The 144,179-nt window shown below is 33.7% G+C and overlaps 14 protein-coding genes, 1 long non-coding RNA gene and 7 pseudogenes across 17 annotated transcripts in view; 14 read left to right on the top strand and 8 right to left on the bottom strand.

The window, feature by feature from the left end:
• Positions 1–616, top strand: part of BNAC03G62090D — a 1,365-nt gene extending 749 nt beyond the window's left edge. The window contains exon 1 of the mRNA XM_013815015.3: positions 1–616. This exon is cut by the window's left edge and continues 749 nt beyond it. Coding sequence (XP_013670469.1) covers positions 1–52 — 52 coding nt within the window. The 3' untranslated portion in view covers positions 53–616.
• Positions 617–646: 30 nt separating this feature from the next.
• On the bottom strand, positions 647–1,673 carry BNAC03G62080D. The gene has a single exon (XM_013816397.3). The coding sequence runs from the start codon at positions 1,371–1,373 to the stop codon at positions 780–782; it is 594 nt and encodes a 197-aa protein (XP_013671851.1). The 5' UTR covers positions 1,374–1,673; the 3' UTR covers positions 647–779.
• Positions 1,674–2,453: 780 nt separating this feature from the next.
• LOC106376334 lies at positions 2,454–3,986 on the top strand (annotated as a pseudogene).
• Positions 3,987–13,649: 9,663 nt separating this feature from the next.
• Positions 13,650–15,595, top strand: LOC106376335 (dof zinc finger protein DOF4.6-like). Its single transcript, XM_013816398.3, has 2 exons — positions 13,650–13,925; positions 14,314–15,595. The coding sequence occupies exons 1-2, from the start codon at positions 13,902–13,904 to the stop codon at positions 15,346–15,348; spliced, it is 1,059 nt and encodes a 352-aa protein (XP_013671852.2). The 5' UTR covers positions 13,650–13,901; the 3' UTR covers positions 15,349–15,595.
• Positions 15,596–33,877: 18,282 nt separating this feature from the next.
• Positions 33,878–37,115, top strand: LOC106376339 (metal-nicotianamine transporter YSL1-like). Of its 3 annotated transcripts, none has more exons than XM_048751681.1 (5): positions 33,878–34,003; positions 34,308–34,706; positions 34,986–35,253; positions 35,367–35,501; positions 35,600–37,115. In XM_048751681.1, the coding sequence occupies exons 2-5, from the start codon at positions 34,316–34,318 to the stop codon at positions 36,828–36,830; spliced, it is 2,025 nt and encodes a 674-aa protein (XP_048607638.1). In that variant the 5' UTR covers positions 33,878–34,003; positions 34,308–34,315; the 3' UTR covers positions 36,831–37,115. The 3 variants fall into 3 exon arrangements, with proteins under 3 accessions (XP_048607638.1, XP_048607637.1, XP_048607636.1); XM_048751680.1 differs by lacking the exon at positions 33,878–34,003 and adding an exon at positions 34,074–34,162; XM_048751679.1 differs by lacking the exon at positions 33,878–34,003 and having other exon boundaries at positions 34,193–34,706.
• Positions 37,116–37,714: 599 nt separating this feature from the next.
• On the top strand, positions 37,715–38,958 carry LOC106376336 (60S ribosomal protein L8-3). Its single transcript, XM_013816400.3, has 2 exons — positions 37,715–38,244; positions 38,501–38,958. The coding sequence occupies exons 1-2, from the start codon at positions 37,805–37,807 to the stop codon at positions 38,835–38,837; spliced, it is 777 nt and encodes a 258-aa protein (XP_013671854.1). The 5' UTR covers positions 37,715–37,804; the 3' UTR covers positions 38,838–38,958.
• A 478-nt stretch (positions 38,959–39,436) lies between these two features.
• On the bottom strand, positions 39,437–47,675 carry LOC106376337 (annotated as a pseudogene).
• A 783-nt stretch (positions 47,676–48,458) lies between these two features.
• Positions 48,459–52,315, top strand: LOC106376340 (annotated as a pseudogene).
• Positions 52,316–53,858: 1,543 nt separating this feature from the next.
• On the top strand, positions 53,859–55,073 carry LOC125584426 (glycine-rich protein 5-like). The gene has a single exon (XM_048752885.1). It carries the CDS (start codon positions 54,152–54,154, stop codon positions 54,860–54,862), a length of 711 nt encoding a protein of 236 aa, XP_048608842.1. The 5' UTR covers positions 53,859–54,151; the 3' UTR covers positions 54,863–55,073.
• A 2,703-nt stretch (positions 55,074–57,776) lies between these two features.
• LOC125584429 lies at positions 57,777–69,145 on the bottom strand. The gene is made up of 2 exons (XR_007321366.1): positions 58,113–69,145; positions 57,777–57,969 (listed from the first exon to the last, which is right to left on the bottom strand). It is a non-coding gene; the product is annotated as an uncharacterized LOC125584429 (long non-coding RNA).
• A 176-nt stretch (positions 69,146–69,321) lies between these two features.
• LOC106376343 (aldehyde dehydrogenase family 3 member F1) lies at positions 69,322–72,092 on the top strand. The gene is made up of 9 exons (XM_013816401.3): positions 69,322–69,824; positions 69,962–70,058; positions 70,148–70,354; positions 70,625–70,749; positions 70,836–70,940; positions 71,014–71,186; positions 71,265–71,355; positions 71,446–71,595; positions 71,708–72,092. Exons 1-9 carry the CDS (start codon positions 69,555–69,557, stop codon positions 71,954–71,956), a joined length of 1,467 nt encoding a protein of 488 aa, XP_013671855.2. The 5' UTR covers positions 69,322–69,554; the 3' UTR covers positions 71,957–72,092.
• Positions 72,093–72,227: 135 nt separating this feature from the next.
• Positions 72,228–74,289, bottom strand: LOC125584425 (purple acid phosphatase 6-like). Its single transcript, XM_048752883.1, has 7 exons — positions 74,087–74,289; positions 73,779–73,991; positions 73,574–73,685; positions 73,269–73,495; positions 73,054–73,192; positions 72,633–72,975; positions 72,228–72,547 (listed from the first exon to the last, which is right to left on the bottom strand). Exons 1-7 carry the CDS (start codon positions 74,237–74,239, stop codon positions 72,343–72,345), a joined length of 1,392 nt encoding a protein of 463 aa, XP_048608840.1. The 5' UTR covers positions 74,240–74,289; the 3' UTR covers positions 72,228–72,342.
• Positions 74,290–94,849: 20,560 nt separating this feature from the next.
• LOC106384665 (probable methyltransferase TCM_000336) lies at positions 94,850–96,628 on the top strand. The gene is made up of 4 exons (XM_048752884.1): positions 94,850–95,064; positions 95,149–95,562; positions 95,630–95,902; positions 96,225–96,628. The coding sequence occupies exons 1-4, from the start codon at positions 94,999–95,001 to the stop codon at positions 96,561–96,563; spliced, it is 1,092 nt and encodes a 363-aa protein (XP_048608841.1). The 5' UTR covers positions 94,850–94,998; the 3' UTR covers positions 96,564–96,628.
• Positions 96,629–99,003: 2,375 nt separating this feature from the next.
• LOC106386106 lies at positions 99,004–100,523 on the top strand (annotated as a pseudogene).
• Positions 100,524–100,731: 208 nt separating this feature from the next.
• LOC125584427 lies at positions 100,732–101,252 on the bottom strand. Its single transcript, XM_048752886.1, has one exon. It carries the CDS (start codon positions 101,250–101,252, stop codon positions 100,884–100,886), a length of 369 nt encoding a protein of 122 aa, XP_048608843.1. The 3' UTR covers positions 100,732–100,883.
• Positions 101,253–104,084: 2,832 nt separating this feature from the next.
• LOC125584428 lies at positions 104,085–105,682 on the top strand (annotated as a pseudogene).
• Positions 105,683–105,741: 59 nt separating this feature from the next.
• LOC106389805 lies at positions 105,742–109,017 on the bottom strand (annotated as a pseudogene).
• A 1,113-nt stretch (positions 109,018–110,130) lies between these two features.
• On the top strand, positions 110,131–115,745 carry LOC125584019 (annotated as a pseudogene).
• Positions 115,746–117,359: 1,614 nt separating this feature from the next.
• Positions 117,360–118,492, top strand: LOC106386109 (protein RADIALIS-like 3). The gene is made up of 2 exons (XM_013826001.3): positions 117,360–117,765; positions 118,330–118,492. Exon 1 carries the CDS (start codon positions 117,503–117,505, stop codon positions 117,740–117,742), a length of 240 nt encoding a protein of 79 aa, XP_013681455.1. The 5' UTR covers positions 117,360–117,502; the 3' UTR covers positions 117,743–117,765; positions 118,330–118,492.
• Positions 118,493–127,764: 9,272 nt separating this feature from the next.
• Positions 127,765–129,952, top strand: LOC106386386 (embryonic protein DC-8). The gene is made up of 2 exons (XM_022700028.2): positions 127,765–128,101; positions 128,324–129,952. Exons 1-2 carry the CDS (start codon positions 127,866–127,868, stop codon positions 129,657–129,659), a joined length of 1,572 nt encoding a protein of 523 aa, XP_022555749.1. The 5' UTR covers positions 127,765–127,865; the 3' UTR covers positions 129,660–129,952.
• Positions 129,953–136,849: 6,897 nt separating this feature from the next.
• On the bottom strand, positions 136,850–137,293 carry LOC106386906. The gene has a single exon (XM_048749847.1). The coding sequence runs from the start codon at positions 137,291–137,293 to the stop codon at positions 136,850–136,852; it is 444 nt and encodes a 147-aa protein (XP_048605804.1).
• A 1,367-nt stretch (positions 137,294–138,660) lies between these two features.
• LOC125583953 (GATA transcription factor 19-like) lies at positions 138,661–140,907 on the bottom strand. The gene is made up of 2 exons (XM_048751582.1): positions 139,368–140,907; positions 138,661–139,204 (listed from the first exon to the last, which is right to left on the bottom strand). The coding sequence occupies exons 1-2, from the start codon at positions 139,650–139,652 to the stop codon at positions 138,866–138,868; spliced, it is 624 nt and encodes a 207-aa protein (XP_048607539.1). The 5' UTR covers positions 139,653–140,907; the 3' UTR covers positions 138,661–138,865.
• Between the last annotated feature and the right edge of the window lie 3,272 nt (positions 140,908–144,179).

The raw sequence follows: 144,179 nt of genomic DNA, 5'->3' as shown, positions 1-144,179 counted from the left end.
GAGACCGTCGTTCGACAAAATCATTGAATGGCCCGAAGAAACACTTGCGTAATCACTTCCTTAATTTAGATCATTAAGGTTTTAAAATTTATTTTTATGTTTCTGAGTATGGAGTTTTTTGTGGGGGGAGTTTGATTTTTCAGGATTTTTTTTCTCCTTTTTCCGATGGAATTTTTCATCTGAGATATGTTTTGTTCTCAGAGTGAGATATCTTCGGTGTTTGAAACTGGCGAAGGCTTATTTATCCCACATAAAACCCAAAAGAAGCACGAAATTATGTATTTGTTTATCTTCTCTCATGTATAAGGTTCAATTTGTCAAGTGTCAAAATTTCATATTATTGTGTTGTTTTAGAACATTGTCAATATGTAATAGAAATCTATTTTCATTAAACTAGCCTTGACCAAATGTGGTTAAGACTTTCGTTCTCAATGTGATAAGGAAGTACATAGATGGACTGATAACGTAATTTGATGTGGTTTTGTGCATCAAATAAGTCTATCAACCACATTAACTAGGTATATATGACTGAACATCAATACTAAATGGTGAGGGGTTGAGTATTGTCTTGATTATTCAATGCTACTATACGTTCAAATTTTCTTTGAGGCATACCCCACAACAAACAATGCATAACTGTACTAAAAGTGATGAATATATACGTCTTATAAAAACTTGTATCATCAAAATATATACACATGATGACTTGATAGATAGATAGATATTACCCTAAAACTACAAAAAAAATTAACCAGAGGTCCAGAATAAATTCCAAAAAACTATTCCGTCTGGGATAACAAGCAGCCATTTCCTTGTCGCCCGTTGTTACAAGCAACCATAACCACATCGACTTGAAGTTGATGAACCGAAACGTGTGCGATCTGGTCCACCACATGCTTGAGATCCAAAACACTGTCGTTTTTCCAGTTCGCTAATAGCCTTTCAGCTTCCTTCTTCGCCACCTTTATCTTAACCCTCACAACTTCTTCTTTCCCTTCAGCCTTATTCAAACCCTCTTTTGCTTCCAGAGGCTTCTCTTTTGGTTCGAGTTCATGATCATCAAGATCGAACCTCACCGGCCTCTTTGGTTCGAATATCTTATTATTCTCTAACTGAAACCTCACAACCTTACGTGGCTTTTGACCTTCTTCATGCTTTGCCATGTCTTCATCTTCTTCTTCGAACCTTACGGCTTTGTCAATCCTCTTGGCTCTTTGCAAGCAACGGGACTTTTTGGTGGGCTCTACTGAAACCACTGAGCAATCCAGAGGTAACTTTATGTCCAAGTCGTCTCTGTAAATGGGTTTTGCCTCTAGAACGTTCTCGTGCATTTCTTGAAGTCCGTTGAAGCATTTAGCTAAAGAATCCATCATGTTTTTCTTCGTCTTCTCGGGTGACAAAGGGAAAGAAAGTTTTGTGTTTCTTCTTTTTTTTTTTAATGTAGAATTGCAAGTTTGTTTTTCTTTATATTCGATTTATGAGAGACACGAGTATATATATAGGCGACCGAGAGTATGATATGATTTAAGACACGTAGTGGAGTGTGCTTTGGGGTAAAAGGATTACGTTACGTCGCTTTACCCTGGGGACTGGGGTATTCGAATTTATTCAATTTGTTTTGTTTTACAATGGAAATAGTGGAGGACTTACTTAACAATACAAAACATTTGACAAGTTCATTAGTTCTCAGTCCATGTTTTGTCACGAAAGGATAAGTTTAACTAAAGATAATTGGTTAAATTTCAAAAAATTAAGGGTAAAAATAATTACTGATACATCCGAGTATCATCAGAGTACGGTGTGTGTATATATTTTTTGTCTGCTCATGAGCTTTTGTAATAGAGTTAAGGTAAACGAAGCAAACGTAACATCATTATTAACCAGTCTTATAAACGGTTTTACCATGACTTCAATTTTTTTATCTCTTACGCGTCTGAGAATAATATTAAGAATATGTCACATTTATCCTGTTTTCAGTCCTTATTTATATGAAATATCATCAGCTACCAGTCCTTGAAATACATATAAAAATTAAAAAAATTCCATAACAAAAACGATGGCGTGCTACTAGGGGCATTCAGCATTCTATATTAAATGGTCAATTGCTCTGTTCTTAATTAGCCTAACTAATATAAGAAAAATACTCGTTCATACTACTCTAATATTTCAGTAACATCCACACACACACACAGGTAGCAAAACCAAAACAAATATGACACGTGTTCCACAGATTCTTATATAATATATCAATTATTGATTTAATAGCTGATTAAGATGCCCTGAGAAATATCTGCATATGAGATTGTGGTTTAATTAATAGACCGTCGACTAAAAGCATCACTATCAAGGGAAACTGGTATATTTTATAAAATTAATTACAATATGGAGTTTTATACGTAGAAGTGAACAGTATATACTAGAGTTGAAGAAAAAAAAGTGGTGCTTGAAGACCAACCACTTTAAAAGTTTTTTTTGGTGCTTGACTAAGTCATAATTCTATAATTTTTCCCATCAAACACCCATATTGTAATCTCTCATTGTAAATAATAGCAATAATAAAACTACTTATCTTTTTCTAACACTAATTATCTTAGGGAAAGTGTCATACTATACACGAAAAATATGTTCTTACCAATCACAAGTTTTTCTTTTGCCGTTTAAATTCGTTGTTTTAAATTTGTTAAAAACACTTGAAGAACTATTTAAATTCAGATGATGGAATTTGGGGGAGTGAGAGATAGATAACCAATTTAGTGTCACTTAAACCACTGGACCTACAATAGGAGCTTTACATGAACATTGACCGGACCGGGGTCGATTTCACAATTGCAAAACCGGAGAAAACCGGGGAATGGTAAATGAGCCGGACTCGCAGAAAACTGAAAAGAGCAGCACTTATGTTGAATCTCTTCACTCTTCCTCGTCTTCCTTGGGTCTCAGATGGTGAAGACAAGGTTCCATTTTCTCACCGCCTCTCTTCTTTTGTTTTCCATTCATGAGAATAGTTTCTCTCCTGATCATCCTTGCTGGGCAGGTAGAGCTATCAGCAGCAGAGTTGGAGTCACTTAGATCAGAACTCTCTGAGTTAGCAGAAAGAGAAGCTTACCTCAAAGCCCAGTATAGTCATATCCTCTCCAGAACTGTTCCCCTTATACTCATATCAAATCTCATTTCTTGTTTGCTGTCATTACGTAGGTTGGAACATGTGGATGAAGTCTTGCGCTCTGCTCGTTTATCTGGCTATCTCTTTATCCCAAGCGTATGAACACTTTCCATTTTATGATCCATGAGGCTCAAAGTAGTGTTTGTATTGTTATTGACAATCTTGCCTCAGCGTTGGGCAGCTCTGCCTGGTGAACCACTTCCAAGTAGATGACTGGCTTCCTCGGTTTGTTGTCCTTCAAGGACCTTGTCTTTTCTTCTATTTTTTATCGACGGGTAAGTTCATTTTCACATTTTTACACGTTCTTGATTCTAAATGTTATATTCCTCTCTTCGTGTTGGAACTATGTATCGGTAGACTTGAGTCCTCAAGATTCGACATTGGTACCGGATATTGTTGAAGTTGGAACGTTATCAAGCTACACAAGAGAGTTCGATGAATCACATCATTGCTTTTATATCTTAACCCGTCAAGGTCTAAGGGTTGAGTGCTCAAGCACTTCTAAAACTCAGGTGAACCATCCACATGTTAACAACGCACATGTTCGTTCTTGAGAGATCTTGCAACATTGTAATCTTGATAATTTGTTGGTTTTTTTCCTGATTTCAGGTGAATTCTTGGTTGTCCGGTTTGCGCCATGATTGCATGTCTGAACAAGAAAAAAGATTACAAAATGGATCAAGCCAAAGCGCCTAAGTAGATTGAGGATTGTTCACTGCTCTGTATAGTTTTCATTCTTCTATGTACTGTGTAGAAAATGTTTGTTTAAGAAGTAACTACAGACTATGTTACTTTATTATGAGTTAGTTGGCGAATTGGACAACCTCTTTGTCTTGGAGTTTTGGGAAACAACATCTTGGGATTGTGTGACAAATGGTACTACAACCAGAGCGGTCCTGACAAACTCGGGGACCTATTTAAAATTAGAAAAAAAAATTAATTTAATTTTTTAAGATAAAATATAAAATTTTAAAACAAATATTTAGTCTAAAAATTATTTTCTTTATGGAAAAATTAAAGATGTAAGTTTTAGCAACATATAATATATGTTCAAATTTTAATTATACAATTAAATTTATTTATCTATATTTTAATAGCAAAAATATTATATAGTTAATACTTATATATATAACTATATTAATGTATATATATATAAATCAACTTTTTAAAATGCGGGGGCCCCACAGATAGGGGGCCCTATTCATATGTTTCGTGGGACTCCCCTAAAGTCCGGCTCTGACTACAACTCGCCATTCACGTTACATGTCTCGCGCAGGTAACATATCAGCCATGAGTTGGAAATGTTCCACTCGAGTCTTTTTCTAATCACTTTATAATGTATAAGATATCATATCTGGGGGTGTAGCTTATAACATCTGGGGGTGTAGCTCATATGGTAGAGCGCTCGTTTTGCATGCGAGAGGCACGGGGTTCGATCCCCGCACCTCCATTTTTTCATGCAGTTTTGCTGATTTCGCTCATTGTTTTGGACTTTTAGTGGGGGATCTCGGTTAATTGAGGTGAAGAAAATTGGGAATTTTTCTCTTTTTCCATTTGGCTATATAATGCTTTTCCTTTCTGTCAAGGATGTAATCACATAAGGAAAAAAATATATTATGATTACCTATGCCAAAAACTGAATACAACAAGATATTTACATTTAGTTTGTATTGATTCATTAAGCTAATATTATAAACTAGTTTACTTTCATAGAAAAAGAGGGCTAAGTAAATTGAAAAGGGTCCAAAAAACTTATATTTACATTTAGTTTGTATTGATTCATTAAGCTAAATTACATGTACAGCTATCGCTACCTATATGTTGATTGATATTCACTAGAGATGTATGAAAAGTATAACTGATAACAGAAAAAAGTGACATTCTCAAGTAGAAACTCTATTAGGATCCTGCAACGAACACATATGGGCACGGCTGGCTGAGTACGGGGACAAACGGTGCAACTACCCCGGGTACAAGTCTGTGTCTCCCGTTTATTAATAGTTAATTAATTCAATTTTCTTATAAATTTATATTTTTATATAAAAAAATTAAAAAGAAAATTAAATTGAAAAAGGTCCAAAAATATTTTTTATGTATATAGTTTTATTTTCTTCAGAAAATATACGCAATGTTACTGATTAAATTTTAAAAATAGTTTAAAAATTAAATAAATATAATTATAAAACAAACTTAAAAATAGTAATTAGATTTGTGAAAGAAAAACATGAACAAATGCATCAGTCTCTCAGTTTTATACTATGTTGAAATGGGTTTACTAAATTAAAAAATGCACGCACAACATTGTCAATCTTGTTTGGCATGGTACTATCAATGCAGGGCTAAGTATGGGATCGAAGAGATGTGTAAGGGTCTATGGCACTGGGCCAGTAATAATCCTACCGCTACGACTCCTCCAGCTCCTCATAATTCTCTCCCTTTTTCTGCATTAATTTTTATATAAACACATGAAAAAATGCTGGTAAGAACCCAAAAATTTTACAAGGGAATTGAGGAAATTCATGTACTAAATTATGTTTGGAGAATGTTCTAATTTTAAATACGGAACTAGATTTTGACTCGCGCGGATGCGCGGAATTATTTATATTTATAATTTATGTTTTTAATAAAAATTACGATTTATTAAAATTTTATAAATTTTGATTCGTTTCCAGTTTTGTATTTTTTTTTTTTTGGTTCCGGTTCGGATGTGGTTTTTGATTCAAGAAATATAGTACTTGTTCAGTTATTTTTGAATTTAAATATGGTTTGAATTTGGTTATTTTGGTTTTTGGTTTGGATCAAATAACAATGTTAGACATTCTGTCTTTAATTTAGTTATTTAAAAACTTAATTAAATGAATAAATAGTGAACAAATTGCTTAAACTGTTTCCAAAAAGCTGGAAAGTAATTAATATATTCTACAAATAAAAAGAACAAAAACAGGAAATTAATAAAATAAAAATATTCCTGAAAACGTTAAACGAAAAATCTGTTTAACAATATAAATCTTATTTATAATATTTTCAGTGTAAAAAATATTGTGGGTTGGGTATTCAAAAATGTTGTTGCCTGTTGGTATATGATGTCTCTTCTACGAACCCCAAATAAATATTCCAAGGTCAGTAGTTCATTTATTTTCGCAACATCCATAGTCTAAAGCTATTTCTATGACAAATTAAACATAAACTAAAAAGTAAAAACTAATTGGTTATTTTTGAATAACTGGTATCGAGTTCTCATTGGATATATAGTAAGCACTAACCAATAACACGTGGTTTTGTCACCAGCTATAAATTATCACTTTAAATTCATCAGAAACCCCATGTCATTTATTTGATATTGTGTTTAAACTTGGAAAAAAAACTCAAACCTTGACGAAGAATAACGTAGAAGAGACACATAAGCTATTGTTTCAAAAAAAAAAGACACATAAGCTATTAAAGTACTAACGTAGAACGTTGGATGATGAGGAGCTAGCACCAGAAGTTGAAGGTCTCTCCGACGCATCCTACGCCCACCATCAGCACGCACCACGTTTTCACTTTTACGTGCCTGAAGCTTTTAAATTTCACGAAAATAAGCCCATCAAACCACCCAAAAAGAACATATACAAACTTGACCAAACACCAAATTTATAATGAACCATAAATGAAAACGTTCCCAATCGATCTTCCCACATCCAAATTAAAAACTCTACTTCCTGTTTAGATCGAAAATCTTAAGACTAAATCCATCTCCACTCGAGAATTGCTTTTGATTTTCGTTGTTGATGGCTTTTTGTTCAAAGCTCTTAACGATGACAGATGAGCTTGTGTACTTTTGAGTTTAGTAATATGTTTAATCTAATAATTAGGTGAATGTGTATTAAACCTCCTCCTAACGATGATAGATGAAAGTGAATTTAATAAAATTTATATTTTTATATTTAATCACAACATATTCAATAGACCCAAAATTAAAAACATGCCATGGTAGAATTCAAATATGACTCTATTTTAATAGAGTAGAAGTCCAAATGATTTCAGACACCCAAAAGAATAGTTTGTTGGCTGTGATGTTTAGTATGGATTTTAAGTCTAAAATACCCAAAAGTAGTTTAAGCATGATTTTGACTGACTTTTCTATCAAATTTTACAAAACTTACACTTTTTTTTTCAATCATTGCCAGAAACCCAAACATTGTAAATAATATCTTCCACCGTAAATTGAATCCGGGTGACAGTAGTTACAACCATAACCTTTTTACCACTAGGCCAACTCAACTTTGGTAAAACTTACACCTTTAGAGTACGTTAAATATCCTTCAATGTTTTGAGATAGGTCGATTTCGATTTGATCTATGCAGTCTTGCATTTGTTTCTTCCCAAATTTCGTAAAGTATTACTTGTTGTACGCGCTTACAAATAATATTTGAAATTGTTTTTTCTTTTCAAAAATACAGTTTGAGTAATAGTTTTCAATACCTTAATTATCCATTTCCGTCTATACCCGCTATTCTACATTTTATCTAAATGAAAAGGCCTAGCTAGCTAGCTAGCTCCAAAAAGATATACTGTTGGTGAAAGTTGGTTATGGTGCTGGTTTGCATTTTAATGGCAACTTGTTAAGGGTGCAGGTTTGTCCACATGCGGTGACATGGACCGCACTTTCAAAGATGCTATCTACGCCCTTCATAAGTATCCAACGGCTGAGATACGGTGGACCTTTTCTTCGGCGAGAATAATCACAAAAGCCATGCGCATGGGGAAATATGGGACCCAATTTCACCGCCAACAAGTCATTATAACCGTTCATTAATCGTCCCCGGTCAACTCAGGTCACATCACTTGTTATCATCTCATACGCCCGATATGTTGTCTTACTGCTTCAAGAACTGAAGATTAATAACTAAAAAATACTTCTAAAGCATAGGATGTTTTAGGTAAAAATATACATATTTAAAAAGTTAATTTTTATATAAAAGGTATCACTAAAATTATAAATAAAATTACTTAACCAATTATAAAATAAAATATAAAATGTAATTGATTTAAATTACTTAAAAATACAAAAATATTTTACATATTGAAACATGAAAAATTAGGACGTCTACCGACCAATTATATGCTATTTAGCACACTGCCAAAATGCCACTTGTTCTACACTGTTGATAATTTTGGAGGTCATTGATACCCCTATAGCTTCATATCCGGTGTGTTTAGGCAAAAGTTATATAAAAGATACGACATAATTTTTCAGAGGATTTTCACAGGATTTTTCACTGGAATTGTCAGTCCAAAATTACAATCCTTGTCTCGTTTACGATTACAAAATTCTATATTCTTCCATCGTATCTTCACTAATCTAAAAGATTTCTCAACATCTCTCCGCCTCCATCTTTTTTCCTCTCTAAAACACCTTCAATCATGTAACAAACCCTAAATTCTCTAGCTTGAGACACCAAGTGGAAGACGACGAACATCAAGCTCCACAACTTCCCTTTCCAGAGAGAATTTTCGCCGGCCAGGAAGAACGAGTCGGAGTGAGAGTACCACTGTATCACAAACCAAATGCTATTAGATAAATACTAAATACCCTCAAAGCCGAAGAAGTAGAAACCATTTAAGACAGTGCCCAGCTCCAAGATAAACCTTACGGATGCTTCTCCTATGAAGCTCTCGGCCGCTGCGTCTCCTGTGAATCTCGTGGACTCTGCATTTCAGGTCAAGCCCACCGTATCTGCGTCTCTGGTGAATCTCTCAGCTGTTGTGTCCCTGACGAAGCTATCAAGATTGAAGTCATGGAAGCTGAAATAGATCATCACAATCAAGAGAAGAAAGATCATGAGATAGACTTTTCTTGTCTCAAGGTTGAAGCTCTCTGCCGCTGGGTCTCCGGTGAATCTCTTCGCTGCTACGTCTCCAGCAAAGCTCTATGCCTCTGCGTCTCCATTGAAACTCTCCGCTGCTGCTTCTCCGGTGAAACTCTCTGTCACTGCGTCTCCGTATGATATATATATATATATATATGTGTGTATGTGCGTGTGTGTGTGTTGTATATACATGGTAACTACATGTTAGGCCACATGTTATTCTTTGGTTTGACATAACTTTTTGGTATGCTTGTTTACAGTCTAACATGCTTTTGTACTTATACTCGTACTCAACACATCCACATCTCTGATTGTTTCATGAATATCTCAAATGAATTAGCCCGAATATTAAGTACCTAATTTCTGCTGTATAACAGTCAACTCGCTACAAAGGTTAATCTTGATCAAAACAACAATAGGAGTGGGTTCTCTAGTTGTAATTAAAGGCGATAATTATTGTATATGCAGTGTTTGGATAATTAAATTTATTACCAGCTCGTAAAACTGTTAACCGAAAACTTTATTCAATGGATAGCCTGAAAAATTATTGTACTATAACAGTGAATTCCAGATAATTGCAAGTTAGGTTTCTCATAACCATTAAAAAGTTGTCTGTTAACAAGTTATCAAACAAGTTACACATCTATCTACAAAATTAACAAGGAATCTTATATCAAAGACATAGGGGGTTTAGGGATTTCGATTTATGGTTAAAATGATAAAGTGTTGGGATGATAATTTGTAGATAATCTTATTATTGACATGTTAATTAATTAATTGTGTTGGTCATCCAAAAAATGTGTTAGCAAGCTATCAAACAAGTTACGCATCTGTCTAAAAATTAATAAGCAATCTTATATCATAGGCGTAGGGGGTTCATGGATTTTGATTTATGTTTAAAACTATAGAGTGTAGGGGTATGATAATTTATAGCTAATTTTATTATTGACTTTTTAACCAATTGTGTTATCCATCAAAAAATGTGTTAACAAGCTATCGAACTAGTTACACAGCCGTGTACAAAACTAACAAGCAATCTTATATCATAGACGTAGGGGGTTAAGGGATTTAAATTTATGGTTAATACTATAGAGTGTAGGGGTATGATAATTTATAGCTGACCTTATTATTGACATGTTCATTAATTGTGTTAGCCATCCAAAAAATGTGGTAACTATCCACAAAAAAAATTGTCCACATAAAAAATTGGACATCTGATAATTGACTTATATTTCTTTTCTATCTACCAGACCTTAGACTTAATGAAATTGTCTATACGGTTTAGTGTATAGTATTATAGTGTCAAGGGTTTTTGATCAATGGTATATGGTCAAAGGTGTTGTTGTTTGGTTAAGGCTTATGGTATTGATTTAGGGTTTGTGGTTAGACTTTAGCGTCTAGGTCTTAGTATATTTTGTTTAGGGTTTACAACTTTTGGTTTATGGTTAAGCTTTATGATTTCGAACCATAAATTATTTTAGATAGCTAACCAACAATTTTATTGAACCTGGTTTACAAGACTAATTCACTCTGTTTCACTGAACAAAATATAAAACAACTAACTATGATCTTTACGTTAGTTTACATCTCTGATAAGCAAATCAATATTCTGACCATTTTTGGACTTTTTAAAGTGTATGGCTAACTTAAAATATAAGTAACCACCATTTTCAAGAATAATATATTTGAATAATTTATAACCGGCTAAACTCCTCTTTGCACAAGCTAAGATTTAATACGTACATCCATGATATATTGTAGCCGTCTAATAATCATATTATCATAGTATAGCTCTTTATTATATCATATTAGAAGTCTTTAACTTGTTGTGGCAGCTCAAAGGTCTTCGAACGTAGAAATGAATCACGTGGAGGATGGTGAAGTAGACAAAGTTCATATTTTGATTAGCTGGCTAAACGAATAACAACCATATACACGACCAGACAGTCAACTAATTCCAAGACGGTACCGTTGGAAAAGTGATCCGGGGAATCTTTGAACAATAGATGATGAACTCCGGTAGAGAGAACTCATAATCTTGTTCAGGACTGTGATGATGAATGGTTGGATGCGCTCAAGTGATTATGTAGAGGAAGAAAATGGAAAAAGAAACAGAGAAATTCAAGACCTTCTTCGGCTGTTCGAAGAAAAAAGTAGAGAAACTTATGAACTGATCTTCTCTGATGTTGTTTAATTCATTAGGAAAATGTAAAAAAAAAACAGAGTAAAAAGATGAAGAATGAAAACTTGTATGCTAAATAGTACAAGTTTTTCATTACACAAGCTTCGTATTTTACCGATGCAAATCTTTTACCTGGATTTCTTTTTCTGGGGAGAAGGTTTCACCGCTGGAGAGCACAATCCATTCTTTCTGAACGAAGAAAATTTTGAAATCTAATCCAAAATCTTTTATATATCCTATTGTACTTACAAATATATCTGAAGATGCTAATTGTACTTGCCCTACACTTTCTGAAACAGAAACATCGCTATACTAAAGGGGTAGTTTCGACAATTTTCATCGCACCATGTCAATAAGTTTTTGGCTACTTTTACTGTTTTTGGCACTTAATTAATTTCACTAGTTTTCTTTGTTTTTGAGCAAATTATCCCTTGAAACATCAACAAAATTTTAAACATTTTACATTTTAGAACAACAAATATAAGGAATAAGATTTACTTGCGAAATTTCCATGCATTCTGTGCTGGTTATTATTTTTTAATTTCGATAATATACTTAATGTACTGTTGTTGGTAAACTAAGAGGAAGAAGAAGATAACTAATAATGGAGCGTGACACATGGAGTGAAGGAAATTAGGTGTTCCTGAGCTGTTTTGTACACTAAGATAGCTCACGCTCTGATGACACATAGGCCATGTTGAATTATGGGACATAGATTAATTGTATACACCGCCACGATTAACATTCTCGGGAAAATCCTGAGTAGATTCTGGCAGTCCATAAATCAGCTTAAAATCATGCGATACAGGTAACTACAACCTAATCGGAATTTTAAGAGCATTTTCAACTCCGCTGCAAAAAATAACTGTAAAATGGAGTGGAAAATACAGTTTTTTTGCACTAGAGTTGAAGATGATCTACGACACATGCAAAAGATGGATAAGTAAATGAATAATAGGTGAGCTTTTTTTTAATTCGGAGCATGTGGACCTTTGAGGGTGCGTTTGGCTCTCTCTTCTTAACATTTTTTACACATAATATTTGTATCTGTAGTTGTAGTAGATAAGTGTCAAGAAATATGTTATCTGAAATGTGTGCGTTTTGTTTTGATTTAATAGTAAAGAGGTCGACCAACTTTTACCAAAAAAAAAAGAGGTCGACCAATTAAGTTAGAATAAAAATAGGTTCATACGTCAATGAAAGGTCAACTTTTTAAGTACTTGAATTTTTTTTCCTCCGTACAGATATATGATCTACTCAACACGCTATATTTCGTGAAAAGTTTATATCTTATCAGAGCCGGCCCTGCACTAAAGCTCATAAAACCTATGCTTTAGGCGACAAATAATGTTAGATATTTAAGGGACGCCAAAATACAAAGGATCCTTTGTATTGTAGTGGTTTCGTCTGATACAGATGTTATACAAGGTCAGGGTTCGACTTTTTTGGGCAACATTTAAATAACAATATTTTTTACATGCAAGTTCGGAGTATTTGGGCTTTAGGCGCCTGGTGATACTGGCCCGGTACTGTACCTTATATAGCTTTTGGACAACTTATTGTATTTTCTTTCATCTGATAATTGTTTTATAAAGATAATATTCCTAACAAGATAGTTAAAAAGAGGGACAGATATCGATTTTGTCTTCAGAAAGATAAAAGTATTGATTTTACGTTCAATTATGCGATGATGCATATCATACTAGCTGTGTTGATGCGTTGTACTTGTAAAGTAATATGCTACGTAATGCTATATAAATGTAATAAGCAGATGTTCATGCTAATGCTATATAAATGTAATAAGCAGATGTTCATGCTAAAAGTAAATATTCGTGCTTCAGCATTCAAGATCTACTAATTCAACTTTATTTGAGAGCACAAATCAACATGCTATTACAAACATATATTTTGATAAACTTAAATAAATTCGGAATACTTGATGCATATTGTTTATATTTTCCATCAAAATATTGCAAAACCTTTATTGCCCCTGATAACTTTCTAAAAACCATAATAACGAAATTTTTGGGTAAAGAACCCCCACTTTCCGTCATTTTACTATGAAAAGAGCAGTAGTCGACTTTTGAAACAAAAGAAGAAAACTATCCACTTCTAGGCTCAGGCATTCAAATCAAACGACGAAATTTTGATGTATGTATTTTGGAATTTAAATGTGCGCTCAATTGAAATCTTTGTGTAAGTTAAGCAATGACATAGATATCCAATACCTAACTTATGACCAAAAATTCAATTCGACTAAGATGCGTCCATATATTTTCAAGTATCATATCCAAATAACATATATAATACATATGTTTATATCTTTGTCACATTAATCCTTCCAATAATTTCTAAGTAATGTTAGAGAGTTCCCTGGCAATATATAACCCTTTACATACATGCATATATGATATATCATATGGATGCGTATTAAAGTATTTGTTTATTTTCAGTACGACAAAGATTCCCACTCGGAATGTTTTAGTGATCTTTTATTATACAACTCTCTCTCTCTCTCTCTCATAAAGCAAATGTGATCAGACAAAAGCATACAAAGAATTGCATTCAAAAAGTTTTCTCAACCATCAAATTTTCCTCTCTTCAACCAACAAGAACACAGAGATTTTGTTTCGTTTCGAATCTAGAGTCAACCAAGAAAAGGAGATATTAGGTTTCGTTTCTGCTGATTTAAGGAAACTCATCTATGGATACGGCTCAATGGCCACAGGTATACACACAAACATATATATATATATATTACAACTCACTATGTATGTGTTGATGTAGATTAGATCAGTTGATTCTTCTTACTCGTGGTACTTGATTTAACTTAGAGTTTAATGTTTCCGGATCTTCTTCGTTTGATGTTTCTATTCTCTTCAGCAGGTTTACATAATAAATATATTTTTCCACTTTACCCTTTATTAATTTTTCTTTTTCTTTTATGTTTTTGGTTACAGTTTTTTTCTCAAATTTCCAATCATTTATGTCTTGATGAAAAAGCATTTATTGTTCATAATTAAACAATATATGTTAAATGATATTTTTTTTACATATACAAGTCTATGGTTTGTGCTAATGGTTGGAAGATCTGCTTTTGTCATTTTGATGATCAGGAGATTGTAGTGAAGCCCTTGGAAGAAATAGTAACAAACACATGCCCAACGCAGCAAGCGTCACAGCCGCAACCACCACCATCGGTTGGGGCGGCGGGTGTAGCTGAGAGGAAGACACGGCCAGAAAAAGACCAAGCAATAAACTGTCCAAGATGTAACTCAGTCAACACGAAGTTTTGTTACTACAACAATTATAGCTTGACGCAGCCAAGATTCTTCTGCAAAGGTTGTCGAAGGTATTGGACGGAAGGCGGTTCGCTTAGGAATATCCCTGTAGGTGGTGGCTCAAGAAAGAACAAGAGATCTCACTCTTCTTCAATTTCTTCTTCCTCGGATATTAGTAAAAATCACTCGGATTCTACACAACCAGCTACAAAGAAGCATCACTCTGATCATCATCCTCACCACCACCTCATGAGCATATCTCAACAAGGGCTGACCGGTCAAAACCCTAAAATCTTTGAGACGACTCAACAAGATCTCAATTTAGGTTTTCCACCACATGGGTTGATCAGGACCAACTTCACTGACCTCATCCACAACACTGGCAACAACAACACGAGCACTAACAATCCATTTCTTGGTTCTTCATGTTCTGCCACGTCAGCTCTGGCAACTTCCCCTCTGGATCTCATAAGAAACAACAATTGTAACAATAGGAATACTTCGAATTCTTCATTCATGGGGTTTCCAGTTCATAATCAAGGTCCAACATCTGAAGGATTTTCAATGCAAGATCATTACAAGCCTAGTAACTCAAACACCACACTGCTAGGATTTTCATTAGATCATCATCATGATAATAGTGAATTCCACGGAGGATTTCAAGGAGGAGAAGGAAGAGAAGTTGGTGATGATGTGAATGGAAGGCACTTGTTTCCTTTTGAAGATTTGAAATTGCCAGTTTCTTCGTCTTCATCAGCAACAATTAATATCGACGTTAATGATCATCAGAAGCGAGCAAGTGGTGGAGATGCAGCTGCAACTTCTGGTGGATATTGGACTGGGATGCTGAGTGGAGGATCATGGTGCTAATTTTTCTCTGTTTGGTGATGAAAACAGTACTATCATTAATGGTTAATTATTGCTATTTATTTAATTAATCAATGTGTTCTCAGTTTCACTTTGATGTTCTTATTGGTGGGTTTTCTTTTTTATTGTTTTTGGGGTTAATTTGGATATAAGGACATTATTGGGGGTGCATGCATATTGAATGCATAATTGTTTTTGAGTTTTTGTTATGGCTCACTAACACAGGTTATAAATGACACGTTGGCTGGTCTTTTGATGTTCCTTCTCTTTTTTTTGTTTTTTTGGTTTAACGTTCATTCTCTTATTGTTTCTGTTTTCATGTCTTTTTCGACTAATAATTTAAGACGTTATAATTAAATAAGTACAAACACATTTGTATTTATAGTGTGTGACTAATTATCTGCAGCAGCATAGTATGTTTTGTTTATTTGGTCATGCAACGCATGGATGTCATAACTTAAAATAATGCACATAATTAATAAAAATATCATGAGAAAATTAAATTTTAAGAGACAGGTAAGCTCTGATGACTTTCACATGGTCCTCACTAAATACACTTAATTACTCCCTCCGTTTTTTTATATAAGTCGTTTTAGAGAATTTTTTATGTTCCAAATTATATGACGTTTTCGGTTTTTTATGTAAAATTTATTAACACTTAATGTTATATGACCAATGAAAATATACCTTCTATTTTATTATTGGTTGATTTGTGGTTAGGTAAATAATTAATGATGTTTTTGTTTAGAAAATATAAAAAATTAATGATTTCTTAATCTATGTGCACAATTCTAAAACGACTTATATTAAAAAAACGGAGGGAGTAGTTGCCAAAGACTGGTTAAAGCCCTACCATTCCAACTAATCCATTTATGAAACCATGATAATCCATTTACTGAATGGGTTCGTTCCTGACAACAAAAACGATTGATTGGACTAGTTTAACAATAGCTGGGAAAGGTACCTAATTAACTTGATGAATTTTTGATTGTCTTACGGAATGCTAAAGTTTGGAAAATGTTGATTTCATGCACTTGTTCTAAATTGCTTTTATTAGGAAAACACTGAAATGTAATATTGTATGGTTAGGTTTCGATGTGCTAGGAAGGAGGAACTAATAAATTACATAAAAATAAATTGAGGTGAGGGAAGAATAATGTGATGAATTCCCAACTGGTGACTTTGAAGGTGGGGCCTACCAAAACATTCTCCTTGAAATCTGTGTGTTTGAAATTATTCATCCCACTATGATTTCAGCTCCATCAATCTAGATCTTGACCCTTTGTCTGTTCTTTTTTTCTTTGTTTTCGTTAGCTTTTTTGAAAAAAATTATTTTTTCATTAGTATTTCATAGCTGCTTCTACCGAAAGCACGAACGATTATTTTTTTTTTTTGAAACCACCTGCAAGTATTTTATTACTAGAAATTGTATTTTAAATTTCAGTATTAAATTTTTTAAGTGATATGAAATATGAATATATATTTCAGCAACTTATTTTTTGTCTACACAGAGAATTTTTAGTTGCACTGATATCAATATTACTTTTCGAGAGAATTGTCTCACGCTATAAGTTCTGTTGACATTAAAAATAGTTCTGCTGACATTCGATAAATTTGAAATTCCACGGTAAAAAGAAAGTTAGACTCGAACTTTTATGTTTAACAGGCACATCGGTGGTCAAATGACAGTGAAACATATTAGCTGCACATAAAATACTTTATTACAGTGAATACTTTTATTTCTGAGGGAGTGTGATCGGTAATTGTGGAGTAAATGGGAGGAAAATAAAAAAGTGAAAAGTAGTGAAAAAGTTAAAATGAGAAAGAGAAAAATAGAGTAAATGGGAGAAAAAAAATTAAGTTTTACTCATGCGTACACTAGTGTAACATTTTATTCTTTTTGTAATGAGAGGAAATAAATAAAAGTATGTTTTGACACGATTGGTGATTTACGAGAGTAATTAAGAGTAACTAAATTTTCCATTCAAATATTTACTCTAAAAGGACCTTTCGGTCATAGCTTTCATATGCTTAGGCATACATAATGTATGTGATTGGTAAAAAGAAGTGTAACCCATAGTAAAATAGTGGATGAATCGGGAGGAAAAGAGAAATAATAAATATAGTAAAAGAGAAAATTAAGAATAAATTTAAAAAATGAACAGAAAAAATATGTGAGAAAACGTCAATTTTTACTCTTGTTAAAACAAGTGAAAAACTTTCGACCCTATTCAGCTTTATTCAGCTGAAAGTAGATGAAAATTATTTTCATTGTGATTGATAGTAATTAAGTGGAATATAGAGTAAAAAATATTTACTCCAAAATATTTACTCTAAAAGTGTCATTCAATCACACCCAATAACCCTCCCCTATAAATGGCTGGATTTTAGTTAAACCAATGATTACCATATGATCATTATCTAATCAAAGAAAAATATACAACATTTAAGCACAAAAAAGAAGATAAATATACAACATCGATTTGGATCATCCAAGGTTTACAAAAATAAATAATGACCTGTTACAAAAAAAAAAAAATAATAATAATGAGATTCTGGCGTCGAACAACATAGACATCGAGGTCAAAGGGCTTAAGTGGTGCGTTATGGACATGGTGGCCAATATATAAATAAAGATTAAAGAATCCGACCAACGTTAAACAATTCTGTCTGGATGTGACAATGACTCGACCTTCTACAGTAAGATTTTAAATTCGGTATGATATGGATGTGATCTTACGGATAAGTGGAGAAGAAAGGAACTCTTAATTTCAATAAAATATATGTCACGTTAAGTTTCTCTAGTGTTGTAGCTTAACAACTTCGAACAATAAAGACACGTTCGTTTTTGATTAAAAAAGACACGTTCGTCAATCACTTTATAGCTCGGGCTGGACTTGTAAAATTCTTATTTTCTTTTCTCGTTTGAATAATAAACCTTCGATCTAAAAAATAAACTTATGTGAATTTTTGTGAACTTGTTTCTAATTACCGAAGAGGTTTTAAATCACCAACGATTTATAAATATCAAATAGATCCATTAAAGTCAAATCCATCAATAATTGGGCCGGCCTTTTATGCTATTACCAAAAGAGCTCTTTACTCATCTAAAATCCGCAGCCCTTGCTACTTTTGGGTTTGTTTTGATTACTTCTTTGAATTGGTTAAAAACGTTTGCGACTGAATCGTGTGTTTCCTTATTTCTTCACCGCGTATTATCGCGTTATTTTCTCCACAAGCTCAAGGGAAAGAGTAAAAGAAAGGGACTAATTTCATCGTTGTCCTGACTTTGGTTGTTCAGATCAATTAATTTGCCAGTAATAGAGTACTAACCAACGATTTGATTGATCTAAAATTATTCGTACTAAAATGATTAATTTAGTGGATTATACAATCAATTAGAAATATACATATAGTTGCAGTTACGGTAGTGGTTTATAACGAGAGCGTGTATCGCATTGTCAGCAAATATGTAATTTTTCTCTTATTTAGAAATTTTATAAATTAATATTCGATAAATTAATAAAACGATAAAATAATACATATTTCTAATAGTAGATTGGGCTAGTGTAAGATATGATATAATTTTATAAAATAATAATAATATTTAGAAATTCTTAGAGGTTCCATTTAATTCACAAATTACCAATCACATATATATAAATTTTATATAAAAATACATAAAGCATTTTGTTATTTTCTTTCTTAAAAATGAATTTCATCTCTAAATTTATTTTTATTTTATTGAAGTGCCAATAAAATTGATTTTGTATTCTATGATATGTATTCATCATACATAAAACATATCAAATAATTCAATAAAATAGTTAAAATTCAAATATATAATTTTTAACGATCGTTATCACGAATGCAATATTTTTTATTTTTAAACTAAAAATATTCTAATAAAATAAATTTAAGAAGATAATTATTTTTAAACTACCAACTCTATAAATTAATAAATTATCATAGTTTCAATATTATTAATCTATAGAGTTTTTATGGAATATGAATTTAATACCGACTAAAGTTCGGCACATAAGCAAATTTTTACATAAAAAGGAACTCATCAGCTACTAGAAACTAGATGCATGTATCTGATGTTTTCGCGCAACATGAGTATGCATAAGAGCATATATAGTCATCTCTCTCTCTCTCTCTCTCTCTCTCTCTCTCTCTCTCTCTTCCAACTAGTCACCGCAAATAATAAAACATAGCCTAGCCTTTCCAACGAACAAAAACTTAGGTAACATGTCAATGAAAGTAAAAGAATATGGTACACGTTTGGGGTCAATGTAGGTTTTGACGCAAACATATAAGTTAGAGAGAAAACGACATAGATTTTTAGCAAATGGTCTAAAAGTAATTGTCTTAGTTTGGGTTCAACGTAGGGATATATGAGGATAAGCTGTGACTTTAAGAGTGAATGAGATTCTCTTTCAAATGGATGGTGTCAAGGAGTAGTATTCATTTCTTATTCTTCTGTCGCCATTCACCTATCAATATCCCCACTCTATAATGTTTTGTTTCCCCCCCAGAGTTTTAGACAATAACTCAGCGAATCTATCCTACTACCACTACAAGAAAACATATTTTTTACTAGGGCAGTATTCGTTTTAAACGTCCGTCGTAACGGAGGCTTCGTCGTAAACGACTCGTTACGTTTACGACGAAATATATTCCTCGTAAAGCGCAGGGAAAGGATTCGTCGTAAACGCCACGTAAGACTTCGTCGTAAATCCCACGTAATTATTTCGATGTAAAGCACACGTAAATACTTTCGTTGTAAATCACTCGTAAACATTTCGATGTAAAATCCTCGTAAATATTTTGATGTTAATTACTCGTAAATGTTCGTTGTAAACTCCATGTAATGTTTACGAGGAGTTTACATCGTTTCTTATTATATTATTATTAATTAGTATATAATAGATTTTAATTTATATTTAATATTCAGAATTTAAAATAATTTAAATTTTAAAACAAAATATGAAATTGGAAAACATATTTTAAAAAGTCATACAATAATATTTAAATTCATAATACAAACAGAAAAAAAAACTACATATTGTCGAAGTAGTTGGTGGGGTTGCTCGGCTGTTGACGGGTTGGATCGGACTCTTGGGGATCTCGTGGTGGCATTCCAAGAGCGGCTCGTCTCTCACTCAACATTCTCTGCATAACCGGGTTTCCCACGGCCATCACGTCTAGCAAATCCTCAAGAGAGTCTAAACGAACCTGCTGGCTATCCATTTGAGCCTTCTGGCTATCCATTTGAGCCTTCATCTGAGCAGTCTCTTCATCCCGTCTCGAAGTGTATGACGAAGTTGCCCTTGCAACTTCGTTAACAGAGCCTATACCGACTATCCGTCCCTTCTTTTTAGGAGCCACCTATAAAATCAAAACATATATTAATATAGTTAATTATGTTAAAATATTTAAAATAATGTAAACTAAAATTTTAAGTTACCTCTTCGAAGATTCTGTCGACCTCTTGGGTGGACAATGTGACTGGTAATCCATCGGGAGACTCCTGGGTTAGTTGCGTCTCCCGTTCTTCAATCCGACCAGCCACTGTTCGGAAGAGTTTCTCAGATGCAGGATCCACAAAAACTCCGTCGGATGTGGCGTGAGTCATCTTGAATAGGTCAGACAGAGAAGGTAAGACTCCCGTCTTCTCGAACTACAAAAAAAAATTAAATTAAATATTATAAATTATATTAATTGAATATTTTAAAATATATATTTAAAACAAAACTTACAGCTTCTAGACGGACTCCTGCATGAGGTTTTTGTCCGGTTCTGTGAAGCATGGGCAAATGACCATCTTTATCCTTCGTCCTTCGAGAAGCCGAGCACGAATTGGCCTTTCTGATCGAAGAGGGGTGCTCCCAATAGGCGATGAGGCCATCCCACACATCCGTCGTGAGCTCAGTGGGCTTTCCCTCATACCCGTAGATCTCCCACTTGTCCTTCCAATCAGAGACTGTGTTGCAGAGGCGTATCTTTGCCTTTGCAACGAATTCCGCCTTCACCCTCTCGGTGATTCCCAAAGACCAATGCCACTTTTGCTGAAACATAAAAATTTTGAAAAATTACAATTAATAATAAATATTAAAAATATATATATATATATATAAAAGTGAAAATTTAATTAAATTTAAAAATCTTACCGCAAAACATTTAAACCACGTGATCTTAACGTGATTTGGTGTCTTGCTCCAGTTCGGGTATGCCCCGTCGTAGTAACCCTTAATCGTCGCCGAAACGCTCCGGCTAACACGGTTGTTAGCCCCAAACCTGAAAAAAAATCAATTTAACGGTTACAAAATAAAAATTAATTAAATTTTAAGTAATAAAAATTAATAACTTACCAATAAGTTCCTCGGGGTCTATCGGGGTCTAGAACATCCAAACCCTCCCGTCCAGGCTGGGCAAGCAAATCCTCCACCGTATATCTCGCGAAGGGAGCATATGAAGGCACACGCAAATCCGGATGAACTGCACCTTCTGGGACAGGCTCAGGTGCAGCCGCTGGAGGAGGAGGTGGAGGCATCTGCGGTGGAAGAGGAGGACTCGAAAAAACTCTCTGAGAAGTCTGAGAGTCTGGAACTGCATCGGAAGACGATGGACCGGAAGAAGATGTACCGGAACCATCGCCAAACAACTGGGCATAAGTAGGTGCTGCTGGTTTCCTTCTAGGAGCCATCTAAAAAAAATTTAAATAAATTTAATCAATTATGACGACATAATTAAAAATTATTCCGTTACCTAACTAATCACCTAAACTATAGGATTCCGTCATCTAACTAATCACCTAAACTAATTATCTAAATAATCACCTAAACTAGTTACCTAACTAATTAATAACCTAAACTAACTTAAAAAAAAAAAAAGGAGGGAAGAGAATGTACCTTAGGGAGAGGAGAGGGAGTTTAGGAGGAATGGACGAGGCAGCCTCGTCTCGGCGTCCCAATATATAAAAAATGTTTCGTCGTAAACGCGACGTAACATTACGACGAAGTTACCAGGCCCGCGTTTTTTCATTTACGACGAAGTTACCAGGCCCGCGTTTTTCGATTTACGACGAAATTACGTCGAAACGTCGGTTTACGACGAATTTACAAGGCCCACGTTTACGACGAAGTTACCAGGCCCGCGTTTTTCCATTTACGACGAAATTACGTGGAAACATCGGTTTACGACGATTTTACAACGCTTAACCCTAAACACCGAGAATGAAATCCCTAAACCCCAAAGTCACATATCATCTAACATCATATCTCTTCTTCTCTACTACTTTGTGCTCTTTCTCCAACTTAAACTCTAAAACCCTAAAACTCCAAATAATTTTTTTAAAATTAACACAAATACATATTATATAAAACAACATTTGTTACACATACATTAGGATGGTAAAAAACAATATTTCTTTAAACATACGTTACAATAGAGAAATACAACATCAGAGACATATATTACATCACTCTAAATCGTTTTCGTTCTCATCAATATTACATCACTCTAAATCGTTTTCGTTCTCATCACTATCATTACAATCATCATCGTCGCTTCTCTCGAACTCGTCTTCACGTGCTTCATCTGTCGCATCTTCGGGAATATCTTCATATTGAAAGTTTTGCGGGTCGATCAAAAGGATTTCATCAGTTGGTTGTTCTGGTACCTCAACTTCATTGATAGCGTCTTCTTCTTGCAAGGGCGGTTCTTCTCCAGCGACAATGCGTCCACGAGGTGTAATTTTGATAGCAGCTAACCAGTTTATCCCGGAAGTTCGAAGCCGAGGATAAGGAAGGAAGCTTACTTGCTCGGCTTGTGAAGCTAAAATGAAAGGCTCAAATTTGTTGTATCTTCTCCCAAAATTGACATCCACAACACCAAATTTGTTATACCGAATCCCTCGGTTCACAACAGGATCGAACCATTCACATTTGAAGAGGACGCATTTTAGCTTCAATAACCCCGGAAATTCCACTTCAATAATCTCCTGCAAGATCCCGTAAAAGTCCGTTTCACCTTTCACACATATTCCGTAGTTACTCGTTGCCCGATGTCTCCCATACTCGTATGTGTGAAAGGTAAATCCTCGTGTGAAATACATAGGTGATGTGGTGACCTTTGCAACTGGACCTTGAACCAATTCGTGAAACCATACGGGATAATAAGGATCGTCATAATCAACCTGCCAAAAGCAGTTATTCTTAATTAATATTGAAGTATCAAAACACTTACTTAATTAATCAATGTATGAGATATATTACGTACCTGTGATTTTAACCACTTGACAAAGTGCTTATCTTTACGTGTGTCCACATCAGTTGCAGATATTCCTGGTATTGCTTCTTCAACTTGAGATACAAACATGCTGCAAATTAAACAAATAATCAAGTCATACATAATTAACTGCAATTCATATAATTAACATTCACAAAAATATTTACCTTTCAAAGTAACGGGTCACTGCATCCTCGCAGTTGAGCAGAATATAAGTGTGGGCACTATGTTTATCCTCTTCACATGACCACCATACTTCTTTCGTTTTACCACCAAACCGTGCAATTTCGCAGAAAATGTCAGGAACACCATCAATTGGATATGATGTCGGTACTCCACCATCATCATATCTTCTAGGAACTCTTTTCCTCGTACGAACAGTTGGAGCAAAGTAGTATGATGTGAAGTTAGATGTTTCGGCTGTCAAACTTCCCGCAACTATTGAACCTTCCACCTTTGCAAGATTTCTTGCTTTCCCCTTCAAATGTTTCATCTGTCGCTCATACGGATACATCCATCCGTTGTGAACAGGTCCACGAAGCAATGCTTCATACGGTAGGTGGACAACTAGATGCTCCATGACGTCAAAAAATGAAGGAGGAAATATCTTCTCCAGGTTGCACAATATGATCGGAATGTTATGATGAAGTTGTTCGATGACTTCTTCCTTGAACGTACGTGTGCTGAGATCTCTGAAAAAGCGCCGATGGCTGTATATTGCAAAAGTAATCAAATTAATAACATTTCATAACATATGTATATATATTAACGTTTTATAATTACCTGCAAGTGCTTCATGGACATTTGCTGGAAGGAGCTCGGCAAAAGCAAATGGAAGTAGTCGTTGCATAAACACATGACAATCATGACTCTTCATTCCGGAGAACTTTTGACCTCGTTCAACACATCTTGACAGATTTGAAACATAACCATCAGGAAACTTAACTTCTGATGCAACCCAGTCAAACAAGGTTGTTTTGGCTTCTGATGACAACCGGAAGATGGGAACAGGAACGTTTCCATTGCTCTTGATATGTAACTCACTTCTTGAGCAAATATCAGGTAAGTCCATCCTTGACTTTTTGTTATCTTTTGTCTTCCCAGGGACGTTAAGTAATGTATTCATGATGTTCTCAAAAAAGTTCTTCTCAATATGCATGACATCCAGATTGTGGCGTAAGAGAAGATCCTTCCAATAGGGTAGCTCCCAAAATATACTCTTCTTATGCCAATTGTGAGACACACCATATCCATCAGGCATATTTCCAGGAACATGCCAATTTCCTCCAACTTTAACTGTTTCCTGAGCTCCGTAATAATCAATGTCTGCTTCGATCTGCTGGCCGGTGAGATATGGAGGAGGACCGTCTCTGACAATTTTTTTGTGCCGAAACAATGTCTTATTTCTTCTGTACGGATGGGCAAGTGGAAGAAAGCGACGATGACAGTCAAACCAACAACTCTTCCTACCATTCTTCAGTTGAAAAGCATCCGTCGATCCAAGACAATATGGACAAGATAATCTTCCATGTGTTGTCCAGCCAGACAACATCCCATAAGCAGGGAAATCACTTATCGTCCACAGCAGAACTGCTCGCATCGTAAAATTGTTTTTCAAGGAACAATCGTACGTCCTCACCCCTTCTGACCACAATTGCTTTAGCTCTTCTATCAACGGTTGAAGAAAAACATCAAGAGACCGTTTTGGATGCTTCGGCCCAGGGATTAATATGGTCAAAAATAGAAATTCTTGTTCCATGCACATATCCGGCGGTAAATTGTACGGCGTAAGAATGACTGGCCACAAAGAATATTGTCTACCAGACATTCCAAATGGACTAAATCCATCGGTGCATAACCCAAGATAGACATTCCGAATATTTGTAGCAAAATCTGCGTGTACCTTGTTGAAATGTTTCCACGCTCTTGCGTCTGATGGATGTGCAACCTCACCATCTCTCTGGACATGTTCCGCATGCCACCTCATCGACGCAGCAGTCCTCTCAGATTGATATAATCTTTTCAATCTGTCTGTAATTGGTAGGTACCACATCCTTTGGTACGGTACCCTATTCCTCCCACGGCCTTGCGGTTTGAATCGTGGTTTTTTGCAGAATCGACACTCTTCTAACTTGTCATCTTCTTTCCAGTAGATCATGCAGTTGTCGATGCAAACATCAATCATCTCCGAAGGCAACCCAAGACTATAAACCAATTTCTGAATCTCATAATAAGATTCAGCAGACACGTTGTCTTCTGGCAAATACTCTTTAAACAACTCCGCCCATGCATCCATGCAATTCTCAGGTAAATTATGATCCGTTTTAATATTCATCATCCTAGCTGCTAGAGACAATTTAGAGAGACCTTCTCTACAACCAGTGTAGATTGGTTGATTTGCAGCATCTAGCATTTCATAAAACCTTTTTGCATCCAAATTAGGTTCTTCTACATTTCCAGTTCCATCAGCTATTGTTGTAGTTGTTTCTAAAAATGCATCACTAATCATATCTTGAACCCTATCATGATCTACCATCTGCTCATGATCTTGATGATAATTATATTCATTATGCAAATGATTCGGTTCTTCACTATGATGACCATCCTCAAAATTATTATTACTACTACTAGCTTCATTTCCCCCATAACCCTCTCCATGTTGATACCAAATGTAGTACTGTGGTGTAAATCCTCTGTTTACTAAATGCTTCCATACAGTTTCACTACGTGCAAATTTTGAATTCTTGCATTTCCGACAGGGGCAGAACATCTTACCGCTTTCCTGTGTGATCGGTGTACAGCCCGCCTGGTGCATGAATGTCTCTAGCCCGCTCAGAAATGCGTTCGTCACCCTCCCGTCGGAATCTTTGTGCAAATACATCCAACTCCGTAACTCGTAAATACTACCGCCACCGGCCATTTTTTTCTTAGATTTTTTTTTGAAATCTTTTTTTTTCTGATTTTTTTTCGGATTTTTTTTTTTCCGTTTGTGTGTTGTGAGGAAGAGAGTTGTGGGAAATGACATATATATAGAGAAATTTTCGAGTTGGGTAGTTGAAATATAACAACGATTTTACAAGGAATATTTTACATGGATTTTACATGGTTTTAACATATTATTTACAACGACTTTACGAGAAAATTAGGTAAGTTAAAGCACATTTAATACACGTTTTCACCTAAATATAACGGTAACATGCTTCGTTGTAATGTCGATGTAATGATTACGACGTATTTCTCATTCCACGTACATTCGTCGTAAACTTACAAGGAGTTTACGACGAAATCAGTTCGTCGTAAATTTACATGGTGTTTACGACGAAAGTTAGATTCCTCGTAATTTCGTTGTAAAGCCCATGTAAATTTACGACGAAATATTTTCGTCGTAAATGTTCGTTGTTATGGGCACGTTTTCTTGTAGTGTACGCCTATGAAATGCACGCAAATTAGTTCAGAATAGAAATCAACATTGGAGTTTAAATTTTAGAAGTATTTGGTCTCAATTTTGTGTAATATCCCGGTTTGCGATACATGAAAATATTTAAAAGATTAGTTTGGCTATTTATATCACCAAATTGCATTTATCTTTTCGTTCATATACATCTATTTAAAACTTCAGTGTTAAATGTGTTTAATCAGAAATAGTGTAAGGATGAATAACCTACTGAAAATGATGTGATATGATATCGTATGAGTGAATGTAAAGCACGGAAAGTATCATGTGGTGATCAGAATGTCAGTAAACAATACTTTCGAGCCTCAAAAAATATTAATGTACTATCCATTGCACGGAGTAAAATCCATGGGGCAAGGGGCAAGTGAGTGAGCGTGGGAGACCCATAACCATGGACATTCAGGCGTTACATTTTTTACCCACTATTAGGTTTTAATTCCTAAGTGTACTTTGTGGTTTATTTGTTGCTTTTAGTTATGACTAGATCCTCTGTCCGCGCTACGCGCGGATTATAAATTTTAAATATATTATTCATAATTATTATTAATATGTGAATATTTTTACTTTGTATTAAATTTAATTTTAATGTTTAATAGTATCTTTAGCAGTTTTCTATTATTTTTTTTACGTTTTTGTTTTCTATAAATTTAGAAATTTTAAAAAATTTGGTATATGCACCACTTAGCTTTGGTCTTATGATATGTCTATATTTTATGAACACACTGAGGATGGTGTTGAAATCAGCTTATCTTTTATGTCATAGAGGAGCGAATACAAAAAGAAATTTGATATGTAACATATAGCCATTTTCATGTAACTAATGTTTGATTTAAGTGTATTTATATATAAATTTAGCGCTAACTAATGGAAACAAAAAGAAGTCACACCCTCTTTTGCAGGTGAATACTAATTTTTATTCACTATTTTCGATGGGTTTTAAAATATGTAGTAGGTGGTAAATTAAATTAGATTTTGTGTGTGTCTTTGTTGTAATATTGGTTTGCAATGTATTATTATTTGTAATCATTTTCTCTCATGTGTCAGATATTCGTTTATCCTTTTCGTTTTAAATTTTTATCTTTTGGTGAATAAAGAACATACACTTATTTATAAAGAGGAGATATATATATTTTAACAAAGAGTATTATTTTTATTTGAATAATATATGTTTCTGGTTGCAAGAATACTATAACATATTTATGTATATGAGAAAATACATTTTTGAAATCAATAAATGTAACATTTTATTTTCTTCTAAAGTTAATGTCCATGTACAGTTATGTATTGTATTTAAATATGATATTTATATTTTTGAAGTTCATATTCTTCTAAACCACCGGATACAACTTATTGTTTGTAGAATTTTGCTCCTACTATAAAAGTATAGTAGTTTTTTGATTTCTCATTTTTAAATGTGTTGTAATTGATAGTTTTTTTAATGTAATGTAATTGATAGTAGGATTTCATTTTTTTTTATATTGTTGGATTAACGCTTCTAACCAGCCGGTTAATTGTTTCTTAGCATATTGATTTCTCATGTATCACATAAGAATTTGTCAAGCTCTCTTTTTCGACTGATTGTTTTATGTGTTTTATAATTCAGCTTTTTGTGGATACATGTCGTTGTTTAATGTTTCACTTGTATATTAACGTTACTTTGTTGTTATAGTATGTAATTATTTTTTGGGAATGATTGATACAACAATGATTAATATGTGATTATATGATTTTTGTGTTAATTGTTGGTGTTAACTTTTGGAGTATATTTATTGTAGTTTTATTATTTTGTTCTGTCATTAATTGTCGCCTAAATTCTTTATTTGAACCAATTTTAAATGTTTCTGTTTTTAACTTTTGGTTCATCTTAGTTTCAAAAAAAAAAAATTTGGTTCATCTTTTCTTTTTTTTGTGTTTTGGCCATAATATTTATTTTGTATGTATGGTTCCACTTTTTATTTTTTTCAATTCATTTGTTATCTTTTTCTTTTTTTAATTTACGTAAAACTATAACCTATTAAATAATTTTCTACGATTCTTTGTAAAGACAACGTGGTCCAGTGGCAAAAGACAGTTTTATGACGGAGGATGTCATGGGTTCAAAACGCAGGTCCTTCTTTTTGTGTTTTAGAATTTTTTTTTTCATTAATGGCAAATTTGTAATTAAATCGTCTTCTTCCTTTTAGGGTTTTCACTTCTACTGCGAAATTTTCATGGCCGCCTCGAACTTTTTTAACATAAAACATCATTTTCTTGCAGTTTTCTTATCAATTTTTGCATAAAAACTGTAGATTTGCGACGTAACATCAAATTCCAAGCGTTTAAAATTCAAAAGCCTGGACTTTTTTGATGAATCCGATTTTTTGTCCGATTTTGATGAAATCGCGGCGGTTCTGTACTGCCGAGCGTTGCAAGGCCGTGTACTCGGCCGAGTTGCCGCGTTTTCGAACATGGCCTGCGGTTGATGAACTATACTATTCGTCGGTTGTGTGAATTTTAAACTGGAAAATTGTATTTAGAACTGAAGGAGAGATGATGAAATCGACTCAAACAGACAAATCAATCTATTATTAGTGACTTTATAAGTTGAATCAATATATAATTATGAGTGATAGAGGAAGGTTTGAGAGATAAGAAGACAGTCCTTTCAAGAAACGTTTTTGCAAGAGAAAAAAAGATGAGAAGATCAATGGAAATAGGCTCGAAGCTTTTTGAGAAGCTTGATGGTGACGTGACCAAACAATACTCTCTGATTGGTTGAATTTAATAAATGACGTGGACAGCTTTAGAGTGGAGTATATAGAGCTTTTAGTATAGTATAGATTAACGTTCATCTTTCACGTAGGTATTTTATTTTGTAGAACTTCGTTGTGAAGTTTTTTTTTTTGTACTAAGGGCTCTTTGTTATGAAGTTTTTAACACTGTGATATGTAATTGGCTAATTGGTGAGATATTAATGTAACATAATATGTATAGTTACCTGAATTCATCCGTGAAAATAAATAATAAGATATAAAATGGATTTAGTAGAATATTTTTGTTAAAAAAGCCATAGAATAATTGAGAAGAATGATTGCGTAGAAAGGGAAACGAAAAAAGAATGAAGAATTAACTAGAAAGTGCATTGTCGTTGTCGTGGTTTGTGGTATAGTATCGGTCTTATGGTCCATTGAGCCACATCAATTAGAATCTTACTACTTTCATCATATTTACATCGATCTATACGCAATTATGGCATATATATATATATATATATATATATATATTATATACATCTTTTATTATTCAGAACATACATTTTATAGTTCTCTTAAAGACTTAGACAAATAGCAAATGTCGAATATGTTTTAAGGTTATTGATATATGTATGATAGTTACATTATATAGTTTTAAACAGTGTACATCCTCCTGTTGGATAAAGTTTCTAGACTTCTAAATAATTGTCAAAATTCCTCTGATGATGAAGCCTAGAATGTATTTTGTGTGACCTTCAAATAAATTCCAAAATTATTGGCAGTTGGATCATAACATCTGCTTAATTAATGCTCCATCCGTTTAATAATATATGATTCTTTAGTTGTGTGCATAAAGATTACCGAACTTATTTTCTTCTAAAAGGCAATTTAAAATATATAATGTAAAAATCAATCAACCAATTATAAAAACCTTTAAAATGTAATTGGTTGAACAGTTTTCAATAAAGATAAAATTAACCTTAAAGTCTCAAAACATCTTATATTTTGAAACAATATAAACTTTTTAAAATATCATATAATTTGAAACGGAGGTATTATATTTTTGTATGATCAAAATGAACTCTGGATTTGGTAACTATTAGTCTTTCTTTTTTAAAGAACCATCATTTTTTCATCAAAATGAATCAACTGTCCTCAGTAGTCACATTTATTCAGGGTGACTATTTGCATGACTCAAACCTAGGCCCGGGTCGAAAATTTGCACTCAAAGTCAAAGTACCTATAATGGTTATCTTTGATATTTGCAAATCTAATGAGAGTGGAAATTCTAGACGTCATGTTGTACGAGACATATATTATGAATTTATGATGATGTGGTTGTCGAATTTCTTTGTTTTTATTTTACCTTTGATTATAAAGGACACTTAAATCATTACACTTGCACGAACCACATATTTTCATTTGGCTGTAAAGAAAAATAAAAGCACCTTATTACACAAACAAGTGAAATATCATTTCATGTCCTTTGGAACAAGATGCCAGCAACAAACTACTTGGCCAAAAAAAAAAAAAACTACTTCGCCACTTGACTTATGTACCAAATATCTCCCAACTATTTTTTTGTTCACACGTTATTCGTTTGCTACTTTTGCCTTTGAAGTTTTGACGGATTCGTTTACGTCGGACAATGCGTGTGTCGGACATGCGCACTGAAGAGATTATTGACAGTGACATGAAGAGATTATTGACAGTGACAGGGGCGGATCTAGGATTAAAAGGGGCGGGGTGGGGGGGGGGGGGGGGGGGGGGGTTTATTGGTTAAATAATTTTTAACGAATTATAAAATTTTAAGAATCTATTGTTATTGGTTTATGAATTTTTAAAATCTTTCCAAAATCCATTGTTATTGGTTTAAAGATTTTTAAATTCCATTCAAATCTTTTGTTATTCAAAAAGTTTAATTTTTATTGATTTTGATATTTTATTAAATTCTATGGTTATTGGGAGCTAAATTTTTTATATTTTTACTCATAAGCCTAGACTTTGAAAATATCATGTTTACTCATAAGATTTCTGAGTAAATAATTCTATGGGGGGGGGGGGGGGGGGGGGGGGGGGGGGGGGGGGTTTATTGGTTAAATAATTTTTAACGAATTATAAAATTTTAAGAATCTATTGTTATTGGTTTATGAATTTTTAAAATCTTTCCAAAATCCATTGTTATTGGTTTAAAGATTTTTAAATTCCATTCAAATCTTTTGTTATTCAAAAAGATTAATTTTTATTGATTTTGATATTTTATTAAATTCTATGGTTATTGGGAGCTAAATTCTTTATATTTTTACTCATAAGCCTATACTTTGAAAATATCATGTTTACTCATAAGATTTCTGAAATCTATGTAGTAATAAAAACATTCACATACCGTATGATATATTTTTTCTTGTTTGACCTGTGATTTTCAGAAGATCTCTTTGTCGGTTAGTTTCGTATTTGGCGTGTTCAAACATAATTTTTCGTTTGTAAGAGTGATGCCTCAAAAAAATGTCAATGAAAATAAGATTGATATCTGTCACGTAATATGAAGATAAAAATGACTATTTTCATAACAAAGCAAAGAACAAACCATAACACAAAGAACCAATACTATAAAATGTTTTTGCCTATATGAACACACCAAACAATAATACCTTAGTGTCGAGATTCATTGTTAAAAATTTCTACAATATTTTGTATATTACATTAGAAGGAATAATATTTTGAAAACATGCATTTTGCAAATACTTAATAATCAATCACAGTCTATAGAAATCAATACAATTTGATAGAAATTTAGAAAATATTTGTTAAATGTACTAAACTTTTAAAAATCTGTCAACTTCTAAAATCACTAAACTCTTTCCAAATTCTGGTTCCAATAACCCCCCTAAATGTAGATGGGGCACATAATCTTTTTCAATATGTATAATTATTTGTTTAGGAGAGCATTACATAAGCTATTAGAAATTACTAATGAAAAACAAAAAATGAGATGGGGGGTACGCGCAAGTGAAAATGAGCTTTCTTTTTATTTTTTTTCCAAACAAATAAAGTATTTTTTATTCACAAATGAAACTATATATACATACATAGTAAAATAATCTGATGGAGTCTTTGTTCAATAAATGAAAGATTATTAACATATGTAGAAATGGTCACTTCAGTCAATAAATGAAAGATTATTAACATAAGTGTTATGAAAGTGGATACATTTGAAAATTTCTAGTTTGATGAAAATTGAATCAAAAATTAATACTCTATAAAAAGAGATTTGATTCCAAAGTAACCTTAGTAAAGAATTTTGTTTTCTATATCTCTATCAACAGAGATCTTAAATCATATAGATTTTGCTTTGGAAGATCCAGATTTCTTAACCCCTGATCTAGAATAAATTCATCAGGTATACTTCCGCTTATGTATATTCATTCAGAAACTAATTTAAATAATGAATTATAAATTAAATATTAAATTAAACGATTGGTATCAGAGCACCATATTTAGTTTATGTTTGGATCTACGATTGTGTTAATGAGAATTTGCATTTATTTGATGTTTAATGAAACCATTTTAGGATTTATTTTGTGTGAAGATTAGATTGTGGAATCTGATTTCCTAGTTTATAATGGAAAAAAATATTATACAATTTGTGGCAATTTTCATTTGTATTACATATGATCCTTGCATGTTTAGATCTAAGTTTTTGATTTTTATCTTGAAAAATATGTTTAGATCTAATGGTAAATATGAATATTTACATGTTTAGATCTATATATTTGGTTTCTATAAAGATAAAAAATTCAGATCCAAATAAAGTTTATGGATTTTTGAAATATTGTGTTTAATATTTTGGTTTTCTGAAATTTTTGTTGAAAATTTTCAATTTTTTTTGGTAGAACCATTTTTCAAATCTGTTTTCAGTTTTGATGGGTATAAATCTTTTGCTTAAGAATTTCATGAAAATCCTAGGTTGAAAACTTATTTGGGTGGTCCTATTTTGTTCTTTGACTCAAATCATTTAAATTTATTATGGGTCTATTAAGTTATTTTGGTCCATATTCTCAAAAAAAATTTTTTGACCAATTTAAGACAAAGCCTTAAGTCAATTTCAATTCATTTCTTAATCAGATTAAAAGTACCCGCTGGTATTCGAAGCCACATTGTGTGGTGTAAGAGTTTTATGGTAAAAGCTGGTATTCTCTATGATGTATTTATGTTTTGAGTATTTTGCATTAAAATTTTCTAGACTTATAGTTATATGTTTATGCAAATAATAATAAAAATTAGTTATATATTTAAAAATTTATTGAAGATGTCATTTGCAAAGCTTAAATTCTTTATGGTATATATAAGTATCAAAGATATTCCTAAAACTAAATCTAATAATATATTCATAAAAATTATTGTATATATATATATCAAAGATAGATCCAATGTAAAAAGAATTTTCATTTGCATAGCTCAAATCCATTTTTTCTTTTCTTCAGAGATTTCCATGGAGATAGAGCAGAGAAAGATCATGAAGAGAGAAGAAGTTGATACCGAAGAGAACGATAATCAACTGCCACTACAAGAAGAAGAACAAGAAACAGAGGAAGAAATGTCTGGGAGGACGATCGAACCGTGGACGAAGCAGATAACGGTGAGAGGAGTTTTAGTGAGCATAGTGATCGGAGTTGTGTTCAGTGTGATAGCTCAGAAGCTAAATCTTACGACAGGGATTGTTCCCAACCTCAACAGCTCTGCAGCTTTACTGGCTTTTGTCTTCGTCCAGACATGGACTAAGATTCTCAAGAAATCAGGATTTGTCTCGAAACCATTCACAAGACAAGAGAACACAATGATTCAGACATCTGCTGTTGCTTGTTACGGCATCGCCGTCGGAGGTTAAGAACATAACTTTCTTCTCTCTCCTTTTTTGCTGTTTCTTTTTGTTTCCTTGTGAAACAAGCAAAGATTTAATGAATGAATTGTAAAACAGTTCCAAACCTCTTAAAAATATAACTTTTATGATAAACTTTTGAGTTTGGTAAGTCACAACAAAAGGGTTGATATTGCTTTTACTTTGGGGAGTGTATATAATATATAATCAACTTGTAGAATTTTCGATTTAAAGTGTTTTTGAGCAACTAATTTAAAAATTTTTTATTGTGTTTTTTTTTCAGGTGGGTTTGCTTCATATCTTCTGGGGTTAAACCATAAGACATATGTGTTATCTGGTCCAAACATGGAAGGTAACTCTGAGAAGAGTGTGAAAGAACCAGGCCTTGGTTGGATGACTGCTTATCTCTTTGCAGTGTGTTTCATCGGTCTTTTCGTCTTAATCCCTCTCCGTAAGGTTATGATTATTGACCTTAAGCTAACATATCCGAGTGGTCTAGCTACTGCTGTACTCATCAACGGCTTCCACACACAAGGAGATGCACAAGCCAAGTAAGTTAGTTAACCTTTTTTGTTTTGCTAAAACACAGTAAGTTAGTTAACCTACTTTGCAAAAAAACGATTACTTTAAGTTTCCTAATCTTTAAAATGAAATTGATTTGCAGGAAACAAGTGCGTGGCTTCATGAAATACTTCTCATTTAGTTTCTTGTGGGGATTTTTCCAGTGGTTTTTCTCTGGCATAGAAGGTTGTGGGTTTGCTCAGTTCCCAACCTTAGGTTTGAAAGCTTGGAAACAAACGTAAGCATCAATAATATATACTGAAAAAGACATTTTCTCATATGGATTCTGTCGAGATTAATGGTTAAGTAAACTTAAAAAAATCTTCCTCTTTTCAGGTTCTTCTTCGATTTTAGCATGACATTTGTAGGAGCAGGAATGATATGTTCACATATGGTTAACCTTTCTTTGCTTTTAGGAGCTATTCTCTCTTACGGCTTAATGTGGCCTCTTCTTGATAAACTAAAAGGCTCTTGGTTCCCTGATAATCTCGACGAGCACAACATGAAGAGCATATACGGTTACAAAGTCTTCTTATCCGTAGCTCTAATCCTCGGCGATGGTCTCTACACTTTCGTTAAGATCCTCTATGTCACCATTGTCAGTATCAACGCAAGAGTGAAGAACAAACCTAATGATCTTGATTCCGTGGGAGACAAGAAACAACATAAGTTTCGCAAGGAAGATGAGAACTTCCTAAGAGATAAAATCCCCATGTGGATAGGAATCTCTGGATATCTTATCTTCGCCGCGGTCTCAACCATCGTGGTCCCTCTGATATTCCCACAGCTCAAATGGTACTACGTTATCGTAGCTTACATTTTCGCACCGTGTCTTGCTTTCTGTAACGCCTACGGAGCTGGACTTACGGACATTAACATGGCTTATAACTACGGTAAGATCGGTCTGTTTGTTCTCGCGGCGGTGACGGGAAGAGAGAACGGAGTTGTGGCCGGACTAGCCGGATGTGGTTTGATCAAATCGGTAGTTTCGGTTTCTTGTATCTTGATGCAAGATTTCAAGACGGCTCATTACACGATGACGTCACCTAAGGCTATGTTCGCTAGCCAGATGATCGGGACGGTCGTTGGATGCATCGTGACGCCGTTAAGTTTCTTCTTGTTCTACAGAGCGTTCGACGTCGGAAACCCTAACGGCGAGTTTAAGGCTCCTTACGCTTTGATATACAGGAACATGGCGATACTTGGGGTGCAAGGCTTCTCTGCTCTGCCTCTTCATTGTCTCCAAATGTGTTATGGGTTTTTTGGGTTTGCGGTTTTGGTCAACGTGGTGAGGGATCTTACTCCGGAGAAGGTGGGGAGGTTCATGCCGCTTCCGACGGCCATGGCGGTTCCGTTTCTGGTCGGAGCGTATTTTGCGATTGATATGTGTGTTGGGACTTTGGTTGTGTTTATTTGGGAGAAGAGGAATAGGAGGAAAGCAGAGGTTATGGTTCCGGCGGTCGCGTCGGGGCTGATCTGCGGGGAAGGGCTTTGGACTTTACCTGCGGCTGTACTTGCACTGGCTGGTGTAAAACCTCCGATATGTATGAAGTTTTTAGCTTCTTAGGATCGGTCAAAAGAGGAAAAAAAAAAAAAAGACTTGTGAAGTTATTAACTGAGTTGTGAAGTTAGAAGAAGCAAATGATATTATAATCATTCTGTTCTTTGAATAATAAGAAGACTTGCCAACAAAAACATCTTGTTTTTTTTTCTTTCTTTTTCTTGTTTCGTAGGAATCAGTGGCGGATCTAGAAAGTTTTATAATGTTGGCTCTACATCCGCCACTGGTAGGAATTAGAGTAAAATCTACTTGCATGAAATTGTGATCTAATCAAAGTAATAATTTTCACTCTGTTAGCATCTCAGGGTGAGAAAATTATCTGGAATATGAATTTTGATATGTTATCACTAATTCGATTATTAATATAAACAATGTTTGGATTTGAATCGAGATGTTGAAACTTATGAATTTAAATACATTTTTTTTTTTGATGAATATACGGAACTGAGATGATATATTGCAAAATGATTAGGTATTTTAGTTTCAGACAAATCTAGTTATAATAGGATTTAATAAATCTAGAAGCTTAAAATTTTGATGCATCATTAGAAAAGCTAAAAACTTCCTTTCCTAAAAAACGATTTAGATTTAATTTTCTTTGTCTCTTCAATTTAGTAAAGGACATGAGAAACTGATGGAAATTTTTTGATCTCAAATTAAAAATATTTAACTTGGTTTGATTCAGAAAATAGTGGAGATATTTTTAGGTTAAAATGCTAAAACCTAGCATGGTCTACTTCTTGATTTTTGATGGGGTTTGAGTTTGACTCATCCAAGGTAACAAAAAAACTCCAAGGTCTTTTAGTTTAGGCTTTAAAAAGGCTTATATTAGGCCCATTTAAGATAACCCCATCTTATCCCACTAGGGCTTTGCAAGACATTTCCACATATAAAACCTCATTTCCTCCTCGTCACAGATCTCGAACCCTTACTTCCTTCCTCCCGCCGTAAACTCTCAGGAACACCACCCTCCTTCCACCATGGGTCGTGTCATCAGAGCTCAACGTAAGGGAGCGGGTTCCGTCTTCAAGTCCCACACTCACCACCGCAAGGGCCCCGCCAAATTCAGGAGCCTCGATTTCGGCGAGAGAAACGGTTACCTCAAGGGCGTCGTCACAGAGATCATCCACGATCCAGGACGCGGAGCTCCGTTGGCTCGCGTCGCGTTCCGTCATCCTTTCCGTTACAAGAAGCAGAAGGAGCTCTTCGTCGCCGCCGAGGGTATGTACACGGGGCAGTTTCTGTACTGCGGTAAGAAAGCAACTCTCGTCGTCGGAAATGTGCTTCCTCTCAGATCTATCCCTGAAGGAGCTGTTGTCTGCAACGTCGAGCACCATGTCGGTGATCGTGGGGTGTTCGCTAGAGCTTCTGGTGATTACGCTATCGTCATCGCTCACAATCCCGACAACGACACAACTAGGTTTGGTTTTGTTGTATTGAAATGTTATGTCTTTTGTTGTTTTAATGAATTGTTGCTTTGATAAACGGTTTAGTGTTTTAGTGTGTTTTATTGGTTTATTGGTTTAGTTTGTTTTAATGTTTTAGTATGGTTTAGTGGTTTATTTTTTTTAGTGTTTTGTTTTAGTGTGTTTTATAGTTTTAGTGTGTTGTTAGTGCTTTAATGGAATAGTTTCGTTCTTACAATAACAATTTGATTTGAACATTGATTTTGACAGGGTTAAGTTGCCATCTGGTTCGAAGAAGATTGTACCAAGTGGTTGCAGGGCTATGATTGGTCAGGTTGCTGGTGGTGGAAGGACGGAGAAGCCGATGCTCAAGGCGGGTAACGCGTACCACAAGTACCGTGTGAAGAGAAACTGCTGGCCTAAGGTTCGTGGTGTGGCTATGAACCCGGTTGAGCATCCTCACGGAGGAGGTAACCATCAACATATTGGTCACGCTAGTACTGTTCGTCGTGATGCGCCTCCTGGGCAAAAGGTTGGTCTTATTGCTGCAAGGAGGACTGGTCGTCTTAGAGGTCAAGCTGCTGCTCTTGCTTCCAAGCAAGAATAAGGAGAATAAGCTGCATGATGAAATTCTTCACTTTTTTGGATTGTGTTTAAGACCTTGTTTTGAAATGTATGGATACTCGGCTGCGACCTTTCTCTATTAATTAGAATCTATGTTTTTTTTTTTTTTGCGTCAAGCCTTGACACTTAGTTTTCCTACATTTTCAGTTCGTTTGATCCTTTTGTTGTTATCCGAAATTTGCCTATCTTCCGATTAGAAACAACCAGGCACGTTTATAACTCCAAGAGTTCTTAATGAATAATCTCTTTAAGATGATATATAACCAGAGCCGGTCCTGAAATTTATGAGTCCTATTCAAAAAATATTTATTAGTTATCTAATATTTTATAAATTTATAATTTTTGTAGTATACCATTTATTTATATCCAAGTTATAATATAAAATGCATCTAATATATTTTTATCATTTTTATAAACTAAAAAAAGTTATTCACTTTTTATTTTAGAGTTGGTATTTATATTTATTATATCTTAAATACAACTTAACTAAGCAAACACTAACAATATTATTAATATCATTTTGTTCGTTAGTGTGAATAGACGGTGAGTATTTAATTAAAAAGCTTAATTGCAATCTCAAAATGTGAGTAGATGCTGCCCGTTTTTTTTATGAAGGGTTATAGAGATTATAGACATTAAGCTTCTTTGTACATTAGTGTGCATTAGTATCTGCGAACACATTTATCTCTCGCTCTTCTTTTTTCTTTCTCCTCTGCACTCTTTTTCACATATATTATGTATACATGATTTTTTTGTGTTCCAAAAAAAAAGAAATACACATGAACTTTTTTTTAAAGTGGGGTCCTTAGACCTCTAAGGTGGGGGCCCATTCAAAAGTTTCACAACAATGGCCACAGGCCAGGCTCTGTAGATAACGATGCTTACCCTTTCTCCAGACCGCAAACATAGCTCTTGTAAATGTTCTGCCTCGGAGTCTTGTTCATCTCCCTGTTGAGGGCGGAACAAACCACCCCGTAAGACCGTCTCCCAATGGGCCAAGGTGGAATATACTTCTAAAGATTCCATAGCCCTCATGTTTTTACTAAGGGTAGCCAATAACTTCCAAACCAAGCGTTTATCTCTGCGGCACCATTTCTGTCATGGAGTATGTCAAACGTCAAGTGGATAAGTTCTTTTTAATTTATTTAGGACATGAATCATACCTTCGTGGAGCCATTTCTGAAACCACATCCTCTTAAAGTTGTGGCCTGTGGAAATGATGCCAGGATCATACATGCCTTTAAGAGAAAGATCATTTAAATTACTCCGAAGTGTAGCATCGTGTTCTTCAGAACACCCGGCTTCTGCAGCACCAGCACACATATAATCAATCAGTGACAGAATGATGCTCTGTGAAAGAGTTCTCTTTGTGAGCTCTTCATATGATTTCCGAATGAGACAGAGAAGATACTTCAAAACCTGTCTCTTGTTCCCTTCCCACTCTTCTAATTTAGTGAAAAGCGAGTTTAGGATGCTTCTCTCTGTCACAATGGCTTCAGGTGTTGAAAGCCGGAGCTTTAATGCTGCACAATGGAAATCTCTGATCTCATCAGACGACACAGAATAAGATGTGCTCCATAGAACCAGTTCCCTAACTGCTTTCACAGCTGCTTCTCGGATGATTTTAGAGTCGGCACAGTTGAACTAAGAAAGATCTTGGACTATTCCTTCTTCTGTTGTGGAGGATTCTTCTTCTACTTCATCAAGAACTCTTAAGCAATTCAGATGCACGCACCTTCCCTTCCTGGGTTCTAGAAGAGATGAGTAAATATCAACGCCTTCTCTCACGACACGATAGCAATACTCTATCTTCCCTGCACATGGCAATTGCATTCTCTAACTCCTCGGGAACATTTGCTTCCAGTAATTCAGATTCTGAAGCTAAACAACCAACAAAGAGAACCACAAAAAATGATAGCTTCTTAAAAAGGTAAGTTAAAAACAGCCTACCAAAACTTATAGTTTTATCTTCTTCTTCTTCTTGGAAATGGGGAAACTGAGTCCAAAAAGACCAGAATTCTTTGGACATGGTGTTGTTATAGGTTCCTGTTGCGTAACTGGAGTAACAACCAGTGAAGTAGTTGCTCCTCCTGGAGTGGAGGATTCTTCTTCTTCTACTTCTGCAAGAGCTCTAAGCAATTCAGATGCACCCACTTTCGCTTCCTCGGTTCCGTTGTTGGATATCAAGAGAAGAGATGAGTAGATATTAAGGCCTTCTCTCACCACAAGATAGCAATACTCTATCTTCTCCACACAGAGCTGGAGGAGGATGGAGATTGCATTCTCTACCTCCTCAGGAACATTTGAGTCGAGTAATTCCGCTATTGAAGTTAAACAACCCGGGGTTTCAGTTATACAAACCCGACCTTTCTCCGTGTTGCAGAGATAATTCAGAATGATGATCGAGTGTTTGCTGAAGACTTTTTGTTGCAAGAAAGATGTTAGCTTCTGGACGAAATCGAGAGAGACCATTTCCACACAAATCTCATTGCTTGCAGAGAGGTTCTTGAGTGTGATCATTGCTTGTTCTTGAAGATTTTCTGCTCCAGACTCAGCTATCTTCAAAAGGGAAGAGAGAGAGCTTGTTGAAGTTATCTTTGAGAGACTCTGTGGATGATTAGAGAGAACCTCAAGTACGTTTAGAGCTTCTTCAGCTACTAACTCTGACCCAAGAAAGACGCACAACATTTCAAACAAGTCTTCTTTCAAGCTCTCTATAGCCTTCCTGTTTCCACTGAGGAAAGTCAATAACAAATCCAAACCACACTTTACTACGTCTCCCTCAGTGCCATTTCTCTCATGAGCGTTCTTCAAGAATGTGATAAGCGGCTCAAGAAACCTACTAGGTGACACAGACCGAACAGCCCTAGAATCTTTCTCAAAAAGACTTCTTACATCTTGAACAACCTTGATTTGAGCATCCCATGGAAGCTTACTGAGCTCACATAAAGGCTCTATCTCCACCTCACTGTGATGAGTAGAATCTGTGACTTCAGTTCCTGACTCAGAATCTATCGTCTGCATTGGCATGAAGTAGCCACCCGTGGACATCCTAGAGTAAGATGGTGAATCGGTGGAGAAGCTAGAGCTGAAGTCTCTACTAGTGAAGCAGCTGAGGTCTGGTATATTGTACAGAGAACTTGTAAAACTAGCAATGGAGAAGTCAAGATTGTGTGAAGCGTTCATAGCTGGATCTTGAACATCAAGACCGTGCTTCTTGCACCATTTTGATATCTGATCCTTCATCGCTACGTTGGACTGCAATGTGAAATCATCTAGTACTCTTTTTGATACAGGACACGTGTCATTACCTAAATCAAACCATCTCTGAATCGACATCCTCTCAAAGGTGTGGCCTGAGGAGATGATGACAGGATCATACATGACAGTAAGAGAGAGAGGACACTTAAACTGTTCATCATTGTTGTGTTCCTCATTGTTGTGTTCCTCAGAACACCCGGCTTCTGCAACACTAGCAGACACAGAATCATTCACAGAGGGGTGCTGTCTGAGAGAGCTCTCTTTGTGATCACTCCAAATGATTTTCTCATGCTTCTTCAGGAGGTAGAGGAGATACTTCAGAATCTGTCTCTTGTTCTCTTTACACTCGCCTGATTTAGCAAAAAGCGACTTCAGGGATCTTCTCTCAATCACAATGGTTTCAGGTGTTGAAAGCTGGAGCTTTAGGGCTGCAAAGTGGAAATCTCTGATCTCATCAGAAGACACAGAAGAAGATGTGCTTCGTTTTATCAGTTCCCTAATATCTTTCCCAGCGTCTTCTTCAGATGATTCTAGAGACAACTCTGTTGACTTAAGATCCGGGAGAACCTCAAGTATCTGCAAGCAACAATTGATTCAGCATTTTCCACAAAACAAAACAAAAAAGTCACAAACATAGCTTGGTTACAAACCTGGATAGCCAAAGCAGTAGGAACCATGGTTCTGATGTCAGCTAAGCTTTGTTCTAATAACTTTTTGGATCTAGAACCTCTTGAGAGTATAGCATCTCCTGTTACTGCCTGAAGATTGATGCAAAACATATTAATCACATTAGGCCACATACAGTGATAAAAAGTACATAAAATGTGAGAGGAAGTTGAGTTTTTGACAAACCATGTAGAGTTTACTGGATTCACTGCAGTATTGAAGAAGTAGCTTAGCTTTCTCCAAAGCTTTGTTGAGAGTCTGTATCGCTGTGGAAGATCCGGGTCTAGCAGCTCCAGCTTCTATTTCAGGAAATATTTTCATGACTCTATCAACTAATTTCTTCAAGGCTAAGCACATGGAAGAGTGCATCTGAAGCAGAACAACACCAAACATGTTATTACAATTAAAAACATTAAGCAAAACTCCACCAGAAAAATACCATCATAAGACCCAGAGGGTTTGCAGATATAGAACAAACCTTGAAGGAGTGAGGCAAGTTCTCTATCATGTTAGCTTTATTATCCCTGACAAGGAGAAATATCATAGAGTAACAATGATTGGATTTCAATATGGAATATTCTTAAAAACTAATCTAAGATCAAGCATAAACAATGGGACCAGAACATACCACTTCCGAGAATCCACTCCGGCTATATCAGCTAAATTGGTCAAGGCTTGCGCCTGTCTCCGTCTATTGATCATCTCCATACCTATTTTCTGCAGTAAGCCTTCTCGTACTAAAACACCGTATGGAGATATATGTATGAGAGACTTATCGGTTAAGATCTTGATCCCAGAACTAATTTCCAAGCCATTGCTAAGTGGTGCCAACAAATCAGCTTCCTCATCATTGAACAGACACGCAATGTAAAGAAATAAAGTTCTTTCATTCTCGTCTAAGCCATCATATACGTTTCGAGCATCATTATCAGAAAGCTCCTGCAGGTAATCAGACGATGAAAATGATGGAGTCATGTTAGGGCTTGTATCTCGATCTGCAGCAGTTATCACATATACTCCACATTTCGTCACTGTAAAACTCTCATCTAATAGCTTCTTCTGCTTGTTCACAGTAAAGAACTCAAATACGACAAGATCAGCTAATATGCCGGTATCATTTTCTTCACAGGCACTAGGATGAATATCGAGATCACAGAAGACGAACGTGTGATCCTTTGAAACACCTTCTTCTTTCTCTGGAGGCCAACAATGGAAGTCTTTTTCTCGCTTATGAGAGACATAATTCTTATCTTTCCATCTGCAAACACAAGTAACGTTAAAACCACCACTAGCCTCGCAGTAATCCTTCGAAAATGTAACTTGTACTAATACGGCAATTCCAAGCGTATCTCTCCAAGAAGAACCCATTTGTATAATCACAGAAGATCCTGATTGCATATCAAATGTTAGATTTTCCCCTGCAGGTGAAGGCCCAATGAAGCTGAAAGCTAGAGATTTGTCGAGTTTCTGTTTTTGATGATACTCCCTTGCGAGGCGCTCAACATTAGTCAAAGCATTCTTTACAAAAATGTTGACCACTTTTTCCGAAAGACCAAAACAATTACTGAATGTGTAGTACCTAGGAAGCTGCTCGAAACCGATAGGAATTGATATAAGAGACACACAACCATGTGCATTCAAGATTTCAAGACTCAAGGGAAGCTGTGGAAATTCTTTTATGGCCGTCCCAGCAAGATATAATTCTTCCAGGTTTCGTGGGAAACCCTGAATATCGTTGAGATTTGAGCATCCAGACAGATCAAGAACTTGAAGTAATTCTAAATCAGCCATGTCAGGCAGACTTGTCAAATGAACACAATCTTTCATATTCAGGCCAACAAGTTTACCAAGATGTTGATTAGCTGACACGGGTTTGATCAGGCTTGTTAGTTGCTCATGGTTTAAAATATCTGAAACCCCCGGGAATTCTGTTAGAAGATTGCGAGGAGAGGGTCACAGCGGATACTGGGAGTTCTCTAATACCAGTCCCCTGTAGATGTAGTTCCTTAATATTTGGTGAAACCTCTGGGAAGCTTCCGCAACTCTGCAATTGTGTACACCCTCGGAGATCTAATAGATCGAGATCTTGAGCTTTACAAAGATCGTTAATATCAGTTAGCTGCTGGGAATGACAAAGCCTGACCACCTTCAGCATCTTGAGATTCTAAACAAAAATTTATAATGTGAAATGGAATTAATTGGAAAAAAAAATATACATAAGACGGTAGATAGGTGTTTATTTACCTACCTTGGTTCCTCCCCAAAGTTTCTGAAGCTGACTGTAAGACAAATTTAGTTCAACAAGGTGGCATGGGTCAAAGTTTTGTGGCAAGGATTTCAAAGGATATTTCTCCCAGTGGAGGAGTCTTAGCTCATAAGGCAGAGAATCAAGTCCTCTGGGAAGGAGGACTCTACTATCTTTTTCATAACTGGAACAATAAATCTTCAGGAATCTAAGGCTTAGCATATGCTTAAAAGCACCAGACTTCACATCAAAGCTTAAGTTCGATGCGTCTAGAAATATGCCTTCTATGTCTACAGTGCCCTGCAATATAAGATAGGGAGATACATCAAGAAGTTGAATTCATCTACAAAAGTTGATTTGACGTTTGCTTTGAGTTTGTCATCTTCAAGTAGAAATTTGATGGTCCCATAGTCTGCGACGCCGCTCGATCTGTACTACTTCTCCGTTGATTATTTCTCTGCCGAAGTCTTGGATTATTCTATGCATTTTCACTCTGTTTTCTGAAATAGTAACCAGACACTTCTCCACAAGAACATCAAAATCCCAATATCTGGTAGAAATCCACACCCCTCAAGCAGTTGCATGACATGGTCAACATTTTCTCCCTTGAAAAAACAAGCAATGTCCAGAAAAATGTTCTTCTCGCTGTCATTAAGTGCTTCATAGCTTCTCTTGAATAAGTCTTGAATCTTATATGGCGTACGTAGCTTGAGTTTGAGGAATGTGGTCCTCATTTCTGACAGTTTCTTTCCCTTGAGCTCTTTTCCGTAATAGCTGAGAGCTAATGGATTTCCACTAGCATAGTCAATCACTTCCATTGATAGTTTCATGAATTTTTTCTCCCTTAAATTTTCTCCAATAGCATGGTGAGAGAATAGCTGCAGAGCCTCATTCTCATTTAAGCTCTGAACCTCATACACGTGATTGATTTGACAATGGCGGAAAACTTGTTTATCTCTGGAGGTTATGATAATTAGGCTTCCCGGACCAAACCAATGAAACCCACCGAGAAAAGACTCGGCAACTAAAGGATTTTGCACATCATCAAGAACAACAAGAGTTCTCTTCTTGCTTAATATATCCCCGGGGAAGCTAGGTCTTGTAATGCTACTGCATACGCGAGGCAATTCCATCAAAATGTTCCCAAAATGTTCCTCCAACAAACAGTGAAGTCCCTTCTCATTGAAAGCTTTGTCAAAGTGTTTGATGAAAAAAAAAGCTTCATAGCCTCCAGAGATCTGATCAAAAACTGCTTTAGCAAGTGTTGTCTTGCCTATGCCGGGCATACCCCAGATTCCTAAGCGACGGATACCCCATGGTTGTTTGCAAAGCAAGTGTTCTATCTCTAGGATCCTTAAGCTGATTCCTATTTGTTCCGCGGGAAGGAGTTTTTCATAGACATCTTTTAACAATATCTTCCACGAGTTCGCACTCACTGCATCCCTCTCTGTTTACATTAATTAAAAAAAAAAATATAACAACTCTGTTTAGTCCACAAAATACCAGAGTTATGCAATTTTTGTTTGAGGTGTTAGATTTGATAGGTGGAAAGCATTTTGAAGAAGAAAGCTTTAAGTTCTTGTAAAAATGCAAGTGACAGTATCCAATAAACAGTTACCTAAACTGGTAGCCTGTGAATTCTCTCAGCTCTTGCACCTCCACATTAGATGGACTGATGTCATAGAACACTGGAACCACCAGCTGGCCGCTTTTCCTCCTGCACTGAAGAACCCTCACGAGCTTATCCAGGCATGAGGGGGAGGACAAGTAGTTCTTCGATAAAACCACCACAGAAGCGCTAGCTCCCCTCCATCACATTGCTATTTGCAGATGCATAAATGCCCTTTCTGTGGAAATCCATGGAGAGGTGGCTAGCGAAGGAGTACTGTAATGTATTTGCGCAATAAATGTAGACCGCGGGTAGTCCTCCACTAGATGATCCTTGGGAAGCTCTTTCACTTGTATATATTTTTTTTCCTAAAGAAGGACCCAAAAACAAAGTAAGTGTTTGTTTGATGGTTAGGAATCAAATGAATTTCAAAAGATAGGATCCTACGTACATGCCTTTAAATTTTCGTTTGTGATGATATGCTCTTGCCTCTGTTTCCCAAGTTCCGAGTTAAACCGTGAAATAAACGCTTCCAGCCTCTGCTCTGATTCACAGTTGTCCATGTTCCCTTCATATGAGTCTAGACTCGGTTCCATCTCAACTGAGCCTAGACTCGGTTCCATTTCAAGTAAGTCTAGACTCGGTTCGCAGTAGCTTTCGTATACATGGTGTTTCCAATTGGGAGGTGAAGAAGAAGCAGTTACAGATCTGATTTTTTTGTAAACCATAAACAACAACGTAGCCAAAATCGTGAGGAAACTGATTGCAGCTACCCAGCTACAAATTAGAGAAGGTGAAGAATCCATAGGAATTAGGGGAGGATGAATATCACAGAGCTTTGTGTGCCAGAGAGATTATCAAAGAGTTGACTCCATTGCCAGAGAAAATACTTTTATTTTTCGTCGGAATATTTGCCACACCTTATTATATTACTCACTCCGTTTCTAATTGTAAATAGTTTTGGTTAAAAACACGAATATTTAGAAAATTGTTATTTAAAACAATATATCATTTTTATGACAAAAAAGAAATAATATATCATTTAACCAATTAATTCAACCAATTATTAAAAATTTAACATCATTTCATTGGTCACACAATATCCAATAAATAAAAAAAGGTGCACTGAAATATTTTAAACTATTTATATTGTGAAACAAACTCTTTTTACTAAAATTATTTACATTTAGAAAGAGAGGAAGTATTTATTTATTTTTGTACAAAAGATACGACAACAATTACGAGATAATGTTTGATTGGATGGATGGATAAATAAGAGATTAAATAAGTCCAAAATATAAATACATAAACATTAATAATTGATTATATTAGATATTTTAATTAAAAAAATATTTTGATAATTGATAAAAATTAAATATATATATATATATATAAATTAAAATTAGAAAAATTTATATATTTGGTTTGATTTAAAAGATTTAGATTAATTTAAATTGATTTTAACATTTTAATTGATTTAGAATTGTTTAAAAAATCAAATTTTTAAAAGTTATTTTGGATATAATTAATTTGTCACCTAAACACTGATTAAATCGATTTTTAAAACATTTGAATAGAAATAAATATGGATCTGATGACCATTTTTTTGTCACCAACGGAAAAAATGGATTTATAATGTGGCTTGCTAAAATTTATTTTGAATTTTAATTGAGTAAATATATTTGTTAAAATTTTGGTAAAACTTAAAAACTATGTTTTTTTATAAAAATTGTCAAAAATATCATATTCATAGTAATTGACAAATTAATTAATTAGTAAATTTTTCATTAAAAGTGAAGAAAAAAGGTATCAAAATAAAATGTCCACACTCCACTCCAGTGGCTCCTGATCCGAGTTGTTGAGCAGTGACTGATCTTCTTCTCTCTTCCACACCTGCCTCTGCAAAAAAAAAAAAAAAACACTAAAAGTCTAAATATTCATGCTTGCAATTGTTGAGCTCTAATTTCCCAGCAACAGTCGTCAAAGGGAAACATTATATACATCTCTGAACTAATCCATCCATCCATCGATCATGGTGACGGTGGTCTCCTCTTTTTCCTCCGTCCAATCACCGCCGCAGAATCAAGTCTTCTTAAACTTTCGAGGGAAACAGTTGCGATACGGCTTCGTCAGCCATCTGGAGAAGGCGTTGAGAAGAGATGGGATCAACGTCTTCATCGACAAAAACGAAACCAAAGGCAAAGATCTCAGCAATCGAGGATCGCGCTCGCCATCTTCTCGAGCATGTATACGGAATCAAAGTGGTGCTTGAACGAGCTGGAGAAGATCAAGGAGTGCGTTGACTTGTGGTCATCCCCATCTTCTACAAGGTGGACACAGACGATGTGAAAAATCTGAATGGAGTGTTCGGTGACAAAGTTTTGGGAATTGGCTAAGACTTGCAAAGGTGAAAAGTTAGAAAAGTGGAGAGAAGCTTTACAGAATATTCCACAAAAACTAGGATTCACGTTAGGCGAAACGAAATCTTGAAATTGATTCTTATAACTTTTTTACTTGCAGCGATGAAGGCGACTACATCAATCAAATTGTAGGGGAAGTCATAAAGGTGTTATCTTCTGATCTGGAAAGACATATCCTACGCTGTGTTTTTCTTCATGATGTCCGTAAATTGTGGAAAGACTGCAAGATGAATCGGGACATTTTCATGAGAGATTTGTTGAAGGATGATGACGTGAAACAACAAGTCTCTGACCTGTCACCTGAATCTTTGAAGGCTCTCCTGCTCAGTAAGAAGTCTCTTGTTGTTCTTGATAACGTGAGTGACAAGAGTCAGATAGAGACTCTTCTCGGCTAATGCCACTGGATTAAGAGAGGTAGCAGGATCTTTATCACGACTAGCGATAAGTCAGTGATCGAAGGGGTGGTTGATGACACATATGAAGTCCTGAGACTATCTGGCAGAGACAGCTTTCAGTACTTCAGCTTTTTTGCGTTTAGTGGTAAGCTCTGTCCTCCGGAGGATAATTTTTTGAATCTCTCTAGATTGTTTGTGGACTATGCCAAAGGCAATCCATTAGCTCTCAAGATATTGGGTGTTGAGCTTAGTGAGAAAGACGAGACTCACTGGGAAGAGACACTTCGAAGTGTCTTGCAGATAAGCTACAATGGACTCGGTCAGCTTCATAAAGATGTGTTTCTTGACGTAGCTTGTTTCTTTAGATCAGGGGATGAGAATTACGTGAGGTGTTTGGTGGAGTCATGTGACACTGATCTTCTTGATGCTGCGAGTGAGATAAAGGATCTTGCCAGTAAATTTTTGATAAACATTTCTGGCGGACGAGTGGAGATGCATGATTTACTGTATACATTTGGCAAGTAACTTGGTTCGAAAGGGTCACGGAGGCTGTGGAACCATAAAGGCGTTGTTGGTGCGCTGAAGAAAAGAACTGTAAGATAAAACCTTTGATATAGAGTGTAGCAAGATTCGATATTCTCCGACTTTTCAAGAAACTTCTACTTGCTAACCTATTTGTCTTGAACTACCTAAGCAGGGAGCAGGCAGTGTGAGGGGCATTTTTCTTGACATGTCTGAACTGAAGGAGAAGCTTCCTTTGGACAGATGTACTTTCACTGAGATGCGTAATCTCAGGTACCTCAAATTCTATAGTTCTCGTTGTCATAGAGAATGCGAAGCTGACTGCAAACTAAACTTCCCTGAGGGACTTGATTTTCCGTTGGATGAAGTAAGATATCTCTTTTGGCTGAAATTCCCTTTGAAGAAACTTCCGAAAGACTTCAACCCCAGGAATCTTACCGACCTTAACCTGTCTTTCAGCGAGATTGAAGAGGTTTGGGAAGGTGTTAAGGTGTGTATCTCTGTTCAAGTTCACATTATGGGTTTTATTAGCTTACTAGCTTGTTTTTTTATGACTGTTGATTACAGGATACACCGAAGTTAAAGTGGGTTGATCTTAGCCACTCAAGCAAGTTATGCAATCTGACAGGGTTGCTAAATGCTGAAAACCTCCAGAGATTGAATCTCGAAGGGTGCATGAGTTTGGAGGAGTTGCCTCGTGAGATGAAACGTATGAAAAGTCTTGTTTTCCTCAACATGAGAGGATGCACGAGTCTCCGGGTTCTTCCGCATATGAATCTGATCTCTATGAAAACTCTCATCCTCACCAACTGCTCAAGCCTTCAGACATTCCAGATGGTTTCGACTAATCTAGAAAATTTACACTTAGATGGAACTGCCATTGGTCAACTTCCTACAAACATGTGGAAGCTCCAGAGACTGATTGTATTGAACTTGAAAGACTGCAAAATGTTGGTGGCCGTTCCAGAATGCCTGGGAAAGCTGAAAGCTCTGCAAGAACTGGTGCTTTCTGGTTGTTCAGAGCTCAAGACTTTTCCAATTCGCATTGAAAACATGAAATCCTTGCAGATTTTATTGCTTGATGGGACATCAATTACAGACACGCCCAAGATGTTGCAGTTGAATAGCTCAAAAGTGGAAGACTTGCCTGAACTAAGACGTGGTATGGACGGCATATCCTCATTGCAGCGTCTATGCTTAAGCATGAATGATATGATCACCAACTTGCGAATCTACATCAGTGTACTATGTCATCTGAAACTGCTTGACCTGAAATTCTGCAAGAATCTCACTTCAATTCCACTGCTTCCACCAAATCTAGAAATCTTAGATGCACATGGCTGTGGCAAACTGAAGACACTGGCAATGCCGATGGCCATTCTTAAGCATATGGAGAAGGTTCACTCTAAGTTCATTTTCACCAACTGCAAGAGTCTTGAACAAGCTGCAAAGAATAGCATCACAACGTATGCTCAAAAGAAAAGCCAGCTAGATGCGCTTAGATGTTATAAAGAGGTCTCATTCCTCACTTTTATTTATATAATTGAATCTCTTTAACAGTTAATGATTTGTTTTGGTTTCTGTTTTACTTTTTTCAGGGACATGCTTCAGAAGCTTTATTCATTACTTCCTTTCCAGGGAGTGAAGTACCTTCATGGTTTGACCATCGCATGATTGGATCAACATTAAAGCTGAAGTTTCCACCACATTGGTGTGACAACAGACTTTCAACAATAGTTCTATGCGCTGTTGTTGCATTCCAAAATGAGATCAACAGTTTCTCAATAGAATGCACTTGTGAGTTCAAAAACGAACTTGGAACATGTACACGTTTCAGCAGCATTCTTGGTGGAGGTTGGATTGAACCACGCAAGATTGATTCAGACCATGTGTTTATCGGTTACACCAGTTGCTCCCACATAACAAAACATGTAGAAGGTTCGCAAGGACATCAGAAATGTGTTCCTACCGAGGCGTCAATAAAATTCAAAGTGATAGATGGATCTGGTGAGATTATGAATTGTGGTTTAAGTTTGGTGTACGAGGAATCAAACCATGTCGTTATTGAAGGAGACAGTGATGGAACTTCTTCAGGAAGAGCTTTATCAGTTGTAGAGAGTACAATGAGCTCTGCTACTCGGCTTCTGTCCGTTGTTGTGAGGTATTTGTGGCTAGGTGTTGTGTTCTTTTCGGTTTTTGGGTTTGCTAGATTTTATTTTCACTAGATAAGTTGTATTTTTGGGGTCACCACACAATGTCTAGTTTCTGTTTTGTATATGTGACATAAAAAATATTTTTGAAATTACTAAATTTTAATTTACAACCTATTTTAATTCACAACTATTTTAATTTTTACTAATATTATAAGGTAATTATTTAAATTAATAATAATTAATTTAAATTCATAAAATACAGATTCGTAAAGTTATATTTAAAAACATAAGTAATTATAAATTTATTTGATAAGACTAAAACAATCAAAATTTGATAAGATTTATTTGATAAAACTAAAACGTGTATATAAGTTAATGTTTACATACAATTATACAAACAAGAAAGTTTCTTTTGTCTATTAGTTAAAGATGTTTTTACTTGTTCTTTAGGGCTCGAGTTTGAACCCCAGAAATAACTTTTAAAAAAATTACAGAATTTATTTGAAATGACATTGTTTTGTAAAATTAACGCTTGACTAACTACTTCAACCTCAGTATATATATATATATTTAAGTACGATTTCGAATATTCATATAGTATTTTTAGATTTTTTTATTTAATTCAGTATTATTTCGGAAAGGAAAAGATAAGACGCATATAGCTCATGTTGACATCGATTTTTTTTTTTCCGAGAAGATAGTAAAAGCTAAAATGTCAGTGGTGGATTCGACAACAGCAATCACTATGGTGTTTACAAGTAATATGAACCCGGTGGGTCTTGAATCTTTATATTATTATCTGATGAATAAGTGAATTATAAAAGAAGAGTAATATTAGCAATGTATGTTGATTTCAATTGATTTTTTTTTTTGGTACCAATGTAAATTTTCATTTTAATGACCAGATAGACTACTACGGAATGAGGACAGATGTATTTGGTTTATCTTGGTTATCGGAGATTTTTGTTTTACTGTAACGACGTCGTTGGCGTAATGAGACAACAGAATGAGGACATACGTATTTGGTTTATATTGGTTAACGTGTTACGATTACTGTTTAGAGTAGTTCTGTTTCTTCGCAGTCGCTAATCCAAAAATAGGTCATGTTTATTGGAGGGTTCTTATGATGAGATTTTTAGCGTAATATAATAACCGTCTATTGATTTTAACTAAAAAAAATAAGAATCATCTCTTAAGACTCTTATTTAAGAACCATCTCTTAAGATTTTTATTTAAGAACCAGTTCTTAGATTTTTTAGTTAAATTTTAAGAAACGAGTTATTATATTCCGCTAAAAAACTCATTCTAAGAATTCTCAAACCCCACTCTAAGAATTCTCAAATCCAACCAACACCACAACGAAGTCTTCGTGTGAAGGAATTATGAAAATTGGAAATAGCGTAAACCAAAAGAGAAGTCATCCCTAAAAGAAAAAATTGTTTCGCAGGGTACGTTAGATCATACCCTTTTGGTGCCCCACGTTACCTACTATTTTTATTGTATGTTCTTTATTTCCATTTATCAACGTGTCTTATGTTGTTGACACAAATAAATTATATTATGTTACTTTAATTTAAATCCCGCATGTGTTTACAATGAACTCCTACATACCCAGAGGCAGTTATCTATCTATATTATAATGCACAATGACGTAAATTAGTATAAGTGTAGATTGTTGGACCGTCTTTCGCGTGAAGCAATTTCTATAGTTTGGTCACTCTATGCTAGCTAGATAGGTAAAATTCGAATGAAGTTTAATAATTGAAGAGCCTAGATACATCTACCCTCAAGTCGACTTCATCTCTTTTTTGCAGCTTTTTATTGTAGATTAAAGGGAAATAAAAAGTTGGTAGGTTCCGTATGGGAGATGCATGTGCATGAGATTAGTTAAACTAAATGCTTTGGATTAATACTTAGTTAAGAGTGGATAAAACCTATAGTATAAAAAGGAGAGAAAGAAGAGAGTATCGATGCATATCCACGAGAAGCAAATATAGGTCGATATTCGATATATTGAGAAGTTAGAATGAAGAGTGTAAGGGAGAGATCATCATCAAGATTAGTGTTCTTCTTGTTTAGTACTGCTTCTATTGTGTTGTTTCTTAGCTCAAACTATGTTAATGGGTTAAGAGACCTAAAGGAGAGAGATGGAAGTGAGATTAGATCTATGAGTTCTACTGCGTCTTCGAGTGTTTTGGAAAAGAACTTTTATACGAATGTTTCGACCCGTAGATTTGAACATGCATTGGTTCGTGAGAATGGTAATGTAGACAAGAGTGGAAACTGCAAACCACGAGGTGGACGCGGCAGCGGAGGAGGTGGTGTTGGAGGTGAAGGCGGAAAAGAAAATCCCCACAAAAAGAAAAAAAGAAGTGGTGGTGGTGGCGGTGGAGGAGGAGGAGGAGGAGAACGTGGAGGTGGTGGTGGAGGAGGTGGAGGTGGTGGCAGTGGTGGAGGAGGAGGAGGAGGAGGAGGACGTGGTGAAGGAGGTGGTGGTGGAGGAGGAGGACGTGGAGGTGGTGGTGGTGGTGGTGGAGGAGGGGGAGGACGTGGCGGTGGTGGTGGAGGAGGAGGAGGACGTGGAGCTGCTGGTGGTGGTGGTGGTGGTGGAGGAGGAAGTGATGGGAAGGGCGGAGGATGGGGCTTTGGATGGGGATGGGGAGGTGATGGACCCGGCCAAAACGGAGGTTATTGTTGGTATCCCGGCTGTGCTAAAAAGGTCAACGGGAAGTCATAACTAAATCAGACATACACTAAGGAGCTATGATATGTCTTTACATGCTTTGTCACAACTACATACACAATATTTCCACTGTTTAGCACCCTTTTTTTTCCTCTGTTGTTGCACTTTTAAATGGCTTAAGAAAACACCGATTAATTTCCTTGTTAATTTTCGTTGTATCTCATGTACTTTGACAGAAAAAAACTATAAGAAAATTATTCCCATTTGTTTGTTCTCACTTCTTATGTCAATCGTTGGCTTTAGGTATTTGATTTAATATTTTACATATAAATAAAATTGGAGTCACTTGGTATGCACACGAAAAGTATAGCTTGTGTGTTTCACGACTAAGCTATACTTTTTGTCTGTGACTCCAACTTTATTTATAGTCAATATAATCTGATATTGAAAAAGTATTTGAAACACACAAGCTATACTTGTTTTTTTGCATTCCGAGTGACTCCAATCTGTATTATTAAAAGAGAAGTATTTGAAAATGTTCTTATTTCATTAATTAAACTCCCTATTTTTTTGTTTTTGCTTGTCTTTTTCAGTTGCATTTATGAAATATCTTAAAACGAATAAAACTGCCTAATTTATTACTTGTCTTTTCAATTATATTAATGAAATATGCTTAAATGAATTTAAACTTCATATTTTATTTTTTTGTCTTTTTCAGTTACCTTAATGAAATATTCTTAAATAAATTTGGACATAATGTCATTTAATCAACAAAAAAAAAACTCATGAGTTATCCTTACGTGCATAATTTTATAATGAAGATATTTAAAAACGTGCATCATTAAAATGTTACCTAAAACATGCAGCACTAATATATAACATGCATCAATAAAACTAGAATTTGACTCACACAATTGTACATATATTATTTTCAGTTGATTAAATTTAAAAATAATTATTTATTCAAAAAATATTTAAGAATGACTATGTTTTTAAAAATTATATGGTATTATTTGCTCATAACTCATTTGTCATTTGATAAATTGTCAGAAAGAAAATTTTAGCATAATATAACTCAGTTGTCATTTGCTAAATTTATAGTTTTTATTTGTATTTTTTATTATTTAATTATAATATTTTCATTTTATATTTGAAAGATAAATGAATTTTCTTTCAAACAATATTTTTTTAAATGTATATTTTTTTAAATAATCAATTAAAGTTGTTATTATCATTGAATATCATTATTTTTGACATAATTTGAGTTTTCGTTTACATCAAAACTTATCATATTTTAGGATAATTTTAATTTAAAATGTAATTTTCATATTTTTCAAACAATTCTAAAAATATTTTTTAAATATTTTGTTATAATTGTTAAAAAAAATATTGAGTTACATTTCAAATAAAAAGGTAAAGATATTAAAAATATTCTAATTAAAATATGTAAAATTTAATATAGTTTTAAGGAAATAGTCAAAATAAAAAAAATTACACATAAAATAATCATGATTTTTGTTAACTGGACGGATCATTATTTATATGATATCGCACACGAAAGAAAAATTTATGTTTTTAAAATTATCTAATTAACTCTATACTCATTTTTTTATATTTTTTATATGATATCACACATTCGTAAAAAAATAGATAGTTTAAGATGCAAAAAAAAAATATTTACTTAATGAATATATTATGAACGAATATTACAAATACATCATTTAATAAAATAAATAATTAAAAACTGAAAATTCATATCCGCGCTATCAAGGTCTAGTTTTATTTTTATGTAAAATATTAAAGAAGCAATGCTGCACAAGTAATACAAGACTAAATATGGACTAATACTGGGCTAGCCACTTAGAATTCGTGATATGATGGTCTTGCTATTTTTATATTCTCAACAAAAGGCCTAATATAGGATTGACTGCCTATTCCACTCTGTAAAAGTTTAACCCTATGTATTCCCACCCAAACTACTAAGAGTAGCATTAACCGAGTCGGTTGTTAACCTATTTTGGATTTTTAAAAAAATGAAAAATAGAGAAATAGCCAAGACACGTCTCTTGATTAAGAGAGGTAAGGAACGTCTCTTGTGAGACAGATGGCAAAATCTGAGTGGGTAGAGGAGTGGTTTGGTGTTTGAAGCGTTTCTTTCTCTTTTTGCTCTCTCTCTCTCTCTCTCGCGTCGACGATGAAACGGCGAATCAGTGGCTTACTGCAACGTTTCTATGGTTTCTTCTCTCCCGCTCTCTCGTTCTGATTCGCGGCGATGGTGTTTTTTCTCCCCGGTGACTTTCAACGACGAATACGAGAAGGAGGGCATGCGCGAGTACTCTGCAACCGCCGGTTTGGGATGTACTGCTGCGAGATCACCGGCGTGGATGCCAAGATGAAAGATGGAGTCTTGAAGGTTCTCATTACCCCTCGTCCCAACACCACCACCAACGAGTAATCATTCTCTCCACTGCGTGTTATTGTCACAAATCTATGAGTACTTGGATTGGCTAATCCTTAATTTGTGTGAGTCCGGCTTTTGTGATTTCTACGAGGTTGAAATCGTTGAAAACGTTGTGACTATGATGGAGGTTGAAGAAGAGAGTGAAAAGGAAGTGTCTTTAGATGATGTTAATCTGCAAAATGGGTGGTGGATGATGATTCTCAAGCTGATAAGAGAAGTTCACTCCATGTGACTGATGTCTGCAGTTTTGAAGCATATAGAAAGGCATTCAAGAGTGCTGAGAACCGGAGTTTTAAACTGAAAGCCAGAGGCTTTGGTGATGCTTTGAAAGAAAGGTGTCGTGGTTTGTTGTGAAGCTTGCGTTCTGTTTTCATACCAGATGAAGACCTAGTTGAGGTTTCACTATCTTTCTTGTTTCTTTATAGTTTGTGGCTTTAGTTTGTAAGTTTACCGATGCATATGGAGAGAGACGTCTTGAATAAGATTTCGGTTTGGCTTTTGTGATAACTTGTTCAGTGGCGGCTTTGGCCGCTGGCTCTGAGTTTACTTGTGCAGTGGCCGCTTTGATTGCTGGCTCTAGCTCAGGTTCTGGTTCATCGACGATGGTGGTTGTAGCTGCTTCTGCTGCTACTGGTGCTGGTGCGGGAAGACCTTTGCTGCTTACTGGTGTGGGAGATGTTGGAGGCTTCAAGTATGGGTACTGCAAACATAGTGAAGAAGAGAAAGAGAGAGAGAGAGATACATCAGATTAGAAAACACTCATGTGATCAATGGTTGTCTTAACATTGCTTCTTTGTGTTAAATAATGTAAGAGAGGTTTCAGGGGGAGTGTATAAACTTCACCGATGCATATGGAGATAATGGTCTTGGATAAGGTTTCGGTTTGGCTTCTGTTTTTGTTGGTTCTGTGATTACTTGTTCCGTAGCAGTTTCGGTCGCTGGATCTATGGTTACTTGTACAGTGGCGGCTTTGATTGCTGGCTCAGGTTCTTTTTCATCCACGGTGGTGGTTGTAGCTGCTTCTGCTGCTGGTGGGGGAAGAGCTTTGCTGCTTGTTGATAGAGGAAGAAAAGCCTTTCCTGTGTCCTGTGTTAATTCAATGTTATAGAAACGGTTTCATTACTAATTTCATAATGTTGGCTTTAGTTTTCTGTTGGTTTGTGATTATGAACTAATAGAGGAGATGATGCAATTTTTTTAAGAACTCTTATCGAGAGACTAGCATTTGAGGATAAAAATGATAATGTCTCTTAATTAAATTTTTAACTTAATTACATTTATTATTAAAAAATTCACTAAGAGATCTTAATAGGGTTGTTGGGTTAATCATGCTCTGAGCTCTTTACTAATCCCCCTGTACATATAAATCTCTTCATATTAACCCCCAATCATTTTAACTCTGCTCAATTAAACCTCTGAAATCGAAAATTTGAAATCAATGTTTAAGCTCTAAAAGGCGATTGTAACTCGAGTTACGTTAACTGCGTTTTGCAACCGGACCGGAGACCTGGCTTCTTAAAACAAAATTGATTTGGGGATTTTGCTTTCCTCTTTGCGTTCGACACAGATACAAGAAACGAAGATGGAGAGGACGGAGTCTTGGAGAGAGAGAAAGAGAGAGAGAGAAGAAACAGAGTCTGAAAGAGAGAGAGAGACAGAAAAAACAGAGATGGAGACGAGAGAGTCTGACATAGAGAGTCTGAGAAAGAGAGAAGAGACAGAGATGGAGACGAGAGAGACTGAGAAAGAGAGAAGAGACAGAGATGGAGACGAGAAAGTCTGAGAGAGAGAGAGAGAGAGAAGAAACAGAGATGGAGACGTGAGAGTGATAGAGAGAAGAAACAGAGGAGCTTCAACCACGCACAGAGAGAGCTTAATGTCTGGTTTGGAGAAGCTTGAACCAGACTACAGAGGAGCGTCGAATATATCTTGTTGCTTTCTTTTTTTTCTTTCTTTTTTGTTCAACACTATATCTTGTTGCTAGGTAAGCTTGTAAGATCATCTTTACTTCAAACTCTTTGTTTTCTTTTTGTTTGGTGGGTTATTTATAATGACAGAGATGAGGCAAACGGAATTGAAACCGCTGAGACACAACTTGAAATAAAGAGGAAAGATGATGACGACTTGTGAGACTTGTTCTGTTTTTTTTTTATGTAAGACTTGTTCGATTTTTAATGTAAAACTTGTGATTTTGTCCAAACTCATATTCAGGTTCAACGAGAAATACATTTTCCAAACACATAAGAGAAAGGAACATAATTCATTACATAAGTCTAAAGACATGTTCCAAACACAACATACAAGAATGTCATTACATATAACCAAAAACCTGTAACTAAAACCTTCCATACGGATTTTTTTTTGGTCCGTGAGACCAAGACGGCCACATTCTTACCACACCAGCGTTGTGTTGGTATGCCTTCCATTGTCTCCTCTGTGGCAACAGAGAAAAGGCTGAGCTAGTCATGATTTGATGGAAAAGTTCTTCGTCACTGTCTTTGTTCTTCTTCTCTCTCTCTGTTATTCGTTTTTTTCTCTCTCTCTGTTCTTGGTCACTCTCTCTTATGTTCTCTCTCTCTTTGTTCTTCGTAGTTGTCTATGTATCATGACGAAAGAGAAAGAGAAAGACAAAAACCTAACTTTTTTTACACTCAAATTGATTTCAATTTTAATTGATTCGGTTGGATGTTAATGGGTCGGGTGAGGATTCATTTAATGGGCAATCGCTATTTCCTAAACGCAATTAATCTATCTTTTATTTCAATTTCGAAATTAGATTAGAGAGGGGGATTTGGGCAGAACTAAATAGATTAGGGGGAGATGTGAAGAGAATTCATATCTATAGGTGGGTTTTTCAAGAAGTTAATAGTATGGGTGGGAATAGATAGGGTTGTAATGTTTAAAGGGGGAATAGGCAGTCGTCCCCAGAATATATGGTACAGTCCGGTTCCTGAAACGTGCGTAAATTAGTATAAAATTAGTTTGTAAATCTATAGTTTTTGGTTACTGAATCTGTATAAAAAATGTGTATATTTTGTCAAGTCATAAAATTCGTTGGTGTTAAGGAGTCTCTCTCTTATGACGACCGACGAGCCTCTCTTATGAGTCTATGACACTTGTCTTTTTTTTTTGGTAACAGAAATTCATTAAAAAGAGAAAAAAGAGAGAAATACCCAAAATGATGATCCAACTCAACGAGTTCAGTACAAAGGAGAGAAGCCCTGTAAGGCCTGTTTAGCTAAATTATCGGCCGAAAAGTTTTTCAATCTAGAGAGATGAGAGAAAGAGATACATGGAAAACCAGAGGAGATCGATCGGATATCGGAGACGATTCTGATGATTTCTTTATACTGGATATCGCTGGTGATTGTTTCGATGAACATTGAATTGTAGGAGAAGGCCTGGAGTGTTGAGAATCCAAGAGCCGTCACTCTTGCCTTTTAAGTTTTTTAAAAACCAGGTAAATGATACTCCCCTTTGTAAATATGTTTCTCTGTGAAATCTGCCACTTTTCAACTATAACAAATGAAGGAAAACGATATCATTTTGTGATCTGTTGATTTTATTGAAGAAATATTTAATATAACATCAGGCTTTTAGGTAAGTAGGTGCCTACTCGACCGTCGGTGGAAGGCCCAAAAAGAAGAATCCGAACATGGGACCGAAACAAACAAAAGAACATTTTAGTTGTTTCTCTTCAAATCAAGAATTGAAAATTGTTGGACTTTAATTAGTTAAAGGAAGCAATGCTTCAGACAAAACGTGTCGATTATGAATCAACATATACGTTGATTAAAAGGCACCGCTTGAATTAGCGTATGCGTTGATTAAAAGTATCACTTGAATCATTATATAAAGTGATCAAATGTAATATGAGAAGAAAGAGATAAAAGAGAGAAGAGAGAAGATTATTGAGAATCAATTGGATTTAATCTTCTTCTTCCCCGTAATAAGTTTCTGAAGGAAAACTCAAAGTAAAGTTTGCTAGGGTCTCGGTAGGCCTGGACATTTTAACTTGGATCCGAAGACCCGAACCAGAACCGACCCAAAAATATCCGATCCGGAACCGGATCGAAAATTTACAAGTATTTTTTGGGTCTAAATTTTTTTTACCCGAAAGAACCGGAACCAAAAAGGAACCGACCCGAATAGACCCGGACCCAAAAAGAACTGACCCGAATAGACCCGATTTGTACCCGACTTAAAAACATGTATATCTAAAACTATGATGTTTTTGTGTTCTATTTTATATATATATATTATTTTATGATTTAGTTGAAATATCTTTTGTGAACAACATTTGTTATTATTTTTTAACATTTTTTAAGTAATATAAAGCTTTAAAATGTAAAATTTAGAGTTTTAAAATGTTTTATATTAATTATTAATAGTTTCATTTAAGTTGTTTTGTAAAATTTTAGATATATATGACAAATATTCAACTAAAGTTGATGAAATTGGGTATATCATGTCCTTTTCAGATCTTAAATACCCTGACCTGGACCCGATATGGACCCGAAAAATTACGGGTATTTTATGGGTATTTTAATTATAGACCCGAACCGATCCGGACCCGAGAAGAACCGACCCGAACCCGAACCGAAAATTTCTAAATACCTATTGGGTCTAAATATTTAGGACCCGAAAAGACCCGGACCCGAAAAGAACCGGCCCGAACCCGACCCGAAGACCCAAACGCCCAGGCCTAGGTCTCGGTACGGGTGTGTTGTACGGAGATCGATAGTTGTATCCTCAAGATAGACGCCTATAAAACTACACACACCATTGTATGGGCGAAATTCTGTCTTAGGAGATTGCTTAGGCAAGCCTCTATCAAAGCACAATCGTTAAGTTGTGAGAAGAAGAAACATAATTATTTCGTAACTTTTTATAAGGGTTTATAAATCGAGTAAGATTTATAAAAGTCTATAAACTCAAACGTATTGAGTACGTGAGATTGATTTGCATCTGTACTTTGGTTTAACAATCTAAGACAGAATTTTCCTTTGTTCTTTACAAAGAAAGCAAGATGGATCAATCTATTGCAATTTTGAAAAGTCATATAGAGAAGCCTTTTGTATTCCGAGAAGAGGATTTCAAAAGATGACAACAAATGATGTTGTATTATTGCACGACATTGAATCTGGCAGAGTGCTTGACTTCTAAGGGAACAAAATTACCCGTAGAATGTGATATTTCTGGTGAAGTCATTAAAGCTTCAGAGGCATGGACACAAAACGAGTTTTTGTGCAAGAATTATATTCTTAACGCCTTGAACGTTTTTTCTCTATGATGTTTGTCATATATTCCAAACTTCAAAACAGTTGTGGGAATCATTAGAGAAGAAATATAATTTAGAAGTTGCAAGCGTTAAGACATTCATCGTGGGAAAGTTCTTAAACTTTAAGATTAGTGACATTGTTTTTGTGGTAAAACAAGTGGAAGATATTCTAAGTTATTGCTCATGAAAGATATGGGATTGACTGTTATAATTCTTGGAATCAGAGTGAAACAAGAGTCAGATGGTACGTGATTCACTTACTCAATCTCATATGGGAAACCGAGAAGAGAAAAAAAAATTTACAATGGCAAGTCAAGACGTATAGACGTAGACATGCATGACAATTGCTTTCCAATGGGGTGATAGCATTGGATTACATTAGATCAAAGGATAACTTGGTTGATACTTTGACCAAAAGCCTATCTAAAAAGCAAGTTGTATTCATCTCGAGGGGAATGAGTCTCAAGCCAACACAATGAATCATCACTTGATGGAAACCTAACCTAGCAACATTGGAGATCCCATGGTCTAGGTTCAATAGGCAAACTAGTGGAGGAAGACTCAAGACGTTTTACACATTTCTCATTCCTATGAAATAATAATGTGTATCCATTGATGATTAAGGGTTGAATAATTTATTCTTAATAATGTTAGTATCTTTTGTAGAAGAGAGATAGAATGGACTATCTTTAACTAACGTTACCTATATGGAAGTGGTGTCGGGTCGCACCTATGAGAATTGATATGGCTAAATTCTCTAGAACTCTCCTGAAGTCAGAATATGTTCATGACCAAAATGAACACAACCGTATAAACTAGAAATGAGTTGATGAGATATGTGTTTCACTTATTGTCTAGGTTTACTATAAAATGTGGTTAATTCAAGACTATAGTTCACTACCCACAAAGTAAATCCGATAAGTTGTTACTAGGAAAGGTTCAAGTCCAAAATACACATTTTCCGATGCATATTGATTCTATTTCCTCGGAATTATTTAAACTTATTTTTTATTCAAATGTGGGGTATTGTTGAGTTTGAATAGAAAATGTGGGGTATTGTTAGACTTTAATTAGTTAAAGGAAGCAATACTTCAGACAAAACGTGTCGGTTATGAATCAACATATATGTTGATTAAAAGGCACCGCTTGAATTAGTGTATGCGTTGATTAAAGGCACCACTTGAGTCATTATATAAAGTGATCAAATGCAATATGAGAAGAAAGGGATAAAAGAGAGAAGAGAGAAGATTAATGAGAATCAATTGGATTTAATCTTCTTCTTCCCCATAATAAGTTTCTGAAGGAAAACTCAAAGTAAAGTTTGCTAGGATCTCGGTACGGGTGTATTGTACGGAGATCGATAGTTGTATCCTCAAGATAGACGCCTATAAAACTATACACACCAATATAGGGGCAAAATTCTGTCTTAGGAGATTGATTAGGCAAGCCTCTATCAAACCACAATCGTTAAGCTGTGAGAAGAAGAAACATAATTATTTCGTAACTTTTTATAAGGATTTATAAATCGAGTAAGATTTATAAAAGTCTATAAATTCAAACGTATTGAGTACGTGAGATTGATTTGCGTATGTACTTTGGTTTAACAAAAATGTCACCAACTAACCATCACATGTTCGGGCGAGCGCGCGAAAGCATTGTAAATTGCATCTCTTATTTGGTTTAGTGATTTATCTTACCGCTGTTTTCTTCAGAGCATGAAGGCCTTTATGGCCAAAAAGTGCAGAAAAAACTGACATGTCACATGACTAAATTTTAGTAGCAGCATAAGCATATAAGATTACGCAATCATCCACATAAACCACACAAGCCTATAGTCTGGTTAAATTAATTTAATAAATTTCTAGCAACTGTGTGTTTCAGTGTTTGTTCTAGACTTCTACTGGTATGATTTTCATTTCAGAGTGCGAGAGGTCCCAGGTCACGAGTTTGATCCTCGGAACACTCCTATTCGTTTCTATACTACTCTATCTTCCTTTGTTTCACTCGAATTTTAACAATGCAATAAAAAGCGTGAGCGGTGGTGGTCGCCAAACTGGTAAAATGACTATTACGTTATGAAAAAATGATTGAAGACTACATGAAGTATTGGCCATCGTATAGTTAACCAGGCAAAATAATCTAACATATACCTAACTATGCGAAAAATATGTTATGCATGACAATATCCTCAACTTAATGATGTTATGTAGTTAACACGAGTTTAATTTCGTTCATCGAAAAATTGATGTAGATGTCAAAGATCGTTAAAATATCTTGTTTCATCAATTAAAATATGACTGACCCGGTTTCGGCATTAGGTATAGTAGTCGTGTTTTGCACTCTGTTCTTCGTTGTTGTGTTGTAGTTGTTGTTTTTGTGTTGTAGTTGTTGTTCTTCCGCTACTTGTATCCTCTGTAATCTCTGTAAAAAACTCGAAAATGGTAATACAATTTAACATGTTTACCAAAAAAAAAAATAAGAATATGACTGACCCGGCCGTAACTTAACTAAATGATATTTTAATCCACGTTTTAAAAGCGTAAGAATATTTTTAACAAAATATAGTTTACAAAATCAATATGTTTTAACATTTTTTTGATAATTAGTGTTTTAACATTTTTATTTGAGTGCTTCTGAAAAATATATAATAATATTATTTTATTTATATCAAATCTGAAAGTTATATAAGATATTATGTAATTTTATTTTTTAATTATTTTAATCTGTTTTCTTATGGAATTTTAATAAAATTTATGTAATTCGTTTGATTAATTGTGTGATATATACTTATTTGATACATTTTTAAATGGATGCAATTTTTTGTGAAAATATAAATAAATTAACTCATTAATTTAATTGATTTTATATTAAACAGATAAAATGTTAAAATTAGTAAATTGACATGAAATAACTTTTATAATAAAAAATTGATCAAATAAGTATATACCACACAATTAATCAAACAAATTACAAATTTTTTTATTAAGAGTTAATAACAAAACAGATTAAAATAATTAAAAACAAAGTTAAATAATATCTTATATAACTTTTATATTTAGTTAAATTACGGTCATGTATACCATATTTTATTGATAAAGATGGGATATTTAAACGGTATTTCACTTCCACATCAATTTTGGATGAACGAAATTAAACTCGTGAAGTTAACTACATAACATCATTAAAATGAAGGATGTTGTCATGCATAATATATATTTCGTGTAGCTACGTATATATTAATTTAATTTGCATGGTTAGCTATGTGATAGTCAATACTTCGTGTAATCAATAATCATTTTTCCTTACATCAACTGGCATAACTAGTAGAATCAGGTGGATCAGCTTAATGCAAAGTGAAATGAATATTTTTGAATGCGACTGCATGAAACTCTGATCGATGTAATTTAATTTGGAACTAAGATAAATGGAAAACTTTTATTTACAGTTTTAATTTTATGAACTCTTTTTCTCTATCTACGTCTGCAGTATTTTTCCTTAATATTTTTCCCTAAACACTTTAATTTGAATGCGACTGCATGAAATTCTGATCGATGTAATTTAATTTGGAACTAAGATAAATGGAAAACTTTCATTTACAGTTTTAATTTTATGAACTCTTTCTCTCTATCTACGTCTGCGATATTTTTTCCATAATATTTTTTCATAAACACTTTCATGCATGATTTAAAGCATCTCCAAAAGCCCTTTTATTTTAATGTTTGGTAAAACTTTAAATATAAGGTTCGAGGATGTTTCTCTCTAAAAACAAAACTTTATATTAAACCTTAAAACTTTTATATTTTACATAACAGTCCTTATATTTAACAAAACTTAACTAAAAGCATAAATCTTTTATAATAACTATAAAGTATACAACAAAAGTATCATAAACAAAACTAATAGATAAAATATTGTATTAAAATATTCCATGTGAAAGCATACAAACTAATTCATTAAATTTAAATAAGTTACATAATTATTCCGTATAATGACTTTCATAATGATCACATATATGATCAATTAAAGCATTTCGAAATGATAAATGAACTTTTTATTTTGTATCTTGTATTCAATTTTTTGTATTTTTTATTTGTTTGATGTAATACTATTTTTATATAACATTTTTTGTAGTGTTAATAAAATAATTTGTATTAAAAATGACTAAAATGATTAAACAAGAAAGTTAATAACATTATTTTAAAGTTACAAAAGTAAAAAGACTAGAAAATAAGGAACTTTAAATATAAGGTTTTGTACAGTGAAACTTTATATTTGAGGTTTCACTATACAAAAACTTATAATTAAGGTTTTAAGGTTGTTTTTGGAATGCACAAACCTTTATATTTGAAGTTATAAGAGGGTTTTTAGAGATACTCTTAGGATGTATAATTATGTGTTTATATTTCAATAGAAAGTATTATTTTTGGTAATTTACTTTATAAAGTATTTTTCAAAATAACACGCAAAATAAAATATATTATTAACATTTTATTTTGTTAAATTGGTTCATAGAAAAAATTAGAGTATAAAGATAGCCAACAAAAAATTACAAAAAGAAAAGTTAATGAATTTTTTTTTCACCGTGGAAATAGTGCACATGAAATCTTAGTTAATGTATGATGTTTACATTTATAACTAACATATATTCTCTCTAGATAATTTTTGTTGTTTTATAATAGATGAAGTTTGCACAAATATAGTTAATTTTAATTTTATAAAAAACTGTATAGTCAGTTGAATTTTTATTATATCTATTTATAATTAAATAAATTAATTTTAAATTATATTTCAATAATATTTTTTAATAAAAAATACTTTTTAATATATTTCCACATCGGATTAACGTTTAATGACTATTTTGCCAACCATCACCTCCTACACTACATTAGAATAATGAGATAATTGGCCTCTGTGCCCTTATTTGGTCAATAATTAAGAGATTGCCATTGCTTCTCTAATCAGTTAAACCATACCAATTTTAACCCTATACAGCCTACTCCACCTCCTAATAGTTGTGCCAGTATGTGTCAGACATGTGGGCTTAAACCCGAGAACACGTCTGTATGTGTTTTCATAACTCTCTTTCTTCTCTCTGATTTTTTTCTTCTCCAGCTACATTTTTTTCTTTTTTTCTCCGATTTTAAATCATTAGCCGAGATTTTCACCATCCCTTTATTAATCACCTAAAATTCTTGTTACATGTATTGCCACCGCAACGATGATCTTCTCAACCGACAGCGTATAGATTTTGATTGCTTTCATCTGATGATGAATGAGGTTCTGATTTTGTTTCTAGGAACAGAGCAAGAACTTGGGCAGAGCCGATTAAAAAGATGCCGTGGCGGAGTATAATCAAAAGGCAGAGCCGACTTAAACCTTAAAGAAAACTCTACATGTATACCTATGAAGGTCGACAGGACTATATTTTTCTGATTTTAAGTGATTTATGTTACCAGGTTAACTACTTACGTAAAAGTAAACATATGTACTTATACGCTATTTTTATTGTTAACATGCTAACTTATTTATAACATGCTAAGTTCTTTTTATTTTACTCGTTAACTTTAATATTAGTTAGTTAACTTTATGTGTAACCGTTAAATAATGCGTTATATTAAAAATAATACAAAATTATATAGTATATTGTTAAGCTACTGACTTGTTTAGCGTGTTATAAATAAACATAACTTGATAACAAAGTTTGTAGCATGTTAAAAAATTTATTTACTCGCTAACAAATTTGTAACATGTTAAAACTCTGTTAACTCGCTAATAACTTGTAAAGTATTTGATGGTCAGTTTCATTCATAAGTTCTAGTGTGGTTCATCATAAACCCGGAAAAAATAGTTATCAAGTTTTCATTCCCAGAAGTTTACTATCCTAGATTTACGCTTTTTCAGCAAATACTACAGAATTAAATAATTAATCATTTATGTTTATAACATGCTAAGTTATTGTTACATCAAACGATACAAAATCAAGCTTTTTCAGAGATGAAAATTTTATCTCAAACTAAAATTATATTATGAAAAAGATGAGAGAATGAAATTTTTTCACAGAGAAAAATTGTAGAAAGAAAAAGAATGTGAAAAAAAAATGTTAAAAAAGAATGGAAGAGAAACGAGTGGAGGAGAAACCTTCCAGCTGACAATCTATACCACTCTATCATCTGACACGCTTTCTACTCCCTGCAACGCGACAAAGTATGAAATAGAGTCTTTCGTTATCACGCCAGGATAAAATGGTCTCTTCATGTTCGAAATGGTACGAGCTGAGCTTTTATTGTCATTCAATGTATATATTGCTAATATGGACTTCATTTGGATATATACAACTAAATGTCTCTAGAATAATCACAGTACTATTATTGGTTCTGTACAATAATTATAGTACTATTGACGTTTCCATACGCAAAACTTCTTGAAGTTCCCAACTACATTATATAAATCGTATCACCCCAATAAAACATTTTTTATTTGAATAATACAGCAAATTAATAGAATAATCAAATTCATAGTATGCTACTATTTTTTCGGCATAATAGCAAATTAATAAAACATTTTAGATTTCAATTTGATACTATATAGTCGACAAAAATAATACGAGATATTATGAGCGGCGAAGCATTTAATGCCCAGTTAACCAGACTTTCCGGACTCTGATAGATGAGACAATAGACAGACCAATTAATGTCACCGATCCACATATACTTGTATAATATAAAGTATATTGTATAAATTACTGAAGGAATCTGTCAACGATAACATTTAATTCAACGACATGGACATCCATCTTCATGAGAACGATTGTTTAACCTAAAGATAGCAGAACCTAGTTAATGTTGTTTACCTTATCATTCCCCCAACTAGTTTTTCTTTCCTCTTTTATCACCCACCTATAAGTGGTTGAAACTGAAACCTTCTAGCTCCTTAAGAGGCAATCAAACAAACAAGAGCCTTTTAATAACCAACCTCTGCTTCGGAAGAGAGTAGAGAGAGAGGCCATGGAAGCCATGAAAGAGACTGTGGATCAGAGCTTGAGAGAGATGAGAGAGACGTTTGCGAGCGGGAGGACAAGGAGTGTCAAGTGGAGGAAGGCACAGCTCGGAGCTATAATCGAAATGGTTAAAGACAACGAAGAGAAGATGAGCGATGTTCTGTTTCAAGATTTGGGAAAACACAGTACTGAAGCTTTCAGAGATGAGCTTGGTTTTGTCATGAGATCAGCTACTACTGCTTTAAACTGTCTTGATAAATGGGTCGTACCCAAAAAGGTAAGAACCACATACACTATGCACATATTTAGTAACTGTAGTATGAGACAATCTTGATCTTGGTTTAGGAAACTTTGCAAGAAATAGTATTAATCTTTTTTGGCTAATTATTTTCTTGGTGCTGAAAAAAAAAACAGAGCAACCTTCCTTTATTGTTCTACCCAGCAACAGGGAAAGTGATCTCAGAACCGTATGGGACGGTTCTTGTTCTGTCTAGCTGGAACTTTCCTATATGTAAGAATTGGATCTTGAATCAATTCCATGCTCTTTTGAGGTATTTTAAATAGAGTTAATATTGTGCTTTTTTTATTGTTTGTGATCAGCTTTGTCTTTAGACCCAATGATTGGGGCAATAGCAGCAGGAAATACCGTTCTGCTCAAGGCATCTGAATTAAGCCCTAACGCATCTGCCTTGCTTGCCAAGTTAATCCCGTCTTATCTCGACACTAAAGCAATCAAGGTTATCGAAGGAGGACCTGATGTCGCAACCATCCTCTTACAGCATCAATGGGACAAGATCTTCTTCACCGGTATCACTCAATTCAACCCTTAACACTAAATAACTCTCTTGTAACAGCATAAGAGCCCATCCTGATCATATTCAAGTGAAACATTGGCGTCAGACCCCACATTTTTTTTTTGAATTAGTATTATATGAACTTAAACTCCCAAATTATTAAAAAAAATATTTTTTTTTTAAAAAGTTCATACTATAAATTGTTTAAGACTTCCAAAATTTCAAGTCTGGTCCTGACTCCTGAGCGGCATTCACATAATTGTTGTTGTGTATTTGTTTGTAGGGAGTCCAAAGATAGGAAAGATCATAATGGCTGCAGCTGCAGAGCATTTGACTCCTGTGACATTGGAGCTTGGTGGAAAATGTCCCACCATTATTGATCACCACTCTGTTTCAAAGGACATGAAGGTATGTACTTTATTCTGTTTCTCTTAGCTCTAGTTTGACATGATCGTGAAAGTGTCTGAATTTTTTTATTGATTATGAGCATATAGTCCGTTGTGAAGAGAATATCTGGAGGAAAGTGGGGATCTTGCAGTGGACAAGCTTGTATCTCCGTAGATTACGTTCTTGTCGAACAGAGTTTTGCTTCTACTCTGGTACGTGTATACACAAACGCAAATCCAAACGTTGTTTCTGCAGTGTCTCTAAGAGTTTGGTGATTTTGTATAGATTGATATGTTGAAGCCGGTGATAAGGTCTTTCTTTGGGGAAAACCCTAAAGAATCTGGATGTCTCGCTAGGATTGTCACCAAGAAACACTTTCAGAGATTGTCTCGTCTTCTTAATGATCCTCGTGTTAAAGCTTCAATCGTCTATGGTGGATCCATGGATGAAGAGAAGCTGTAAGCTTTTGACAATCATGTTTCTTGTATTACAAGTAATCTATCTTACAAGTCATCTAACCTAAATTTGTTTGGCAGGTATGTTGAGCCAACGATCTTGTTGGATCCTCCTCTTGATTCTGAGATAATGAATGAAGAAATATTTGGTCCAATTCTCCCTATTATCACAGTAAGCATATTCAAAGTATACAGTCTTAGTAGAGTAGACAATCGAAATAATCATTGCTGATTTTTTACTATTTCCTCTTATGTAATGAAGTTACGTGACATCCAAGAAAGCATAGGGTTCATCAAGTCGAAACCAAAGCCACTTGCGATCTATGCATTCACCAAAGACGAGAACCTTAAAACTAGAATCTTGTCAGAAACATCCTCTGGAAGTGTTACCTTCAACGACCTCATGATCCAGGTAGACTAATCTCCACAAAATTAGTCTAGGCTGAGTAGGGTAAACTTTGTATTTTGACTCTGATTAGACAATTTAGAACTTCATTAAACTTTAAGTGTTATTGGACTTTCAGTATATGTGTGATGCATTGCCCTTTGGAGGAGTAGGACAGAGTGGAATAGGAAGGTATCACGGGAAATACTCATTCGAATGTTTCAGTCACGAGAAGGCAATAATGGAAGGAAGCTTAGCAATGGATCTTGAAGCTCGATACCCTCCATGGAACAACTTCAAGCTCAACTTTATTAGACTCGCTTTTCGTGAAGCTTACTTCAAGCTTGTCCTCTTAATGCTTGGTCTTACAAAAGGAATGAGAAAGTGAGACACACGAACACACACTAAATATATATGAATAATTCATATCACCTTTTGTCTGATATTCATATCTTCATCAAATAAGTTTGATTCCAATATTATTTAAGCTTTGAGGTTTTATATATAAGTAATTTTGTGTTCCACTTAATATAAACAAAAGACTATTAGCATATTAGTAAATATCTTGTTATATTTTTCCTTAAACAGAAGAGATTATGATTGATCTAAATTTTGAAGCAACTCAAATAATAAAATATTATTTAAATATTTGAACAGAATATCCGAAATAACAGTGCAATCTCAATTAATCAAACTAAATTAAATTGAAAAAATCCATAACCTAAACAGAAAATCAAAGAAAATAAAACAATTTAAAAAAACTCCTTATTCAAATCAGCAAACCAAACAGTCCGAAGCTATCTCCTCCTTTGGGAAGAAATATCTGTTATGCATCATGAGAGAATCAGCTGCTACGGGTTCATTGTCTTGGTTCCTATGCCATGTGTATTGTGCGTGAGTCTTGTTCTTGATCTCAAGAAGAGCATGACCAAAACTCGATTCCCTATAGGCCGAGTAACTAGGTTGCGGATCTGTAAAACTGTAGAAAGAGAGCCACATACCATGTTAGTTTCTATATGGTTAAAACAACTTAAAAATAGACCGAACAAAACTGTTTTATTTACCTATTTGCGATTCCTTCGATGTTTCCTCCATCTCCGATTGTGATGTAAATTGGAGCATTAGGATCTTTCACTGGAGTGCTCAAGCCATTGGTGATATTATACTTAATATTGGAAACACGTTCGGATCTTTCATACGCATGGACATGACCAGCCAAGACCAAATCAACCTTGCTGTTAACAAACCACGACTCAAACATTACCCTCATGCTCTCGCCTTCCATGTAATGGTAGTTGACACTATTGTACCACGGTGAGTGAACCATAACAATCAACCATGGAGTCTCCTCTCTATTCACGTTCTTCAGCTCTTGCTCGAGCCACACGTATTGCGGTGTGTATTTGCCTAGAAATGAGATAAGTGTTATGTAAACAAAATCAAGAAAGATATTCACTAGTCTTTGTTTAGTGGTTTTTCTGTTACCGTAGCCAGAGTAAGAGGAAAGGACGATGATGTGAGCAGGGCCGCGTCTGACTGAGTACCAAAGAGGAGATATGCTCCCCGAGGTTTTGAAGGCGTTATGGTAACGGTGAATATAAGGCCTGAATGCGTGACGCTCGCCCTGATTAAAAGATTCAAAATGTAATTAGACCGAAACTGAACCAAACGAAATTAGACTTGAAATAGGTGAATCTTACTATGTTTGGAACGAAATCAATCTCGTGATTCCCAGCAGCATAGATAATGGGCTGGTAAGCAGCGCAAGGCTCCATGAATCTTCCCCAAGTATCCCATTTTCTCTGGTCATGGTTTGGATGGTTGTCTTGGTAAGCCAAATCTCCGGGGAAAAGAATGGTTTGGCCTTTAGGGTTCGACATGTAATGGTACAATGTTTCGTTAGAAGCATAGGTTTGTCCAAGATCACCTACAAAAAGAATGACTCATTAGATATTGATGTTGTAACACTAGTTTTAAATTAGGTTAACAAAGATCAGTTAATTACCAATAATCCCGAATGTGTATGGAACGTCAGGACCAACCTTTGGGGGAGTTGTGAAGGAAAATTGTCTAACTGATTTATCAGTACCAACCTCATACATGTATTTAGTATCGTACTGGCATGTCGAACAGAAACATTAAGACATCGTATAAAAAAAAGACCACGTTGTTCCTTGGATGAGAAGTTAAGTAATACAAAGTACACAAACCTCGAGATTTTTAATGGTGGCGTGATGAAGAAATCCAGAAGAATAGTCATAAAATTTGTAAGAAGACGTGGAGGCTTTCTTCTTTCTCCGCTTTATGTCACTTCCATTACTGGCGATCCAGTAAGTAACTACGTTAGAACCATCTAGGTTTAACGGTGTCACCCAAGAGATGATCATGCCACGGCCATTGTGATCTCCTTGCGTTAGATGAACCTGAAACCATAAACAAAAAAAAAAAAATATCAATACAAGTACGTGGTTTTGGTGTATTAAGATACAATTGATAAAAAAAAATAAGAAACTATAACCTGTTCTGGAGCATTGTGACCGGCGGGAGACGGGAATGTTTCAAGAGACATCTCATTAGCTGGCTGAGCTTGTCGTACATATTTGCTTGTTATTCCACCATTGATTAACGTAGCGATGCTTAGAAGCAGGATGGAGAGCATGAATATCTTCATGTTTAATCAGTGTTCGCTTCAAGAACTTAATTGTTTGTAGTGTTTAGTTGGTAAACTAGGTTTTATATATATATATGATCGAGTGGAATATGCCAGTATTAGGCTTGGAATCTATATATAAAACGATAAGCTTAAAACTATTTTAATTTAGGAATATATACCCTCGGCTAAATCGGTAACAGTTTTAATTTAGTAATATATACCTCGGATAAATCTGTTGCAGTTGCACTATCTATTTCAAAAAGAATATTCAAAAGTTTTTTTTTTTAAATGTAACCGGAAGTTGAGATATTGCAAAGATTTTCTGCAAAAGGTAAAAAAAAAAAGTATAACAGCTTTATATTATACTAGGTGACTTTGCGGACATAAAAATATTCAAAATGTGGAATAAATATTATACAGTTGTTGAAGTTGCAGATTTTATATTATCACTAAATAGAATTGTATTGTATATATGTTGTAACTGTGTATTTTAGGTGACGAATATATTTATGTTTATATTTTTTGTTTTAAAATAGTGACATATTTAAAGAAAATATAATAAAAGTCAAAATATAATCTATAAGTAGTATAAATTAAGAAGTACAATTCTCAATAAAGAAAACAAATCTGCAAAAAATTATTAAATTTTGTAATCAGTTGTACGAAATAAAATAATTTCATAGATATATAATTTTATAAATTTTAGCTAGCATATATTTTCAAGATGCTATATATTATTTCTCATGGATCTATGTTATTATAAATAGAGCTTCATATGCATACATATTCTGTATATTAAGTTTTGCCAAAGAGATTGGATTGCCAACTCTATATATCTTCCACTGTATTTAAAAATAAAGACATATTTTAAGAAAATATAATAAAAGCCATAATATAATCCATAAGTAATATAAATTAAAAAGTACTATTTTCGATAAAAAAAAAGCAAAATCCATTAGAAACCTGCAAAAAATTATTAAATTTTGTAAGCAGTTGTACGAAATAAAATAATTTCATAGATTTATAAATTTCTAAATTTTATTGAATATAAAATAATATTAAATTTACATACCATCATCGAAATAGTGTGAAAACTGGATTGTAGTCAACTAAGATGAAGAGTTTTTGGTTTATATACCAGAGTACTATCAATGATCTCTCTTATGGTTCTCTTCTCATTAATAATATAAAACTTGGCACGAACAGATGTAGCAGTACCAACAGACCATTGGGTACTATCGTCATTTGTAAGAACAAGTGAATCATTAGGGAGACTGCAAAATCAAGATAAATCAAGCTTATAAAAACATTGTATTATGTTGCCAAGGTAATGTATATAAATTCAAAATCAGCTAACAAAAGAGTACTAACTGGAGGAGTACTTTGTTTTGAACTGGTCAACCAAATCCATGTTGGGTTGAGTAAAATTTAGATTGAATTTCACCTGCTAGATATGAAGTAAGCACTTACAATATATAGATTTTATTAACATGTTGTACATATAATTATTTTAGAAAGATAGATGTATTATATACCTTTCCACTCTTTAACAGAAGAGAACTAACACAAATAATCATTGTGGACATGTTACTCATACTATAATCGTATACTTGTTTAGCATAACGACCCCACAGAGTACACATCATCTTCTCATTACTGTATAATATAAACTTAAGTTAATAAATCTAATATACATATTTAGGTAGCAAATAAGAAAAAGTAAAGTATTTAAGCTTACTTTTGGTCACGTAACTCAATCAAGAGCCTCATGTTATCTTTTCCTTTTATCATTTTCTTTTCAAGAGAACCGAAATTAACTATTTGACCAATAACATCTACATTCCAAAATAAAAATAATTAAATTAACACAAACAATACAAAACCAAAAGAATATCTAAACATTAAAAATTCAATGAAGTAGGTATAATATTAAAGTTATTTAATAAACAGATTCATAGCCTTAAAATCATATATAAATTATTAGTGCATGAACAATTCCCAGTTGAAAATTACTTACCAACCAAACAGCTGTTATCAGCTTTTCCACCAGGAATTTCAGTGTAATCAGCCAAATACTTCTCGGGAACTTCACTTGGAAAATCATTTGGTTTTGCAACAAAAGTCGCGTGGAAGAACCCAATTTTGTACGGATGAGAGTTTGTCCGATAATCACCAATAGCATCGTACACTTTGAATAATTGGACAACCTTCAAATTTATTGATGAGTTGTTCACAAACTAAAGCATGAAATTTACACTACAAGAAAACACAAATTTAACGACGGCCAAAATCGTCGTTATTTCCTCGGAAAAGAAGGCTTACGAGGAAATGGCGATGAAAGGCGTTTCGTCGTTATATGATTGTCGTAAGAGAAGATTCGTCGCCATTTCCTCGTTAATTAGCGAGGTTATATTTTCCTCGTAAAGAAGAATTAAGTTTTCGTCGTAAAGACCACGTGGGGTTTCCACGTAACGTGGTCGTTGTGCTTCCTCGTAAGAAACTCGTAAATGATTCGTCGTAAAAGACCCGCAAAAACCTCTAAATAAATTCGTCGTAATAAAAACGTAAGGAACACGAAAACAATTCGTCGTAATAGAATCGTAACTAAATCCACGTAAAATCCTCGTTAATTGTTCCTCGATATTTCGTCGTTAATTTTCCTCGTTAATACATCGGGAATTAGCGACGCAATTACTTTGTTTTCTATTTACTGAATTTATAAATAAAAATTATATTTATTTAATTTATTAATAAAATTTTAATTGAAATTAAATCGAATAGAAAATTTTTTTTTGGCCGAATTAAAATGAAATTATATAATATATAAATAAGTTTTGAATTTTAAAATACAATAACAAAAAAAAAAACTAATGCTGCATTGCCGCGTCGTAGAATTCCTCGCTCCTTCTCGAGAGATCTTCCTCGTTGACTTGCACGGATGTCTCGCCTGGAATGGGGTTTTGTTGTCTCATGGTCCTGAACATGGCCTCCCATTCCGGATTTGTGGCCGCTATGACGTCCAAGAAGTTCTCGAGACCAGTCATACGAGCTGTGAACGACGATTTTGTCGAGGCCAACTCGTTTTGTGTCGACGACAGCTGATGTTGTGTCGTCTCCAACACGTCGCGCAGCTGAGAGACTTCATCATCCCGTCTCTGGCCATAAGAGGAAGTCGCTCTCGGAACATCGTTGACGGAACCAATCCCCAACACACGTCCCTTTTTCTTGGGAGCGACCTTAAAAAACAATAAAATATATATTAAAATTTAAATTTTAAAGTAAAATGGAATTAATAAAAAATTTATATAAAATTTACCTCCTCGTAAATTCTATCCACTTCTATTGTGGATAAGACGACGGGTGATCCGTCGGCGGACTCCTGCGCCAGCTGGGTCTCACGCTCGTCAATACGAGCTGCCACATCATTGTAGATCTTCTCAGACTTCTCATCTACAAATGCGCCCGCCTTGTTCTTGTGGGTCCGATCGAAAAGTTCCATAAGAGTCGGTAAACGTCCCAACTCCTTGGCCTAAAAATAGTTAAGAAAGTTTTTATTATATATATATATATATATATATATTAAAAATCAAAAAGTTAAATATTTAAATTACGTACCATTTCCAAACGGACGCGGGCGTGTGGCTTTTGGCCCGTACTATGTTGCATCGCCCTGTGGCCGTGCTCATCTACCGAGTTACGGGAGGCGGAGCAAGACTGGGCGACTCTCATGGCATCAGGATCCCTCCAGTAACGGATGAGGCCATCCCACACGTCCGTGGTGATGGTTGTGGGTTTGCCCCGCTCATAGCCCTTCACGATCCAGTCACCCTTCCAGTTGGAGACCGTGTCCAACAAACGTTTCTTCGCCTTGTCGATAAACTCTTTCCGCACCTTCTCAGTGACCCCCATGGACCAATTAAATTTTTGCTGCAAAAAAAAAAATATTAATAATTAGTTTAGAAAAATAAAATTTAAAAAAATATAAATCAGGAATAAATTGTAAAAACTTACAGCGTAAATCTTGAACCACGTCCTTCTGATGTAGATCGGAGTGGATTTCCAGTTGGGATGTGCCATGGAGAAGTAACCTTTAATCGTCTCGGTTACTTCTGTTGCAAGGCAGTTATCAACCCCAAACCTGGAAAAAAAAAACAAATTCAAAGTTTTAAATATTTATTAAAGTCACAAATGAATTTTAAAAAATAAATGTAACATACATACCAAAGTGTTCCTTCAGGTCGGTCGGGGTCTATGATCGGTAAGCCTTCTCTGCCTGGCAAACCGAGAATGTCCTCAACAGTGTACTGAGAGTAAGGACAACTCGCTGGCACCATCAAATCAGCATGAACCTGATGGGCGGGCATCTGAGGAGGCACATGAGGAGCTGGCATCGGAGGAGGAGCTACCGGAGGAGGCACATGAGGAACTGATGGCGATGCCGTAGAAGAAGGCGAGACTCTCTGAGAAGATTGAGTCTCGGGGACGGTCTCCTGCTGACCCGAAGAACCGGGAGCTGAAGAAGAACCGGGAAGTGAAGGCGGGTCTAACCGACTACCCGGTGGACCGAACATCTGCGAGTAGTGAGCACTACGCTGGTGTCTACGAATAGTCTGCAAAATTTAAATTTCTAAATTAAAGTCAAGAGTAAATAAAAAATTATGAACAGTATTAACTACGTAATTAATAAAATGAGGAAACCTAAATTTTGTAAACTAATTTCGTAAACTAAATTCCCTAAACTAACCACCTAATCTAAATTCCCTAAACTACTTAGAGAGGAAAGAGAGTTACCATGTTGAGAGGAAATGGAGAGGCTGTAGAGAGGAATTAGAGAGGAAATGAAGAGGGCTGCGGTTTCGCCTATATATAGGATTAGTGTTCGTCGAAATTCGTCGCAAAATAACGAGGAAAGACAGAGGCCCGTCTTTCGTTTTGTCGCAAGGCCCAAGCAAATTAACGAGGATATACAGAGGCCCGTCTTTTATTTAACGTCGTTCTTGCGATGATTTTTGTTTTATCATCGATTTTACGTGGGCCCGTCTTTCGTTTCGTCGCAAGGCCCAAGCAAATTAACGAGGATATACAGAGGCCCGTGTTTTATTTAACGTCGTTCTTGCGACGATTTTTGTTTTTATCATCGATTTTACGTGCAAATAGCGAGGCTTTTTTTGCTAACCCCTAAAATCTTAAACCCCAAACCTCAAACCCTATCTTTCTTATCTCCAAACCTCAAACCCTATCTTTCTTATATTTCTTATCTAATACTTCATATATTTCTAACCCTTTAACTTCAATATATATATTTTTTTGAATTTGAAAGGTTTAATACGTTGGAAAACAATTTTACAAATTTTGAATTTGACGTATCACACAACAAATCAAACACACGCTACAAATCATATATGAAAGGTTTAAAAACAAAAAAAAAGAGAAGAAGATATTTGAATACAAATGATGTAGATTTATGTGGGCTACACTTACGTATCTCGTCATATGTGTTTCCAATATCTTTCTTCTCTTTTTTTTTTTAGTTTATATAAAATTGAAAATTATTTTTTTTTTAGTTTATATGAAGTAGGATGGGGAGTTTTAGGGTTTGCACATTTGGGGTTTAGGGATTTGGGTTTCATTTTAGTTTAGGGTTTATATTTACCGACGAATTAACGACGAAAAGTAAAATAAAAAAGCTAACCTCGCTCATTCCACGTAAGTTAACGAGGCTCTTACGACGTTTTGGTCTTACGTGGAATAAGCGAGGTCCGCTTTTTTAATTATAAATCGTCGCTTAGTCCACGTAAGTTACGAGGCTCTTACGACGTTTACTGTTACCGTGGAATATGCGAGGTAATGTATTATTAATCGTCGTAAAATTCCCGTGAGATAACGTGGAAAGTACGACGACTGTCTCTAAACCCCTAAAACGAAACCCCAAATCCCAAACCACATCTTCTTTATCTTCTACTTCATATATCAAACACTTCTATCCTTTAACCTCAAGCAATTCATTCTAATCCAAACCGAAAATTATAAAAACACAATTCCTTTACTTATAATTAATGTCGATATCTTATTTATAAATAAACTCCCATTATCTTTAATTATATATAATAAATCAAACTCATACAAATATGAAATACATTAATCGGATTCATCGACATTCTCGTCATCACTTGAAACATCATCATTTACATGAAACTCGTCTTCAACAGCTTCCTCCGTGGGATCTTCGGTAAGATCTTCATACTCGTGATTATGCGGATCAATGAGAAGGATGTCATCAATTTCTTGTTCAGGTTCATGAACTTCATTTATTTGTTCTTCTTGCAATGGTGGTTCTTCTCCTACGATGATTCGTCCTCGAGGTGTAACTTTGATCACGGCTAACCAATTTATACCCGACTCTCTCATCCGTGGGTATGGAAGGAAGCTAACTTGGTCTGCTTGTGAAGCTAAGATGAAGGGCTCGAATTTGTTGTACCTCCGGCCACCGTTGACATCTACTACACCGAATTTGTTCAACCGAACACCTCTATTGACGACGGGGTCGAACCATTCACACTTGAAGAGGACGCATTTTAGCTTCAATATCCCTGGGAATTCGACTTCAATAATCTCCGTCAAGATTCCGTAGAAATCTGTTTCTCCTTTCACACAAATTCCATAGTTACTGGTTGCCCGCTGTTTACCATACTCATATGTGTGAAAAGTATAGCCTCGTGTGAAATACATCTGTGATGTGGTGACCTTTACAAGTGGAGATTGAATTACTTCGTGTAACCACTTAGGATAATCTGCATCGTCGTCATAATCAACCTATTTAAAAATAAAAAGAACGTTGAAATACAAATCATTCATGTATGAAAATTTTAAAAGTATTTGATTAATACCTGATTCTTCAACCACTTAACAAAGTGTTGATCTTTTCTTTTGTCTACGTCACTTGTGGATATACCAGGAAATGTTTCTTTGACTTGTGAAACAAACATGCTGTAAATTCACATTTTACATGAATTAATCTCTCTCAATTATATAATGTATACTCAATTTAAGTTACCTTTCAAAATAACGCATCAATGGATCCTCGCAATTGAGTAGAATATAGGTGTGTGCACTATGAGCGTCTTCTTCACTCGACCACCAAACCTGTTTTGATTTCCCACCAAGTCGTCCAATCTGGCTAAAGATTTCTGGAACACCAACAACTGCATATGTGGGCGCAACGCCACCATCATCATATCTTCTTGGAGCTCTTCTTCGGGTACGTACTTTTGACGCAAAGTAGTACGATGTGAAGTGAGAAACTTCTTCTGTCAAACTTCCAGCAATTATAGAACCTTCAACTTTGGCGAGGTTCTTTGCTTTTCCCTTCAAATATTTCATGGCTCGCTCGTACTGATACATCCATCCGTAATGTACCGGTCCACGAAGCAATGCCTCATATGGGAGGTGGATAGCTAGATGCTCCATCACGTCAAAAAAGCCTGGAGGAAATATCTTCTCCAAGTTGCACAATAAGATAGGAATGTTCTCCTGAAGCTGTTCTACGACTTCTTCTTTAAGAGTGCGTGTGCTCAAATCCCTGAAAAATGCTCCAATGCCTATTCCAAAAACAATTAAACACATTGTTAGTCAAATACTATTATTGTAAACTAAACCAATTTAATATTATTGTCCTATTGTAAACTACCTGCAAGTGCTTCATGTACGTTTGTTGGAAGTAGCTCCGCAAATGCAAATGGCAGAAGTCGTTGCATAAAGACATGACAATCATGACTCTTCATCCCGGAGAACTTTTGACCCTTTTCAACACATCTTGAAAGATTTGAAACATACCCATCAGGGAACTTCACTTCTGATGCCACCCAATTGAACAAAACCGACTTTTTTTCTGAAGACAATCTAAAAATTGGAACGGGAACTTGGCCATTGCTTTTTATATGTAACTCACTTCTTGAGCAAATATCCGGCAAGTCCAACCTCGATTTTATGTTGTCTTTTGTCTTCCCTGGGACATTCAATATTGTATTCATGATGTTCTCAAAGAAATTCTTCTCTATATGCATCACATCAAGGTTGTGGCGCAGAAGAAGATCCTTCCAATATGGTAACTCCCAAAATATACTCTTCTTGTGCCAGTTGTGATGAACACCGTAAGAATCAGGCATATTACGAGGGACATGCCAATTACCACCCCAGCGAACTGTTTCGTTAGCTCCGTAGTAGTCGATTTGCGCTTCAATTTGTTCTCCAGTTAGATATGGAGGAGGAGTGTCTCTCACAACCTTTTTGTGCCTAAACAAATTCTTGTTTCTTCGGTACGGATGGCCAACTGGAAGAAATCGACGGTGACAATCGAACCAACTTGTCTTTCTACCATTCTTCAGTTGAAATGCATCTGTCGTTCCATTACAATATGGACAAGCTAATCTCCCATGTGTAGTCCATCCAGACAACATCCCATAGGCAGGAAAGTCACTTATGGTCCACAAAAGCATAGCTCGCATCGTAAAATTCTTCTTCGTTGAGCAGTCATACGTCCTCACCCCTGTTGACCACAAATCCTTCAACTCTTTTATCAGTGGTTGTAGGAAAACATCAAGTGACCTTTTTGGATGCTTCGGACCGGGTATTAATATGGTCAAGAATAAAAACTCCTGTTGCATGCACATCTCCGGTGGCAGGTTGTATGGCGTAAGAAAGACAGGCCACAATGAATATTGTCTCCCTGACATTCCAAATGGACTAAATCCATCTGTGCATAATCCGAGGTACACATTCCGGCTATTGCTAGCGAAATTCGGATGTACTTTGTTAAAATGTTTCCAGGCTCTTGCATCTGATGGATGAGTCATCTCACCATCCGTCTGAGTATGCTCGGCATGCCACCTCATCTTTCCAGCAGTCTGCTCCGATTGGTACAATCTTTTCAATCTATCTGTAATTGGTAGGTACCACATCCTTTGGTACGGTACCCTATTACGTCCCCTTCCTTGCGGCTTGAATCGTGGTTTCTTGCAGAATCGACATTCTTCCAACTTCTCATCATCTCCCCAGTAGATCATGCAGTTGTCGATGCAAACATCTATCATCTCCGAAGGCAACCCAAGACTATAAACCAGTTTCTGAATCTCATAATAAGAATCAGCAGACTCATTGTCTTCCGGCAAATACTCTTTAAATAAATCTGCCCATTCGTTCATGCAACTTTCAGGTAGATTGTGATCAGTTTTAATATTCATCATTCTAGCAGCCAATGACAATTTAGAGAGACCTTCTCTACAACCACTGTAAAGTGGTTGATTTGCCGCATCTAACATTTCATAAAACTTTTTTGAATCTATGTTAGGTTCTTCATCTTCATCATCATGAGCTACGAATGCATCAGTTACCATATCATGAACCCTATCATAATCTACCATCGGCTGATCCTCCTGATGGTAACTATGTGCATTATGCAATTGATGATCAACCGGTTCTTCTTGAAAGTTGCTATTACTACTACTAGCTTCATTCTGATCATAACTATAACCTTCTCCATGTTGAAACCAGATATAATAATTTGGCGTGAAACCTCTATTTACTAAATGCTTCCAAACATTTTCACGATTTGCCAACTTTGAATTGTTACATTTCCTACAAGGACAGAATATTTTACCGCTTTCTTGGGCGAGCGGTGTAGAATCTGCTTGATGCATAAAACGCTCCAACCCAGCAAGATATTCTTTCGTCACTCTCCCGTTAGCATCTCTATGCATATACATCCACCTCCGCAACTCGAAAATATTTCCCAAGCCCGACATTTTTTTCACGTTTTTTTTCTTGTTGGTGTGCTTAAAATTATGTTCAAACCTCCATATATATAGAAAATTTTCGAATCTGGTAGTTGAATTTTGCTAGGAATTTACGACGAAAAATTAGGTTGGTGGCAAAAAAAACGTGTTAAGTTGGTGGATTTCTCGTTCTTTCCTCGTAAGTTATTTCCTCGTAAAAATCATGCTAAAATTACGACGAATTTGCGACGAAACACATTTTTCTCGGAAAAACCACGTCAACTTACGACGATTCTACGAGGAAAAGCTTTACTCGGTATTTTACAAGGCCATTACGAGGAAACTTTATTTCCTCGCAATTTCATCGTTAAGTCATCGTAATTTCACGAGGAATAGTTTTCCTCGTTAAATTTCCTTGCTAAAACTGTGTTTTCTTGTAGTGTTAGTCCCTGATCGAATATATGAAAGTTATGAGTTAGACAAATAAATTATAAGAGTTGACGGAAAGCAGAATAAGTAGTTATGAAACACTATAAAAAAAAATATTGTTCATTGTAAAGTAAATATAATATATAACGATTCTGAGTTTTGAAAAATGTAGTAATAAAAACAAATACCATTTCGATGGTGTTGCCGGATTCTTTGTTATAATTTCTCCACAAGCGAAGAATCCGTACTTCAATACGCCATGTATCTTTAGACGGGTTTTTAAAAATTGTTAGGAAAAGAGAATAGTTGTATTGTAAGACGTTAGACATTTGGGGTCTCAGTTATATATATAGTCTACCTTCCACGTTAAACATTTATTAGGGGATATTTTACATAATAAATGACGTTTTTGAAATGATTTTTATCAAGTAAGAAATTAAAATTATATTGCCATAAGGTGAAATGCAATAAACATAATATCAACTTGCGCAAGTAATCCATATTCAAAAATGGTAAATTATTAAAAGCGAGCTAACAAATTAGAATGCATTAACTATTATCAACTTGCGCAAGTAATAGGGGAATTCAAAAAATGGTAAAGTTATAAATAAACAGACAAAAAATTATAAACATTAAGGTTACTTAGGTAAGTTATTAAAAACAATAAGGTAAATTACATTTAAACAATGCAATAAATATTAGCAACTTGCCCAAGTAATAGAAAATTAAGGTAAGTTATTATAAACGTTACAATTAATTAAAACATCAATGTAAATTACATTTTAAAGATCCATGTCTACAATATAATTAATTTTAAAAATTTATTTATATAAATGATTTATAAAGCATGCATGGAATTTATTAGACATTAATAGTTATTATGATACTTTATATGCAAATATAAGGCTTTCTATACGAATATAAAATCATTATATCAATTCAAATAAACATTTTTGTTTCTTATTTTATGTAATTTATAAATATATAAAAAATTTGATCACATTATTACTCTTTAATAGTCTCAACAATTAGTTACCATAAATACTATTTCTAAAATTATGTAGATTATTTTAGAAAGTGATAATTGAATTATCCTTTCCTTTTAGATATAATTATAATAAATAAAATTAAAAATCATCGGCCAATCAAATTATAATAGTTTGAAGAGTTCATTTATGATCGACACGTAATAAAAAATCACTTATGTGACTTCTCAATCAATATATAGTAGGTTTATATTTTTTATAAATAATTTATAACATTTTATAAATTATTTTAAAATTCTGATAAATTTATTCTTTAAACAACGATAAATAATTTAAAAATAATATTAATAAACATGTTTGGATTTTGTAATATTTAAAATAGTTATTATATAATTATATTCGAATACGTACCGTTCATCTAGTAGAGTATAAAACTATTATAATTATCTTATATAAATTTTTGTTCATTATATTTTATAGTTTAAAAATATTAAAAGTAATAAATAAAACATTATTAATCTTTCTATAATTTCGAGAATTAGTTTCCATAAATTTTTATTTGTAATATTCTTTAGATTATATGGCAAGTGATGTTAAATGATTTTAGACTTAGCTTAAATTTTTAGATATAAATTAAATAAATAAAAATTAAGAACAATCGACCAATCAAATTATAGCAATTTCTTGAAATTCCACCTATGAGCGACACGTCACCAAAATTCACTAAAATGACTTTTCATTTAATATATAGGGGGACTAGTATTGATCCAGTACTTCGTACGGGTATATTTTCGCTTGCAAGACCATGTTTCAGTTATATATAACTAAAATTGCAGGTATAAAATAACTCTGTTTTATCATGAGTAATGTGTATACATTAAAAAACCATCGACACTTATTACTGATTAACCATGACACATAAAATTATATTATATTAGTTTTAAAATTTTCTTTGATTTTAGTTACTTTAGTGGATTCAAATATTAGTTTGAAGTTTTTCTGATTTACTTCATTTTTTGTTTTATAGTGAATATAATATTTACAAAGTTTACTCAAAAAAAGATCATGTAAATTTCCACAAAAATTGTGGGTTACCTATCAATTGCACGTTAAAAGTTCAGAGTCCATGAACTCTCTTGAAAGCTTCTCTCCCAAAGACAAACACTTCCTCAAAAATTAGAAATCAAATAGTTAAAGCAAAACAATTTAGTGTCAAATAAAACCAATGCTGAAAAAAAAAGAACAGATTCTCTTTGTTGAACTCGTTGCTTTAACCGTTTAACGCATCAGTCCTTCCTTGTAAATTTGAATGAGAAAGAGACGAAATCTATGTCTCCAAGAGATTAACATAGGCGTGATTATTAGGGATGGAGAAGATGAATTTCAAGTAAATAGAATACTTTTTAGAACAGAGAAGATGAATTTGAAGTAAATAATTAGCCCTGGGCAAAAAAACCGGAACCGAAATACCGAACCGGAACCGAATCAAATTACCCGAAACCGAACCGAAACTCTCAAATATCCGAATAGTTCTTAAATTTCTATATCCGAATAACCGGAACCGAACCGAAAACCGAACGGATACCTGAATATCCGAAAAACAAGTATCCACTTTCTAATATAAGGTAAAATGTCATCAACCCCACTCGAACATGAAGAGTGAGAACATTGTTATCACCAAACCATGTTATCTTTTATGTACTCTCTAATATTATACATATATTATATATATATGGTATTTTTATATTAAAATTCAATAAATACTTATAAAATTTGCACTTTATTGATTCGAATTCTAGTTGGATTGACAAATATGCAAGTGTGTAACCACTAGACCACTTAGATTAACATATTAACTCATATATTTTGTATATATATATTTGATTCATTTATTAAATGGGTACCTGAAACCGAACCGAAACCGACCGAAACCGAACCGAAACCGAACCGAAATCTCCTAAGTACCCATTGGGTATAAGAATGATTTATCCGATATACCCGGAACCGAATGGTTTTTACCCGAAATCGAACCGAATACCCGAATGCCCAGGGCTATAAATAATCATAAACTTTTGTCACTGTGCTTTGCAGCACTAAGACAAAATAAAAACGATAAAGAAGAAGACCCAGAAATTATAACAAACAGTTGATAGGAATATATAAGATGAGACAGTCAAGATGATGGGAAGTTATATAGTTCATTGTGGAACGTGCTATCGTGTGATAGTTTTGAGAAAAAATAGGAATTTGAATTTCTTGGCAGTTACAGAAATATTTACGATCAAAGAGATGTTTTATCATTTTGATTTTTGGATTTATTAAAACATGTGCCATGTGTCATAAAAGGATTGGTCGTGTGACTTGTGTTTTAGTATATAAAGGATGACGGAAAGCAGAATAAGTAGTTATGAAACACTATAAAAAAATATTGTTCATTGTAAAGTAAATATAATATATGACGATTCTGAGTTTTGAAAAATGTAGTAATAAAAACAAATACCATTTCGATGGTGTTGTCGGATTCTTTGTTATAATTTCTCCACAAGCGAAGAATCCGTACTTCAATACGCCATGTATCTTTAGACGGGTTTTTAAAAATTGTTAGGAAAAGAGAATAGTTGTATTGTAAGACGTTAGACATTTGGGGTCTCAGTTATATATAGTCTACCTTCCACGTTAGACATTTATTAGGAGATATTTTACATAATAAATGACGTTTTCGAAATGATTTTTATCAAGTAAGAAATTAAAATTATATTGCCATAAGGTGAAATGCAACAAACACAATATCAACTTGCGCAAGTAATCCATGTTCAAAAATGGCAAATTACTAGAAGCGAGCTAACAAATTAGAATGCATTATCTATTATCAACTTGCGCAAGTAATAGGGGAATTCAAAAAATGGTAAAGTTATAAATAAACAGACAAAAAATTATAAACATTAAGGTTACTTAGGTAAGTTATTAAAAACAATAAGGTAAATTACATTGAAACAATGCAATAAATATTAGCAACTTGCCCAAGTAATAGAAAATTAAGGTAAGTTATTATAAACGTTACAATTAATTAAAACATCAATGTAAATTACATTTTAAAGATCCATGTCTACAATATAATTAATTTTAAAAATTTATTTATATAAATGATTTATAAAGCATGCATGGAATTTATTAGACATTAATAGTTATTATGATACTTTATATACAAATATAAGGCTTTCTATACGAATATAAAATCATTATATCAATTCAAATAAACATTTTTGTTTCTTATTTTATGTAATTTATAAATATATAAAAAAATTGATCACATTATTACTCTTTCATAGTCTCAACAATTAGTTACCATAAATAACTATTTCTAAAATTATGTAGATTATTTTAGAAAGTGGTAATTGAATTATCCTTTCCTTTTAGATATAATTATAATAAATAAAATTAAAAATCATCGGCCAATCAAATTAAAACAGTTTGAAGAGTTCATTTATAATCGACACGTAATAAAAAATCACTTATGTGACTTCTCAATCAATATATAGTAGGTTTATATTTTTTATAAATAATTTATAACATTTTATAAATTATTTTAAAATTCTGATAAATTTATTCTTTAAACAACGATAAATAATTTAAAAATAATATTAATAAACATGTTTGGATTTTGTAATATTTAAAATAGTTATTATATAATTATATTCGAATACGTACAGTTCATCAAGTAGAGTATAAAACTATTATAATTATCTTATATAAATTTTTGTTCATTATATTTTATAGTTTAAAAATATTAAAAGTAATAAATAAAACATTATTAATCTTTCTATAATTTCGAGAATTAGTTTCCATAAATTGTTATTTGTAATATTCTTTAGATTACATGGCAAGTGATGTTAAATGATTTTAGACTTACCTTAAATTTTTAGATATAAATTAAATAAATAAAAATTAAGAACAATCGACCAATCAAATTATAACAATTTCTTGAAATTTCACCTATGAGCGACACGTCACCAAAATTCACTAAAATGACTTCTCATTTAATATATAGGGGGACTAGTATTGATCCAGTACTTCGTACGGGTATACTTTCGCTTGCAAGACCATGTTTCAGTTATATATAACTAAAATTGCAGGTATAAAATAACTCTGTTTTATCATGAGTAATGTGTATACACTAAAAAACCATCGACACTTATTACTGATTAACCATGACACATAAAATTAAATTATATTAGTTTTAAAATTTTCTTTGATTTTAGTTACTTTAGTGAATTCAAATATTAGTTTGAAGTTTTTCTGATTTACTTCATTTTTTGTTTTATAGTGAATATAATATTTACAAAGTTTACTAAAAAAAGATCATGTAAATTTCCACAAAAATTGTGGGTTACCTATCAATTGCACGTTAAAAGTTCAGAGTCCATGAACTCTCTTGAAAGCTTCTCTCCCAAAGACAAACAGTTCCTCAAAAATTAGAAATCAAATAGTTAAAGCAAAACAATTTAGTGTCAAATAAAACCAATGCTAAAAAAAAAAAAACAGATTCTCTTTGTTGAACTCGTTGCTTTAACCGTTTAAGCATCAGTCCTTCCTTGTAAATTTGAATGAGAAAGAGACGAAATCTATGTCTCCAAGAGATTAACATAGGCGTGATTATTAGGGATGGAGAAGATGAATTTCAAGTAAATAGAATACTTTTTAGAATAGAGAAGATGAATTTGAAGTAAATAATTAGCCCTGCAAAAAAACCGGAACCGAAATACCGAACCGGAACCGAATCAAATTACCCGAAACCGAAACCGAACCGAAACTCTCAAATATCCGAATAGTTCTTAAATTTCTATATCCGAATAACCGGAACCGAACCGAAAACCGAACGGGTACCCGAATATCCGAAAAACAATTATCCACTTTCTAATATAAGGTAAAATGTCATCAACCCCACTCGAACATGAAGAGTGAGAACATTGTTATCACCAAACCATGTTATCTTTTATTTACTCTCTAATATTATACATATATTATGTATATATGGTATTTTTATATTAAAATTCAATAAATACTTATAAAACTAGCACTTTATTGATTCGAATTCTAGTTGGATTGACAAATATCCAAGTGTGTAACCACTAGACCACTTAGATTAACATATTAACTCATATATTTTGTATATATATATTTGATTCATTTATTAAATGGGTACCTGAAACCGAACCGAAACCGACCGAAACCGAACCGAAACCGAACCGAAATCTCCTAAGTACCCATTGGGTATAAGAATAATTTATCCGATATACCCTGAACCGAATGGTTTCTACCCGAAACCGAACCGAATACCCGAATGCCCAGGGCTATAAATAATCATAAACTTTTGTCAATGTGCTTTGCAGCACTAAGACAAAATAAAAACGATAAAGAAGAAGACCCAGAAATTATAACAAACAGTTGATAGGAATATATAAGATGAGACTGTCAAGATGATGGGAAGTTATATAGTTCATTGTTGAACGTGCTGTCGTGTGATAGTTTTGAGAAAAAATAGGAATTTGAATTTTTTGGCAGTTACAGAAATATTTACGATCAAAGAGATGTTTTATCATTTTGATTTTTGGATTTATTAAAACATGTGCCATGTGTCATAAAAGGATTGGTCGTGTGACTTGTGTTTTAGTATATAAACGATGACGGAAAGCAGAATAAGTAGTTATGAAACACTATAAAAAAAATATTGTTCATTGTAAAGTAAATATAATATATGACGATTCTGAGTATTGAAAAATGTAGTAATAAAAACAAATGCTATTTCGATGGTGTTGCCGGATTCTTTGTTATAATTTCTCCACAAGCGAAGAATCCGTACTTCAATACGCCATGTATCTTTAGACGGGTTTTTAAAAATTGTTAGGAAAAGAGAATAGTTGTATTGTAAGACGTTTGACATTTGGTGTCTCAGTTATATATATAGTCTACCTTCCACGTTAAACATTTATTAGGGGATATTTTACATAATAAATGACGTTTTCGAAATGACTTTTATCAAGTAAGAAATTAAAATTATATTGCCATAAGGTGAAATGCAACAAACACAATATCAACTTGCGCAAGTAATCCATATTCAAAAATGGTAAATTATTAGAAGCGAGCTAACAAATTAGAATGCATTAACTATTATCAACTTGCGCAAGTAATAGGGGAATTCAAAAAATGGTAAAGTTATAAATAAACGGACAAAAAATTATAAACATTAAGATTACTTAGGTAAGTTATTAAAAACAATAAGGTAAATTACATTTAAACAATGCAATAAATATTAGCAACTTGCCCAAGTAATAGAAAATTAAGGTAAGTTATTATAAACGTTACAATTAATTAAAACATCAATGTAAATTACATTTTAAAGATCCATGTCTACAATATAATTAATTTTAAAAATTTATTTATATAAATGATTTATAAAGCATGCATGGAATTTATTAGACATTAATAGTTATTATGATACTTTATATACAAATATAAGGCTTTCTATACGAATATAAAATCATTATATCAATTCAAATAAACATTTTTGTTTCTTATTTTATGGAATTTTTAAATATATAAAAAATTTGATCACATTATTACTCTTTCATAGTCTCAACAATTAGTTACCATAAATAACTATTTCTAAAATTATGTAGATTATTTTAGAAAGTGGTAATTGAATTATCCTTTCCTTTTAGATATAATTATAATAAATAAAATTAAAAATCATCGGCCAATCAAATTATAACAGTTTGAAGAGTTCATTTATGATCGACACGTAATAAAAAATCACTTATGTGACTTCTCAATCAATATATAGTAGGTTTATATTTTTTATAAATAATTTATAACATTTTATAAATTATTTTAAAATTCTGATAAATTTATTCTTTAAACAACGATAAATAATTTAAAAATAATATTAATAAACATGTTTGGATTTTGTAATATTTAAAATAGTTATTATATAATTATATTCGAATACGTACAGTTCATCAAGTAGAGTATAAAACTATTATAATTATCTTATATAAAATTTTTTTCATTATATTTTATAGTTTAAAAATATTAAAAGTAATAAATAAAACATTATTAATCTTTCTATAATTTCGAGAATTAGTTTCCATAAATTGTTATTTGTAATATTCTTTAGATTATATGGCAAGTGATGTTAAATGATTTTAGACTTACCTTAAATTTTTAGATATAAATTTAATAAATAAAAATTAGGAACAATCGACCAATCAAATTATAACAATTTCTTGAAATATCACCTATGAGCGACACGTCACCAAAATTCACTAAAATGACTTCTCATTTAATATATAGGGGGACTAGTATTGATCCAGTACTTCGTACGGGTATATTTTCGCTTGCAAGACCATGTTTCAGTTATATATAACTAAAATTGTAGGTATAAAATAACTCTGTTTTATCATGAGTAATGTGTATACATTAAAAAACCATCGACACTTATTACTGATTAACCATGACACATAAAATTATATTATATTAGTTTTAAAATTTTCTTTGATTTTAGTTACTTTAGTGGATTCAAATATTAGTTTGAAGTTTTTCTGATTTACTTCATTTTTTGTTTTATAGTGAATATAATATTTACAAAGTTTACTCAAAAAAAGATCATGTAAATTTCCACAAAAATTGTGGGTTACCTATCAATTGCACGTTAAAAGTTCAGAGTCCATGAACTCTCTTGAAAGCTTCTCTCCCAAAGACAAACACTTCCTCAAAAATTAGAAATCAAATAGTTAAAGCAAAACAATTTAGTGTCAAATAAAACCAATGCTAAAAAAAAAAGAACAGATTCTCTTTGTTGAACTCGTTGCTTTAACCGTTTAACGCATCAGTCCTTCCTTGTAAATTTGAATGAGAAAGAGACGAAATCTATGTCTCCAAGAGATTAACATAGGCGTGATTATTAGGGATGGAGAAGATGAATTTCAAGTAAATAGAATACTTTTTAGAACAGAGAAGATGAATTTGAAGTAAATAATTAGCCCTAGGCAAAAAAACCGGAACCGAAATACCGAACCGGAACCGAATCAAATTACCCGAAACCGAAACCGAACCGAAACTCTCAAATATCCGAATAGTTCTTAAATTTCTATATCCGAATAACCGGAACCGAACCGAAAACCGACGGGTACCCGAATATCCGAAAAACAAGTATCCACTTTCTAATATAAGGTAAAATGTCATCAACCCACTCGAACATGAAGAGTGAGAACATTGTTATCACCAAACCATGTTATCTTTTATGTACTCTCTAATATTATACATATATTATATGTATATATGGTATTTTTATATTAAAATTCAATAAATACTTATAAAACTAGCACTTTATTGATTCGAATTCTAGTTGGATTGACAAATATGCAAGTGTGTAACCACTAGACCACTTAGATTAACATATTAACTCATATATTTTGTATATATATATTTGATTCATTTATTAAATGGGTACCTGAAACCGAACCGAAACCGACCGAAACCGAACCGAAACCGAATAAATACCCTTTGGGTATAAGAATGATTTATCCGAAATACCCGGAACCGAATGGTTTCTACCCGAAACCGAACCGAATACCCGAATGTCCAGGGCTATAAATAATCATAAACTTTTGTCACTGTGCTTTGCAGCACTAAGACAAAATAAAAACGATAAAGAAGAAGACCCAGAAATTATAACAAACAGTTGATAGGAATATATAAGATGAGACAGTCAAGATGATGGGAAGTTATATAGTTCATTGTTGAATGTGCTATCGTGTGATAGTTTTGAGAAAAAATAGGAATTTGAATTTCTTGGCAGTTACAGAAATATTTACGATCAAAGAGATGTTTTATCATTTTGATTTTTGGATTTATTAAAACATGTGCCATGTGTCATAAAAGGATTGGTCGTGTGACTTGTGTTTTAGTATATAAAGGATGCGGATTAACCGGTATGCACAACTCAAATTTGATCAACCTGAATCTGCCAAATTAATCCACACCTCGGGAATATTTAAATCAGTCGACCGATAGAAGGCGGTGGGTCTAAGGAAGCGGGCCTGCATGTATTAACTCAAATTCCCATCTCTACTTTCAACCACAAAAGATTTTCCATCTATTAACAATTATGTATGGATCTTACAGCATGATTATCGCATGATATCGATATGGGGTCTTTAAATTTTTTTTTTTTGATTTTTTTTTGTCCTTAAAAAAAAAAAATTGAACCAATCGCGGACTACCACGCTTCGCTGGGGTTCGCAAAAAATACAAAAACTGGTCCAAAACCGATCCTTCACTCACGACTTTGGAAACAGTTCTTTTAAAAACAAGTGGGGTCCCACACACTTAAATCATGCAGAAACCTCTTTTGGAAACCGCGATAATGGTGGCCTTATGAAACCCACACAATATCCTCGCAAAACAAGAAGTATGGGTACTGGAATATTGATGTGACATGCCAAAGATTACTCCATTAAAAGACGACAAATTCTAACAAAAAGATTACTCCCTCATCCAAGAAAATAGTTTTCGTGTTCTTTTTGTCATTGTGATGGAGAAGAGGGAACTAGAAAGAGAGTTTCACATGACAGGCTATGCCAGAAACTCTTCCGTCCAGGTTCTTGATATTTCAATTATCTTCACTTGCTTCATATATAATCTTGACTTGTAATTACCCTTTTTGTTGTTTTGATATTTGCAGAAAAAATCCTCTGATAATGCAAAGCACATAACACTAGAGACAGTGCAACAACTCTACAAAGAGACAAGACCCAAGAGTTTAGGAATAGCTGACCTAGGATGTTCTTCAGGACCAAACACTCTTTCCACCATTAGAGACATAATCAAAACCGTGGAAATTGCTCACCACCGTGAGTTACCAAACCAGCCCTTGCCGGAATTCAGCATCTTCCTTAATGATCTCCCTCAAAATGACTTCAACTCTATATTCAAGACCTTGCCTGACTTTCACATGGAGCTCAAGAGAGGTACCAAGAATGATGTTTGCCCTGCAATTTTCATTGCAGCTTGTCCTGGATCATTCTATGGAAGGCTCTTCCCTGAGAAAACCATCCACTTCATCTATTCCTCTTTCAGCTTACACTGGCTTTCCAAGGTGAACAGAGTTATCTATAAAAATGGTAGCTGAGATATGTATATACATTGTTTCTTTTTCATTGCAGGTTCCTCCAGGTTTGTTTGACCATCAAGGCAAGTCCATAAACAAAGGTTGTATTAACATCTGCTCCTCGAGCCCTGAAGCTGTTTCCAAAGCTTACTACAGCCAGTTCAAGGAAGACTTCTCCATGTTTCTCCGGTCTCGATCAAAAGAGGTGGTTGCTGCAGGCAGAATGGTGCTCATAATACTCGAAAGAGAAGGTCCTGATCATGTTGATAGAGGAATGTCTTTCACCTGGGAAATTCTGGCAAGAGCCATAGCAGATCTTGTCGCACAGGTATATATATTACTCCCTCCATTTTATAACATGCATTGATTTAAAGAAAAAGTATTTCAAAAAACACACATCTGTATTTTAATACATTTTTATCAACAATCAATTAATTTTAACTACAAAAAATAATTGTACTTAAATTCTTAATGGTTTAAAATTATGGATAATCACAAAATTTGTATGTTTTAACCAAAATTTAAAATATTTTATGAATATGTGCGAAATTTTAAGATATGCATAATTCTGAAATATATAAAGTATATTTATGTATATAATATGCTGATTCAACATAGATGGATTTTGATTTAGAAACCATTTACTGTAGGGAGAAACTGAGGAGGAGAAGCTCGATTCTTACGAGACGCAGTTTTACGCTGCGAGTGCTGCTGAGATAGAAGGTGAAGTGAACAATGAAGGGTCTTTCGAATTAGAAAAGTTAGAGATAATGGAAGTGGAAAAGAAAGACAACGAGGATGGCATGAGTTCCAGTGAGCTGGCTGCAAAGACGATAAGAGCGGTCCAAGAGTCAATGCTTGCTCCACACTTCGGAGAAGAGATTTTGAACAAGCTGTTTGATACTTATGGTAGAATGTTTGACGAGGAGTTGGCTAAGGAAGACATAAGACCCATCACATTTGTTGTTGTCTTGAGAAGGAAACAATGAAATAAAACATATATAGATATGTGTAGCAAATATTAAATATATGATTATAAAACTAGAGTATCAACTATCAAGAAAACAGATGAACCAAATCCATTGAAATCTATCATTGTTCATTTCCACTTGATGTAGCATTTTCCATGCGTAGATATAGAATCAATCAAACTGCACTACTTTTCTGTTAAAATCTTTTTTTTTGCTTAAAACTTTTCATCTAACTCTTAAAACCTAATTCTCTGTCATTATGAAACTATATGAATACACTAGATTCGACACCATAACATTTATGAGCCCAGAAGTGTCCATATACATTACAATAGGCTTTACGAGCCCAGGAGCGTTCATATAGGAAGAAGACGAGGGATGCCTAGCGCTTGGCTATTTTCTCTCTTATGCTAGACGTATTTTATAACGGATTTCTTACATCAACACTTTATCACTTTTCAATTACATCCAAAGTCACGATGTATTTGCAATACACTTTTTCATGGAATTTGCAGAGAAAATTGACAGATTTACTCTTAATGAGAAAAAAAGAAGAAGTATTTCTTAGGTTAGATGAAAGAGAGTGTGTCTGTTTCTTTATTATTATTTAGTCTACTTTTAATAATTTGTTTTTGTTTATTTTAAATTAAAAATACATATAACAAATTTTGTTGATATAATAAATTATATTTTTTTATTCTCTATAATTTGATATCCACTTTGATATATTTTTTTGTTATATTTTAAAATCTATACTTGTACACGTATCCAATGATTGTGTTATGGATAAGTGAAATGTGGATGTTTGAAAGACGTAAATGACTACATGTATAATATAAGCATAGAGGACATATGTGGATAGGTGTGGAAAGATAAGCGTGGACAAGTAAGCATGGATGGGTAAACATGGACGACTATTTGTGAACGAGTAAAATTATGATTAAAATTCAAAATTCAGTATACTACATATCTCATGGTGGAGGACTGTGACAAGCTCGAACCACTGCATCTTCACCGAGCTCATCCACGATGATGTTGAGCTCGGAATCCATGGCGTGGCTCACCGGGAAGAGGAGTTGATTCGTTTTGACCGGGGGTTTAGGAAGAGGAGCTGACTCGTTTTAACTTTTTGGTTTGTTTAGCTTTGTTTTCATCACTCCAGCTTAATTTTTTCCCTAGACATGTATGTGGCCGTTATTGATTTGAAGTTATTAATTTGTTCATCCTTGAGACTATAGACACATTGACATCTATATCGTAGCCTTTCAATATGTTACATTTTTTTTATTTATGTTTAGTGTTTGAGTCACTGTTTTATCCACCACATCAAGTTTCAATTCTCTATCCACAAATTTAAGATCTCTCTCTTGTTCTTTATTCTTGGATATGTTAGCGTTTATATCCACAACATAATCAAAATTTTCTCGTCCCAGTCCACAAACAAACATTTTTGTTGGGGTTGTGTCCTTAAGCTCATCTATTGTGGAGTTTGCTCTGATGAAGCTTCTGGAATCTTTACATTTATTCTAATCCGTCCACGCATCGTCCGTCCACGTATCAAATGTCATTAAGGGCAAAAGTGTCCACAGTCTATTGTTGGTCCACAACAAAGTGTTTCCATAAAATCGACATTTGCTCCAGGATAAATGTTCAACAGTATGATCGCATCATATTAATAGTGCGTGGAAACTCCCTTAATTCATTAATACTTTTACATCAAGAAATTTGGGTTCCAACCTTAAAAAAAATGCAAATTGTGAGATTGGTGCATGAAAGCCATGTGTACATTGTTAAGTCACTTAGTTATAGTATTCACATGTTTTCTTGCTTCTCGTGGAAAATTGGGAATTGATCCAAATATTCAGTCTATCACAGAGCCACCTCATATATTCGCTATGTCTTCCTTAAACTATATAGTACTCTCTCTGTTTCCGAAATTAAGATCTTCTAAAATTTTCACGTTTATTAAAAAAATAATAAATGTTTACAAATAAATCTACAATTTACTTTTCAATACATTTTTCAATAACTATCCACCGATAAAATTTAATCACTTCAAATATTCATAATCAATGTTTTTCAAAAGTATACAAAAATACCTTAAAATATATTTTTGTGGAACAAGAATAAAGTCTCCTTAGTTACTAAGTTTCGAAACACCAATTATTTTGACAACTTATAAAGAATACACTCACTATCATGGCAAAGAGTACTGCAACTCCAACTAACGAGGTGAATAAGGCTCTGGATTCATTAAATATATTGCTAATTTATGTGAAGTGTGAATTTTTATTTTTCATGGGTCCTATAAATATTATACCCCGCCTTTAGGAAATAATACTCCTTTAAGAAAAAGATTGAGGTGTCGGGCCAAATCTTACTCCTTTAAGAAAAGCAAACTCTATCACCAAAAGAACAAACCCTAACCCAAGAAATAGTTTTATTTGTTGTCATTGTGATGGATAAGATGGATCTACAAAGAGAGTTTCACATGACAGGAGGAGTTGGGAAAACTAGTTATGCAAGAAACTCTTCCTTCCAGGTTCTTGATATCATAAATATCTTCACTTCCCTTGTAATTTTTACTCCTATAGTTACCCTTTTTGTTGTTTTGATATTTGCAGAAGAAAGCCTATGATCGGGCAAAAGACATAATAGTAAAGACACTGCAACAACTCTACAAAGAGACAAGACCCAAGAGTCTAGGAATAGCTGACTTGGGATGTTCTTCAGGACCAAATACTCTTTCCACCATTAGAGACATCATCAAAGCCGTCATAGTTGCTCACCACCGTTAGATAGCAAATGAGCCCTTGCCGGAATTCAGTGTCTCCCTTAACGATCTCCCCCGAAATGACTTCAACTCTATATTCAAGTCCTTGCCTGACTTTCACATAGAGCTCAAGAGAGATACCAAGAATGATGATTCCCCTTCAGTTTTCATTGCAGCCTTCCCTGGATCATTTTATGGAAGGCTATTCCCTGAAAATACCATCCACTTCATATATGCCTCTTTCAGCTTACACTGGCTTTCCAAGGTGAACAGAGTGATATGCATGTCCTAGTCAAAACCTAGTGAAACATTCGTTTTTTTGGCCTCTAAATTTTTAAAAGATAATATATACATTTTATGGCTCTTAAACTATATTAAATAGTTTTTTAGCAAAAAAAAAAAAAAAACAATATTAAATAGTTTGGTTATTTATCTTAAAAATATTTATGGCCTCCTAAATCTCAATACCAATCTTGGTAAGAATTGTCCCTTCAAATGTAAACATATATGTATATATATACTGAGTATTTTCTTCATTTTTTTTATTTGCAGATTCCTCCAGGTTTGTATGACGATCAAGGCAAGTCCAGTTCAAGGAAGATTTCTCCATGTTCCTCCGGTCTCGATCAAAAGAGGTGGTTGCTGCAGGCAGAATGGTTCTCATAATACTCGGAAGAGAAGGTCCTGAACATGTTGGTAGAGGAAACTCTTTCTTATGGGAACTTCTCGCAGAAGCCATAGCAGATCTTGTCTCACAAGTATATATATTATGTATATATATGATCTTCTGATTTCACGACGATGGATGTTATTTAGAAACCATGTAACTGTTTCCATTTAATTGTAGGGAGAAATTGAGGAAGAGAAGCTGGATTCTTACGAGCTGCACTTTTACGCCCCAAGTGCTGCTGAGATAGAAGGTGAAGTGAACAAAGAAGGGTCTTTTGAATTAGAGAAGTTAGATATGTTGGAAGTAGACATGGAGTGGGGCAACGAGGATGGTATCAGTTACGGCAAGGCGGTTGCAAAGACGATAAGAGCGGTTCAAGAGTCAATGCTTGCTTCACACTTCGGAGAAGAGATTTTGGACAAGCTGTTTGATACATATGGTAGAATAATTGACGAGGAGGTTGCTAAGGAAGACATAAAACACATCACATTTTTTGTTGTCCTGAGAAGGAAGCTCTGAAACATTGACAATCGAAGAAGAGAGCCCTCCCTTTCCACGTAACCAAAGGGAGATTACTATTCAGACTTCCACTAAACGGCACCGTTAGACTGGACATCATCTATAGTAAAACCAAAAAAATTTTTAAACCTTTTTTATAGTCAAACCAAAACTGTTTGACGTTTGGCTTTCAGGCTCGTCTAGTGTTTGCTTTTGAAACTTTTAGTGTTCCCAGAAACATACAATTTTGCTTCCAATATTTGTATTCTTATAAATCAAATGAATGAATCGATAATTATAATATACAAATATCATCACAAATTTAAAGATATAAACTCATTTGAACTAAACGAAGACTTAAAACTTTCTTGATTTTCATTTCCCATATATTCATTATCTACTTGTAATAAATAACAGGAGCATTAGATCTAGCATCCCACATGCCACCTTCTTTCAAATACTCAAGATACCTAGAAAACTCAGGCTTCCTAGTCGTTGACTTCTTCTTCTTTCCGTATAAAAAGCTAAAGATAGGGTGGCTAAATTTGCTTGTTGGTTTGACTTTCTTGGATTTTTGACGAGGAATTTCCTCGAGGATGGTTGGAGCACCACCGGCACCAAGCTTTATAGATGGAGCGTAGTAAGGAACACTTGTCGATCTTCTTAGCTTGGCTCCGAGTAAGCTGAAAGTTGAATCATCACTTACTCGCTCGTAGGCTCCACGACGGCTTCTTGTCCTAGTGCTAAAGCTTCTTAGCATTTGCATCTCTTGATTGTCTTAATTAACTGTGAAATGTAGAGAAGTCTACAAGATGATGTAAAGAGAGGAAGTGAAGAGAAGGTTTAGTAGTTGCTTTTTTGTTGTTGTGAACTTGTAATGGGCAAAAGGTTCATCTGTGTTGTTATATATGGAGATATGATGAGTTTTTATGGTTGTTTCCTACTCTTTCCGTTTCATATTAAGTGTCGTTTTAAAGAATTTTTTTCATTACAAAATAAGTGAAGTTTTCGATTTTCAATGCAGAATTTATTAATTTTATGCAAAATTTATTTTTCTATTGGTTGAAATATGGTTAGGTGTATAGGTACTAATATTTTTTATAGAAAATGTACAAAATTAATTATTTCATTAATCCGTGTGCCGAAACCTAAAAGGTTATTTATAACGAAACTGATGGAGTATTTAATTTGAACGTAGAAATGGTCAGAGTTTGGCTGCCAGTTCGAAAAGTCCAAATATTTTTATATGTTTTAGTTAATAGAAATTGAATGATAAGAGGGATGGACTCCTTGAGGTTCTTTGACTTTTCAAATCTATCGAAACGCAATCCTTGACCTGATCACCATCAATGAACTTCCACGAGACTCGGTTTATATTACATTAACATAATTAGCATCTGAAAATAACACGATTTTGTTGTTCAATAATTAGTCAAATAAATGAATTACTTTTTTCAAGAAATCGTCCTAATGGTTCTAGATAACATTTTTATAGAACTTGACTATTTAACTAGCGCGACTTTTCCTTTTTTTTTGTAAAAAATACTTTTCCTTTTTTTTAAGAAAATCATATGATTGATATATACCAAGGTCGAAGTCAATAAACCAAGGCTCTACCTTTCTCCTGAGTTGAATCTGTTCCAAGCCTCCTACAAATTTAGAAACATTAACACAATTTTGTTTGAAGTGTTACAAACATGAGATATGCGTGTAAGTTACCTTATGAAGATCAAAGACATTTTTAGCAGATATATTTCGGGTGAATGTTTGCACCTCTTTGCTGTAATTTGTCTGGATGAGCACAAAGTGTACGTTGCTTTCCTGTAAGCTCTTTTAATAGCTGCTGATGTTTCACAACAAAAGAAAAAGACAAGATCTGGTTCATGTAATTTCATTACGAGCTTCTTGATGATGGATTTCCACCAAAAGAACCATAGAAACGGACGTGACCAGTGTTCGACTGAAACAAGAATGGTGTAGGACCAATTCCCCGCAGAGAAATGCATATCCAAGGAACTTCATCACTAATTTAATAACCAGAAGACGAAACTCTTCTAATGATTTTCATAGACTGAATAATTAAGTTATTATTCAATATAAGAGTAGAAGATTTTAGGACAAATATAATTTCCATAAAATGCAACTTTGTACGCCAGAAAAAACCCACTAAGTTTATGAGAACATATGGAAGGTAAGGCATAAGTTGATACTACTACACTAGATTGCAAGCTGGCTATATCATAAAAGCGCTAGCAATGTGATAAGAAGGTTTCATGGACTAGTGGCTGTTTACTATATAACTTCGACAACTTCTTTTACTTAAAAAGTATAGTTTTTGCTTTAGAAATTTTTCAATTTTTTTAATTCAACGGTTTTACAACTTTACACTGTGCTATTTTATTCTCACATAACTCTCGGAAATTACAATGTTTCAAGATGAAGAATCTCCCAATCACCTACCGGATGAAGAATGTTTCCAAAATAGTATTGATTCTCTTGAATTATATCACCGAGTATAGATAATACTCCCTCTGTTTTTTTAAGATGAATGTTCTAGGATTTTCACATTTATTAAGAAATCATATTAAAACTTAGTTATTAATGCATAGTTTTTTGTAACTTTATATTTCTTATATTTTTAAACCAATAGGATTAAAAGAAAGGTAATTAATATTTTTGAAACACACAATTTTTCATTATTAGTTGACAAAATATGCTTTGAAAACATGAAAAATACATCTTTTGGAAACAAAGTATTTTTCTAGAACATCCATTTTAAAAAAAACAGAGGGAGTATATATATTGGAAAATATAAAAGAAAAAAAGAAAGAAATGTATAGGGACCAAACACTTAGATCGAAAGCAATGGTGTCGCCCACCTTCCTATCACTTATCTTTAACCCCTTTCTTCTTTATATTTTTTTTTTGTGTCCCTGTCACTGAATTTTCTATTAAATTAAGTAGTATAATGGTTCAAATACATTCATAGAGATTCTATATAATTTTCTTGTTAATGATCTCTGTAATAATAAAAGGAATAAAAAATTTGGTGTAATTTAAAGATTGACAAATGGTACTAATATTATGCCACAAGGATCACGTACAGATTCACAACAAGACATGAGAATGATATTACTCATGCTCATGATTAAAACCATTGTTTCTATTCATTTGCAAGTTAAGATTCATCATTCATAATTCACATTCCCCCACATTCTCCCCATATATAACTTAAGAAACACTCTTTCTTTAAGTAAAATTATTTGAAGAAAAAAAGACAAGGTTGGATGATTGATACTGTGATACAATAAAAGATCCTCTCAAAACTTGAAGGGCAAAAAAAAAAAAAAAAGAGAAAGACACAGAAACGACTAACTTAGAGACTCCTCATGTCATGTTCATAAGGACATGGCCACATGGTAGGTTATGTCATTTAGACCCACAAGTTCTCATCTCACTTTCTTTGTCCCCAACCTCCACCACTTTATCAAATTTGTCACTCTCTCACTAGATTTCGAATCTCATGTGTGGTGGGTCAATGTTGCTTTCTATTTAAAGCTAAGAATAATTATATCAAATGGATTACTTTTCTCCACACATATAACTCGAGTCTATCTTTCTCTCTAGTTTTAAACCCCAAAGGAAAAGATAAGAGCTTAAGTTTCTTTACCTTCTCTACATGGACTTGTCTGTACTTGAAAGAGTTAAATGGCTGCAGCAGCAACAAATGGTCTCACCTGATTTTTTGAGATACTTGCTCAGATGGGAGAGAAGAGCTCAAAAGGGTTGAGAGTTTTTGGGAAAACAATAATGATGAGTTGCAGAGTTTCAGACATTATGAAACTATTGATGGCTGCATCTCCAGGACAAGTAGCTTCCAAATTGAGCAAGTGAAGAACAATGAAGAAAACAGAGTCATTGCCTTGCAGCACAAGAGAAAACAGAGGTTTGTAGCACAAGAAATCATTGATTTTTGGGGTTTATATTTTTTTTTGAAACATTGATATTGATTGTTTTTTTTCGTTATCACTTTTGGTTTAGGGTAAGACAGAAAAGATAGAGAACAAGAAGAAGAAGAAGATCAAAACAGAGGATGAAACAGAGTCAAGCATGAAAGGGAATCAAACATGAGCAACTCAGAGACATCCTCAGAGATTCAGAAGCGAGACTACATCCATGTGAGAGCTAGAAGAGGTGAAGCCACAGACAGACATAGCTTAGCAGAAAGGGTAAGAGTTGTTACAGAGATTGAATTCATAGAAAGTAGCTTGTAGTTTTTGTCTGAGTGGTCTTTTGTGTGATATTATGGCAGGCAAGGAGAGAAATTAAGCAAGAAGATGAAATGTCTACAAGACATTGTTCCTGGATGCAACAAAGTTACCGGTAAAGCCGGTATGCTTGATGAGATCATCAACTATGTCCAATCTCTGCAACACAAGTCGAGTTCTTGTCTATGAAACTCTCTGTCTTAAATCCAGAGCTCGAGTATCACATCAATGAATTATCCACCAAACAGGTGAAAACAAACCCTATTCTCCAGGAATTATCTTACGTTTCCACATTATTGACTGGTTTAAACTGTAATATAGTTTCAGGCTTGCTTCACTGATCTACCAGAAGCCGTCTCGAAGCAGTTAATGATGGTGGATGCAAGTTCTTTTCCATTACAACATCAAAATCTCTAGATTACTCTGTCATAAACTCAATCCAAACCACAACTCTCGGCTCTGTAATAATCTTTTCCCTCAGGCAAATCTTTATGTATTACTTAATTCTTGTTTTCTTGTCCCTGAAGCAACCTATTTCCCCATTGTTTTCTTTCCTGCAGAAAGATCAAACATCTTCAGGCTGGGAATTCACTCACAATCTCTTTACAACAACTTGAGAACCGATTCAGTTTCAAGTTTCTTCAGCCTCGAGTAACAAATTAGGGATAAGGCTCACTGAAAAATGGCAATTTTTTTTGTCTTATCATTTTCTCTATGTTATCTGAAATCTGAACCAGAAAGACAGAGGAAACCAATCCAAAGATCTTCCATCTACTGTAAGAAGGAAATTTATTCTAGGGGATATGTATGTGTTGAAGAAAGAAAAAAAACTCTTGTGGTCACAACAATTCCTTGTTGTACATTGTAGTATATAATTTTTTTTTGTAGTATATAAAATATCTCAAAAATAAATTTATTTCTCACCCAACTTTATTATTTAATGATTTACAAATTACAAACTATTCTCCTCACAATACATTCCCCCTATCAAACTACAACTACACTTAACATTAATGGAAGCTCTTTAGACAGGTATCAACATATACAAACCCTAAGTCAACAAAGAGAGAACCACACAAAAAAAATGATAGCTTCTTAAAAAAGTAAGTTAACAAAACTTATGATTTTATCTTCTTCTTCTTGAGAATGAATCTGAGCCCAAAAAGACCAGACTTCTTTGGAGATGGTGCTGTTACTACAGGTTCCTGATACGTAACTGGAGCAACAACAACCTGTGAAGTAGTTGCTTCTTCTTGTGGTGTGGAGGATTCTTCTTCTTCTTCTACTACTTCTTCAAGAGCTCTAAGCAACTCAGATGCACCCACCTTAGCTTCCTCGGTTCCATTGTTGGATATCAAGAGAAGAGATGAGTAAATATTAAGGCCTTCTCTCACCAAAAGATAACAATAGTCTATCTTCTCCACGCAGAGCTGGAGGAGGATGGAGATCGCATTCTCTAGCTCCTCAGAAACATTTGAGTCCAGTAAATCAGCTATTGAAGCTAAACAACCAGGGGTCTCAGTTACACAAACCCTACCTTTCTCAGTGTTGCAGAGATTCTTCAGCATGATGATTGAATGTTTGCTGAAAACGTTTTGTTGCAAGAAAGATGTGAGCTTATGGACAAAACCGAGAGAGACCATTTCCGCACAAATCTCATTGGTTGCAGAGAGGTTCTTGAGTGTGATCATAGCTTGTTCTTGAAGATGTTGTGCTCCAGACTCAGCTATCTTCAAAGGGAAGGAGAGAGCTTGTTGAAGTTATCTTTGAGAGACTCTGTGGATGATTAGAGAGAACCTCAAGTACGTTTAGAGCTTCTTCAGCTACTAACTCTGACCCAAGAAAGACACACAACATTTCAAACAAGTCTTCTTTCAAGCTCTCTATATAGCCTTCCTGTTTCCACTGAGGAAAGTCAATAACAAATCCAAACCACACTTTACTACGTCTCCCTCAGTGCCATTTCTCTCATGAGCGTTCTTCAAGAATGTGATAAGCGGCTCAAGAAACTTACTAGGTGACACAGACCGAACAGCCCTAGAATCTTTCTCAAAAAGACTTCTCACATCTTGAACATCCTTGACCTGAGCATCCCATGGAAGCTTACTGAGTTCACACAAAGGCTCTATCTCCACCTCACTGTGATGAGTAGAATCTGTGACTTCAGTTCCTGACTCAGAAGCTATCGTCTGCATTGGCATGAAGTAGCCACCCCTGGACATCCTAGAGTATGATGGCGAATCAGTGGAGAAGCTAGAGCTGAAGTCCCTACTCGTGAAGCAGCTGAGGTCTGGTATATTGTACAGAGAACTTGTAAAACTAGCAATGGAGAAGTCAAGATTCTGTGAAGCGTTCTCTGTGTGCTTCATTGCTGGATCTTGAACATCAAGACCGTGCTTCTTGCACCATTTTGATATCTGATCCTTCATCGCTACATTGGACTGCAATGTGAAATCATCTAGTACCCTTTTTGATATAGGACATGTGTCATTACCTAAATCAAACCATCTCTGAATCGACATCCTCTCAAACGTGTGGCCTGAGGAGATGATGACAGGATCATACATGACAGTAAGAGAGAGAGGACACTTGAACTGTTCAGGAAGTGTATCACTGTTGTGTTCCTCAGAACACCCGGCTTCTGCAACACTAGCAGACACAGAATCATCCACAGAGTGTTGCTGTCTGAGAGAGATCTCTTTGTGATCACTCCAAATGATTTTCTCATGCTTCTTCAGGAGGCAGAGGAGATACTTCAGAATCTGTCTCTTGTTCCCTTCACACTCTCCTAGCTTCCCATAAGCGACTTTAATGATCTTCTCTCTACCACAACGGCTTCAGGTGTTGAAAGCTGGAGCTTTAGTGCTGCAAAATGAAAATCTCTTATCTCATCAGAAGACACAGAAGAAGATGTGCTCCGTCTCATCAGTTCCCTGATAGCTTTCCCAGCTTCTTCTTCAGATGATTCTAGAGACAACTCTGTTGACTTAAGATCTTGGAGTACCTCAAGTATCTGCAAGCAACAATTGATTCAGCATTTTCCACAAAACAAGAAAAGTAATTGAGACTGCAAGCTCCTACATCGAAGTTTAGCTGGGATATGAATAATACATAAACGGTTAGGACCAATCCACTTATTACCAATTAGTTTTAAGTTGGAAGCTCATGATAAACCCGAATTTAACAAAAAGTTAAAACAGAGTTTGGTTACAAACCTTGATAGACAAAGCAGTAGGTACCATGGTTCTGATATCAGATAAGCTTTGTTCTAATAACTTTTTGGATCTAGAACCTCTTGAGAGTATAGCATCCCCTGTTACTGCCTGAAGATTGAAGCAAAACATATTAATCACATGGAGTGATAAAAAAGTACATAAAATGTGAGAGGAGGTTGACAAACCATGTAGAGTTTACTGGATTCACTGCAGTACTGAAGAAGCAGCTTAGCTTTCTCCAGAGCTTTGTTGAGCAAACATAGAGTCTGTATCCCTGTGGTAGATCCAGGTCTAGCAGCTTCTATTTCAGGAAAGATTTTCATAACTCTATCAACTAAGTTCTTCAAGGCTAAGCAGATGGAAGCGTGCATCTGAAGTAGAGCAAGACCAAACATGTTATTAAAATAACATAACTTTAAGGCAAAAAATAATTAAAAAAATCAACATAAGAGATTCTTAGAACCAACCTTGAAGGAGTAAGACATCTCCTCTATACGTTGAGTGGTGTCAATTCCCATCTAAACAAGAAAGTTTCTAAATTCTGCAAGTTTTATAAACATATATAAAGGTTCTTTTAGGACAAGTTCTCCAACCAAACCAAAGCAGAGATAACTGTAAGAAAATTGACTTACCCTATGATCTCAGCTTATCTTTCTCCACAATCACAAACAGTTTCAAAGCCCTAGAACATAAAGCTGAAGACTTTCCCAGCAGAGCCACTTTGAATCAGCAAAAGAAACAAGAAGTGATTGATAAGAAGCGAGAACTTCAGCTAAGACCTTGAGCATAACTCCCTCAACTTAAGTAAATCCTAAAAGGAACAAACTGAAACTCTCGGTTTTTCCGGGAAACAAAGACTAACTTTTTCTTGGTGGGTCAAGAAAAAGATTCAGTCTTTCGAGGTTAGTTCGTCCAAAGATCGCTCGAGGGTTGAATAAAAGGGTATTAACTTTGGAGAACAGAGAAGGAGATGAAAGATTAAGGAAAAGCAGAGAGAGAAATAAAAACAGAGTGCTGAAGTGTTAAAGTGACAGCCTTTGGTGAATGACAGTCGATTTTAAATCGTTGAGCTTGCAAATTATAAAAGGTTGATGATTGGGCCGTGATGGATTCTACGTGACCAGTGTGTTTGGTCCAAAGGGATTACTGGTGGTTACATCATAAGAGTGCCGTGTCAAGCGCAGACTAAATTGAAAGGACGAGGTCTTAATGGTGCTCGTAATGGTCAGGTCAATAGACATGCAAACAATTTTATATTTTTAGTAATTCTTTCACAACTTTTTTAAACTTCTTTTCTTTTCTTTTTTTCTTTTTTTTCTTTAGTGGAAAGAATCTGAGCAATAGTCTTTTTCTCTTTTTTTTTTCTTTTTCTCTTTAAAAAATATTATCGTTTTAAAGTTTGTTAAACTAATGATTTTAACCATTCTTTCTAATAGATTGATAGTGATGCAAGTAAGATCGCTTTTTTCTGGTCGTAAAGATATATTGGTCTACGCTATGGTGTCTTATTGTGTGTCTTAAGTAAAATATTTGTCATTTATTCGGTCTTACCTTGCTATTCATGATGAGCATACATTAAGTAACTACACATCTATAATGTTTGCTATCAAATGTCAATATGCACATATACTTGACAAAATCTTATTTTTCTTAAACGTGAACCATTCAAAAGGCACGCGTTCAAAACATGTAATGTCGCTTTGGGGTTACTATTGCGAAATATTTTTTGGCGTATTCTTTATTTGCCAACAAAATTACATCACAAAGTATAAAGTCACTCCGAAGTTTGTGAATTTTTTTTTACTCCAACGTGTAAATCTTCCAAAATCTAAAAATGTTATTTATACAACCAACCAATACAAGAGAGTGTGTGTGGATATGATACTTTCTTGTAACCACAACCTTCGCAAACGCATATTATCAACATTTGTGTAAGACTTGTCGACGCAATCCGTTGACTGGTCCATCTTTTATTCTTCCTCCACTTGCTAAATGCCTAATCTAAACTGAATTTTTTCTACGATTGTATGTGATGCATAGAGTGGCTTATCTGCTCAGGATAGTATAATACCCTAGAGCTGAATAACTTATGATTATATTGTAGGGAACTTATTTAAGTATCGGAATTTTAAAGTTTATTTTTTTGTGAGAAAGGGCCAAGGAATTTTAAAGTTGTTGTAATAGTTATCATGGGTTTGAGGTTTTGTTCCTAGAATTGATGATAGATGATTTGAATAATAGATTATTTACATTGTACAGTGTACAAGCCCAAAAACTGCTACTTGGGTTTATCTAGATTTGATGATTGATGTTGTACATCATACGGTGAATAATAGTGTTAGTAGTTGGTCATAGAACTGATGGGTTTACAAAATTTTCTTTTAAAAGTTAAATAAGTATGGCTATTGTTTGTTCTAAAACTGATAAAGTTGTGTCGTAAAATGGACATAACATCAATATCCTAATGTGAAAATGCATAAATGCTCCTTAATGGCCAAAGCGAGAACAAGAATTTGTTATCTGATGTAACCTGCTGGCTCTGACCTAGAGTTGGCCTACCAAAAACCAAATATTTGGATTTTCCAAATCGAAATTTAATCCACATCATGATTAATGTGGTGGGGAAGAGATTGATTACGAAGAAGAATAAAACATAAGTAGTGTAAGATAGTTATTTAAGTAAATTCTAAGTCTAGCCAACGATTTGGTATAATTATGTTTTCCCTAAATATATAATATGATTGGCCACACCTACTCATTGACAAGCAACAACTACTCTCAGCCTCAAAATAAAAGATGCTTAGTTAACTAATTGCGACAACGCTTTACAAAATAAATCAACTTAATCTTTGGAATGTTTTTCTCCCGTATGATAATCAAGATTGGTTTCAGTGTAGCTTTTTAGGTTTAGGTTTTTGTTTTGGTATGGCACACGGATAGAGTTGGTGGTAGACAAAAGTACTGAATAGATCCAACGGGTAGGTGAAAGTACATTTTAACGCGCAAGTGGCAAGTGCCTATTTTATACTATTATCTGTCTACGACAAGAGAAGTCAAGAAGAGGCACCAACCATAAGAAAGAGCTAACCAATTAAGCAATGAAAGAATTACGCTGTAAGACAATTTCGAGTTTTTAATAACACTGTAAGACAGACAATTTCGAGTTTTTAATAACACTGTAAGACAGTTTATTCTACTCAGACATTTTCTCTTTCTCCAATACACGTTTCATTTCTTCTAATAATTGAAATCTAACTAAAATCCAATTAAACAATAAAATATTAATTTTATATTATTTTATATTCTTCTTTCTTTCTTCTTTGTCTTCTTCCTTCTAAGCTTTCTATTTGTTTTTAAATTAGAATCTGATTCTTCAGATTGTTTTTTCACAAAAACTTACATATAATTATGATCTATGTTGTTTAATCTATCTTTTAAGATAGATCAAGGCATATTTCCGATGATAATGTAACTGTGACATATATGATAACGACATCAATGGCAGAAACATAATCAACTTTGGTGTGGTGACGAAGGAGACATAGACGATGGTGGAAACGTTTGTAGACGATGCAGAAGACCCATCATCCACCATGTATTGTACCAGACTATAAAGATATTCATCCACCAGGACCACCATCGTTCCTTCACATGGGACACCGCCAAGAGATTAGAGTTCCTCCACCACATTCGTGTTTTAGCTCCTTATTCGTCGGGATTTATTTTTCTTGTGACATTTTTTCATCTCTGACGCGCCTTCAACTATCACGAAAGCTTGGGAACAACTATGGATAATTTTAGCTTTTTTGCAAGTCTGATCCCAAGTTTTTCATCATTTCGATTTTGATCACAAACTCTTTAAACACACATTTTGCTTTAAAAATTTGACTCTGAACTTCCAAATTTGCATTTTTATTCAATGCGATATGAAAATAAACAAATGCATGCAATATATACACCTAAACGAAACCTAATATGATCAAAATGAACTATAACAAGATACTCAAAATCATTTGAATCATCAGATATCATAACTTGTGTAGTCTATAAAAGAACCAGTGTACATGTGTTTTTTTATAAAAACAGATTTGTACATGTGGACATTGATAATGAAGGTCATCTTATCTCACTATGTTCAAAGATAATGAAAAAAACAAATCACGAAATCATGGGGTACTGCTCTAGGATGGAAGGCCTACATGTTTAGTGTTTATGTACATAAGAGTAGTGAAATTATCTAATATGCGTATATTATTGTACAAGTTAAATAGTGTACATATGAATTATTGTACATGTGGATAATGAAATATTTGTTACATGGTATAATGTACACAACAAATGGCTTTTAAATTATAGTTTTATTTCTTTTGTACATTCTATAAAACCTGAGTAGTATCTTTGTGTTATTTTTACGGGTTTCATTTCTTTTGTACATTTATGATTTAAATTATTTAAATTATCAACATTATTTTTTTTGTCTTTTATCATAGTGTACATGTCCATAAGCACATTTGCCTTAAAGTGTCCATCTGCACATTTGCTTCATAGTGTACGTGTGCGTTTGTGATGTATTTCTGCATTTGTGAAACATAACTTGTTTGGTCCACAAGTGAACTAATGTACATGAAAGCTTTTGGGAATTTATGTACATGTGGACAACGAAAATTATGTATACATCTTTGATAATTATGTTACACGTTTGCATTTTTTTTTGTACACATGTACCTCGCATTTTTTAATGTGTACGTGTACACCCATAGAAGGGTAATATTGTAATTTTGTATATCTTCTTCTTCATCAACACTTCTCTTTCTACATAGCTTGCAGCCTTTTTTGTTTTCAGACATAAATCACCATTTTTTTGGACGATTTGCTTTGATTCAACCTCGTTTCTTTATTATTATCATTCAAATTTGATAGATCCTTGATATAACATCGGATTTTAGACTCAAATCACTATAACATAGATGATTTTGAACTGAGTTTGTAGGCCAAAAAAGAGTTTACAATCAAATGGAGGATGACAAAAGTGAATATTGGCTGAGAGAAAGATAAACCATTATATGAGAAAGTTAACCCAAAAAAATCAAAAAGGCAAACAAAAAAAGTTCACAGCTTTTTATGTTTTTGGTGGGTTTCAAATTTTAAGAAACAAAAGCATTAAATTTTTTTTTTTTTGTGGATACATTTAGTTAAGGACACATATAACGAAAAACTAACTAAATATTTAAGAATGACAAAAAAGGGTTTATGGCTACACTTTTTTTAGGATTAACTATGTCTTTAACCACAAAAAACTATCCAAGTAGCACAAATTGCTCTTTTGTGTAATAAAAACTCAAAAAGTGCCATGCGGGGTAAAAAATTCGCAAGGAATAGACATCGACGACAGAAAAAGAAAAAAAGACAGACTAATGGGAGTAGGACAATCCCATGACAAGTTAACGAAAAATGGGCCTCACGCCCACTTAGAGTATTAAGCTTTGTGAATAATCTAAGCCCGTATAAAATATACGATAGAGATACTACCAATTGCAATATCATTCGGCAATTATACTAATCCAGTTGAATAAAATGATTGGCGGCTTATACTTTTACTTACAATATTGCAGCAGCCAAAATAGTCTCCTCCGGACAATTCCGTGCTGTGTCAGGATGCAAATTGAATGATTTTTTAATAAGTTTTATCCTCAAAAACAAAAGTTAAGGTTCTGATGTTTATGATATGATGACATCAAAATATGTGTGGATTCGGGAACATATATGGTAATAAAATAAGTGGATATTCCATTTCCACTTGGTGCCTCCATAATAACACCAACATGAGATTTCTTTATATGTAAAGAAGTAGCAATACAAAGTAGTAAAGAAATGTTAATAGAGGTTTTACGATGGAGCATCTTCGAAACGTCAAATGTGGTCCACTTCAAAGGGATCAGGTGAGATCAGAATCTAATCAAAAACAGAATTTGTCCCCCATCTAGACGGAGACAGTGACAATATCATTTGTTATCTCAAGTCCGATCATACATTACATCAACGAAACGACAAAGATATCAAATTAAGTCGTCTGGTGATGTTTTTGGAGTTTTTATGACGTTCTGGAGACTATAAACAGGGTTTACGTTGTTTAACGTCAGTAAAATATGATTGATGCAAAAGTTGACTAATGTTAAAACTCTTAGATCACCTAATAGGAGTTTGGGAAATCGCATGTTTGATTTCTGTTGGAAGAAGTCTGCCTCCTAAACAAAGTTGATTTATAACATAGTTTAGATTTCACCGTAGGAAGATATGATCAATGTAGTTCCCATCATAACTAAATACTATATTATTATTGTTCAACATTTGGCTCACTGATCCACTATAATAAATCATAAGAACATTGTTCGATTTTTAAACACATTTGCCTCTACTATAGTTCAGTACGAAGAATAATTAGTGTGAGCTAAAAGTAGTGTGCAGATTGACCAGCTCAAATCTATCTCAAAGCGAACGACGTTTAAACCTATCATATAATACTTGTTCCATCGTAACATGACTGATCAACCAATGTCGAGTTGGCCTAGTGGTAAAGGGAGTGCTAATAGCATTCCGGTCTCAAATAGATCGATGAAACCACGTTTTTCATAAAAAAAAAAATAACTGGTCAAGGCCATCGTATTCTCAACAGATTTTGAGTACACATTTGCCTGAAAATCAAATGACAAGACCAAAACGAAGATACAAAAATTGACCACGTTTTTAAAAAAAAATTGGTAGTCGACGTTAGTACTAACGGAAGAATAACAAATATGAGTGCTTGTTTGCCTTAAGAAATGAAGCGTAGAAGTGAAGATACGGATCCAAAATGGAAGAATCTAAAATAATATTCCAAGAAGACAAGTTGTTGAGTGGGCAAGTGAAGTTGAAAGAAGATGAGTATCTGCCGAAAGAATGTTTTATCACAAACCTTAGAATAGAGACCAAAGAGAGTACTACGAGAAAAGATATTTTATCAACTTTTTTTGGAGAAGAAATATATCTTCATCTTTTTGTTATTATACATTTATTACAATAAGTAAAATTAGATGACAAAAAACCCCAATATGGATACAATAAAAAACAAAGTGAATGGAGAGGAATAAGAGAAGTTAAACAATGTCCAAAACAAAGGAGGCGTAAGAAAGGCGCAGATGTCGTCGATAAGATTCATCGACGAGATCTTCCCAAGATTTGGAATATGTCTACCTGCATTACCACCCACATCATAAAAATATAAACAAAAACACCTGAATATCTTCGAAAAGGTGCTGCTGTTTTTTTTACACCCTTCTCGTGGTTAATGCATAACTTCGGTTAGTACTTAGTATGTTTCCTCTATATATTAGAACATCTATGACTAAAGAAAAAACGTTGAAATATTTTGATGAATAAACTATAAAGAAATTGTGTTGATGTGGTTTTGTATCTTCGTAATTTTTTCTTATTACTATATTTTCATAACCGTTTCAGGGAAATAATTTGATTTAACTATTTTTGTTTACAGAACTTATGTAAACAGTTTCTTAAACAAATTTATTATGGTTGGAAATCAATATTTAAATCTATGAATATTAAAAATAATTATTTTTATCATATTTTGAATACTCTTGTACCCGTTCGGTTCTCTATTTAAATTCGGATTTTCGAATTAGAAAATAGAAACTTTTCGAGTTTTTGTAAATGTTAGTCTAGTTTTAGTTTTGGTTTTGGCTTTTTCGGTTCGGTTCAGTTTTTGGGTTTTGGATATATGCCCATACTATTGATGTGGATCCAAAATAGTTAAAAATTAACATTGCAAGTCATGTCACTAAAATTTTGCAACATATTTAAAATTTAAATATTTTTTATATAAGCTCTATCTGATATTTTATATGTAATTTCAGTAAATACTATAAAATAGACTAAATAATAAATATATTTCGTTGATATAATATAATTATTTTATAAATATATAAATTTAAGTAAATATAAAAAAAAAATTAAGTTCATAGATTTGATGATGGTAAAGTTTTCAGATGGTAAAGTTTTCAGATTATTCAACTAAACATGCAAAGTTTCTACTAAAATAAAGATATGTTGTATATTAACCCAGTTATATTAAAAGCTAAAATAAAATTTGATCAATGGTAAACATGTTAGAAAATATATATGAGCTTATTTTAAATATATAACATTAAAAATAAAAGTAAAATGAAACAAAAGAAACAAAATATATTACTATATTATAAAATAAATAAAATAAAATTTGCATAATTTTTTAAAAATTATACAAAAATAAAAAAAATTACATACAATTTAGTTTTTATTTAAATCTATCCATCATCTATTCCATGCTTTACAGTTTTGTATCTACGTTTTTGAATAAAAAAATGGCCAAACACATGAAATTCTTACGAAAAGAGTTGTATGCAAGAATAGTAGTTGTTCAAGTTAAGTTAGGTTAAAATTCAACCAATCTTCTTATCCCATTGTTAAAAAGAAGGGAAAAGCAAAGATTCTTAAATGAAAAGATTAATATTTGACTGGTTCGATGACGATAGCAAAGATTCTTATGGTTTTCGCAGAATGTTTTTGTCGTCAGGGTCCAAGAGAAACATTTTGTGAGGCATAATCTCTCACTACTAAGCCAAATCACCTCTTAATTAGTATTAGATTGCACTCTAATATTTGTCCTGTCATTGGAGGAATATAATTAAGGCTAAAAGCTGAGCATCATGAAATATATGTATAAAGTGTTTTATATTCATGACCTGCACGGGTCTGTGCCCTTCTCAACAGATGCTCCACACGAGCCAATATGTAATAGAGATCACTCAGATGACTGCATTGCCAAATTTGTTATAAGAGCCATGAGAACAAGAATGGCAAGAATCCGTAGTGAGATGGTGTTTCTTTTATGACTATGCATGACTTCGACTATATTGAAAAGACATATCACTAGACCAGTGAACGCATAGAGAACCTATCAATCATATAAAAGTTTTTTTTCAATCAAGAATGCATCCAACATAATCTAACAATCTCATTTGTTTTAAATAAGCATCAGATACTACAAGCTAATGATGATAAGATCTCTAGATCACATCAAAAGCCTTAAAGAGGTAAGAGAAGGTCTCAAAACATGGTTACTGCATGCCAGTTTTTACCATAAGGATCATAGCGAGTAACAAAGGAAGGAAGCCTCTAATTTTTTTTAATTCCAATTGGGCAAGGAATCTCAAGTTCCATTGGATTGTTTCACAATTGTGCACCTTCCCTAAGACTTTATGTGGCTGTTAAAACAAATAGCCACTCTTAAAGTATATATTCGTCCAACTGGCTTAACCCCACAACATGCGTTTTTCTTCCTACATATAAGGAGCTTCTCACTCTCTCAAGTAACCAAATCAACTCCTTTCTTCAACTCATACATACATCTATCTTCCTTCTTTAACCCTAGAAAACAGATTCCCATTTTCAAAACGCTCTTTTTCAATCTTGTACTATCAATATTCATACTTATTCTCTGAATGGCTTCCAACTCCATGAGTTCTAACGCGTCTTGGACACGTAAGGAGAACAAACTATTTGAAAGGGCTTTGGCTATATATGACCAGGACACTCCTGACCGCTGGCATAACGTTGCTAGAGCAGTTGGTGGGAAATCAGCTGAAGAAGTAAGGCGACACTACGAGCTACTCATTAGGGATGTCAATGACATCGAGTCAGGGCGTTATCCACAGCCTACTTACCGTTCGAATGGAAACTGAAAGCATTTACGCTACTCAAAAAGGTACAGATCACAACTATTAGTATGCATAAGTCACCACTCAGCAATATCATACGAAGCATGCATAGGCATGCGTCTCTAGTTTCTTTTGTATCTATGTATCTTGTTTCATTTTCTACCTAGATCTGCTTATTCAAAAAAATCTTAATAGTACACACAACTGTTCGTTTGTTGCCAACTTCTAACAGTGGGACCAAAAAGCAAATCTAGTAACAGAGAAATACAAAAGCTAGTTTCGTCAAGCTCTTGCAATTGATCATTAGGCCATTATCTCCATGCCTCATGAGTCTTTATATTCATAAGAATCCATTTCTTGAACAACCTTTCATCCAACTTTCATTTGTCTTTTAGCAAAGTAAAATTAAAGTCCCACATGATGATAGCATGTTCCATGTCTCTTGTCTTTACTTTTGCAAAAATCTCCATTGCCTAAGTCTTTTCTTTTTTTGCTTAAAATTGCCTAAGTTGTGTAACAAGATTATTAGGATGCTTCTTTAGTTTTACTATCTACCTCTTTTAGTCCTTTAACTTGTAGTTTTCTTATATGGATTTTATATATGTATGCAGGTTCCTCTGAAACCAACATGGTTTCAAACCAGAAACAAACAGAGAGCATCTAAACAAATTAAGAGATATCAATGTATTTACTTCTATTTGTGTGATTGTGTTATATATACGACTATGTAAGAATCATCTATAAATCAATCAATGTGAGTTTCATATGATCAAACTAGTTTGTCGGAACTCTATTCATAATCACACAAATTGTACATAATCCAACCTAAATCTACTTTGCACCCACCTCGTCGTCCTGGGCTCTGGCGCGTAGCTCGATGATAATTTCATCAAGAGAACATAGTAGGTGGTGGTAAATAGATAAAAAAAATATTAGAAGGATTAATCTGCTATGGATCGTTTGGTTCTCGTGAGATACACGCGTCTGTATTTGGGTGGACACCTTCTGCATGGCATGTAATTTAAATATCGAATTATAAAGAACAAAAGAACAGGCAAAATCGTACAGTAATCGTAATAACTGTCCCAAAATGTGTAGTGTTAGCATTTAGCATATGTTCGCAATAAAAAGTTGCTTACTTTTATAGTAAAATAATGATTGGAGAAAGTAAACTGTGATATATTCGGGATTAGAGAAAATAATGCTTCCGGAAAATAAATCTTAATTTTTCGCCTATAACCCTATTTTGTTCTTTTATATGTAGGCTCTGATTGATATACATAATATTAACGTTGAGTTGTAATATGCATTTTGAATTGATGTAATCTGCAGTAAAAAAAAACATGATAAAACTATAAATTTATGTGGTGTTTGCAGAAGAAATATGAATTACTATATATATTAAAATAGATTATTGTAAAAATTGTTGATGTATAAGTTACAGTATTAAAATATAAATAGTAAGCAGTTATTGGAAAATAAATAATAATTAAAATAATCAAACAATTATTATTACTTATTCTATGTATGAAATTTTTAATAAATGAAAAATAAGCTACATAATGTACTATTTTCAAAATAAATATTTATTAATAAGATTATCAATTGTATACTGAATTATGCATTATTAAATACATATTTATATTCTTGAAAAAAAATATATATATATAACATGCACAAATAAGCCATAAATTTATTTCTTACAGTTTTTTAAACAAAATTTTGATTTTGGGGTAAATCAAATCATCTTATTCTTTTTAGATATCTTAAGAATAACTTATAAACGTAAAACAGAATTATTTTTTATAGAGAACTGGTATAAAAATAACAATTACTATCCTTTTAATATAAGCGATATATTGCATTATATCATATTAAAGTTAATTATCTATTTATTATGGTTAGTGGTGTTGTACCATAAAATAACATGATAATTAATAGAATATAGAATTATGTTACTTATTTCTACGTCACCACCAACTAGTAACATTATGAAATTTAGTTTTGTTCTCGTTTCTTTCTTTTTTTCTTTTTTTCTTTTTTATAAGAATCATTAAATTCTAACTACCTTAAAACATATGAGATTTTCCTTGATGTTGAGCTAACTTTTGAATTAGAAATTTTACAAAAGGAGCAATTCAAAATTGTAATTCAATAATAACATATAATAACTCAAATTTAAAGTAAGAAAAATAAATTAATGCATGATTTACAATATTTTTTAGTACAATCATAAATCAAACAAAATCAAAGTCTAACTTATATATCACCAATCAGCAATGTTCCTAAAATTTTAATGGCCTGAAGCATTTATTTAAATGTTGTGTTATATTTAAGTATTTTAATAATATTTTTACAAATATTTTAGTTAATTATAGAAATGTTTGAAAAACAATAAAAATACGTAAATCACTAAAATGTTTACTTTTAGTATTGGTTAAAATTATCATTTGTAAATTTAGTAGTTTGGATATGTTAAACATTTTGATTTCAAACTTGAAACACATGAAATATGTACTATAAAAGATGTTGACTTTGAAAATTTTGTTTAAGTACATTAATTTTAGTCTATAAAACGGTTTTAAATTTGAAACCATATACTGCACACATAAAATAATTAGTCTGATTTAAAAGATACAAAGAAAAAGAGGAGAATGGAATAAAAGAGGAGAACTAAAGATATTTGGTTGAACCATTATAAGAGAAAAGTTAATGTAAATATATAAAAAATGATAACCAAAATAATAAGTTATTAGCCTCAAAACGTGACAAAATCTTTATTATGTTCGTAGCATGACTATAACACATCCGATCAGAAGTATGTTTACAACTAATAAGTTAAGGAGAGCTGTATTGAATCTGAAATTTAAACTAATTTGATTTTAGTGGGTTTTTAAATGATTTCATGTGAATATTATAATTTGCTGTGATTTTTGTTAAACAACTCTAGAATCTCATATAAAACTATGGGATTTGAATTTTTATTTTTATAACTAAGAAATTCTTCTCAGACATCCTAAAAATATTTAAACCACTCTAAAATCTTCAACTTAAATTTTATTCAATAATAGTGGATTTCAGAGTGTTTTATAAAATGACAAGTTCAACAACACTGAATTTTGAAGTGGTTTTTAAAATCCTCATTTGAATAACAGTGAATTTTTCATTTTAATACAAATCATCTGAAACTCTTAGTTGAATACACCTCCCTAAGTCACTAGAGCAAATCATAGTTTAAATATGTGGCCTCAATTTTCTAGTATTATTATTTTTAAATAAATACACATCTGTCAGTTTAATTTTTTTTTCTCTTGATGCTTTTATGCCACTCTGGTTGTATAGCCAGGATTGGAGGAACATCTATTTCAAATGGATATTGTCTTGTGGTTCTATATCAACATAGCGTTGACATTTGACATAAGAAGAATTACTAAAATAAAAAGGAGTAAAATCACTAACAAAAAGTGAGTAAAAGATGGGTTTAAAACCAAAAGTAAAAGTGAAGATGAGAGGTCCACCTTTTGTCAATTTGATCCGTCTCGAGCATTATTCGTTTGTGCCAAAAGTGTAGTAATACACATACATACATTATATGAAAATGAGGTATACGAAAACAAAAAACAAAAAACAAAAAAAGAGAGGTATATGGCTTATTCTGTAATATTTTAGAGTACATGCTTTGTATATTCTACCTAAGTGCGCAAAATTGCGACCCATATGAACCATGAGGGAGAATTGGAATTATTCATTTTAGATTTGGGACCAGCCGGTGTTAATACCGATGGCATGGCATACATTCTTCTCAACGAGAATCCAACTAAGAAGCAATAAAACATATCCCAAGCACTAAATCACTAGTCTTACGCACCATTGATTAAAAAGTTTATAATTTTTTTAAAGTAAAGTTATAATTCGATTGGTTACATGTTGAATTAAAGTTGAATTACAATAAAAGTTATAATTTGAAGTAATTCGCAGTAAAAATTATGTGCTAGAACTGTAGATTTATGTAGTAAATTTATTGTAAAGATATGAGTTACTATATTTTTAAAATTATTGACTAGTAATATTTTTGATGTATAAATTGTAATATGTGATATGCTTAAGAATTATGAATAAAATAATAATTATATTTACTATAAATTAAATAAAATATTTACATAAAATAAAATATATTTTATGAAATTATTGAGTTAAAATAAAGGAAATATACTTTGTGTATATTCTAACAAAAAATACCTATATGAAAAAATTTTGTTTTATTTACCATTTGAATTAGCAATTACAACTATGTATATGAACAATTTTGTTTAATTCAAAAGGAAATAATAATTTATAAACATTTTTGACTAATAAGTAAATAGGTATATAATATTTTTTAAAAAAATTATGAATTGAAAAATGCTAAACGTGAGACAATCATTAGGTGTATTAAAAAAATTTAAAAATCCTAAACTGAAGTGGGATAACTAACACAAAATAAAAACTTTTAATACATTAAGGTGATGATTGTCTGGGTGGTTTTTATATTTTAGATTTTGGTTTTTGGTTTTTAGATTTTAGTTTTTAGATTTTGGATTTTAGTTTATGGTTTTTGATTCTGCAGTAGATTTTAGTTTTTAGAAAAACATGAATGGTGATTTTGGTTTTTAGATTTTGGTTTTTGTTTAAAAAATAATTAAAAAATAATTTTTTGGTTTTGATTTTGATTTTGCTTGTAGTTTTATTTTTTAAGAAAAAGTTGACTAAAGATTTTTTAATTTTAATTTTTCAATATTTAATTAATTATTTTTGCTTGAAGTTGAAATAATAATTAATAACAAAATATTACTACACACATTAAATAGTACATAACTGGTAGTTAGTTTACTATTTGTTGACAAAAAAAAAAGGTTTACTATTTAAACATGTTAAATAAAATTTAATATATTTATATGTTTGCAAACTGTATAAAATTTATGTTATTCAATGGTTATAAAATAAAACTTAATAGCTGGATATAAAAAATTAAATTCCAGTGTAATAAATATATAATACTTATAACTAACAAATTTAATAAACTCTGCTATTATATTTATGATACAAAATATAGATTAAGGTATTATGGAATTAACTTACATAAACAAAACTCAGTAACTTGATTGGTAGAGAAACTTTTTGTGAGTTTTTGTCTGTTTTATAAAATGGTTGAAGTAAAGTTACATATGAAAATAATTAACTTGTTAATAGAAAAAACAAACTGCACGTAATCAATAGTAAAAATCCACAAATTGTGGATATTGGTTTCTATGTGTGAAATGGTAAAAGGGTTGAAAATCTGATTTTCCTGAAAAATAGGGAATTTATTTTTTCAAAATCTTGATTGGATAAAAAGTAGATTTTAGAAAAACAAAAACCAAAATCTACTCTAAAATCTGTAAACAATCAACCTACAATTTTTGTTTGATGTTGGGCGAAGACTTGAGTTATTAATTTATCTAAAGGGATAACTCAAATTTGTAACTCAAGTATAATACATCATAATACAAACATCAACTCAAAAAAATAAAATCAATTAATGATTGGTAACATTTTGAGTTAAAGTCCTAACTCAAACTTAATCAACTATAACACATGTCACCAATCAAAGCCTAATGGGAGTAAATTTTGAGAAGTTTTAATCATAGTAAATTTTCGGCCAGAATACAAGCTAAAGCGATTGGTGACACGTTGACTTAGTGTTGATTTATAATTCGATATACCTCGCAGTAAAAACTATGTGCTAGAAACTTTAGATTTATGTAGTGAATTCGTAGTAAAAATATGAATTACAATTTTTTATAATTATTGAGTGGTAAAGATTTTGATGTATAAGTTGTAGTACATATATATATATATAATATGAATATCAATAATAATTTTTTTTAACAATAATAGCTTAACATGTTAACAAAAAATTAACACTAATAGTTAAATTTATTTTAAAATTGACTAAATTTAAAATATATTAAATTAAGTAAATTAAATTAAACTAAAATTAAGGAAATACAATAATATAATTATGTTGATATTCTACCAAAATTTACATATATATTTACATATAATTTAATGTATGTAAAAACCTTTAGTTAGCAAATAGATTTAGCAATTAAAATTATAGAAATAATCTTAGATAGTTTAAATGGAACTAGTAGTTTATAAATGGACTAACTAGTAAACATCTATATAAAATAAATGTTCACGTGAGACAACTATGAATGCATTTAAAAAATTGTTAAAGTTTAAAAAGTAACCGTATGATAACTGACATAAAACCAAAAAAAAAACTAATTCAACTTCTAATACATGGCATTTTGTTTGATGTTGAGTTAAGATTTTGGTTATCAATTTTTTTCAAGGGTTAACTCAAAATTGTAACTCATATCTTATTTATTAAAACATAAGTCACAACTTTGATTCATGTGTGTTTTTAAAAAAAAAAAAAAATTAATGGACCTATTCCTAAAAAGTCATGTTACATTTAATCTCTAATCTTATCATTTAAATTTTGGACCTACCAGAAATTTTTATTGGGCTATCAATAACTTGTTTAAACAATAGGTGGTCCATTGGATTTATAGATAGTATAAATTAAATAGATATAATTTAATGTTGTAATATTATACCTCCATATGTTAAATATTTGTCGATGTTAACTTTTAAAATTATAAAGATTTTTTTTAAATAACAAAAATTATATTATCTAAAAATGATTAATCTTTACTACCTTAAACCAATGAAAATAAATTTTAAACTATATAGTTTATTTTAAAAATAAAACAAAAACTAAATGTTTAATTATTTACTAGATAATATAAATCTATGAAGCGAAAATTTTAATTTTTAAAAAATTTCTAAATTTGTGAAATGTTACAATATCTTTGAATATGAAAATAAAACAATATTTTACTAGTCTTTATATATATAGTTACGATTTTAACAATGAAATAATAATTCGAAAGTATATATATAGAAAAAGATACAAGTACATGTGAAAGTTTGAAACAATCTACTCAATGAAAAATATATACCGTAAATTTATTATGTTTTAAAAATTGATAGACACATATATATTATAATATATACCAATTTAGAATTGAAAACAAAATATTTATATAAAAATAAATGAAAACAAAAATCCGCGCGGTTGCGCGGATCGAGATCTAGTACAATATATCATAACCCAAACACTAATTCAAAAAAATTAAAAGTAACTTAATAAATGGTAATTCATGTCAGGCTTTGATTTTTTAGGGCTGTTACTGTTAAGACTTTTAAAATAATGGCTTTAGAAAATGTTTTGTTGCTGCTTTTGTTGCTGTGACTTTAAAAGAAAAAAATTATTTTCTAAAACTTTGAACAGCAAAGAAAAGTGAGAAAAGAAAGAAAAGTGTTGGACTTTGAGTAATTTTAGGAGTTTTAAGTAGTTTTATGAAAGCAAAAATATGATTGGTAAATTTATTGGCTCTAGGAATATTAGTTCATTGTAAAGCTTTCAAAGTCCGGAAAGTTTAATCCCCAATCACAACCTAAGTCTAAATTTTTTAAAAAATCATTTTTTAGTAAAATAAATTTAAACTAGAGCTTGATTTGCGCATCAGAACAAATGTTTATTTTTAATGCTTTATAAATAAATATTTATTTTATATAAATGATAATATCCATTTTTAAAAATTACATGTATTAAATAATTATTTAATATGACATTTCTAAAAAAAATAATTTAATAGTTTATTTTTTTGTAATAAATATACCGTCAATTGTATCATCCATATTTTTAAAATATAACCCGTGCATTCTCACATTTTCTTTTATGAGACAAAATTGATGATAGGTATAATAAAATTATTTTATGTACTAAATTTATCATGTTAAATTTTTGTACACACATTTATCATCTTGAATTTATGTTTTATGGTTGTTTAATTTGAAAAAAATATAATAAGCGAAAAAAGTTAGGATTAGACCATTTCTTAGTTGTATTAAAGTGTAATTAAGTAGTTATTTTAATTAATAATTGATTTAAGAAATAATTTAATAAAATAGGAAAAGAAAAGAATATTTAATGTTAGACTTCTTAATTATTTCAGTGGTTATAGACTTGTAAATAAATAGTAAATTTTAGGGTTAGTTTTTGTTTGTATCTTATATATTAAAATAGAAGTCATGACTTCTTTCATGTGTGATTTTTTTTTTAAATTGGACCATCACTTAGAAATTTTATTAAATGTATTTTATTAAGACTAATAATACATAGAATCTTTAAAATACTTTAATCATAATACCTTTTGATATCTTTTCATTTTAAATATAATATATTTATTTAAAAATTCAAACAAATCTGTTTTAAAAGATTTTTACAAGATCTTCATTTTCGAAATTATATTTAAATATTTTCACTAATTTCGAAATTAGTTTGAAATATCATTATACATTAATAAATTCAGTAATCATTTATAAAATGAAAAATAAAATAATTCTATAATATTTTATATATTATATGATCATAATTAATCATATTAAAAGAAAATTATTATATTGAGATAAATATAATAAAATTGTATTAAATTTATAAATTTTATTTTCGTAAGTATAAAATATTTATGTTCAAAAATAAAATCTAATACGTTGGTAAGATGGGTTAACATTAGCAAACTATATTATACATGTATAAAAATTAATATGTATATCTTTAAAGCTTATAATATAAAATCTTTGTAACTACTTTAATCATAATATATTTTCATTTTAATATAATATATATTATATTTTAAATTTTTTAATAAATCTGTGTAAAAATATTCTAACAATAGCTTAATGTATTTTAAGTTATCGTTTATAAAATGAAAAATAAATAAATTATATCCTATTTTATCTACTTTATAGTCATGATCATGTTAAATACAATTATTATACTTAAATAAATATGATAAAAGTATATTCAATTGATAAATTTATAAATTTTATTTTTATAAATATAAATTATTTATTTTAAAAATATAATATGATGATAGAACGGCTTAAAATTAGCAAACCATATAATACATGTCTAAAAATTAACATATCTTAGACTTTTGTATATACAATAATATATTATCTAAAATGAATAAGCATAAAAAATATTAGTAAAAAGAAATCCAGCTTTGAAACACGGGTCATAATTTAGCATAAATTAAATACTAAATAATTTTCAAATATCTTTTCTCATGAATATATTAATTTGCTTGATAACTAAATGTAAATACAATAAGATAAATATATAATAAGAAATGAAAATACATATGGTTTTAAACGATTGATTAATTATAACATGTAAATTATAAAATTATTGTATTTGAAATAGTTATATAAACATTTAAGTATATGATTAACGTTAAAAATATATACCACTAATGTTTAAAAACAATAATTTATGTATTGAAAAGTGAAAACAGCACCCGCGCACAGTTGCACAGGTCAAAATCTAGTTTCTGTTTTAATAAAATAGATATTTTTGTTATTAGAAATGTTACCGATGAAAAACAACAACAATCATTCAACAAAAAAAAAAACAACAACAATTTTTTTTTTAGTTTGTGAGATCGACCTAGGGTCCTAGACACGGAGAAAAATGTTTCATAACACCGACCATTGGTTCAACCTTTATATTATATTTTTTGGTTTAAAAAATAATAAAAAATCGATAAAAAGATCGATAAATTTTTTGATTAGTTTAAATTATATATAGTACGGGAATTACATTTTTTCTTAAAAATGATAAGATATTATATTTAGTTCAGAAGAATTTTTTTGGGGCTAAAATTAGGAATTCGAAAGAAAAGTTGTAACTACGAATCATGACTCTGCTCCGAGTCGGGAGACACCACACCAACGTGGCAACCCCCTAACTACAAGTCAACATGTGGCAAATACACGACACATTAGTTTCCAGCATAACCGCTTCTTCGGTCGCCACGTAAACATGCAATAACCACGTGCCTATCAGTAACCGCCTGTCTAGTGAAAGAAAAGAATAATCTCTCCCTAGTATGAACTTCCATGGAGTTTGGAATCAGAAGCAAACCAGTAGAAAACTAAAATAACAAATCTTTTTTTTTGTAACTAAAAATAACAAATCTTGATTACAAAAATGGCAATAATAATGGAGAAGAGAACGGTAATGATGATGGTATTTATGTTGATGGTGATTCTGGCGTGGCAGAACGAATGCCATGGATGGGAAGCAGCAGAGGATATTGTCAGAAATGAATCAGAGGATTCTAAAAACGCTGCTGGAACCGTCACAAACATGGCGGCCAAGGCAACTCGTGATGCCAATGACAAAACCGCATCTTGGACTGGTTGGGTTTCTGATAAAATCTCAACGTAAGTCTATTCGATTATACCTTTTTATTATTCTTGTTTTATTTGGATGAGATCATAATCTGCAGTGTTGAATCGAAAAAGGTTTATACAGATTTGAAAATACATGTAAAAGCATGCATGATTTTTTTTTTTTGGGAATTAAGACGGGAATTTATACATTAAATAATTAGATAATGTTATACAATCATACTATTGATCCAGTGACTCTTTTTCTCTGTTCAGAGGATTGGGAAGCAAGAAAGAGGAAGCAAAAGAAGCGGCTGAATCTGCAAAGAACTACGCCTATGACAATGCCGGTTCCGCCTATGACAATGCAGGATACGCCAAGGACTTTGTATCTGATAAGGCCGGCTCTGCTTACGACAGTGCTCAAAATGCAAAGGGTTATGCGTATGAGAAGGCCACTGATGCAAAGGATATGGTCTATGACAAAGCGGGTCAAGCCAAGGATATGGTCTATGACAAAGCTGGTAGAGCCAAGGACACGGCTTCTGACAAGACTGGATCAGCCTATGACAAGGCCAGTCAAGCCAAAGACATAGCATACGACAAGGCTAGCAAAGCTAAGGACATGATTTATGATACCGCAGGATCAGCCTACGACAAGGCCGGTCAAGCCAAAGACACAGCATACAACAAGGCTGGCCAAGCTAAAGACATGGTTTATGATACCGCAGGTTCAGCCTACGACAAGGCCGGCCAAGCCAAGGACATGGCCTATGACAAAGCAGGATCAGCCTACCACAAGGCCGATCAAGCCAAGGATATGGTCTCCGACAAAGCAGGATCAGCCTACGACAAGGCCGGTCAAGCCAAGGATATGGTCTACGACAAGGCCGGTCAAGCCAAGGACATGGTCTACGACAAGGCGGCTCAAGCAAAGGAAAAGGCCGGTCAAGCCAAGGACATGGTCTACGAGAAGGCGGCTCAAGCAAAGGAAAAGGCCGGTCAAGCCAAGGACATGGCCTACGACAAGGCCGGTCAAGCCAAGGACAAGGCAGGTCAAGCCAAAGATATGGCTTATGACAAGGCTGGTCAAGCCAAAGATATGGCCTATGACAAGGCTGGTCAAGCCAAAGATTTGGCCTTCGACAAAGCTGGATCAGCCTATGACAAGACTGGTCAAGCCAAAGATATGGCCTACGACAAGGCTGGCCAAGCCAAGGACACTGTGTATGACCAAGCAGATGATGTGATTAGAATGGCTACGGATAAGAGTGATGAAGCTAAAGAAATAGGTTATGGAACATACGAGAGAGCAAAAGAAGGGTCCAAAAATGCTAAAGACGTTTCATTTGAAAAAGCTCGTGACGTTAGAGAAACTGGGGGGCAAGCGATGGACTATAGTAAAGACAAAGCAACAGACGCGTACGGATTAGGGAATGAAGCTGCCGGGAAATTGGAGGAGGAAATGTATAAAGTTGGGGAAAGGTATGGTGCAGCAAAGGATTCAACGTCGGAGAAGGCAAAAGAAGCTTATGAGAGTGCAAAGGAGAAGGCTTCTGAGGCTACTGGAGAGTACGGTGCATATTTAAGGGACCATAGTGTTGAGCTTTAGAACCGGAGAAATTATACACGTATAGGGGTTGGATGAGACTTCAGATCTTTCTCGTGAAATCTACATGGAACTGCTTTGTTTTTGTTGAAAATGCATTCTGACGGAAGTTTATATGTACTTATGGATGTGTCACACATTTAAGTTACATATATATGTACGACAATGTCTTTGACCCTAATAAACTTGTAAGAACTAAGAAGTTGAAAAGCCATAGATATTACAATTATATGGATTAATATGTTAGGAGACGTAGGGTTAATAATGTTCATATCTAATATATATACAAGATTGTCTAAAGCACCACCTTTTACCTGTTTCTGAAAATTGCACTGTAAGGATACCGCGTATTTTTTCAACAGTGAACATTCCTCGATGATTTTCGAAAATTGATCTTTATGTTAACTACCGAATTGATTTTTACTAGGATCATTAGAAAAATGGCAAGCATGAATTCAGTCTCTCGTTATTAATTTAAGAGACACTTTTCGAGCAGGCCGAGCATTATCTTCGTCGAGTGACTCTGCCTTAATTAAGCACAAACTTTGTTTTAATGAACAGAAGCAAGAAATTTGTTGAGAAGTTTGTTGTAGACAAATGGTCTGTCCAGTTGCACCAAGTGACCTCCATTTTTTATACTCTCCATGCTTGTCATTTCACCCAATTTCCTACAATTTGAAATTATTCATGGATATGAATAAAGCTAATTTTATGTAAACAAAACCGGGAGAATATTATAAGCAAATAAATATTGATTGGTAGAAACTTACCGTTGCAGATCTTTTGCAAATTCAACACTGAAGAATAGATCATTTTCACCCCACAAAAGATCTATTCTCTACAAGTAAAATTAAATATAATAAGAACTGTGTATTTTTTTTCATAAGATTTTGATAAATTATATTAATAATCATAAGTATATATCTTTTGTGCTACTAGTCATAAATGGGTCATCATAGATATGGCAACATTCAAAAGTACCAAAAGATAAGAAAAAGCTATTTTAAACTGCAGAAAAAACTCCTATACCGTATAATTTTAAATTACCTGAGGGAAACTGGGGAGTGTAGTAGTGTCATTGTTGATGATTAGAGCTTCTAAAAGTTCAGCCATTTCTTTCCTATTTGTGAACATTGTCTGTGTGGATGCAAAAGTTTGTACATTGTGGTTTTTGATATATAAATTACATAATTAACAAGTGATGTAGCGGAAGCTTTATAGGATAAAACTAGAGATCCGTTGATTCTGAGAATATCCGGAAAACTAGGATAATCACAAAGATCTTATTTAGTCCTAAGATCAATGTCTTCTTAAATTCGTTGAGATCACCAATGATCTAGCCGAAAACAAAGATTAAAGATAAATCTCTTAATTTTTATTAATCAAATCATCAACTGAATACAAACTTAAGCCTAAACGGCTATCTATACTATTATTTGCGAAGTAAATTTTTGCAACGGAGCTCTCACGTTAAAAGTTAGAGCGGTTAATATCGTTTATACCCTTAATGAATAATTATGTAAATTAGTCAAAAAATAAAAACGAATTTTAAATCTATCTTATTAAAAAGTGATTTAAAATTAATAATAAATCGTTTATACCCTTAATGAATAAATTATATAAATTAGTCGAACATAAAACGAATTTAAAATATATCTGATTAAATAAGTGATTAGAATTAATAATAATAAGAATTATCTATAATATAAATAATTAAAAACGAATTTCTATTAATACTATTATATTTATATATTATATTAGATAATTGACTATAAATAAATATAATAAAATTTTCAAAAATAAAAAAACATGTTTTAAAACATAAGATAATTCTTAGATATATTCTGTTGTTATCTGAAAATAATATTTTATTATAAAATTTATAGTTAGATATAAAACAATTTATAGTTAAATGCTAATCAAACAAATAAATATATTTTCTAAAATATATGTGAATGTTTTTAAAATTTAACACAACAAGAAGCATATATATTTTTTGATAAAACTAATGAATATATATTAATAATATTTTGTTTATATGTTTTATTTGATAATTGACTATAAGTAAATATAATAAAATTCTCAAAAATAAAATATATTTTTAAAACATAAGATAATTCTTAAATATGTTGTGTTTTATCTGAAATAATATTTTTTAGTATAAAATATAAGTTTAATGTTTGATTTATCTTTTTTAAAACATAATTAATAATTTATTATGTTGGTTTTGATTTAATAGTTATAAACAAATAAATATCTATAAGAACACTATGTCTGCATGTGCGGGTAGAACACCTAGTATATAATAAAACCGAAAACCCTAAAACAATAAAGATAATTATCTAAATAATTAATAAAATAAATAATAAGATATTTGGAAATATGCCAAATACTTATCTGTCTGAGTGGATATATAAAACCATATTGTATATAACGGATGCACCTTAAGGTAATCTTTGAGAGGACAACTTGGGAGCCAAATGCGTTTGTGCAAAGAAACGGAGAGAAGAAACTCAAGTCCTTTAACCGTTTTGGGTAACAAGACATTCGACATTGAACTTAACCCAAACCGGTTCACATTCGAATCAGTCATAATCGGAGGTGCACCGGTTACCACTGTAGAATGTATATATAGAAAGGTTATATTAGTCAATAGTATTGCCTGCAATACCTAGATCACGTCGTATATATATTGTAACCTCTGCACTCAATAATATTAAGCTTCCTATTCTATATGGTATCAGAGCCTCCGGTTCTAAAAACCTAATCAATCTCAGCCGCTTTTCTCTTCTTCTCTCCTCCCTCTTCGATTTTTCTATCTCTCCAATGGCACCTCCGGCTAATCACGACACTGTGATCACCATTGACAATGTGAATCTTCTTAACGTCAACATGTCTAACGTTACGAAACTCACGGCATCCAACTTTCTCATGTGGAGCCATCAAATCCAAGCCTTGCTCAATGGCTATGGACTCGCTGGATATATCACCGGCGCAACTGTCATCCCACCTGCGACGATCACCACTGCAGAAAATATCACCGTTAACCCAGCCTACACGGCTCATCAACGACAGGATCAACTCATCTACAACGCCTTACTGGGTGATATCTCCGCTACTATCCAACCCATCCTCGCTACCACTTCAACGTCTGCAGAGATCTGGGAGAAGCTCTCGGCCACCTATGCGAAACCAACTCGCGGCCATATTCAACAGCTCCGACAGCAGGTCAAGCAATGGAAGAAAGGAACAAAGTCCATTGACGAGTACCTGCAAGGATTCATAACCAGATTCGATCAGCTTGCCCTCCTTGGGAAACCGCTGGACTTGGAGGATCAGCTTGAGTTCATCGTGGAAGGTCTTCCTGACGAGTATAAACAAGTCGTCGATCAGATACAGGGTCGTGATGTCCCGCCGTCGATCACTGAGGTCCATGAGAAGCTGTTGAATCAAGAAGTCAGACTGCAGGATATCACACCTAACTCTGTCCTACCGATCTCGACTAATGTAGCTCAGTCTCGCCCTCCTAGCAACAACAACAGGAACAATAACTCCGGCAACTATCGTGGTCGCTACAACAACAGAAACAATAACGATGCTTATCAAGCACAGCCGCAGTATGCACCACGACAAGACCAGAGTTCCCGTGGCTACCAAGGGAAGTGTCAAATATGCAGCATCTACGGTCACAGTGCAAGGCGATGCCCTCAACTTCAGCAGTCATGCGTGTACAGTCACACAGCACCACATCAGCACTCGCCCTCACCAGTTCCATGGCACCCTCGCGCAAACATGGCAGCCGCAGCGTACAATCCAAACAACTGGATTCTTGACTCTGGCGCTACCCATCATCTCACCACAGACTTGAACAACCTGGCGCTTCATCAGCCCTACAATGGTGGAGAAGAAGTCATCATTGCAGACGGCTCAGGCCTACCAATTTCGCACACTGGTTCCTCGATTCTCCCTACCCCTTCTCGCTCTTTAACCTTAAACAATATTTTATATGTTCCCAACCTTCATAAAAACCTTATCTCTGTTTACCGCCTGTGTAATTCTAATAAGGTGTCTGTTGAATTCTTTCCTGCCCACTTTCAGGTGAAGGATCTCAGCACGGGGGCCCGGTTACTCCAAGGTAGAACTAAAGATGAGATATACGAGTGGCCAGTGACATCATCCAAGCCCACCTCATTCCTTGCTTCACCCACGTCTAAAATCTCTCTCAACTCTTGGCATATGCGACTTGGACACCTAGCTTTACCTACTTTAAACACTCTTGTTTCTCAATTTTCATTGCCTATTTCTTTGTCTTCTCAAAAACAAATCCCTTGTTCCCATTTCTTAATCAATAAAAGCCATAAATTGCCTTTCTTTTCAAATACAATAGCCTCAACCAAACCTCTTGAATATGTTTATACCGATGTCTGGATGTCCCCAATAACCTCAGTAGACAATTTCAAGTACTATGTCATCTTTGTGGATCACTATACTCGGTTCACCTGGCTATTCCCTCTTAAGCTCAAGTCGCAAGTTCATGCTGTCTTTATCGCCTTTAAATCACTTGTGGAGAATCGATTCAGTGAGAAGATCAAAACGCTATACTCTGACAACGGCGGCGAGTTCATTGCCTTGCGTTAATATCTTCAAACTCGTGTCATCTCACACCTGACATCACCACCTCACACTCCTGAACACAATGGGATTGCCGAAAGAAAACATCGCCATATTGTGGAGACTGGTCTCACTCTTCTCAGTCAGGCGTCCATGCCTCCTTCATACTGGTCATATGCATTCTCAGCTGCGGTTTACCTTATAGCCCACCCCTATTCTCAACCACACTTTGCCTTACGCCAAGCTCTTCCAGCAAACACCAAATTACCACAAGCTCCGATTTTTTGGATGTGCTTGCTACCCATGGCTGCGTCCGTATGCAAACAACAAACTCGAGATGCGATCAACTGAGTGCACGTTTCTTGGTTACTCTCTCACACAGAGTACATATCTATGTCTTGATCGCAGCCCTGACCGAATATACACATCTCGCCATGTTCAATTCAGTGAAGAAAAGTTTCCATTCTCAGCAGCCCCATCCGCTCGCGTTCAACCAGAAACACCACCATCTTCATCCTCTCCATCCTTTATCCCTCTCAACCTGATGTCTCACTCAATGCCACTCGTACCAGCTTCATCGGTGCCTCCCGCGGGCAGAGATTCTCACCGCCGGCTAACACCCGACGTCCCATCCTCTTCGTCTTCACCGACGAATGATGTTGTGATATCTAACGACAACACACAAGTGGAACCAGGTATTGAATCAACAGCACCTCATTACAACGCTCAGGTATCTCCTCAACCCTCTTCTCAAACAGGTCAACCTGATCCCACTCCCACGCAGCCTACCTCAACCGTAAACACTGACCCAACGCCTACCACAAACACACAACCACAACAACCAACCAATCCCTCACCAGCAAATATTCATCCCATGGGAACCCGTGGTAAGAACCAGATCAGAAAACCAAACCTTAAACACTCCCTTCTCACCATAAAAACTCAAAAAGTCCCACCAATACCAACTACCGTAACCCAATCCATGCAAGATGAAAATTGGCGAAATGCCATGGGAGAGGAGATCGATGCCCAGATTCGAAATCGCACTTATGAGTTGGTGCCACCGCGACCTTACCAAAATATTATCTCTACTAAATGGGTTTACTCTTATAAATATTTTCCAGATGGCACTCTGCGAAGACATAAGGCTCGTTGGGTCGCGCGAGGATGCAAGCAACAGCAAGGTCTCGATTACTCTGAAACATTCAGTCCGGTGGTTAAGTCCCTGACCATCCGCCTTGTTCTCCAGCTAGATGTCTCACGAGCGTGGCAAATCAAACAACTTGATGTTAATAATGCCTTTCTTCAAGGCACTCTCTCCGACGAGGTCTATGTTAGCCAACCTCCTGGATTCGTCGATAAAGATCGTCCTCATCATGTCTGCCGACTACGCAAAGCCCTCTATGGCTTGAAACAGGCGCCCCGAGCATGGTATCAAGAACTGAAAACATTTCTCTGCTCCCTCGGGTTTCGTAACTCTCTAGCCGATACATCGGTGTTTGTGTACAACAATGCCGCCCGAGTTGTGTACTGCCTGGTTTATGTTGATGATATAATTGTTACTGGGAGTAGCGATGCTCTTGTTGCAGACTTCATAGCTGCCTTGTCCCATCGATTCTCTCTCAAGGAGCCCACCAATTTGGAGTACTTTCTCGGAATTGAAGTGACCAGAACCCCACATGGCATGCATCTTATGCAGCAAAAATACATCACAGATCTTCTTACTCGAGTGAACATGGCTGATGCTAAGCCGGTCACATCGCCAATGGCCACTACTCCAAATTTGTCTTTACAATCTGGTACACAGGTGACGAACCCGACCGAGTACAGAATAGTGATTGGTAGCCTCCAATATCTAGCCTTTACCAGACCCGATATTGCGTACGCGGTGAACAGATTGTCATAATTCATGCATCGCCCGACTGATCTGCACTGGCAAGCTGCCAAACGCGTCCTTCGATATCTCGCCAGAACAGTTTCACATGGCATTTACATTCGTAAGGACTCACCTCTCTCACTTCATGTATTCTATGATGCAGATTGGGCAGGAGACGTTGATGATTTTGTATCTACTAATGCCTATATTCTCTACCTCGGCACAACTCTGATTGCTTGGTCGTCAAAGAAGCAACAAGGAGTCGCACGGTCATCTACGGAAGCGGAATATCGAGATGTTGCTAACACAGCCTCGGAGATTCGCTCGGTATGCTCTCTCCTAACTGAGCTTGGCGTCACACTACCACACACACCAGTGGTCTATTGTGACAATGTTGGAGCCACGTACCTATGTGCAAACCCGGTCTTCCACTCTCGTATGAAACATCTTGCTTTGGATTATCATTTCATCTGCGACAATGTGAGTTACGGTGCTTTGCGGGTCTCACATGTATCTACTCATGATCAGCTAGCTGACGCTTTGACAAAACCATTGCCTCGCACAAGGTTCCTGGAGCTCTCTAACAAGATTGGAGTTCGTGAACTCCCTACATCTTGAGGGGGTGTGTAGAATGTATATATATAAAGGTTATATTAGTCAATAGTATTGCTCTGTAATACCTAGATCACGTCGTATATTAAGCTTCCTATTCTATAACCATCAAAGCCTTAACCATGTTCCCATACAACTCTGCAATCTTGGAAGCCACAACGCCACCGCAGCTAAATCCGACCAGGACAAACTTATCCACGCCAAGGATACTCATAGCCTTAACCATACACTCGGCTTGAAACTCTGGTGACCGGTCCGGTTTATCGGTGTAAGACCCACCGAAAAATAGCAAGTCCGGTATGTAAACAGAGTATCTCTTTGATAACGAACGAGCTTGAAACGCCCACGTCATTACTCCGTCGCCGGCGAAACCGTGAATGAGTAGTACTGCTGGTTTTTCTGGCTTCCCGCCGGAGTTTTTCGGTAACCAGAAGTTAACCTTTGTTCCTGGTTCGGTTTCTACGGTATGTGGAACAAGTCCGGCTGATTTCACGATAATGCACATCGACGATCTTAGTGCAACCGCTAAGTTCACCATTTTTTGCTATAACCTTTTATTTTTTTCTGTTTAAGATGATCAAACATTCTTTTTCTTGTCTTTATAAAGAGAGATATGTTCTTCTTCTCAATAGACATTTAATGAAAGTTGCAATCATAATCTCATGGCCATGCCTGATAAACAACACACTGCCACAATGGGTAGCTCCATCACCGTTGTCCAGGAGCAATCGATTTGTAAATATTTTTGGAACGTTATTATAATCAACGGTATATTTTCAGTGTTCATTAAATTCATATAGTTGTGGTGACCCATGCTTAAAATTTTCGGTAATCATTTCAGATACAATGTATATATGAGAACTTAGATGCTGAGTGAAGTTTTATTGTGTATGATTTATGATATCAGAGCACATGAAGGAAAATATTACAAATTCTAATTAAGAATAAAAGTTTTTTTTTTTTTTTTTGATAACTCTGGTATTTGGGCAGGCTACATTCTCAACTATCCCCCGAAAGGGGTCCAGCGCCCCAACGGAAGGGATGTTAAATCCGTTGTGGCCAAGGCTCGAACCCGGGTGGCGGACAGTACAACTGTACCTCCTTTACCACCAAGCTACAAGCGCTTGGTTGAATAAAAGTTGTCACGTTTACCTTAAGCGTTTCTCCTCCAAAATATCATGATCGAATAAGATGGCCCCATTGATACTCCAACTGCTACGTACCGACGATACTATCTCATAAAGTCACCCAGCTACTCTGCGTACTCTTCTTACATACCCTTTTAACATAGGCATTAAGTTGCATGTCAAGTTGTATTAAGCGATGCAATAATTTTGAAGGCGGATCCAAAACCTTGAGCACCAGCAACGCAGAATCTCTTATAGTCTCTAAACTAATTTTTATTGATATCTTAATAGCATTAAGTGACATAATTAATTTTCACTTTTGTAAATATAATTGGGCTAATAGGAAAATATGGACTGGTGTAGATATAGTTTCTATAAAACATTTTAAAGTTTCTTTGCAGTGACATTTTCTATAGTCTCTCTCTGACTTTTCTGTTTTAATTATTTTTTTTGTTGAGATACTATCTTTAGAAATCATTAATAATGCTCTTATACAGCAGGGGCAAATTTATTTCTTAGTGAAACTAATAATATATTCTTTAGTATATATATTAAATATTTGTAATTTCATGCTTAGATTCTCTCCGTTTCTTAAAGTTAATTTTTAATATCTGTTTTCACAAAATAATAAATGTTTTCCTGTATTTAAAATTTGTTGGTGTAGTTAAGCACATCCGGATCAAAACTCATGGTCAAAGTAGGATACACATCCTGAAAAGGTTGATTATAAAGTACAAGTGTCATTCGTTCACTTCCCAAGAGAACATTCACAAAGTCATGAAAAGTAAACACAAGTAGCTTCATAATAAATTTAAATTAAACAAACTTACACAAAGACCCAAAAGAAAGCAAAACATTCAAATATATATATGTAAATAAAGTAAAATTAAAGAATTTGGACAAGGCTAAGACTTTAGTCTTTTATGCTAAATGTTATCCAAGGCGACCTTTTTAAAGGAAAATCTATGAAACGATAATATTCATCACATCGTAAAATCGTGGACAAGGCTGGTCCGGTCGGTGACGTTAAGCCTCCAAGACAAGAACGGGTTGGCTGTGGCGTCATGATTAACCTCTCTGACGTCGTCAACGAATGAATATTCGTTATTCTCCGGCGAGTAATACGGGACTTTATGCTGTTGGTGGTGAATCCAAGGTGACGGTGAAACATAATGATTGTTGTTATAATAATTTGCTCCTCCATGATGATCGGAAGTCGAAACTCCAGCCGCCGTTGATCCTCCGCGAGAAGTCGAGATCCCGACGGTGGACGCACGTCTCTCTTCCTTCTTGAATCGGATGCCACACGCATTACATAATGACTGAACAAATCAAAATCATAATTACTATTTATAACAATAATTTTTCGTTTTAAGTAAAAAAGAGTGTAATATAAAACCTAATTAACTGGACTATATAGTACTTGTTTTTTTTGACAACATAGTATTTGGTATTACATGACTTATATTGGGTATATATACGTACCTTGGGACCTCTTGGACCGTTTCTCCAGAGAGGAGTAGAAGTGGTCTCGCAGTTAGCGCAACGGCGAGGGAGGAGGTAGCTGTTATCTCCGCCGCTGCCTTTCTTGGCACCGTGCAAGAAGTCCCAGCATAATCTGTTTGAGGTATGAGAAGAGAATCTACGGTCGTTGTCGTCATTGCAGAGACGAGTAGATGGAGTTCCAAGTGAGAGAGTACAGTCAACAGAAGCATAAGGAGAGGAGTGATGGACGACGTCGTTTTCTGAGAAGAACATTGAGAAACCCATCACTAAACGTTAGTATAGTAATATTGGAAACCCTAAAAGTAAATCGTGTTTTGAGAGATAGAACGAGAAGTGTGTGTGTGTGTGTGTGTCTTGTGCTGTGTTTAATGTGTTTGGTAGTTATAAGGAAACGGTGTAGGAGGAGTCAGCTAAAAACAAAGGAGTACACGTTGCTATTGTGAAGTGGAGACAGGAGAGTATTTACTATTTATAGAGCTTTGAGAACTCGACAAAAAGAGCAAAGTTTGGTCCCGGTCTTATTACATATGTAATGTGTGACTGAATCCATATTGTTACCTTTTTGGGTTCGATTTACATGTGTTTTCTCCTTTAATTTGTCTAAAAAGATGATACAGTGAATATGTCATTGATTCAGTTCTAAGAGGCTTTTGTTGAAGTTACTCTATTTCATTTTTATTGGTGGTCCAAATAATAGCTCGAATAATTTATTAATTCTTATAAATTTATTCACAAATATATTTGTTTAGCACCTTAGTTGTTCCACTATTAATTTCCATCATTTTTAGCTAAAATGAATTTTATACTTTTAATATTTGTATTGCTAAATCTTTTATCAAAAAAAAATATATATATTTGTATTGCTATTATAATGTATTCCTAGGCGATTTTGTTAAAAAAAAAACATGGTTTTACCAATGAAATACTTCAGTCTTTTATATCATGTAGCAGAAACAAATAATTAAGTAGTTATTACTCTAAAACAATACTTTTGTACGGACGAAATGTTGTTTAACACTGCTAAGCAAACTATAATGAATCAAAAAGAGAGCGTTAATAATTAATTAAACGGTAAAGTAAGTAATAATAATGACAAGTTCAATCTGCAGTTAAAGTGGGAGAGATCAGAGAATGTAGTCAAAAGAGGACCACGTGACTGGGGGATGTCACGGTCTTCTAAGGATCTGGTCTCTCTCCGATCACAATCATACTCCATACCCGAATCTCCAAGCCCCCTTCTACCACACGTTATCGCTTGCTTCACCAAGTCGGCCAGTAATATGCTCTCATTTTTGCATCTGTATTCCTTTTTATATACTATGTTATAATATAATGGTGATAACGTTCACCGCACAAAGTTATAATGTACCACGCATTTTATTACTATGTGATAAGACTAATGTTTATGTCGTTCAAAAACGCCATTTTGCAACTAGTGTCAAGAATATATAGGAGGGATATCATCTAACACTCGTTTCTAATTTACTCTTAGTTGATACTCCCTTTGTTTCATTATAAGTGTCGTTTTAGATTTCGGCACCACTGATTAAAAAAACAATTAATTTTATACATTTCCTATAAAAAAAACACTATTAACTATACACCTAACCATATTTCAACCAATAAAATTAATAAATTTTGCATAAAATTAATAAATTTTGCATAAAATTAATAATTTTTTCATTGAAAATCGAAAACGACACTTATTTTGTAACGAAATTTTTTTTCTAAAACGACACTTGAAAGGGAGGGAGTATGTCTTAAGGTAATGTCTTGTCTGAGTGATATGCAATTATGCATGCACATCCCCTGAATCCGACTCGAGACAGACTGCGCATATATATAACTAAAAAAGCTGGTGGATTTGGCGGGCATTCTCTTCAAAACTATTTTTCATCTTTTACATAATTATTTTTAAGAGTTTTAGTATAGTTCATGTTTATAAGAATTGCAATGTATGTGCAATCTCTTTATATAAAAAGACTGGAATACGAGGTGTATCATTTTTTCCATGTAAGTTTTATTTTTCATGTAAGTTAGATAAGATTATATAGATTTGTTCTTATGAATAATTTTTTATTGAACAAAACTTAAGTAACAAAATGAATAGTTGACAAAAAGTATTAAATTTCACATAATCTTGAAATTATTATACGATTTCCAATCCAAATAAAGATTTTTCAAAGATTTCACTAAGAAAAAAAAATATTTACTACCATTTGCTTTTAAACATAAACATTCACCATACGTTTAGTGGTTGAGAACTTTTGAGTGCATCTGAAGATATTATTGTCACGATTGTAGCCAGTGCATGAGAGATCTTGATCGCCAAGATTGGAACTTTTAAGGAGCTAAGGAATCAAACTAGCCAATGTTCAAGTTGGAAGTGAAATATAAAGAATAAAGGTAAAGATGACCCAAGTGAGATGCTTTGTAATGATTTTAAAAGCAATAACATTGTGATCTTTCTTTAGCATGACGAGAGAGCGATATATATAAATTCTATTGATTAGTCAAAGAAGCAATCTCCTACTCAAATTTGAAAAGCTACAAAGAGAATGAACCCATCAAATGAGTACACTCACTAGCTCTAAGCTCTTATTTTCTTAAACCCTTTATCTTCATTTTCTTTTTCTTTTATCTATTTTTCTTTTATCTCCAAGAACAGAACTATATATTGTTCTTCTTTTGCAAAAAGTATTTTTTGTATCAAATAGAAAATATAGGTTTCCAAGAATTGAATTTGATCTGAGAAAAATAAACCATCTACAGTAGAACCTCTATAAATTAATACTCGATAAATTAATAATCTCGATAAATTAATAAATTTCGTCGGTCCCAACTCGGGCCGGTGTAAAATATGACATAAATCGATAAAATAATAAGATAATAATTTTTTTAAAACTCCCATGCAAATATATAGTCCCATTAAAATCATAAATTAATAAACTATCTCTACATATATTTTTATATAAGTACAAACTAAACATTATATTGTTGATTTTATATTCACAATGAAAATATTTTTATTTTTCTTAATATTTTAATATATTTTGATAATATTTAGTAAAATTATATCGAAAACCAGATAACAATTCTATAAAACATAAAAATGTACACCAAATAAGATAATAAAATAATATGATAGTCAAATTTATTAATTATAGAGATATTAATTTACAAAAAGTTTCATTATTTAGATTTCTTATTTTAAGATATATTTATTGTAAGATAAGAAAAATATTTGATTTTAATGTATAGACATTAATTGTTAATTTTTTGAAATTTGACATTTATATTAATTTTATTATATTATTTGATATATATGATATATATTGCATAGAACTTAAATGTGATTTTAGATATAATATTACTAAATCTCATCAAAAATATTTTAAGTGCTAAAAAAATATAAAGATAATTTCATTGTGAATATAAAACAAACAATTTAATAATATGTTTTTACATATATAAAATATGTATAAATATAAATTATTAATTTATCGAGTATTAATTTATAGAAGTTCTACTGTATATCAAACATGTAAAATTATTACCTGAATATTTTTATGACATTTTTTTCTTGGCTTCATTAAGTTTTATGGGTTTGTATTATTAATTTATTATCTTATATTTCCTCTTGTTTGCAATGGATGTTCTGATAAAAACTCTTATAGCCGTATATCGTGTTATTAATTTTGAGTCAAATGTTGGATCGGATTTTATACCATATTAGATTTTGTGGCTTACAAAAACTGAAAAGAATTGACTAATAGTTTTTTTGGTGCAAAAAACTTGGTTTCACTTTTTTGCCGGGAATCCAAGCATTGTAAATAGTCTCTCCCAGCATGAATTGAACCCATGTGGTGGTAGTTGACTAATAGTTCTTATATATAGTACCTATTAAGTATTAACTAGAGAAAAAAGCTTATGATACACACATAGAAAAGTAATTTATTTTAATTTTTACATTTTTCTACAGAATTGACTAATAGTTCTTATGTGTGTTACAAAAAAGAAACTAAAATTTTATTTGGAACTTGTAATGAAACACCTGTTAATAAAACACATCTAGTTTACACTTGTTTAACAAAAACAGTCAAAAAGAGCTTTTAGATACATACAATAAGCTTGTTGGAGGACGTGTGCCGACAAAGATGAACGGACAAAAATACGTATAACCGGAAAGAGAATGATGAATATAAAGATTTAAACAACATCAACAGGCCCAGAGAGACAGGGAACAAAGAGAATTGGATCGGTCTTGAAGATTGATGTTTTTTTTATGTTCAATTGAGACGACCACACCACTTTCCCAAAAGATGCTTCTCTCTCTCACACGCACTTGACACTTTGCTTCGTTGAACACGAAACCTAACGATTACTACCCCAAGACACAAAGTGTTCGACTTTGTAATTTCACATTCCCTTGTCGCATCTCTTCACTCACGTGACTACTAATATTATTCTAATATACATCATTTGCATGTGTATAATAAGTGACTAAAACATTTCTTGGTATGTATAAAAATCATGGCGCCATGCATGCAAAAAGCTAGAGCAATTGATAACTAAATACAAGGTGGTTTCGTTACCGACTAAGCACAACTAACATGTTTTTTAGGGCGTATAGCATATCCAAAAAGGAAAGAAGAAAAATGAACAATTAAAATAAATTACCTTTTCTATTATAGATGCATCAGAAGAACAAGATCAAACTGGTATGTTTTCCTTTCTCTACTAATAATGTCTTAGTTATGGTGTTTAATTGTCGTTTTAGATGAGTCGACC

The sequence above is a fragment of the Brassica napus genome, chromosome C3 (genome assembly GCF_020379485.1).
Source record: "Brassica napus cultivar Da-Ae chromosome C3, Da-Ae, whole genome shotgun sequence".
NCBI lineage: Eukaryota > Viridiplantae > Streptophyta > Magnoliopsida > Brassicales > Brassicaceae > Brassica > Brassica napus.
This window is presented reverse-complemented; position numbering and strand designations above follow the sequence as displayed.

Bases quoted from the DNA above. Each gene is read 5' to 3' on its own strand.
- LOC125583953 (XM_048751582.1), bottom strand. From the start codon at position 139,652: ATGGGTTTCTCAATGTTCTTCTCAGAAAACGACGTCGTCCATCACTCC. The intron at 139,205-139,367 runs GTACGTATATAT...TGATTTGTTCAG, and splicing joins ACGGTCCAAGAGGTCCCAAG to TCATTATGTAATGCGTGTGG.
- LOC106386906 (XM_048749847.1), bottom strand. From the start codon at position 137,293: ATGGTGAACTTAGCGGTTGCACTAAGATCGTCGATGTGCATTATCGTG.
- BNAC03G62080D (XM_013816397.3), bottom strand. From the start codon at position 1,373: ATGATGGATTCTTTAGCTAAATGCTTCAACGGACTTCAAGAAATGCAC.
- LOC125584426 (XM_048752885.1), top strand. From the start codon at position 54,152: ATGAAGAGTGTAAGGGAGAGATCATCATCAAGATTAGTGTTCTTCTTG.
- LOC106384665 (XM_048752884.1), top strand. From the start codon at position 94,999: ATGGAGAAGAGGGAACTAGAAAGAGAGTTTCACATGACAGGCTATGCC. The intron at 95,563-95,629 runs GTGAACAGAGTT...TTTTCATTGCAG, and splicing joins GCTTACACTGGCTTTCCAAG to GTTCCTCCAGGTTTGTTTGA. The intron at 95,903-96,224 runs GTATATATATTA...CATTTACTGTAG, and splicing joins TAGCAGATCTTGTCGCACAG to GGAGAAACTGAGGAGGAGAA.
- LOC125584427 (XM_048752886.1), bottom strand. From the start codon at position 101,252: ATGCAAATGCTAAGAAGCTTTAGCACTAGGACAAGAAGCCGTCGTGGA.
- LOC106376343 (XM_013816401.3), top strand. From the start codon at position 69,555: ATGGAAGCCATGAAAGAGACTGTGGATCAGAGCTTGAGAGAGATGAGA. The intron at 69,825-69,961 runs GTAAGAACCACA...AAAAAAAAACAG, and splicing joins AATGGGTCGTACCCAAAAAG to AGCAACCTTCCTTTATTGTT. The intron at 71,356-71,445 runs GTAAGCATATTC...TATGTAATGAAG, and splicing joins CAATTCTCCCTATTATCACA to TTACGTGACATCCAAGAAAG.
- LOC106376339 (XM_048751681.1), top strand. From the start codon at position 34,316: ATGGAGATAGAGCAGAGAAAGATCATGAAGAGAGAAGAAGTTGATACC. The intron at 34,707-34,985 runs GTTAAGAACATA...TTTTTTTTTCAG, and splicing joins TTACGGCATCGCCGTCGGAG to GTGGGTTTGCTTCATATCTT. The intron at 35,502-35,599 runs GTAAGCATCAAT...TCCTCTTTTCAG, and splicing joins TTGAAAGCTTGGAAACAAAC to GTTCTTCTTCGATTTTAGCA.
- LOC106386109 (XM_013826001.3), top strand. From the start codon at position 117,503: ATGGCTTCCAACTCCATGAGTTCTAACGCGTCTTGGACACGTAAGGAG.
- LOC106386386 (XM_022700028.2), top strand. From the start codon at position 127,866: ATGGCAATAATAATGGAGAAGAGAACGGTAATGATGATGGTATTTATG. The intron at 128,102-128,323 runs GTAAGTCTATTC...TTCTCTGTTCAG, and splicing joins GTTTCTGATAAAATCTCAAC to AGGATTGGGAAGCAAGAAAG.
- LOC106376336 (XM_013816400.3), top strand. From the start codon at position 37,805: ATGGGTCGTGTCATCAGAGCTCAACGTAAGGGAGCGGGTTCCGTCTTC. The intron at 38,245-38,500 runs GTTTGGTTTTGT...TGATTTTGACAG, and splicing joins CCCGACAACGACACAACTAG to GGTTAAGTTGCCATCTGGTT.
- LOC125584425 (XM_048752883.1), bottom strand. From the start codon at position 74,239: ATGAAGATATTCATGCTCTCCATCCTGCTTCTAAGCATCGCTACGTTA. The intron at 73,496-73,573 runs GTAATTAACTGA...TTCTTTTTGTAG, and splicing joins ATACACATTCGGGATTATTG to GTGATCTTGGACAAACCTAT. The intron at 72,976-73,053 runs GTAACAGAAAAA...TCTCATTTCTAG, and splicing joins TTCCTCTTACTCTGGCTACG to GCAAATACACACCGCAATAC.
- LOC106376335 (XM_013816398.3), top strand. From the start codon at position 13,902: ATGGATACGGCTCAATGGCCACAG. The intron at 13,926-14,313 runs GTATACACACAA...TTTGATGATCAG, and splicing joins ATACGGCTCAATGGCCACAG to GAGATTGTAGTGAAGCCCTT.